The sequence below is a fragment of the Molothrus aeneus genome, chromosome 32 (assembly GCF_037042795.1).
Source record: "Molothrus aeneus isolate 106 chromosome 32, BPBGC_Maene_1.0, whole genome shotgun sequence".
Lineage (NCBI taxonomy): Eukaryota > Metazoa > Chordata > Aves > Passeriformes > Icteridae > Molothrus > Molothrus aeneus.
In genome coordinates, this window is record NC_089677.1 from 295022 (window position 1) to 423412 (window position 128391).

The 128391-nt window shown below is 45.1% G+C and overlaps 3 protein-coding genes and 1 long non-coding RNA gene across 4 annotated transcripts; 2 read left to right on the top strand and 2 right to left on the bottom strand.

The window, feature by feature from the left end:
• Positions 1 to 1518: 1518 nt before the first annotated feature.
• LOC136568440 (uncharacterized) lies at positions 1519 to 6771 on the bottom strand. The gene is made up of 2 exons (XR_010785215.1): positions 6553 to 6771; positions 1519 to 5189 (listed from the first exon to the last, which is right to left on the bottom strand). It is a non-coding gene; the product is annotated as an uncharacterized lncRNA (long non-coding RNA).
• Positions 6772 to 25037: 18266 nt separating this feature from the next.
• Positions 25038 to 39846, top strand: ARHGEF5 (Rho guanine nucleotide exchange factor 5). The gene is made up of 14 exons (XM_066568416.1): positions 25038 to 28846; positions 30218 to 30299; positions 30668 to 30732; positions 31019 to 31278; positions 32136 to 32296; positions 33114 to 33266; positions 33906 to 34035; positions 34988 to 35062; positions 35861 to 35950; positions 36265 to 36419; positions 37087 to 37248; positions 37612 to 37682; positions 38013 to 38117; positions 38324 to 39846. The coding sequence occupies exons 1-14, from the start codon at positions 25252 to 25254 to the stop codon at positions 38476 to 38478; spliced, it is 5259 nt and encodes a 1752-aa protein (XP_066424513.1). The 5' UTR covers positions 25038 to 25251; the 3' UTR covers positions 38479 to 39846.
• A 3355-nt stretch (positions 39847 to 43201) lies between these two features.
• Positions 43202 to 58000, top strand: NOBOX (NOBOX oogenesis homeobox). The gene is made up of 9 exons (XM_066568370.1): positions 43202 to 43268; positions 45627 to 46250; positions 46637 to 46743; positions 46876 to 46994; positions 47906 to 48039; positions 53934 to 54198; positions 54693 to 55000; positions 57057 to 57359; positions 57896 to 58000. The coding sequence occupies exons 1-9, from the start codon at positions 43202 to 43204 to the stop codon at positions 57919 to 57921; spliced, it is 1953 nt and encodes a 650-aa protein (XP_066424467.1). The 3' UTR covers positions 57922 to 58000.
• A 16394-nt stretch (positions 58001 to 74394) lies between these two features.
• CD9 (CD9 molecule) lies at positions 74395 to 95118 on the bottom strand. Its single transcript, XM_066568405.1, has 8 exons — positions 94963 to 95118; positions 84623 to 84722; positions 80481 to 80578; positions 78796 to 78870; positions 77738 to 77830; positions 77158 to 77247; positions 75467 to 75550; positions 74395 to 74755 (listed from the first exon to the last, which is right to left on the bottom strand). Exons 1-8 carry the CDS (start codon positions 95026 to 95028, stop codon positions 74690 to 74692), a joined length of 672 nt encoding a protein of 223 aa, XP_066424502.1. The 5' UTR covers positions 95029 to 95118; the 3' UTR covers positions 74395 to 74689.
• Between the last annotated feature and the right edge of the window lie 33273 nt (positions 95119 to 128391).

Genomic DNA, 128391 nt, shown 5'->3' on the forward strand with positions numbered 1-128391 from the left:
TCCCAGTAATGTTCTCCAGGACTTCTCTAAGGGGAAAAGCAGACAACGCTCAATTTCCTGGATCCTCTCTCTTTAGGTTTTTTCTCACTGCTAAGGAAGGAAGGGAAACATCAGTGTGTGAGGTGCAGGTAAGGCTAAGACCCCAATCCAGCAATTACCTGCACAGGGGTGTGTGAAGTACCATGGGCTGGGCAACAATTTACTGCAGCATGAGGGCTCTGCTTCAGATTTGCAAAGGGATTTAGCTGCAACAGAAGAATCACAGAAGGATTCAGGAAAAAAATCCAGCTTTTTGCAGAGTTCAGAATCTCACAACACAGAAATGGAATGCACTGCAAGAAACCAAGAACTGCCTCCCAAAGGCTCTCTGGGAGCTGCAACTGGGGATTTCAGTCTGGGAAAGGCACCTGCCAGGAACAGGCAACTTGGGGTATCCTTTGCATGGAGCATCTCAGGGCACAAAAAGGATAAGCCCAAAAATTTCCTTGAAATTGTAACTGAACTTGGAATTGCCTATAGTGGCTGCTGTAAAAGAACACCTGTTTGGAAATGTTTGCATAACCAGTTCTCATTAAGGTTTTCCAAAATTTGTGTGTGGATATATCAATGTTGTGATCCTGGATAACCAAAAATTAAAACTTTGGATGATGGAGAAAAGGCAAAGCCCACTAAAAGCTTTCTTATCTTCCTCTTTGTCTGACTACTCATTCCCTCAGGACACATTTTTTTTCTCCATAATGTCTTTTTGCCCTTTTGGAGGCATCTTAATAGTATGAAGCACTGGGGTTTTTCAACCTGCTTTTTTTTTTTTGGATCCTTGTTTACAGGTATTGCCTTGTGTTTCCTGGGTATCTTTTGTGAGTCCTCCTCAGGTAGCCCATGGACCTCCTGATATATGTGGACTCCAGGCCAGAAATTACTGCAGTAATTCTGTTCAGTAAAATACACTGCTGACCTTCAGTGTAAAGTACCAAAAATACCCTCATTAATGTTCTTGCTCATAAACCACCCTTTCCCTGCACTATATATTTAAAAAAAAAACGCTTTAAATTCAAGTTTGTGTTATTTACCTACACGGACACTTCCATATAAATCTCCGTATATTAATCAGGTGGGAGGGAATAGGGCTTAAGAAGCCAGAATGTGATGTTATACTGCATTACGTATATCAAATGCAATTTTTGCAAGTTTGGCTGAGGGAAATCCTCCTAAAAATGTAAGAGCTTACTACTCTCCCACTGAGAATTCCATCACTGAGTTGCCAAATGCTACTGGTGAGCAGGAAACAGGATGCTTTAACCACAGTATGTATCATTAAAGGCTGGTAACTGCTCCAGAGACTATAACCCCTTTAGCATAGCTCCTTTTTTTCCCCCAATATTTATTCAAAGGAGCTTCTTGCTTGTGAAAGGAATCCATATTTTATTAATCCCAAATAAAAGGACTTTAATGGAATTGGACTAACTTTTAAGCTATTCCCTTCTGTCTTTTGAAAAATAGCATACAAGCAAATAGATGTGAAGTTTTAAGGCATGTTTTGCTGCAGTTGTTCATGTGAAATCTTGAGCAGGAGATACATTGTGGGAATTTCTTTCTTCAGTTTGTAGCTATGCTTTGAGCAGTACTTTGTCTTCCCTTCTGCCCAGCTGATGTTTTTTACATCCTTGGGAAAACTGAAGTAACATCTGAGGTGATCTTGACTGCTTTTGCTGTTTGAGACTGGCCATTCCTACCCTCAATTCCATCCAAATCAGTGAAGGTCAACAAAACCAACATTTGCACGTGTGCAGCCCACACTGTTCTGAAGCTGTGGCATGAACAGTCATTTTCTTTGATATCAGTCTGGACTGCAGCTGTAAACTGAGCTGGGAAAGCACATCAGCCTCCCCCAGACTGACATCAACAAGTTCAGAACCACCTCATCCCTTTCAGAACAGGCAGGAGGTTATAATCAAGTGAACTGTTGGGCAATGTCAGGCTACAGGATATGTGCAAATAAAAACATCCTTTTACCACCTTTCATGGCTGACAGGCAGGGACTCTCCAGACCATCCCTTAAGAGTAGGCTTTGTCTCAAGTCAGTCTGCAGCCTTGTCCATTTGTTTAAATTTTCCTGGCAGACCCTATTAAAAAAGGGAAATTTAGCTGTATGGGACAATGGCCTGACATGCACATCAGGCCAGGCACTGCAATTACTTTGGAAAAAATTTGTACAACACATGAAACGGGCCATTCACACTTAATCCATCCAATGTACACCCTCACTGTAATTGGTACATAATTCATCATGACAAAAAACTATCCCTTCATGCTTCATATGCAGGTATCCATTTGTACAAACAATTCTTGCTGCTTTTTGTATGGAAAAAAAAAACAAAAAACAAAGCAACAAACCAAACCTGGATGAAGTTGAGTAATGATTATAAAGATATATAATTTTGGTGGATTATTTTGCTCCTGGTTTTACTCCATAAGAACAGACACAGCATCATATCTAGGTCACTTGTTGGCTGCAGGCTATTTGGAATTCCCAGGAGAGGGCACTTGAGAAGGAAATGGGGGAAGCCCATTTAGGTCTGTTCTTGTCTTGGGATGTTCATGTTCTTTGACAATATGGGTTTTGAGTTTTGTCATTAACTCAGGTTATGGCAGCAATGTAGATTTATAACTACTTTCACACAGAAAAGCATTTCTATCCATATTACCCAAAAGAATTTCCCAGTTCTGTATTTTCCTAAACTTTTCAGTCACAGCTGCCTGGACATCTCCTTGAACAAATTTCAGGAAACATCCCAGAAATCAGTATTTGTCTGTGTGAAGCCCATAGTTTTTTGAACACTTGGGATAAATGATGCCTTTCCCAGACAACAGCAGCAGTTCACCCTTGTAACTGCATCCACAACTGGCACTGAAGTGGATTCTCAGACTAAGACAGACCCAAGCTCACTCCTACAAATGAAGAACTTCCTGTAAACAAACCAAGAAACAAAAGCTAAAAATAGTCCTCCTCCCTAGCTGCTGTCATGTGGGGAAATCAGAGCATGAGATACACCTCAATCTGAAGCAGGGAAGATCCAACCCATATTTCTGAGGGATGGTTTGCACACTTAGAACAACCTAATACCCCATTGCATTCTTTCTACCCTACCAGACTGAATCCAAAAGTATGGATGTAGTGATAAAGAACCTCTGTCAATGATACAGCTGTGTTCAAGATTAAAAAAAAAAACAAACCTATTGTGCAACTGTGACACTTTTTCCTCTCTTACTTCAGCACCTGCTGTAGCTCAAGAAGGTGCTGGCACCCACAAAAGCAATAAGAGCACTCCAGTACCAAAGCTGAGCTGAGGCCAGGGGAGAGTCTGCACTTCTCTCAGCCCGCTGCAGTGAAAATGCAGTACTGGAGACTGTAAACAAGAGGCAGGAAAGGAGATGACTGGATTTCAGAAGGGCCACTACCGCTGGATGTTCACAGCGAGCCTTGGAGGAAATGAAGGAAACGGCCAGGACTGACTCACAGGAGATGGGTGTTTTACTTGCTGCTTGTGTAAACTTACTGTGCTGCAGTTTCCAAGCTCTCTGTTCTGCTCCCTTCCATTATTACCAAGGTTCTTCATGCCATATGCACAGGTTTGCATCTGCTTGGAGTAAGGTACAGCTGCTGAACACGCCTAGGGAAGCAAACTGGCTTTCCAAGGAGGGCTCAAGCAGATGATTTTAGTTTTAAGAATATATCAGCAGCTGAACCAAGTTACTGTTCTCTCCTGCTGCTTGCCTGGATTTTGGCATGCCCAGCTGTGTGCTCTGCATGTAGAACTAAACCCAGAATAGTGTCTGGGCAGAGCAGAAAGGATGTGACAGCACAGGACTTGAGTAGGACAGGATGTTTACAAGGAGGATGTCAGAGTGGGAGGTTAATATCCCAACTGCCCTTCAGCCCGACATAGCACAAGGCATTGCAGGAAGCAGGAGCACTTCAGGGTACAGGGCCCTGCTCTTGATGCTGCTGGGCCTCTTTGCAGGGAAGGGACACACCAGAGATACATGTTTATGTATACACACCAAGGAGGTATGTCCTTGAAGGGAAAGGGGCATAATCAGCTGCTGCAGGCCAGAGTTTGGGGGGGCTAAGAGATTGTGCAGCCCAATCCACATGGGATACTCACAGCAATGGGACAAGCCCTCCCCTGCTCACATTCTGCTGGGTTCCAGATGTGTTCAGGCACTCAAACTCTGTGCAGCAGGCAGAGAAAGCAAGGTATCTCAAGACACAATTCTCAAAATGAAACAGAAAACTGCCTCTGCAGCTGCTGGAGGTGCCAAGGACAGGGGGAGAAGTTAAGCCCACGTCAGACAATAAGTTGCCCTTTTCTGGATAGAAGAGGAGCAGTTTTCCAGTCAGGATGACCAACTCCAACCTGCTGCCAGCTGCTAGGAACTTAGAAAATGCAGTGAGAAGATGCACTAGCTATTGTGGCCCTGATTTTTTTAGATTTTCTAAACCTTCTGATGTTTACATTCTTGTAACAAACTTTCTCACACGCTTTCTGTAAATAGCTTATTGTTTTACATTCTTTTATGGAAGAAGAGAAATTTAATGGACTGTTGGTTTGTCCAGTGTCATTGGAGAGGTGGCACTTTCACCCTTCAATCCACTGTCACTTTTAGAGATCTATAAATGTTAGAGTCAGAAAATAAACTTCCCTTTTTTTCTTTTTTTTCACCTTGAGAGCAGCGGTGTGTGCGTGTCGTGTTGTTTCGTGTCCTATAGTGACAAGCTATTTATATAATCTCCCAAAAGTCTGACAAGAAACTAAGAGAGACATGATCCAGAGTCAGCTCCTGGAAATTTGAAGCATCCCTTTCCTTGCATCTGACTTTAAATGCAGTGATGTGGAATGGGAATCTCAGCTGCAGGAGCTGATCCACTCTGCTGAAAAAAGGCACCCACACAAACGAATGAAAGGAGTAATTGAATCAGAAGGCAGCAGCAGGCACGAGGATGATTCTGTGGCTGGCTGGGGAGAGTTCTCAGTGTGCTTCCACTTCTGAGTGGAGTTTTCCTGCCTGGGAGACTCCACACGGGTCTTGCAGGCAAGGGAGGGTTCAGGACTGCCTAGGTGTGGGCTGCAGGGTTGCTCTGGTGGTTGAGCAAGCTCCCTCTTTTGCTGAAATCTTCAGAGCACATCCTGGAGGAAACACACCTGTAAGCCTCAGGAAATGATCAGGAGAAAAAAAGCAGACTTAGCAAAGAGACAACTCTGGATATCAGCTTAAGAGACAAAATATATAATATAGGTAATGCCTTCCTCAGCCACCTGTCTAAGATAATTCTTTGCACATTTTGTGATTTTGGTAAGCAAAGACCTATATAATACACCATGGCAAAGTGTACCCTCACATAAATCCTGTATCCCTTTAAGCACCTGTGTACCTACAAGAGACATAAAGCCCAGGAATTGTAGCTGTGGACTCAGCTTCTTAATGCAGCCTACAGACTTTTTCTACCCATGGCCTGGTCAATTTCTTCTGAATTCAGGTGTTTCATTAATTTTCATTTCTTTTATGATCTTGGATGTGATCCTGCCTGGGATTGTGTAATCCTAATAAAGCCTAGGACAACCCAACATTTTTCCTTGAACCCTCAGCTGCCTGCTGGGAGGAAACATAAAGGGCTCACACATGTGAAGTTAAGAAGTGGGAAAACAAGAGACTCAGATAATGAAGGAAGTTTAAAAATTAAAAAGCACCTCCGAGTCTTAGGCTGGGCTGGTGGATCAGCTGCACTCCAGAGGCAAAGCAAACAAGTGCTGTGTCCAAACCTGAGAGGGACAGAGTTATTGCAGAATCCCAGAAGGTCTGGAACTGCAAAGGACCCACAAGGATCATCCAGCCCAACTCCTGGCCCTGCACAGGACACCGCAGCAATCCCACCCTGTGCCCAAGAGCGTTGTCCAAACGCTCCTGGAGCTCTGTCAGGCTGGGTTCTGTGACCACTACCTGGGGGAGCACGTTCAGTTCCCGACCACCTTCTGGGTGAAGAACATTTCCCAAAATCCACCCTAACCCTCCCCTGACACAGCTCCAGCCGTTCCCTGAGTCCTGTCGCTGGTCAGACAGAGCAGAGTTGAGGGCCAGCCCCTCCTACTTGCGAGGAAGCTGCAGAATTGCTGTGAGCTCTGACCTCAGTCTCCTCCAGGCTGAACAAGCCGAGCGACTTCAGCCGCTCGTCGTATGGCTTTCCCTCTAGGACCTGCACCCATATACTCACTACTGAATTAAAAGAAAGAAAAAAAAAAAAAAAAAAAAAAAAAAAAGGAAAATACCTTCCGCTCGGACGTGTCAGGGCCTGTGGCCGGCCGGAGCCAGGAGCGGGGCCAGAGCCGCCGTGTCCGCCGCAGCCCCTCAGCCACCCTGCCCTGCCCTGCCCTGCCCCGCCACGGTGCCGTCGGAGCGCGGCCGCCGGTCCCGCACGCCAATCAGGGCGGCCCGCCTGCCTTCCTGTAGGTGTGCCCGGCTCACCTGGAGCCGCGCTCGGCACTCATGACATACCTGCGGCCCCGCGCAGGGCGGCGGCGAGGCGGCGGCCGAGGGGGGCCGAGGGCGGTCGCCGCTGGCCCCGGCCCCACGATGTGAGCCCAGCGCAGGTAAGGGCGGCCGCCGGGGGCGGCGTTGGCGTGTTCCCGGGATCGCCGCTGCCGCATTCCCGGGAGAGGCGCGGGCCTGGCGCCGGATCCCTGCGGAGCCTGGGCCAGGACGGACGGAAGGGCGGCTGCCCCGCGGGACTGGGGCGGGGGCGACAGGCGGGCTCCGGGAGCGCGGGGCGGGTGGGGGGACGGGACGGGAGCAGGGGGAGAAGGAAGGGGAGGGAGGTCGGCCGACCCACCATTTTAGGACCCGAGGGGGACGGGAGGAGGGATCTCCGGGGAAGGCGAGCGTCGCTCCTCCCGCGGCGGGCCCGGTGCGGGTGCGCGGTGCGGGCGCGCGGTGCGGGCGCCATCGGGGCGCGGAGCCCCTCGGCGTCCTGGGCGCCGCGGGAGCTCCCCGAGGGGACGGCGAAGGAGGCTCCGACCCGCCCAGCCCAGGGCCGAATCCTTGGCGGGGGCTCTGCGCCCCGACGGCAACGCCCGTCCCGCCCGCCGCCCCCCGTTCCCCCGCCTGCTGCTGGCAGCAGGGAGGGCCCGGAGCGCAGGCCCGATCCCAGGCTCGGCTGCCAAGCAGCAGCAGGAGCCTCTTCCCGCAGAAATGGTGCCTCCCACGCAGGAGCGAGATCCCACGGCGTTCGCCGGGTTTTCAGCTTCCGCCCGGAGCTGCGACCCGGGAGTCGCGGGGGTGCTGTGCTTGAACTCTGGACATCTCCTTGTTTTCCTTTTTCTCCTTGCCTCGTGACTCTTATGGCCTGTTACGGAGGGAAGGCAGAGGAACGAAAGGCGAGATCTTTGCCTGCTGCTCGCTTCCTGCCTCCTTCCTGCAGCCCCGGCCACCGCAGCAGCTCCGATGGCAACCCCAGCGCCCCAACCAACCTGCCGGGGGAGGGATTCGAAGGTCCCACGGCTCTCACCTGGCCCATCATCCTCCCAGCACCCATGTTTATCGTTGCTTGATGCTTCGTTTATTCCCAGATATTGGCTAAGACTGCATCAAACCTGGTAGGAGTTATGGGGTCAGGGATCTGAGCTCAGCTCATCGGTGTTGACTTGCTGCAGACTTTGCCAGAGCGCTGCTGGATATTGATGCCCGTGTTGGCTTCTCCTGGAGCTGAGTGCCTGTTCCTCCTGGACCTAGCCACATGTGTAATGTGTTGTTGGAAGTTTTGTGACCTGATTGCTTGGTGTTTTGGAGTTTCTCATAACCTAAATGACTTTGAGATGTCTTGGATAAGGGCTTAAAGGGTTGCACTGGAGGGAGGTGGCTTGGTTTGGAGGAATAATGTGTGGGTGACCCAGATTTCAGAACTGCACCTGAATTGGGTGAGGAGGAGGCATCCATAATCAGACTTGAAGTTGTAAGAAATCTGAGTTCTTCTTAGTTTTTGTTCATGTTGGGAAGAGCTCAGCTGGCTTCTGTGTAGAACCTTGTTTTGCCGGTTGGTGGTTGAGGGTGGCATTTGTCCTGTCCTGCCTGTACAGCAGCCTCGTGGTCTGGGTAAATCTCAGTGGGATTACACGGTCCAGTTGCTTGTGACAGCAGGTGACTGGGCTTGAGGTTGATGCTCGTGCTCTCTGAAATAGTGGGACACAAATACTTCCTCCGGGAACTTCTTGTGCATCCTGGTAGATTTTAAATGGTAAGTCTGTAAGTCTGTTCTGCAGGCTTTTTTTTTTTTTTTCATTCTGTTAACTTTAGATGGATGTTCTTGTGCTTGGTCTGTTGAATCTTATCATTTCTTATGGTACGCTTATTTCATGTGCTTTCTAGTAGGAAAGAGCCAAATTATGCTATAGCTTTTTGATGATTTTTTATTTCCTTTTTTTTTTTCCTTTTTAATGTAATCTGCTTTAGAGTCTTGTTTAAAATGGGGTGTTTTATTTAATTAGTTTGTATTCATATTACATTCACTCTCCATAGTTATCCCAGGCAAAATTTAAGGAACAGCCCACAAGGGATTTCCAATTCTTAATTGGAATCACTTATTTTTCCAAGGATGTTTGATTCTAAGTATTTACTTTGCTTTCTTTCATCTGGTATCTTTCCAGTTGATGTTGTTTGCTTAGTTACTGTTTGGCTAAATTATCCACAGCTAGTTTATTTCAGTAGTCATGCCTGGGAAGTTTTGCAATTCCTTGCTGCTTTGCAGCCTCTCACTGAGCTCCTGTTGAATCTTTTACTGAAGTACTCAGAAGTGACTTCAGTGCAAATGCAGTTGTGCTCTATTGTTTTGACAGTTGGGCTCTACAGAGAGTATATTTCCCTCTTTCCTGAGGTAATCACACAGTTGATGTTCAGAGTATCAGCCAGTTGAAGACAGATACCTTCACCTGACCCCTGGCAGGTATTTACATTCCCAGCTGGTTATCACTGCATCGAATCAAAAATTCTACTAGAAAAGTACCCAGTCTTCATTTCAAGATATCAGGTGATAGGCTGCAGTGGTTTCCTGGATAAATTATTCCAATGGCTGATTACCCTCGCTAATTTCTTATCTCCATCTGTCTGGCCTGGCTCCTAACCACAAAGTCTTGCTACAAGTTTTCATGTCAGGTTGACATGAAAGCCTGTTGCTGCCAGGATGACACATTCCAGCTAAAAGATGGTCTGTTGTACTGCAAGGCCATGGCTGTTAGCTGTGCTGAACTCTTCCTTCTGGGAAGAGACAGCTGTGGAGCTGGAGTCTGGGTGATCAGCATGGTTTAGAGCAGTGATGGAGGGTGCCTGGCCTGGTGTCTCTGTGCAGGCAGGGCTTCCTGGGAACTGTGATTGAATAACTCTGTTGCTTGGAGCTGGGCTTCACATGATGAGCAGCCCAGCACAACAGGATGCTGCTGAAGGAACGATCCAGTTCTCATCCAGTCCTGACTGCAGGCTCCTGCCGCTTCCCTGGGATCAGCTCTGGTGACCAAGTGATCAGTCCAGTCACTGCTCCAACTGAATATTAACCTCCCTCCCTAAAGAAAAAAAGTATAGAAGTTGGATTAGCCTGCCTTGTGGCCAGAGAGATTGCTGAAGAAGTGTAGCTTGACACTGCACATGAGAAATGTGGTGAGGGACCACCTCTTCCAACAGCAGAATTAGATGCCAGAGGGAATCACACATTTAGTTCCTACATTTCTGTGCTCGGATAAACAGGCTGTGGTCGCACAAATCCTCTCAGCTGGCACTGCTGTTGAAAGAAGCCGTCATGCCTTCCTGTTGTCATCTCTACTGGTTCTTTGGTGCGGTTTGTTGTGGGACCATACATGCACCTCTACCACCAGGAGAGAAAGGACAGAGGATGGAACTCCTTTTGGCAAGGTGAAGAGTTGGTGAAACTAGGAGTTGTCACAAGCATGCCTTACCTTTAAATCTTCATAGAAGGCAGTGTATCTTTTTGCCTTCCCTCTGCAGCTGACATATGAGAGCAGCTGCCCTGATTTACTCAGTAGTGCGGATTAACTCTGTTGTGTGGCTTGGGAGAACTGGGTTTACCCAGGACTGGGTTTAGGTCAGCTGCTTTTATGTCTTTGGTCAAGAAGTGTGTGTTGAAATTTGTTGTGTGGGAAAGAGCATTTAGTGTAAGAAGAAGGTCTGAGCTTTGGCTGTGACACACTGCTTCCTATGAAGGGTTCAGTGGTGCAGAAAAGTTCTAAGTTAATGCATTCATGCATTCTAGATGTGAGTTCTCAGTGCTGAGCAATGTGGGGTGCCCTTTTGGGAAAGCTTCATTAATCTTGTCTTTTCCATTAACAAGTGACTCCAGCTTTCTTGCCCTTTGAGTAGAATTGGTTTACTGATACAAAATCCATTCCCCATCTATTATTTTAGACACCATTCCTTCAAGTCCTGTGCAGAACACTGCAGGATGAGGAACAGAGCCTGTGGTGGGGACTTGTTTTGACCTCATGTTGGGGGGGTTGGATTAAAAGCAAGGTGAAGTCGGAAGAAGAAATTCTCATGACTTTAGTACAAGTTCAGTGCAAGGTCAGGGAGAGGGCTATTGGTTTTGATAGTGGGAAAAGTTTAGAAGAGGGGAGGTGATTACCATGACATGTGTACAAATGTACATAGATAAACAGACACACATATGTAAATGTATACAAAATAGAGGGTGTTCTGATGCAAGGAGAGGTTGAGGAGGAGTGGCTGAAGAAACTGTAATTGGATAGCACACAAGGAGGGAACCGAGATGGGAGGAAGCACAGGAACCTGCTGCTGGGAGGATACTGCATTAAAGCAGAGATGGCCATAAATTCCCTTCCTGAAAACATATCCTTTTTGCAGTGTCACAGAGAAGTGTGTGACATTTGGACTCCAAACCACCTTTTTGTGATCTCAGATTGAACACCCAGCTGCAGGCAGGGGCTCAGTGTGTGAGATTGACTGTGCATGGCCTTGCTGGTGCTCAGAGTCATTAAGCACTGGGGTTCCTAATGCTTATCATATACAGAAATTCCCATATCTCCACCAGTGGGATCCACTAGCTGGGTGATCCCCTCCATGGGCAGAGCAGAGCTGTGCACTGGTGAGCAGACCCAGCCTTGCACAGGGTGTGACTGGAGGAGATGAGGGGCGGGAAAGCTCCTGCTTCATCACCAAATCCAGCAGTAGAGTTTATGAATCCAAAATACACTCCTCTGGAGGCAGGGGAGGGGATTAGGATCCTGGTCATGTTAGGGCATGATATGTTCAGGTTGCAGAAGCCCAGGGATAATCAGGGGACAGAGTGTGGGTTACAAGCAGACTTGTAACTAGTTGGACATGATCCCTGTTCACATCTGCCACAAAGTGGCTGCCATGGCTACACTTTCATATTCACTGGATAATAGAAATAGGTGCACAAAGCAGTCTTAAGCTAACACAAAGGCCACTGCTGGGAGGACTAGAAGAAGATGCTTTGGGCAGCTGCAAAAAATCAGGATGTGTAAGCTATATGGTATGTGTGCTTTACACTCACCTTTACAGGTGTAATGATCTAAAATGCCTACACAGATTGTTTGATTAGCTTAAATCTTACTTGGGCCCTTAAATCTTCACTACGGATTGCTATCTGTTATGAGGGGCTCGTGGAAACTTGGAAAGAGTAGATGGGAAGATTATAGCTTTCACAGGAAAAAGATACCATACCACTGCCTATAGCAAAGCTCTGATGCTGTAGCATCAGATGTCTTTAGTGGGTCTGGGCTCCAGGCTAAATCCTTGGATTGAGCCTGAGTTTAGATGCAGAAGTTTTGCTGTAGGTATTCCATAGTGCACGCATCCAAGGGTAACTCTAGACTGAAATGTAATCCATCTGCAACATTTGAGTCAGTCTTCTTTCTGAGGTGCTCCAAGATCACAGTCTGGTTTTACAGGTGAGGGCTGCCAGGCTGCTGGTGAAGTTGTGAAGGTGCAGTGTGTCTATTTCCATTCTTTTGCTGGATTTAGGGGAGAAAGGGTGTTCTGAGTATGCTGCCAGCTCTTCAGGACGAGAATAGTGCACAGTATTTAGAACAGTGAGGATTCAGTCCTGATGGTTGGTATGGCTCATGGCTCAAGTAACTCTTCTCATTGTTTGTTCTCTTTTCCTGTGACTTACTTTGCACATGAAGATATTTCAGGCTTGAGTCTGGCTACAATAAAGTTGGTAGATCTTAGAGTGCTTTGAGAATGCTGCACTTTTCTTTCCTTTCTCTACTCCTCCCCACAAGACTGTACAATATCCTGAGTTGGAAGGCACCCACAAGGATCACTGAAGTCCAACTCTGAGGTAAGGTGTTTTCTCCTGGAAAGGCACGTCCCAGGTACAGGTAAGGAGAATTTCAGGATGGGCAAGGCGGGGAGCACTGGCAAGGCTGCAGTACAGTACACAACCTGGTTGTGACTCTGTGCTGTGACAAACTGTGGGGCAGAGAGAGGATGCTGTGGGGAGACAGGCAAAGGGAAGTGGGACCATGCCATATTTTTACAACAAATTACAGGTTATGGCATGCTTTCTGAAATGTGCAAATGATTGAGGGAGATGGGTTTACCCCTCCCAAGTCACACTGTAATTTCTTAATAGCAACTGGTGATGTGTATAAGGATTACATGACTGTATGTCACTCTCTTCTCATCCCTGAGCACAGCTGGGAAGAGGGAATATTCTATCAGGGCATGCGGGGAAGGCTGAAAGGGAGGCTGTAGGGTGTGTTCCTGTAGGCACAGGGTGAACACTGCTTGTTTTGGTGCCATCTGGGAAGGCAGTCATCCTCTTGCATCACTCCTGCCGTTCACCTTGTCTTCTGCCCCTGCACAATGAATAAACTGAGCCGTTTCATTTCGGAGAGGGCAGAGAGAGGAAGATGAGCAATTTGGAGGTATGCTGGAGCAATGAAATGTGCTTTATCCTGGAAGAGCAAGGCCAGGCATGCAAGTTATGTCATTCTGTCACAAGGGAGGGTCAGGGCTGTGAAAAGCAGCTAAAAATTGTGTCTGTGCATCTAGAAGAATCATGACAGCTGAATTGCCCAGTGGGTGTTATCCAGATGAACCACAGACACTTCTTCCTTTGTTCTCTACCAGTGTCATTTTTGCCTATCTAGTTGCTGAGTGGGTGATAACAGTGATATCAGACATGAAAATAAGCATCTGAGTATAAAAGGGGAAAGATGAATTGATTCTGACTCTGATAGTCATAGCAGATGACTTTAGAAGAGACCAGAACAAGAAAAGGTGAGATGTGCTGCATTGTGTATGCAGTGCTAAGTGGCATGATCAGAAATCTCATGTTCAGCAAGGCAGTATGGAAGCAAATCTGCCCTGAAATGTATCATAACTGCATTTTACTAGAATGTCGCCTTTGAAAGCTTAATTTAAAAGGTGGCATTGTAAAAGGTTTTGTTGTGTTGATAAAAAGAGTGAACAAAGTGCACTGAAAGGTGAAAAAAAGGTATTAACTGATGTGGGAGACAAATACAGAAGTGTCAGGCAAAGCACATGCAAAAACACCAGCTTGGTTTTAAACTATGGTTTGGTAGAGAAATACAGTTTTGTGTTTAATGGGAGCAAGAAATAACTAATGCTCTCTGTCCTAAGTTCATAAAATTGATGGAAGTGGAGAAGGGGTCTATCTAATAGACATATCTATTAGATATGTCTATTAGAATGTGAATATCTGACATGTGTGAGATTATGGGAGTGGGGCTTTCATTGACTGGGCAGTGAGACTCCTCCAGTACAAGTGCAATACAGAATGAGCCAAAACAACTAAGTATGTACACTACATGGTGGGAAAAATCTTTATTATTTGTAGTAAACAACTTTGCATCACAAAAGGAAAATATCTTAGTAATGTGTTTTGTTATCTGGAAGAACTTGGAGGCAAAAAAGACATGGAAAGAAAGAACAGAGTGAGCAGCTGATGTATTTTTGTTGGGGAAAGGATTGCTTAAATAAGACTTTGCTTATGGTTGCAATCAGATATGGGGTTTATAACAGGCCTTTGCATATTCAGTACACTGAGCAGCCACTCCCTGCCTAATCCTCAGAGTATGGCTGGGAGGCAGGAGGGTTTACTATTACCCCAACTGCACAGATGACCCTCAGACAGGCAGAAACTGCTGCAAAGAGCTAGAATACAGAATTGGAAATTCTGCTGGATGGGGCCATTCTTGGTTGCCCTAAAAATATGCCAAAACCAGTTACAATCCAAGTCTTCTGTAGAGACTCCTTTTATTGAATGACTGCAGTGGGGCACTGTAGGAAGGAGAGCCCCCGGTATCCTAATGTGTGTTCCCCTTCCAGCCTGGATTATGTTACTGGTGATAACAGCTATCCTTTGTGGGCCCCACTGCACCCATGTTTAACTGCTCATAAGCCCTAGCCGTGAGGAGAGGCAAGACTTAAAACAGCAGTGTGCATCTTTGCCACCTTCTGTTAGGACAAGTGCAGGAATAGCCAAAGGTTTGGAATGCTCAGGTATTCCCCATGTTTGCATCAAAAACAGCAGTGCTGGTTGTCCTGCTGTGGGGATACTGTACCTGCACCTTCACTGGCACAAGTGGAAGAGGTGAGGCGCTTGCTTCAGTAATAGGCCGCAAAGATTTGTGCTGAAAGCTGGATTCCTCAGGTGCATCAGTCTGGCAGAGGTTAGACCAAATTTTCCGTACAGGAACGTGTTTGGGGAGAGGACTCCAAGAAGGAGAGCTCTGGCTCTTCGCTCTTTCTTGGGCATGATCTGCTGACAATCCCACCTCTTCCCCCTTCAGGCTCTCTATTGCTCTTAGCTTTCCCAAACCACAGTGGTCACACCACATCATATTCTTTGCTGTTACGTCCAGTGATAATTTTTTTTTAAGCAGAGCAAACCATTTTGCCCCATCCCAGGTCCAATGAACTCCTTTAGGTGACTGAAGGAACTCTGCTGCATCTCATTGACCTTGGCAGAGATGGGACATTTATGTGTTTATTTATGCCCTGCTGATCAAAGCATGTTGCAGGTAATGGGAAGGCGAAGGAGCCAAGTCTCTGATTTCATTTGCCTGGTGCTTATAGTTTCCCGGGGGAAGTCTCTCATGGATGGGAAGGTATGCACCAGTCCAATTAGAATATGCCATGCATGCCTGTATAGGCCGAGGGACGAGAGGACTTGGCATTTCTCAGACAGAGCTCTCGTTTTGTCACCATGTCATAGAAAAGGTGAAGGAAATTTTATCGGCTTGACTTTACAGTTATTCACAGGCCACTGTTAAGTTGCCTCATCCTCTGATTTCTTATTGCCACACTGAATTCAGGAGCTTGGGGTGAATTTGAGGCACACAGACCTTATTTTACTCCTAAGCATTGCCATCTGATAAGGTGGGACCTGGGAGGGGAAAGAGAAGTGGTGTTACATGCCACAGGGCTGAGCAAAAGGAAGCCGTAGGCCAGTCAAGAAGAGAGAGAGTTGATGTTTTCAAAGACTCCCAAAGGGTAATCTTAGGATCCTGATTGCTCAGCTAATATCTGAAGATCATGATGCCAGCAAGGAGTGCAGTGTTAGATAATCTGGAAAGGTGGTGGTGGGAAAGGGGCTGTGCCCCCTCATTCATATGCAGAAAAATGAAAATAGAGGGGAGGAAGGATAAAAATATCTAGTTTTCCTTATGCATTGAAACTTGTTTAATTATCAAAATGGGAAAAATATTTTAATTAATGCATCAAAGAAATGTTAGTAATATTTCTGAGCTGGTATAAAATTAAAATTAATGCTTTAAATTAATCCACACTTGGAGGTGTACTGCTCTACCTTTTTCTTTTTTTTTTTTTTAATTTTTATAATATGCTGTGTTAATGACAGTATTAGGAACTAATGCTAAATCTTAACTACAACATCTATGGGCTATAATTACTACCATAAACCTTGAAATAAGGTAGTACTAATTGGTAAAGCTGCATATAAAAAGCATTTTCTAAGACTGATGTATATCAATAACAGCATTTAAACCCCTGATTTATACAACTTTTCACAGCCTGATCTTAAAGACAAGGTCACAAGAGTGTCTTCCCCTTCCCTTCCCTTCCCTTCCCTTCCCTTCCCTTCCCTTCCCTTCCCTTCCCTTCCCTTCCCTTCCCTTCCCTTCCCTTCCCTTCCCTTCCCTTCCCTTCCCTTCCCTTCCCTTCCCTTCCCTTCCCTTCGGATTATTTCCCTGCTAAACTTTACAGGTGATTTGAGATTTCCAGGGCTTTTTCTGAGGATCTCCTACATGTTGTTACTTATTTTCAGAATTGGTCACAAGGGCTGTCTCCTAATTCACCTCTCTTCCATGCAACATCCCCTCAGAGCCAACCCTTTCCTATGGGAAGAAGGCTGGCTGTGGGTTCACCGGAGTGGCACAGTCAGTGGCAATAAGGAGACAAGGAAACATAAAACCATAAAAACAATCACTCATTTGGAAGTGGTTGTGGATCCAATTAGAATATCCTGCTTCCCCTGGTGCCTGCCTCTCACTTGGGAGGGCAGCAGACATATTCCTAGCAGAGGGCCAGGACTGAGTGTGTAAAACCCCCCTGCTCTGCTGCTGCTGGTGTGTGTAGGCTGCCAAGGGAGCACCTGGCTCTGTGTGTGGAGTGCTTGGCAGTCACACACGGAGAGACACCTACACTGGAGTGGCAGGGACTGGTCTGTGGATCCTGGGTGTGGTTTAACCAGAACATAGGGCTAAGTCCAGGTTTCTGCTTTCCTCCTCCTGCTTTGCTGCCCAGTCCCGTGTTCTTGTCCTCTTGTGCAGCTTGTACAGCTGCTTTGGGGTCCCAGCACATGGAGGACATGGGCCTGCTGGATGGAGGACTTCTGCTATGAAGACATGCTGAGGGAGTTTGGATTGTTCAGCCTGGAGAAGAGAAGGCTTTGGGGTGACCTCATTGTGGCCTTCCAGTGCCTGAAGGGAGCCTATAGGAGAGATGGGGAGAGATTCTTGATAAGGGCCTGGAGTGACAGGACAAGGTGGGATGGCTTCTAACTGGCAGTAGGTTTAGTTGGGGTATTAGGAAGAAATTCTTCCCTATGAGGGTGGTTATGCCCTGGCACAGACTGCCCAGAGAAGCTGTAGCTGTCCCATCCCTGGCAGTGTTCCAGGCCAGGTTGGATGGGGCTGGAAGGGGGACGGTGTCCCTGCCCATGGCAGAGGGTGGGAATGAGATGGGCTTTAAAGACTCTTCCTACCCAAACCACTCTCTGATTCCATATATAACTACTGCAGGGAGTTGTCAAATTTACCTTTACTACTTATCTTTTCTCCTGTGTCATACCTTTATGGCTGCTCACATCACTCTGCTCCAGGGTTGTTTTTTTTGGCTCGACAGCTCCCTGGGATGGCTCATACATGGTCATGTGTGCACTGGCATGAGGGAGATGTTGGTAGAAACTTGGATGCATAGTAAATTGGTCTGTTCTGGATTTCAGGTGTTCTGGATTTTCAGGGTTCCATGTCAGGTCTTAATGGCGATTTATTAAGATCCAAGTGGTGTTGGATAGTTTGTACAGTCAGCAGCAGAAGGAATTGAAGAAACTCTTCTTTTCCTTTTTTCCTTTTTTTTTAAGGAATGGAGTATAAACAAATGAACTTTGCAGGATATCTGCAAATACCTAAATTGGGCCTGACAAATTTGATTATTCATCTTTGTTAACCCAGTTATATCACAGTGTATTTCACTGCCCTTTTTTTAGTTTCTGGTAGCTCATGTAACTCACTGCATCAGGCCTAAATAGGCTACATTGTTATGAGTCCCAAACTTTGAAAAACAGAGATCAGGCAGAGAGGGAATGCGGAGTCCTTAGTTACAAATTAAGGTTTAGGATTAAGAAATTAAGATGAACCCAGACAGTGAGATTTAATTGTTGAGTCATACTTAATTTTTCTGGCCTTTTCCGTACCCATTAAAGGCTATACATCCATTTTTTCTTAATTGTAAGCCAAAACTCTCACCTAATCATATGATTCTAGGAAGTGGGACTGTATGAGAAACAGAAAATGTTGTGATGTGCACAATAAAGACTTGTATGGCCAAGTGACACAGTTGGCCATACAAGTCTTAGACCGTGAGGAACGAGTTTTCCATGTGTTTGCATTAGTACCTTCCTATTCAGCACCCACACAATTCCTGTGGCTTTGGGTGTGTGAAGCTATTTTACCACGAGGGAGAGGGGTCCCCGCTGTTGCTTTCCCACGTTTACATTTCTTATAACATTTTATTTATATTTAATACTTTTTGCTTCCAATACCAAACTTGTCTCATGGTAGCTTCTTCAATCTAAAGACACCAGTTAAATTTCCAAGAAAAAAAATGGTTTGTTCCCTGAGAAGCTGGGTTAGAGGAGGGTTGTACCAAAACCTGTTTTTCCCACATACATCCCTACATCTCTTTTGGATGGATGTTTTTTTCTTTCTTTAGCTACAGCTTTCAGTACAAAACTCCATCAATGCTACAGTATTGCCAAGTATTTTTGTGATTTGATCGTGATACAAATCTCATAACTTTTTAAAATAAATCTCATTGCTGGAGTCATAAGGTAATTAAAACTGATATGGGGAGTTAAGGCTGAAAGCATGCATTCTGAGGGCACAACACAAGGATAAATGTGTGGTTTTGTTGTTGTGGTTGTTATCTCATGGGACTCTGAATCCAACAATTTTTTATTGTTCTCTCCAATTGATGGTACAATATTGAAGCCAGAGAATGACAGTTTTCTGCTGTTGTTATGGCTGATGATAGTGTACTATCACTTCCATGAAAAGTGCAGTTTTATGGGTATTTTAGCATTTTTTTTAGTTGCATAGGATGTGCTTTACCTATTGATACAAAAGCAGGATTTTGCCAGTATATTTATGGCTGGGTATATATCAATGTTTAGCTTGTCAGTCATCCCACACTACTAAAATGTTCCAGCTTTATTTTCTGTGGGACTCTGACAGCTACCAGAAATCTGACAATTTTCCAGATGGAACTTGATCTGGCTGTGAAAGAGGTTATATCACCTGTTTGCATCAGACAGGATAACTTTGAAGGGCCTCTCTGCAGGGCAGGACAGTTTGTCCCAGTTCACTTTGCTGAATATTGTTCATTCTTATCTGCCTGTAGCTTAACTGTGCTCAGAACAGGTACAGGTTACACAAATGGCTCCAGTGTGAAGAGTGGGCAAGGCCAAGCTTTCAAGTGTGTTTCCAGGTCCTTTGATGTCTTAAGGGCATTTGCATCTGTCAGAATGGTTTGGTGCAAATATGAGCCTTCTTTAATCTGAGACTCAAAAACAACAGCGTGGGATTCTGGCTCACACATCCATAGTGTAGTGAGAGACTCTGAGATTTCTGCCTCTAACTGGAGAATCTGTCCCATGAAAGTCTTGAATCATCTTGCTCAAAGAAGAACTGAGAACTCTTGGGGTTCATGGCAGACATGCCATCTAGGAATGTGTACAGCATGCTGCTAGCAGCCACCTCTGCATAAAATGTCATGGGGAAAGTAATTTGGGAAGTTCTTGCCTCCTTTTATGCTCCAGATGTTTCTATCACTTGTGTCTCCATCCCCAGAGTTTGTGGAGAGACCTGAACAGAGCAACTTGCAGTGACTCAATACATTACTTCCACTGTGGGAATTCTGCTGTTCACCAAGTAGTGTCAATTATCTTTCTACTGAGCTCTAGTAGTGAGAATCACACACTATTCTTGTTTACTCTCATATTAGAAAACTGCAGAATATCGAGGCTTACCCATTACTTTTATGAATATAAACTTAACCTCTGCTTAGAGTGAACTGGGTTTTTTGCTTTACAGGTGACCCCATTTTACCTTAAGAATGAATCACTTTTATTGCATCTCTGGGAAGTGCAATGTACAATCCAAGCCACATTCTTCACTTGCTGTTTGCCAAATGTTCAGTAGCAATTTCCAAGATGAAATAGATTAAATTGTGTTCAACCCAAAATTATGTTTCTCTGACACTTTTTTTTTTGTTAGCATTAAGTATTTTAATTTACTTAAATAGCAACCAATGTAAGAAAAGTATGGAAAAGTATCCTTTTTTTCCCCCCCCTCAGTTAGTGAGTCATTAGATAATTAATAGGCTCAGTGTATCTTGAGTGTGCCTATGACGAGTGAAAGCTGCAGCTGGGTGTGTTGAAACTCCCTGCACTGGTGTGACTGGGAGGTCTCACCTGTGTTTCTCAAGCTTCAGATGCATTTTCCAGGAGATCAGGTGCTTTTGGCAGCTGTGTTTTGTTCTCCCCTGCCTAAGACACCTGAGGCAACTCCTGGTTCCCAGAACATTACCAGCACTGTGTAGCACAGCAGTAGACTCTACATTATTTTGCTATTTTAGATCATCTTACTTTCAAGTCTTTTCCTTCAGCAAGCTCCTTCTACTCTCTATGCCCTCAAGCTGACTCCACATTACATTTTTTCCCTCCTTCCTTCTTATCTCTAGCACCCTGTGTTATCTCTTCCTGAGCTCAAGAGTTTTGACCCCCCTCCTTCACCTCCCTTGATGGGTTGTACAGTGATAGAGCAGCCCAGGCTGGTGTGTGAAGATTGGTGACTGTTTCTTTGCAGGGGAATATGTGCAGTGGGAATCTCTCACATGGACATGCAGCTGAGGAAGCCAGCCTAAGTATGGCAGGACTAGCTGAGGAAATACAAAAATTGAGGCTTGTGGCAGGGCAGGCTTTGTGTTCAGTTTCCTGGGTGTCTCACCAAACTGAAGTCCAGTGTGTGGCTTCCTGGGAGAGATGGTGCTGTCCTGCACACTGAGCTCTGGATTTTGGAAGGAGAAAGGCTGGCTCTGAGCTGTTTCAAATCATAGAATGATAAGGAGTTGGAAGTGACCTTAAAGATCACCTGGTCCCAAACCCATCTGCTGTGGGCAGGGACTCTTTCCACTATCCCACGTTGCTCAGAGCCCCATCCAACCTGTCCTGGAACACTGCCAGGGATGGGGCAGCCACAATCTCTCTGGGCAACCTGTTCCAGAATCTCACCACCCTGATAGGAAAGAATTCCTTCCTAATATCTAACCTAAATTTCCCCTCTTTCAGCTTCTTGTAAAGTGTGCCTGAACTGTGTGACCAAGATGATTAAACCAAGCTGAGATAGCAGGAAAAGGCTCAGGGCAGCCTTGTTGTTTTTTGGGTGGGTGTTAGAGCCAAACACAAAACTCTTTCCTGCCTGAGCTGCATCCTTAAAGCCAGCTTTGGCATTTCTACACCACATTGTGGCTGCACTAGCAAGGATAAACCCTGGGGACTACTTGGGAAACCCTTTGTTGCAATGAGAAAAAGGGTGTCCTCGCCCATGCCGCTCAAACATTATCGTGAACGCCTTTCTCCTCTCACTGCCAGAAGCTCATGGCTGCAGCTGGGCCGGAGCAGCTCCATCCCCACGTCACAGGGCAGGACTTTCTCTGCTGGGAGCGTGTTCGCAGCAGCCTGGGCATGTGGGCTGCTCCATGGCCCGCGGCAGGGGAGACAGGATGGGGAGTGGGGCCGAGGGCGGCCGGGCGGCACCTGGCACCGTGTGGGGAGGGCCAAGGTGGCAGGCAGAAAGCTCAATTTCTCCCCACTTTTGGAGGAGGAAGATCTTGTGGCTCCACTTGTGTGTAGCCTTGTTCCTGGCTAGCCAAAGGGCTTGTCTGTGCTTGATAGTACTTGTTATTGCTCCTTTCTTGTTTGTTGGAGGAGGGGGGGAGGGAAAGTGAGGTACTTTCTATTTAAAACCAGAAGTGTTTGTCATCTCTGTTCAGGTGAATTAACCCACAGTGGAAGGAAGTATGACATTTACGTTGCCTTTTCTAATCTGGGAAAGCTGTGGATGGATCGTGCCCTTATACTTTCACTGCTGTCTTTTCTTGCTCACCAGGCCACCTCCTTCACCATTCTCCTCTCAGATTTTGTGCCTGTGACTGCAGCAGAACCAAGCATTGCCCTTCTGTTTTTGTGCTGGCATGTGGCCAACTGCACCCTCTCACTGTTCCAGCTTGGAGGGTTTCTGTGCTCCCAGAATCACCTAAAAGCTGAGTGCATGGGAGCTGAAGTCTGGTGTTTCTAGGCCCTCTCTAGAGAAGAGCCTGAGTGTCTTTATCTCAACAGGGAACATTGGTTTACCTTGTTTCACAGACAGAGCATATGACAAGTGATGGCCAGCTGATCATCTGATGCAGTGAGAGATGTGAAAGATCAGTAAGCCCCAAAAGGGGAAACAGTGAATTATCTTTGAGAGTTTGTATATCCTGCCCAGTGGCAGAGGCTAGATAGGTCCTGTGTGCTGCTCTGTCACATTATTGGCTCTGCTGAAAATGCTAATTGAAAGTTTGCTTTGGGTAGCTGAGCTCCTGGGGGTCTCCTGGGCCCTCCTCTGATGGAGCAGACCTGCATTGGGAGTTTAACATGACTATGCTCCACAGGCACTCTCTTCTGGGTAATTACTGGGCTCTTGTACATAGCTGCTCTGCGTATGAAGACTATAGGTGCTGCCAGTCTTGTTTTATTATTTCCCCTTCCATCTCCATGAAATCTTTATTGCAGACATGTGTCTTCTACTATGGTGTACCCAGCCTTTGACCGGGAAGTTAACAGTTTCCCTGGTGAAATGCATGTCCTCCCCTTGTGTCTCTGCAGAAAGTTTGCCTGCTCCTTCTCCTGCCTCACTTCTCAAAGCTCCTCTTGCTCTCCCTGAGGTGTGCAAGACACCTGGCAGTACTAAGATAAGACAAATCTCACTTGGCAGCTTCCAGTGTTGATGTGCTGTGCACCTCCCTGTACCCTGCCTCCCAGTATCATCATGGAACTGCTCCAAATGCGGCGTTAAACTTGTCCTTTCGCCTGTCCAAATCCCTTGCAACAGAGCCATGGAGATGGAAACTAGCGTTTTGAGCTTAATAAGAGGAAATTCAGGGCTGTGTACATCTATGAAACAGCACAGTGAGCAGGAGTTCTTCCCCTGACAAAGTGTGGGCTTGAGCTTGAGCACTTTACTATTCAGATCTTTATGAGCCATCCTACATTTAGTAATAGTAAACCTTCCTTAGCCAGCAGCTTATGTCTCCCTAAATAGTCTCTCTGCTCTTGGGGAGCCTGTTTTTGAAGACTGTCTGTATTAGGTGTGAGAAGTAGTACTTTTCTAGGCTTGGAGGTGAGTAGACTCAGGTGGGGTAGCCAGGAGAGCCAAGAGCAGTGTAGTACAAGAGGGATCTGATGTGGAACCTTTGAAAAGACAGTTTAGCAGTATCCAGGTAGTTTAGTAGCAGGTGACAGCAGGTGGAAACTCTGTAGGAATTCCCTGAATGGACATACCTCTTTGAAACAAACAGGTTGTTAAAATTACAGCTATTACAACTACTCGGTGCTTGGGAGGAACAATCCAAATTTCTGAAAAACCCTGGTTTTGGCCTGGTTTTGTAAGAAAGACTGTATTTTCACTATAAACAAAAATTAAAGATTACATGAGAAAAAACACACAGGAAGTAGTTAGCTGATGAGCTAACTCAATTATTTTCCTAATGTTTTTTTGAATTGAGGTTGTTCAGCCTGGAGAAGGGAAGGTGCCAGGGAGACCTCATTTCAGCCTTCCAGCCTTCCAGCTACATGTAAAAAGTAGCTGTCCCTATTTCTAAACACCAAGGGGTGTTTAGAAATAGTGAGAGCTACTTTTTACATGGGCGGGTAGTCACAGGACAAGGGGGTTATGTTTTAAACCAAAAGAGGAGAGATTTAGATATGATACTGGGAAAAAATCCTTTAATATGAGGGTGGAAGGCACTGGTACAAGTTGCCCAGAGAAGCTGTGGCTGCTCCATCCCTGGAAATGTTCAAGGCCATGTTTTGCTCAGGAGCTTTGAGCGACCTTGGATAGTGGAAGGTGCCCATGCCGGGGGTTGGATCTGGGTGACCTTTGATGCCCCTTCCAACCCAAACCATTCCGTGATGACAATACAATTCTGTGATGAAGGTGTATAAAATGCTTCAGTTCTAACTCCAGAGCATGCACTCCTTGCCTTCAGAGCAGGTGTTTTGTTTCACTTGATGTAAGGGAAAACAGAAGCTAAACTAACTTTCAGGCCAGGCGTGCCCTGGCCATGGAGCTAACTGGGACAATTAGTTCAGATGTAATTATGCCCTTACTGCTTTTACTTTCTGTGTGGGATCAGAGGTTGGTACTTGTGACTACAGAGCCACTCTAGCACAAGGAAATCACCGTAGAAGAAAAGAGAGGCAGCCACAACAGTTTGTCTCTTTCTCAGGTTTTTTCCAGGTAAGGATTGTGGGTCATGGTAGAAGACAGAGAGGTAAAAGTGGTGAATCATATTCTTCTGTCCTTTTCACAGACATACCCCAAATGTGCATTCCCTAGTGCTTTGTCATGTCTGAACTTCAAATTCAGTAGTTGATGGGAAATTCCACTATATCCTTTGGGAAACTGTCCAGCAATCCTGAGATGGGTTTTTTCTTTTCCTTTTCCCCTCCCTAAAAGAGTAGACTAAATGATGATGTAGTTTCTCTCTAGTCTATAGATTAGTCCACACACACCAGAGCTACTCCTCTCAACCCATGTGGTTTACAGCTTTCAAATATCTTGTGTCTTGTGTCATATACTAGTTACCTGTTAATCTAATTTGTATGTTCCTATGTTTTGTTAATTAATTTCTATGATCATTTGCAATGAATTTCAGACCTACACAGAGATCTGCAAAGAGAGCCATCAGCTCCAAAGAACAGGCAAAATCAGAGAGAACTTTTAAACTCGGCTAGAAGAGGCCAGTAGTATTTGTCCACCTTGCCCCATGAAAATCAATGGAGATTTTTGAAAATTTTCTTGTTCTCTGGATGCCTTCTGGTACCCCCTTTTGAGTGTGAGATAACCAGCCATGGCCACCACTTTCCATAAGTTGCCCTGTGGCTATTGCATGGAGCTCAGCATCTCTGCTCTTCGACCAAAGTCACTTTCTGCATTTGCATGTGAAACTAAAAAGACACCAGTGGGGTTATTTTGGTATTACTCTCATCTTCAAGCTTACATGTGGTGTTTGCCTATTCTCAGTCTTTGTGTTTGTTTCCCAGCTCTTATCACCCACTAGGTATGTGGTGTGTGTTTTGGTTTTTATCAGCTGCAGTAGAAGCAGTGAATTAGATCCATGTATCATTGTGAAGTAGTAACAGAAAAATTCATTTTTCTTCAGCAGGATGTGTCACTAATGGAGTCTGAAGAAACCAGTGAGGGAGGTACCACTCCCCCAGGAGCCAGCAGGATCACTGGGGAAGCCTGGGATTCTTCAGCCATGGAAGGAGAGTATCATGCCACTCATATAGCAGCCGAAATGAGCACCAGCCCATCTAACTCTGCAAAGGGACCAGAGCTCAGCACACCCAAGGACTTCCTTGCTGCTCCAGGGAAAGCAGCAGAGATGCTGGGCAGACCCTCTAACTCTATGCAGAAAGTGCCAGCAGGACTGGAACAAGGCCAAAGGGATACAGAGCCCCAAAAGAGACTCTCAGAACTGGAAGGAGAAATGCTTATAGAGGAGGGTGGACTGGATTATTCTCTGAAACTTAGGCAATTGGAACTGGTTGACCTGGAAAGCAACCAGGGCCCTTCCTCTCACAGCAGAGTCCAGGATGAGCCAGCCCCTGGCAGCCCAGTCCTGCAGGCTGTGAAGCTCAGCACTGAGTTTCCTCAGTGCCAAGCAGAACTGGCTTTTCATGGCTCAGACCCTCAGGCCCAGGAAACGAAATCCCCTTTGGCTGATGTCATTGCCTCTCAGTGGGACACACCTAAGTGCTTTTTAGTGTGTAAAACTGTTTCAGAAGGACATTATAAGGCTGAACCCTTTCTGGGTAATATCTTGAAGGACTCTTTGCAGGAGGTTGATGCTGGTGCAGAGCAGGAGCAAAGCACCAAAAAGTTGGCACCAGCACCTGATGAGCAGCTTACCTCAGAGGGAGCAGTAGAAGACACAGCTAAACCTTACACTTCTGAAGATGTTCAGGAAAGCTTAAGAGCACCCCAGGGTTTGGAAAAGAATACAGAATCTTCCTCTTCCCATCAGCTGACTTCCACCTTAACATGTGACAGCCAAATGAGTTCACTACAAGCAGAAGGAAACAACTCATCTGGTGAAACAGGGAATACCATGATGGTCAAAGACCAGGGAATGGTTCCTAAAAAGAACTCATCTGATTCCAAATGCTTTCATCTAGAAGATGATCACAGAAAAACTGAGGGCAGACCTGCCCCTTCAACAAAGAGTGCTTTCCAAGGAAAGAGTACTTCTAAAAGGACAGAGGAAGTGAATGCTTCATGGCATAAGGAGCCAGCTTGGAAGGAGGCAGTGTCTGAACTTCAACAAGAAGAGGAGGAGGAAGAGTGCAAAGAGCAGAATTTGCTGGAAGAAGGCAAACCTTTGGAACTAAAAGATCAGAAAAACAAGGAACAAAATGAGCAGGAACAACTGCAAAGGGAAGAGCTCAGACTGGGGGAAGAGCTGAAACTAGAGGCTTTATCATCAGCTTTTGGGTCAGAGATACCTTCTGTTCCCAGGCGTAATGTGGATGTGTGTGGTTTGGAGTATGCTTCCTTGTCTGAGCAAACAGGATCAGTATTTCTTCCTAGGGAACCTGTCTCTGTGGATCAGCATCCTGGTGAGAATGTGCTGCTGAAAGCACATGTCACAGAAGCAGGTTCTGGATGTCAGCCACCTGCTGTCGGCCCTCTGTCCTCAAATAATCAGAACCCGGGGGGGGAAACTCCACACATGTGCCATGTTTCTGACCAAGCAGAAGACCTGGAGGACTCTGGCCGCTTTTCCATCAGTGGTCAGGATATTGGAGAAGCTCACTGGGATGTTAAGACACGACTGGGCAGGGAGAATGAGCACAGTGATGATCATGGAAAAGCTGTCCAGAGGTTTGATAAAAGAGATGCATCACTCTGTGGAGGGGTGACAACACCTTTTAGCGCAGAGAACCCAGAGGCTCTTGTTCCAGCATACCCTTCCTCTGGTACCAGTAACTTGGAGCCACCTGATCACCTAGATCTTCATCCTATAACAGGAAAAGCTGAGCTTTGGGACTTCATTCCAGCTTCCCCCTCAGAGATCACCTCAGCTGTGTCAGCATCTGTTCCAGAGCAGGATGGTGGCAGAATAGCCTCTCTGACCTCTGAGCACTGTCCTGGCACCAGCCTAAACAAGCTGCCAGACTCTGCAGGGAAACCACCCAAACAAGCTGCTCCTGCACAAGAGTGGAACCCAACACCAGCAGAAACTGCTGTTGTAAGGACAGATGCACGGGAAGCCAAGACTTCTCATGAACTCCTTACTTCTGAGGAAAGCTTTCATGAGGACCTTAGTGGCCCATCTTCTTTCTCTGTAATGTACACTAGCTCCCTTCCTCCACAAGGGGGCTTTCCTGGAGATAGGACGTCTATGGCTAGTATTGCAGGACCTCTGGAAGTATCCCAAACACCAGGAAGGACTTCCACTCCCCTGATCCACCCAGAGACAATTCAGCAAATCTCTCCCCAAAAAAGTGCCATTATACAAGGAAAAGAAATAGCAGCAGATGTGGATCGTAAAGCACAAGTGCCTTTATTTGATGAGCCTGACTGCAGTTTATACCAAAAAGAGCCTGGATCCAGAATTTCCAGTGTCCTGAGCACCCTAACTTGGCCCTCCGAAGATGATACGGTCCTTGCTGTGAACCAGCAGGGACAACCTCTGTACCCTGTGTCCCACTCAAGCCTACCTCTGGTGTCTGAGCCTGATGCCAAACAGCTTCCTCATCCTCCTTCCCATGTCCAAAGGCCCAGTCAAGCTCAAGCCCCTGCACTCCACGCAAATCACCTTGTTTCACCTCCAGTCCCTGAAGGTCACCAGCTGCTGGCTCCTGAACTGCACTCCAGGCTCCCCCTCAGCTGTGGGATGGATGATGGTAAGCTGGGAGCCATTCACCCTGCTCCAAGCCGTCCTCTCCAGACTGCCACCTCTGCATTTGATACCAACTCCGTGGCCTCTGCTTCTGATGGAGAAAGTCTAGCAGAGAGAGATGACTTTGTTCCAGTGAGTGGAGTGTGGGATCTTGGTGACTCAGGTCCCCATGATACAGAGACTTCTGATGACTCAGGGGTCAGTTTGCTGACCAAAAGTTTTTTGGCTCTTGGAAATGAAATGTTGGTTGGCTGCTCTGACAATAGCCCTGAAACAGCAGATCACGACATGAATATAGAGAGTGGAAAATCCTCACCTGACCACCCTTCTTGGCCCTCGTTGGAAGGCCTGATAACATCCCCAGACTCCAAAAGCAGAGAGTCTGCACAGCTCCTTCCAATGCTTGCATTCACCAATCCTATTCACTTCCTCCGGCTCAGCCCTCCATCACTGCTGACCACCAGAACAACCTGCCAGGACAAGGAGCTGCAATGGGAGCAGCCCACAGGTAGCTTCGGTGGGGACACAAAGAACATCCAGGCTTCACTGGCAGTCACAGAGAAAACAGAAGGTGAGAGGAGAGTCAGGCAAGGGCTGGAAGGAGGAGAACACCAGCCAAAGGAAGAAAAGGTCAAACATGCACCCTTGGAAAAATCATCTAGCTGGCCAGACAAAAAAACTATTGGGGTAGCTATGCAGGACCCAGCAGGCAATCAAGAAAACCCAATTAAAAGCCGAGTAAAAACCAAGGACTGGCACCGTCAGGGCCTGAAGAGGATGTCAGTACCACCAGACATCTTGCAGCGTGAGTCCTCTCTTCCATTTCCCTTCCTTCTTCCTCCCTCCAACTTAGAACAGTTATCAAGAAGTAGGATTAAATTAAATAAACAATATGATGGAGAGGCATGAGAGTAGAAAGCTTGTGGCTCTTGTGCCTTTCTGGTGATATTTCTTGCTCCAGCCCTACAGCCCTCTCCTATCCTGCCCCAAGCTTCCCTTTTCAGCTGTCCCCTCTTTCCTCTCTGCTGTCCTCTGTATCCTGCTTGTTCCCTTGAGTGATGCATCCTTGAGGGATGCACTCTGGGACTCAGTCTCCCCATGCCACACTAATACCTGCTACAATAAACTTATTTCATGGATCCCTGAGGCAATAAAGAAGAGCCATGCACACACCCTCAGTAGCCCATATTTCTTATCAGTTGTTTATTTGCTGCCTCCCCTTATTTTGCAACTGGCACTTTTAGGTTCCCACTTGACCTTTTAAAAAAGATTATATTCCTGTGAGTGCAGGATTTAAGAGTACAGATAAGAAGGGAAATTTGTCAAACCCAAGGTCTCAGCTTGCACAGAAGTCAAATCACTGATGTCACAAGTGGAAAACATGCATCTTCTGTACTACAGCTCATTCAGCAGTACTTGCTATCAGGATGTATATATGTTCTTTACTATACCTTACATGAACTTTAAATAATTACTTCTTTTTAGCTCTTGCTTTAGTCTATTTTTGAAGCTCTGAAACATGCTGTATTTTTGGCACAGGGGAAAAGGAGGGGGGTATGGAAGGGTGTAAAAGGTTTGGAAGAACTTGAATCTCAAGATTTGTTAATATGTTTGACCTGTAATTTCTTGATTCCAAATTTTAAAATATTCAAGGCAATAGTACTGTCTTTCCCCTTATCCATAACTGCAGCTCAGTCTTTGGACTTTCTTCCTTTTTCTGCTTCCAGTTATTTCAGATTTAGAATTTCTTCACACCTTATTTGATTAAATCCCTCACAAATCAAAAGGACTTCTCCAGTTTTACACTTTGGCTCCACTGATCTGATGCCTGGCCTTAGTAGCTGAAACTGTTAGGACAGCACCAAACAAGGCACACAGGCAATGTGTTTACTTGCATAACTGGAGAGGGAAGCTCTTAGAGTTACTGTTGCTGCCTAAAATATCAGCCTTTTTCTTTATGTGAAAAGTAAATGTGGCTAACAGATGTAAAGTGTAAGTAATGTCAAGAATTATTAAAACTAGAATGTTTCTGACCCAGAAATAAATGCCACAAGGGCACCTGTACTCCAATTCAACACTGTGACTTAGGTGGGGCATAGGTAAGTGTGTCATTTGGATTGTAGATTAAGTCTAAAAATTGACTGATGTGTTTACTTTCCAATTGTCTTCTATGCAGAGGTTTCTTCTGTCCCTTCAGAGGAAGAAGCTCACAAGGCACACAGGGAACCACCAGTCATCTCAGAAACAGTTATATTGAGGTGAGTCTCTCAAAGATTCTTAGAATTTGCCCCAATCCCTGTGAAGCACAGAAGCCTCCATTGTTTCTGAGTTACCAAAGATGATGATAAGGAGTGGAAAACTTTAATTAAATGCCATAGGCCTATGTTTCAGTCTATGCTCTCTTGAAGAGAGTCCTACTGCAACAGAGGTATTTCTGTGCCTTCAGGACAGCCATTCCATTAAGCCAAACTTTTCCCTTTGTGTCAAGTAAAGCTTGTGGAGCTTGAGCTTGTTGGAAAATAAGAGGTCCCTGTTGTGACAGAGCAGTTTCTAAGGTTTGGATAAGCCTTCTCTGGTGCTGTGCCCTTTGTTCACTCTGTGTTTTGAAATCCTTATTCCTTGGCAGAGAGAAGAAATCTGCAGACACAACAGAGAACTTCAAGCGCCGGCACTCCAAACTGATCAACTCCTGTAAGTACCTCCTGCCTAGGGTGCTGTGGCAGTCCCCTCTCCACCAGCATCTTTCACCCTTGCAGTGAGCACAAAGGAGAGGGACTTCTGCCACATGGTGGTTGTGAGGATGTAGTGTTAGAGAGCAGGGAAGGCAGTACACTCTGGAATCCTGCAGTACACTCAGGCAGCTGAGGAGCTTTGCCTGAATTTGGCTGTCCTAGTCTGGGGCAGAGTTTTGTCCAGGTTGAAGCAGAGGGTGAGTTGCTACTACAGAAAAGAAAAATGTATGTGTTTTTCTCCACAGCAAGATTACTGTATCAGGAGTACAGTGATGTGGCTCTGAACAAGGCCATCCAAAGCCAGAAGAGAGTGGATTATCCAGAGGATATAGAGTCAAGTTTCCCAAGCTCCCCGAGGCTACGGAGGAAAGTGCTGTCTCCCCAGGACTCATATTTGCAACGTCTGTCAGTCTCATCTAATGCATCCCTCTGGCAGGACATCCCCATGATACGGGGCAGCAGAATACTGCTTAACATGTCCCGTGAGGAACAGAGGCTGCAAGAGGTATGGGGCAGATGTGGCAAAGTAAACGGGTGGTCTTGTAGTCAAGAAAGAGTCTCTGGAAGGAGGGTTAAAGCAGAGAGCAAAATCTGTGATGTGGGAATGCAGGTAGTTGAGGCAGAGGTCACTTCTACTCCTGGAAGCAGCATGGGGTATGAAGTAGAGCAATGCTGAAGTGCTGAATTTTAGAGAAAAGCAGCACTGAAGGACAGACTGTGCACTGTATAAATAACTCCAAGTAAACAGACATGGGGAAAAGTGGGAACATGATAAGGAGTTTTGAGTATGCTCAATGCAAAAGGGTGTGTAAAAGTAGAAGACTTGCAGCGTTCTCCCATACATAAGCTTGTGAGAAATGCTAATAAAACCACAGTAAATTCTATTTTCTGTAGTAGAATATGAGTTTAGCAAATTGACCTGTGTGAGCTGCAGGGCTGAGAGGAGGCTGGGATATGTGTGGATTCAGCACAATGGTACCCAGAGAAACTGGGTAAAGAAAATGAGAGGATCTGAGAAGTGGACAGGAGGACTCAGAGAAAGAGGTGAAAACAACAGCATGGGAAAAGGTTTGTGGTATGGATGCTGGACCTTATAGGAGCTTGTGAAAGTGGTGTTGAGGGGAAATAAAAAGTAAAATGAGAGCAAGTAGCTATTTTTAAGTCATAACACAGGTCTGTTTCTTAAAGAAAGTCTGTAAGTGCATACTTGCCCTTCCTTTCTAAAGCCTCTCTTCTGTAATTACACACTCCTTGCAAGATGTGCTAGGAGGTTTTCCTGCTTTGCCACGTTTCCTCTCTGTAAGATTCCTCACAGACTTGCGCAGTGTACTGATGCTGTGCTCCCTTGTTTTCTCTCCCAAGGCCAAGTTTGAGCTGATAATATCTGAGGCTTCCTACCTGCGCAGTTTGAATGTGGCAGTGGATCATTTCCAGCGCTCGGCAGAGCTCCAGGCGATGCTCACCAACCAGGAGCGCCAGTGGCTCTTCTCCCGCCTCTCCGATGTGCGTGATGTCAGTGCCAGGTGAGACGTGGCCCTTTGCTTCCAGGTCTAACAGGCACATGGTGCTTCCATCAGGAATGTTTCTCACTCCTCTTCTGCACTGTTCAGTGGAGATACAGCACCTAGTGATGACACACCAACACTGCCTGGAAAGGAATATTCACCTTTTTAGGTGAATTCTGGTGTTAAATCCCAGATATTATAGCTCAGTTGTGCACAGAGCTCACTGCAGGGGATCAAAATGGTAATGTAGCCTTGTGCTACGGCTTTCAACTACAATTAAACTTGACTAACTAGACCTCAACCCAAACCAGCTCCTGCCAAATACAAGACAAAAGGGGCAGCTGCGTTAGCCCTGATGAAAAGCAGGGTAAAAAAGGAAAAACAGTAAGTTACAACCATCACTTGACAGAAACTAATGTGAATCAATAGAGTGTAATTCATGAAATGTGTACATGACCCCACATGCAAGGAATGCTGTATGTTGTAGGATTTTGTTTTGCTTTTCCTCCTGCAAGGCTTGACTACATAAGTTACTAAGCTGGTAAGGTTTGCTGCTACCTTTTCCATTTCTACTAGCAAGATTATTCTGGTGAGGTCTTAGTTTTCAGCTGTTTCCTGACCATGCCTGTAGAAGCATGACCTCTCAAGAATAGAGGTCTTTTGCCTCTGCTTTTTCCTTGCTGATACAAAGCCCTATATTGTCATTATCCAGACATTACACTCTCCCTAGAACTAAAGAGCTGTTTTGTGCTTGTGTGGGCTGTCAGGGTTTTAGAAGACTAAATGACACTGATATTTCCCTCTCCTTTCTTGGCACCACATCCATGTGCTGCAGTTTCCTCTTTGACTTGGAGGAAAAATTTGAAGAGGACATATTCACCTTCCGTGTGTGTGACGTGGCTCTGAAGCATGCCCCTGACTTCCGCCGGGTGTATCTGCCATATGTGACAAACCAGACATATCAGGAGCAAACCTTCCAGAGATTACTGTAAGTTTTTCTCATTTGCTGCACCCTTCTCCCCCTTACTTCCATGAATAGCTTCCTACTCTTTCAAACGATGGGCAATACTGCAGGAAAAGACTGTTGAGTAGTGCTCTTGCTACACCCCCCAGAAGAACCTTCCTCAGTTCAATGGCATTTGGGACAGCAGGACAGAGCTCCTGCAGGCTTCTGTCCCATAGCATTGGGAAGAAAAATAATATGTAATATCTGATCTTGTTGCAGGCTGTTCTCTGTCTGCCCTCTACTGAAGAGAGCAAAAATGACCATCCTGGATAATGGTTTTCAGTCTTGATCACTGAGAACCAGAGTGCAAATCACCACTGTCCCCATGAAAGGAGCACTGCTGATAGAGGGAGTTGAAATGTAGATGTTACTTCTGGCTTTTACTCCAGAGAGCTGTGGAAAGAGGATAGAGATAACAACAGCTGTACTGTCATCCTGTAGCTGTTAGAAACCCGTAGTTGCTTTTCAGCAGCAGAGTGGTGAAGTTTCTTGACATTTCTTGCCCCAGGGACAAAACCTGACTGTCGGGAGTACTCCAGCATTCCCTGAAATCTGATACTAGGAAGGTTATTTATTTACTCTGATGCCTGGATGTCTTTTTTTTCTTTGCCACTCCCACAGAAATGGAAATGCAGGGTTCCAGCAAGTCCTGGAGAGACTGGAAAGTGATCCAGTGTGCCAGCGCCTCTCGCTTAAATCCTTCCTCATCCTCCCCTTCCAGCGCATCACTCGACTCAAACTCCTCCTACAGGTAACTGTGGTGATTCTCTGCCTTCCCTCAAGTTTCCCTCAAGCTGTGTTTGGAAGCAGCTGAGAGAGTTGGGAAAGGGGCTCAGCCTGGAGAAAAGGAGGCTCGGGGGGGACCTTGTGTCTCTGCACAACTCCCTGACAGGAGGGTGCAGCTGGCAGGAGGTTAGGCTCTGCTCCCAGGGTACAAGTGACAGGGCAAGACGAAAAGGCCTCAAGCTGTATTAGGGAAGGTTCAGGTTGGACATCAGGAGGAATTTCTTCCCAGAATGAGTTGGGAGGTGTTGGGTTGGGGGCTGCCCAGGGACATGATGCAGTCCCCATCCCTGGAGGTGTTCAGGAAATGATGGATGTGGCACTGTGTGAGGCATTGCTATTTGTGAATCATTTAGGGCTTTGTTGTGACACTACTTTAATTGTACCCCAAGAAAGAGTTAATGGAGTCTTCTCAGAACATGCTGATTTCCATTTTATTGAACTTTCTGGCTTCCTGCTAGGAAAACAAAGCAAGGGTTCCTTGGCTGCCCTCTGGAAGGCAGTCTGTGTCTATGCTTTGCCTGCAAATTTGACTAATAAAGAGCCATCCAGACAGGGAACCAGCCAGTCCCTAAATAATTAATTTTGAGTTCTTTCTATGAATTTCTTCTTTTTGATTTTTTGAGCTTCTTTTTACCAGGAGAAAAGGACAAGTCTATTCTGTTCATACATCCATTTGTGGTTTAGCTAGTGGTTGCTTCCTATGCCATATAACTTCTATGTGATAATTAATACAATTTAGATTTACAGGAATCACTGGTCAGTATGACTTAACAGTGACATTCTGCATCTCAATTTTTTGGCTTTCTTGTCTCCACATGTCATCAGCTACTTCTGCTTTATTATTTATTGTACTCTTCAGTGGTGGTAATGTCCACCTTTCCCTGTTTGCATCGTGAAAATCATCTTTTCTCACACAGAATATCCTGAAAAGAACTCGGCCTGGGTCTGTGGAGGAAGTGCAAGCAACGCAGGCCTATGATGCACTTGAAAAGGTAAAGGTGCCTACCCTTTCTGCAGCCTTACCTTTGTCTCTAATTAATCAACTCCCACCCTTGTCCCTGCAAGAAAATCTTGCTTTAAAAAACCCCACAGCATTACTCTATTGCATCCCTTCCTCTTATCCTGTTTATTATAGAGGCAAGGTTTAAAGTTTTCTAGGACAAATGGTTATCTAAAATTTGTACAGCTTCATAAGGTGGATTGTTCTGTCTAGTAATGATTTGACCTTCCAAAGGAGAGCCACCAGGATGGTGAAGGGCTTGGAGGTGAAGACAAAAGGAGTGGCTGATGTCTGTTCAGCTGGAGGAGATGGAGACCAGATCTCACAGCAGTTTTGCAGCTTCCTCATAAGGGGAAGAGGAGGGGCAGGCCCTGATCTCTGCTCTGTGTGACCAAGGACAGGACGCGAGGGAATGGCTGGACCTGTGTCAGGGGAGGGTTAGGTTGGATATCGGGCAAAGGTTTCTCCCCCACAGAGTCATGGGGCACTGAACAGGGTCCCCCAGGGAATGGTCACGGCCCCAAGGCTGCCAGAGCTCCAAGAACATTTGGACAATGCTCTCAGGCACAGGGTGGGATTATTGGAGGGTTCGTGCAGGGCCAGGAGTTGGACTCAATGATCCTTGTGTGCCCCTTCTAACTGAGAATATTCTCTGATTGTAATATATACTTCTTTTGCAGGAGGATGCCTAAGGAATTGTCACTTATGCTGACACCTAAGGGGCTCCTGGGAGTAGTACTGATCCCATCATGCAGTTCTGCTCTCACTGCTTATCTGTTTTCCTCTGCAGCTCATCAAGGATTGCAATGAGAATGTCCAGCGCATGAAGAGCACTGAAGAGCTGATCTACCTCAGCCAGAAGATTGAATTTGAGTGTAAGGTGAGCTCACCCATTCCCTGGGCCTTGCTCTAGTCTAATGTATTTTCTGTCTATCCCCACAAAACCACTTTTTGTTCTCCTCTCAGAGAACCCAGAGCTGTTGAACCAGAGCATCATCCGCAGGCCAGCTCTTCATCAGTGCTTCCCTTGACCAATCATTCATGTCAGCCTTCTCATGAAGGTGCCTGCCATGACTTACACCTCTCCAGCTGGAGAACTGAAAGCACAATTCCTCAAGAGAAAGGCAAAAATGCAAATCCAAAACTCACAGGGACCCTTCTTCTTGTGCATAAATATTTATTTTTGTCTTGCAGATATTCCCACTCATCTCACAGTCAAGGAGACTTGTGAAATGTGGTGAGTTGACAGCACTGGACTTCAACAACCTGAGTCCAAAATGGAAAGTCACGACCCGGCCCATCTACCTGCACCTTTTCAATGACCGTCTGCTCCTGTCTCGGCCCAAGGAGTGAGTGCTTCAACACAATTCTTGCTGCCCCTTCTAAAATACCTGTCTCTTTCGGGGTCTGTGCTTTGGTGACAGAGTCCTTTCCCTCTGCCTGCCAGCAAGTGGCAGTCTTTGTCAAGTCACTCTCCTGTCCCGACTTGATGTAAGTATCATGAAAGTATGTGGAAATTGATAGTCCCAGCGCTTAATTACATACTGTAATACAAAAACATATCTTGTGGTCCCTAGCACAACATTTTGATTCTGCCTTTGCATCTCTACAATGTGAAACACTTGAACAATAACCATTTATTCTAGTTTTACTTGGTAAATAATTTCTTTCTAAAGCACAGTATGAGGACTAGTGAATGTGCAAATCACTGGTTTGTCAAGAGAGTTGTTGGTTAGTTGTGTTGGGGTTTTGAGGGTGGTGGGTTTGTTTTTAAGCTGTAAGCTACCAAAAAAAATTCTGACAGGTCAGAGGTTAGTATTTCTACCCTTTTCATTAAATCTTTTCTCTCTCTTCTTTGGTCTTCTGAGACTTCTAACAAGAGCACTGCTTAGGATGTGTGAAGCAGATGAAGACTCATTAAAAGCTTTTTGCTTTCCTGCAGACTATGTGACTCACTATGTAACCCTCATAACCTTAAAACTCTCACCTTGTTTTGTTCCTCCTGTTGACCTGCAGGGGTGGACGTTTCGTTGTGTTTGACCATGCTGCTTTCTCGTACGTGCGCGGGGAGAAGTGTGAGATGAAACTCCACGGGGCAAACAAGAATCTGTTCCGTCTCTTTCTGCTTCAGAATAACCAGGGGAAAAGAGTAGAGTTCTTGTTTCGGACAGAGACACAGTAAGGGCTCAAGTTTACCTGTGGTATATCCCATTACCATGGCCAGACACCTCCTGGTAGCCTGATGATTGTCCCTCAGCTATTCAAATGCTGAAATAGCAAATTCAGCTGCTAAGCAGAAGTCTTGAAAAGCATCCTCTTGCTATAACTATTTCCTTGTGAAACACCTTCCCCTCTCTCATCATAGCTGCTCATACAATACTACCACATTATGTCATACCATCAGCCTCCAAAAATGGGAATTTTTGCCCTTTCTCAGCTTCCCTTTGTGTGAGCAAACACCCCTCCACTCCACCCTATTTCAGTCACCAGACTGTCATCCCTCACACTGAATGCTGATACCTATTCTGTGCTGTATTCCAGCAGTGAGAAGCTGAGGTGGATCTCTGCTTTGGCTCCTCCGCGGGGAGAATTGGACCTCCTGGAATGCCCTGGTGAGACTGCTCTGCTGCTACAGCATTGGGGGTGGGCTGGCTTGCAGGAGTCACAGGCACTGTTAGGTGGGATACCCCAGAAGGATTCCAAGCCAGAATACTTGGGGGTTTGTAGATAAAGAACATACTCATGGGCTTTCCCTCAGTGCTGGGTGCTGCCAGTTATTGTACATGTTTTAACGCTTCATTTTAGATGAAGACCTGCAGTGTTCCTTCTAGTTCTCAACTTTTTATTTGGGCAGCTCCTAATTCTCCACCTCCTCTGGAGCTGATGTCCACAGGTTTACTGTTGCTTTCCGATATATCAATGTGATCTTTCCTCCCCTTCAGATGCACCACAAGTTCAGTGCATAAAGACTTACAAGGCTCGGGAAAATGATGAGCTGGCTTTGGAGAAGGCAGATATCATCATGGTTATGCAGTACAGCAATGATGGTGAGCAGAATGAACAGTGCCTGTCTTAAACTGTAGGACTGAGAGTGCAGAGGGATTCTTCATCTTCTTTAGTATGCTTTATTTGGAAGCCGAAAGAGGATCTTTTCCTTTGCTCTTAGGGTCTTTTTGGAGGGGGCTTTTTTATGGGAAACAATGAAAAAAACATGTGACTTTTGCCTCATGTTGTACTTTTCCCCACACCACAGGGTGGATAGAAGGAGTAAAACTCTCAGACCGGGAGAGAGGCTGGTTCCCCTCGGAACACGTGGAAAACATCTCCAGCAAACACATGCGGCAGAAGAACCTGAAGGAGGAGCAACGGGTGAAGAATGCCAAGCAGCAGGTCTTCTGCAAGAAATAAGGCTCTGTTTGGACCTGTACAATCTCCCTGCCATGGGGAAACCATGGCTTTTCTATCGTGCCTCAGAAGAAATGCCTCTGTGAAGAGCATAATACAAAGCACTTTGACAGGACCAGGTGCTTTTTGCCAAAGAAAGTGGGAATTCAATCAGGAAAAACTTCCTCTCTGTCAGCAGGACTATGGCAGCAAGAGGAGGGATAAAGGTTGCATGTATTGCTTGCTTTGTGGTAGTAGGGAGGGACTTAAATCAGACAGAGGTCTGGGGTCTGGACTTCTGAAAACATATTCCTGGTTTTGCCACTGACAAGTTGTGGGACTTTATGAAAGTCACTTCAGAGTTCTGCCTCAGTTTTGCCATCTGCAAAATGGGGGTAAACTTACCTACCTCACTGCATGTTGTGAGGCTAAATTCACTAGTATTAGCAGCCTGAGAGCTTCAAGTTCCTGAGAAGGAAGGTGCTAAGTGCAAAGCACAACAGAGCTGAAGAGAATATTCCGTTTGAATATCCTCTGGATACCTTCATGGCGTTGATCTCCATAGTGTAATTTCCATTTAGGGCAAGTTATGTTTTAGATCATGCAAGTCTACAGGGATTTAGATAGGCAAATATTTCATTGTACCCAAATGCTGTTAAGAGTCCTTGACAGCATTACAAAATCCATTGGAATTAAGCAGTTTTCAGAAGCCACTGTGATGATTTCCCCCACATAAGAAGTATCATGCTGAGAAATCTGCTTCCAAAAGGTCACCTCCCTTCTGAACAAGCATCCCACCAAGCCATCTGAACTGACCTTTTTTTTTACTCTGCCTCCCCTTGGAAGATCAGTGACTTTTACAAAGATTTATATTTTGTGTTGGTACATGCCCTGTACAAAATAACCAGGACTAGGCACATGCAATGAAGTGGCACTTTACTGCTGCTCTTACTCTGATTGCTGATGTGGTATTGCATGCACCATTTTGCACACTTATGGAGAACACTGAGATATTTAGCCACTGTAGATAAAGGCAAAATGTACACCAGGGTCTTTGTTCTTTCTAAGGACTCTCTGGTTTTAAGTCCAGTTTACATGCATTTGTGCAGAACCTGTTTGAGGATATGCCTTCAAGTATAAAATACTGTTTCTGTGTTAAAGTGTTCAGTTCAGTCAATGCAAGATCAAGTTTAAGAATCAATACACCAAAGAAAGCCACGTGTAGCCTCTTGCATTTAATATATTTGAAGAATTAGTTACCTTTGTATCTCTAGCTTACTGTCTCTGTAACATTCTGCCTTTAAATCCCATTTACATTGTATCTAGAATAGTTTATTATGGCCTATTTATATCAATAATTTTTGCTGGATTAAAAGAAAAAAGTTGCTTTTAGTCCTAATAAACTCATGCACTTCTCCAGTTAAAAAGCTTTCTGCTTGCCTTGTTACTTAGGTTTTCCTCTCAAGTGTAAGTAATTCAATTTACTGAATATACATGCAGTATTTTTTGCTATAATTTTCCTTTCTAAGTGACTGTTAAGTACAAACAGGTCTCTTTAGCAGAGGCAGCGATGAAAGCTGGGTTTATCCAGCCTTAAGGTTCTTCAGTATTATCCCCAGCCCTAGAGAGCTGATGCTGCAGCTCTTCCACAGTGGTGTTAGTCATCCGTAACTGAAGGTAAGCTGAAGGGATAAACTACAGAAAATGGGAGTTCAGCCCACAAGAGCAGAAGGACAGGACCCAGTTATTCAACTTTTAATCTATGGTCAGACAACAGTCTGCTAACACTTCCCCTCCCAGAAGGACTGGAGCTGTTCCTGAGCTAAGAGCCAAAGCAGAGCTCTACCTCAGACTCACACAAGAAGGGTTATAATCCTCCTCAAGACCCAGAATATTCAGATATCCCAAATGCCTGCTTGTCCCAAGCTGTCATGAATTTATGCAGTTCCAAGTCCCCAGGATTGTCAGTGTCTCAGGTGGGACATAAAATGCTGCCATGGGATCACTTCAGCTGTATAAGGTCACCTCACACAGGCAGTCGGGGCATCCCACATCCACTTCAGCTTCATCCAGGAGGAGCCAGCCATATATATTCCCATTCTAAATTAGAAGTCATCTTGTTCAACATCTCAGGTTGAGAGTTCTTTACTCTTTCAAACTCTGCTCTTGAAAGCAAGCAGGCAGATTGTTCATTAGAGCCTCCCAAAGTGGTAAAGTGGTTTCTGTGCTTAAGTCTGTATGTTGTTAAAATTCCACTTGATATAGGAAACATCAAGGGTACTGTTGTCATAATTGACAGCACCTCTATACTCTTTTTAACTAGTTGGATCAAAGGTTAACTTGTCCCTGTCACAGGTACAGCCTTTATTTCCTGATGCCAGGCCTTTGTATGTTGAGGAGCATTTAAAGGTCAGCTTACACTTCTAAGAACAAGTGCTTTTACCCCGGGTTACTTTGATTTCTCACATTTCAGACAGGCCTCAACTTCTCATATTTAGTTAAACTTTTAGCTCCAGCACCATCCTGCCACCACAATCCATAAACAAATCTACACTGAAACTGATTGACATATCTTTGATTTGTACAAACTTAATCAAACTAGTACAATATCCCTCCCAACTGCACATTCACAATACAGGAATCAAGTTAGTGGAATGCCTACTGTGTCCTATGACAGTCTTAATTGTGCCACAATTTCTCCCCACATTATCTAATGTGGATTACCTGATTTACCAGATAATCAGTATTAAACAGAAGCATAGGGTATGTCATGCAAATCCCAACACTTTCCTGCTATTCACAAAGATTCTGTGAGAGGTGGCACTGGATCTTCCCTGGGAACCTGTGGAGACTGACACGAAGTGTATCTGGACAAAACAAATTCAGGATTTCTGAAAAAAAGTTAAAGTCAACACTCAGAGGGCAGTTACACTATTTTCTTTTTGTGAAAAGGACAGCAATGAAGTACAAGCATGAGCTGCATTTAAAAAGTTTTGTTGAGAAGCTGAGAAGTCAGGGTGTATGTCTGAAAATCAAATTTTATGACTGCTGACATTTTTCATAAAAAGTAGTTTAAAATACATATAAAGTAGTTAAATATATGTAAAGGTATATATATATGTGGTGTGTATATATATATATATACACACACATACATATCTACACATATATGTATGGCTCAAAAAACCCCCCAAAACTTCTAGTGCTGGAGACCTGTGATGGTCCTTCCTCAAGGAAAATAAATAAAAGTATTTTCCTAGGTTATTATTTTCACAAAAAAAGATGATATTAGGACCAAAAAGGTGATATTAGGACCAGAGTTCAGTAAATAAACACAACCTTGCTCAGAAACAACTTTTAAAGCAGATAGTGGTTTTTTTGTATTTGCATTTTTTTCTAATATTGAAGAGTCCCATGACCCTCCAAGATGTGTCTTGTCAGCTGAATCCTGTTAAGAAATTAAATGCCATTTTAGTTCTAACTTCTTGCGGCTGATGGCTGAACCAGGTGCACTGTTAGACCAATTATACTGGCTCCAAAATGTTGGCACAGATCTTTCAGCTTACACTCGTTTAACCTGATGAAATGATTCAGGTGAAAGCATGTGCAGAAGCAAGGCTTTAGAAGCCAAAAGTAAACCTTGAAATGAAGACAGGAATTTTGAGTCAGGAGGAGAACAGTGCTGTGCCAGCGAGACGATGATGAGCCAATAAACAGGAGGAGGATGAAGGTTGTTCTGTTTTGGTGCATCAGGACATATGTCTCATTCTTCATGCAAGCACTGCCTGGTGCTGGTCTCTTAGGAGCCTTCTTTTTACTAAGAATTGTTAAGCATTGAAAGGACACAAATTACAGCACTCAAAAGTCAGGAAGTGCCATTTGTTCCTTGCAGCCCCCAGCTGCTGAAGAACTAGAAGTTGCTGGACACCTAAAACAAATGTGTTCCTGCCAGTCCACCGGCAAAGAACACAATCACAGAATTCTTAGGGCTGGGAAGCATCTCTAGCGATGGTCTAGTCAGGGTATCCAGAGCAGGTGACACAGAAACGTGTCCAGATGAGTTTGGAATGTCCCCAGAGAGGGAGACTCCATTCCCTCCCTAGGCAGCTGTTCCAGTGCTCTGCCATTCTCTACGGAAAAAAAGGTCTTCCTCATGTTGAGATTAAACTTTTTGTGGTTTAGTTCACAGCTATTGCTCCTTGTCCTGTCGCTGGCCACAACTGAAAAGAGTCTGGCACCATCCTCATGCCACCTATTAAAGATTATTTATATGGATTACAAGATCCCCTCTCAGTCTTCCGCAGCCAGAACAGACCCTGCCCCTGCAGTCTCTCTCACTGTAACATTCCAGACGCCGTATCATCTTTGTTTCCTTTCGCTGGACCCTCTCCAGTAACTCCTTGTCCTCGTACTGAGGAACGCAGAACTGGGTCTAGCAGTCCAGACAACGAGATCCCCTCCATCCACAGGTGGCGAGTTTTGCAACACCAAAGCGCACACGGCGATATTTCAGCCAGCTCCTCATGGGGAGTATTCTTCCTAATATCCTCACCAAGGCTGGAACACTCCCGTTCCCTCCGTGTGGAGAACAGGGGCCCAGCGTGGTTCCCGTGGAGGGGGGAGGGGTAGGGCGGTCTCCCCCGCTGTACCCAGGTGGCCCTGATGAGACGGCCGGGGCCGGGCAGGACGGGCGGCCGGGCGGGGCATTAACCGGGCCGAGTCGGAGCGGGCCCGCCACGGAGCCGGCATGGACGGGGTGGACAAGGAGCAGCAGCCGGAGGACCGGGCGGCTAGAGGGCTTGGAATGGGCTATGGTAAGGGTGTGGATGAGGACAGGGGGGATGAGTGATACCGGCTCGCCCTAATGACCGGGGGGAGGCACCCGGCAATGAGCCTAATGAGCAGCCCCGGGGGAGGATAACCGCTCCTCAGCGATGTTATCTAGGCACTCATTAGCCTTCCACGTCCTGGGCCCCGCGACTGGGAATGATGGATTCCCCGGCCCTCGTGTTCCCTGCTAGTAAAAGCACCTGGCTGGGGGCAGGGGGTCTTTTCTTTGTGTCATACCGAGCGGCTCCTGCTACCTCGGGGTTTCTCATTTGCACCTTCCTCGCTGTCCAGTTTTCCCCTCCTTGTGTGGAGGTACCTCTGAGGCTGTTCCTTTTCCCCTGCCGTGTGTGTGTTCAGGTGGCTTTATACCAAATGCCCCAAACAACCCTAAAAACCTTGCAGATGAAGTGGTTGACTTTTTCCGAGGAATGTCTAAGGAGGTGGCTGTGAAATAGAAAAGGGGGCTTGGCTTGCTGCAAGCGCACCAGGTGTTCCACACTACCTATTCCTTAACGCCCACTTGTTAACATCCCTTCTCCTTCTATTTTTCTAAAAGATGGACAAAGGGATGTTCAGTCTGGTCTCTGAATTATGGGAGAAAGGAGTGGTTTTATAACTCCCTTTGTTACCAAGAAGGCCCATCTTTCTCTCCAAACTTGGTTTTCATTTCAGCTCTTTTCCTTGGCAGTCCCAAATGGTTGTGAGATTTTTGTTATCTGTTCTAGAAATAAAACACAGCAGTTTACTTTCACTTGGAGGACTATTTCTGTAAAGAATATTAAACTCCCAGGTGCCCACATAAGACTTGGACACTTGTGATGTAAACACATACTGGGGTTTGCATAGAAACAGGTAAAAACCCTGCTCAAATAATGTGAAAATACTTTTTTTTCCCCTCACATAATGAGTGAGATAAGTTCAGATGCAACCAGGAGGATGGTGGAAAAAGGAATTATATAGACCAGAGACATCTTCTTCCTCATTCAGTTCTTGACTCTCCCCATCAGGATATTATAAGCAGTGGAAACTTGTTGCTGCTTAACAAGATCAAATTATTATAGCTGCATAGTTTCCTGCTTCTGTTTTTTTCCCCTGCAACTAATTTGGTTCTCTTAATCCTATAAAAAGCAAATTAGATGCTCTTGGAGTAGCCTGCCATCCCCTCATACTTCTGTGAAATTTCTCTGGTCGGCTTGGAATTGTGGGGATCTTCCTTGATTAACAGTTGTTTCAGAAAGAGACATTGAGGCAGAAGCAAATCCTTTATTTTGGCATTGCACTAATACATATCAAAAGCAGAGCACAGTGAAATGAAATTATTTGTATCTTTTTCCCCAAAAAATTAAACCATCAAGTTTCTCAGTTGTCATATGCTATTGAAATGCTGCCAACAGTCTGCTCAAACTTTCTTCTCTCCAGACAAAGGCAAATACATGGGTTTGGGTTTATTATTCTACTTCCTATTCTTATGGAATAATAACTTAAAAAAAAAAATTAAGTAGCAGAAATCACACAGACTTACACATTCTGAGCCGCTTGGGAGATTTTTGGAAATTTTTATTTGGAAATGTATGTGCCAGCTGGGAAAGTATAAGGCTTCTGTATTATTCTGTTGCCTATTTTAATTATTTATCTTGCTGTTCTTTCTGACCCGTCTTCTACTATTTAGTCTTTCTTATTGTAACACACTTGGGGTTTTTGTTAAACTTAGTTGGATTTCTGTACCTAATTTTGTCCTTATCCCCTTATTTCACTCCCTATCTCGTAAATCTGTTATTCAGAAGTGTGGCTGAAGCTGCAGAGAAATAATTTAAGGCGGTTATTAGAAGTTTGTACAATTAATAGTTTTTTGCTTGGCCAGCTTTGGTATGATAGAACTCTATAAAAGTAAAAAAGTGATGATGTTTGTCAGGTAATCCCTGCTGACAAAGTAGACCAGAATTTTGCTTCTGTCCTTCTTCTGCTCATTTTAATAAGGTGATGGGATCTTGTCAGGTCATTGATTTTTGTTCTGTTGCTTATTCCAGAGACCTGTATTACCCCTGAAGCTGTTTTCCCACAACTGTATTTGTAATATGCAAGCTTCCCTTTATTCTCTGTGTCTGGAATTACCCTTTTCTAGTCACACATTTGAATATCTCCATATTGACCATATCAGCTTCTTTGCTGCTGCTTTCCTGGCATCACCTGTCTTTATTCTGAGCTCTCTTGTCACTGTTGGGTTTTGTTGTGTGGTCTTTTCCTTCCCCCAGAACTGAAACTCCTGATCCAGGCACATCCAGCTTAGGCAATGGTCATGTGGGGTGGGGTTTGGATTTTTTTCCCTCATTTTTGCCTTGCAGAATTCCATGATGAGAGGGAGAATATGCTGCTGAATACAGAGCACCTTGTGGTGGATGCTGATGCTGTTGGTGACCATGGTGCAGAGAGCAGTGTGCTACCTGAATTCCCAGGCACGGTCAGACAAGAAACAGTTGAGGACAACTTGGGAACAGAAGACAGGAATAGCTCTGTAAAGGAGGTGGAAGAAGATGAGGGATGCAGCACCCTGCAGGCAACTGGGTCATCTCCCAAAGGCTCTGTTGTCCTTGATAGCCAGCATGACTTTGCCTTGGTGTGTGAGCAACCATTGGATTTCTGTGGTGACACGAAGGTTGGATTAGCACAGGAGCCCACAGGTCAGTCGGGGTCACAAGAGCACTCTGAGAGTTACTGCCCTGCTGAGATTGAAAAGGAGGCGAAGAAGGGAAAAACTAAGCAAGCATCCAGTGGAGTGGCTGGAGCTGCCTGCAGGCAGGAGGAGATCGGCCCGGCCCCTCACCAATCCAAAGGTGCTCCAGCCAGTACTGCAGCTCAGAATTCCTATGAGGGCTCTTCAGTCCTGGAGTCCAGAGGCAGCTGTGATGTGGCCAAGGGAAAAAAATCCTTACCTGTCAAGAAGAAACCCCGCACCTTCTATAGTGCAGGTAGATCCCAGGGCACACACTGGCACACAGTGACATTGGCAGTGCCAGTGGCACTCGGTGTTCCCTTCCCAGTGCTGATGTGCTCGAACTGGTATTGCATTGCACTCCACACCATTAGGTGTGTGAAGACTTCCACTAATAAAGGTTGCTGAGTGTCTTTCATTTGAAGCATCACTGGCAATGCTCTTTGCTTTTGAAACAGCTGAAGAAGATTTTTGTTTATTTTTGTGGTTTATTTTTAAAAAAATCATTTCTTACTCATGTATTTCTAGTATAATAAAAATGTCCAATTTTTTTTTCTGTTTCCCTCTCTTTTTAATTTTTTTTCTTATTTTCTTGTCACATACTTCCCATCTCTCTCTCTTTTGACAATGCATCATTTCTAGAGCAGCTAGAAGAGCTGGAGAAGATGTTCCAGGAAGACCACTATCCTGACAATGAGAAGAGGAGAGAGATTGCAGCTGTGGTTGGTGTGACACCACAGCGTATCCTGGTAATGCCTGCTGGGGGACAGTGCTGCCTGTGGGTCTGTGCAGAAAAGGGATGGGCAGGGACTGGGACACTCATTGTCCCCATGTGTAGATGGTTTCTTCCCTGAATGCGTTCCTTTCTTCCCATTTTTCAGGTCTGGTTTCAGAATCGCAGGGCAAAGTGGAGGAAATTGCAGAAGTTGAGCATAAAAGGCAACAGAAAATATCCAGCATCATCAGCTCTGTCAGTCCCCTTTGGATCAGAGGGCTATGGGTAAGAACTTACTCTGTTTTCTCATTTTTCCACAACTGATACCTAAGCAATTAAATATTTTCTTTTGCCATTTCCCCTTCACCTTTTAACAGTGAACAGCTGAGCACTGAGTTGGACCTAGGTAGCCTGTCAGATTTCTGGGCAAATTGTGATGGACCCTCTTAAAAGTCCTTTTGATTAACCTGTAACACAGATTAATCAAATTAATTTTGAACTAAAACAATTGAAATTGCTCTGGCTGAAATCATGTAAAGAGCAAGGGATGAGGTAGAAAAGATTTATAGTAGATTTATAGAATCAACTCTTCATTTTTAGTTTCTGTGAATGCATCAGCCAGGTGCTTTGGGTGTGCTTGGGGATTCTTTTAACCCAGTTCTCCCACTACTACTTTCCATTTCCATGGATTTTCACTTGGTGATGGAAATGCTGCTTGATTAGATCAGCCTTAGAAAGTCATGGACTTCTTTGAGGAAATCCAAGGTAGCAGTTCTCATATGTGAGCAGAGGACATTATTGGGGGGAAAGAGAATATGTAAGAGGGTAGATGGTCTTTCAAGGGATAGTGAATGTGTGAAGAGAGAAATTAATCTCCATGGGGATGTATTTATGGCAATCTGGAGCGTCTTCTTATGAAGAAAACAGAATGAAAAGGGGAAAAGTTAAGTGGAAGAGGATAAATTAAAGTGGAAGATTGGAGAGCACCTTACTTCATTGCACTGTTCCTGCTGCCTCTCCTATTCAAGTGACCTGGGGCTGCTTCCCCAAAGACTTTTGATACAACATTCCTTGCACTTGTAGTCAGACAGTGATTTCCCTTTGCACCTGCTGGTGATGTAGGATTTGCTCCTTGTCTGACAGAGGAGTGCATGACTGTTCATAATGCCCTGCCTTGTCCTCTGTGTCTGCTGCAGGGCACCTCCTCTGCCCATGCCTCCATTGCCTGACACTGCTGGAGACCAGCCTGACATGCTGGGAGGAGACCCTGGAGCTGAGAACTCCTCCAGCCTGCTCAGCACACACCCTGCATCACCCACCTCTGCCTCAGGTGAGACCCCGACCAGCATGTGTGTTTTGCACAGCTGCATCATTAGCTGGTGGAGCTGGGAGGTTCCCAAAGGCTTTAGGAAAGACCATGTCAGAGCCTTATGCCATCAGTGCAGAAAGCGGCACATCACTCCACAGGCTGAGAAAGTTGGGGCTGTTCTGCCTGAAGGAGAAAAAATTTTGTGGAAACCTCAGAGGACATTCTAGTATTTGAAGGGGCCTACAGGGAAGCTGCAGAGGGACTTTTCATCAGGCACTGTAGTGGTGGGACAAGAGGGAATGGCTTCAAACTGAAAGAGGGGAAATTTAGGTTAGATATTAGGAAGAAATGCTTTCCTGCAAGGGTAGTGAGGCACTGGCACAGAGTAGCTGTGGATGCCACATCCCTGGCAGTGTCCAAGGCCAGGTTGCATGGGGCTCTGAGCAACCTGGGATAGTGGAAGTTGTCCCCACCCATGGCAGAGAGGTGGAATGAGGTGGTCCTTAAGGTCTCTTCCAATGATTCTGTGATTGTAGGTATGGCAGCTCACTGCTGATTGAGTCTCCACCAGTTATCTACGAGCATGGTGGTGCCTCTGTGCTAGTTCTGGAGACAGATTTGCAGTCCTTGTTTCTGTCCTAGCAGAAGCCAGCAAGGAATTCTGAATACGACTTCATAAGGTTAAGTGAGCAGGGCATTCTTCCGTAACAGCTGTTTGACAGTGGTCCTGCTGTTGTAAAGGATGAGGGGAATGTTCTGGTTCTGATGTTCTCCGTGGCAGATACACACTCCCCATATTCTTTAGATGGAAACATTCTGGTTACAGTCTGAACTACATGAGCTGCATAAGGAAGGTGCACTCTGTGAACTGCTGGTGTTGTAAAGGCTCTATCAGCTACTCCACACCTTAAAACATCCAAAGGAGCTTCCTTGGCTTCTCCAGGCAGGACAGGTTTCCATATTGTTCGAGACCTTGAGGGAGTGAGAGTAGCTGAGTTCCAAAGCTGAAGATTGAATTTAATCACTGTTGCAGTGGAGTTTTAAGTCAGTGGGGTGTGCTGTTCAACCAGTTTTCTACCCGAGCTCTGTTAAAAGATTGATGGCAATGAAAGAGAGAGGATTTGTCTAATTGTTTATTGATGTGTGCAGTTCAAGAGCATTCCCTAGAGTCAGGAGTGCTCTCTAAAGCATTTCCTAGGTACATTTGTGTTTCCAAGTTGGTGCAATATGAAAAGATTTCCAAAGTGATGAGGACTCCACCACTTTCTTAGGGATGGATATCCCAAGCAGATGTGCTGACATGTGGTACTGCTGTGTGTGTTTTCCTGCTTCCCAGTGTAATTAATTCTTTGGAATTTCATGCTATTATGTCTGTCCCCTCGTTGTATTCTAAATATATCAGTATTTAGTTGTCAGTATTAAAGCCAGTTCCTGCAACTCATTTTCCAAGAATTACTCAAATTTTTTAATAGTGCTTTTACCTTAAAGGTATTTTGGTATGGTGGAAAGCAACTGTAAGTTTAGAATTCTTCATGTGTTGCTAAAAGTATGTTATTGAAATACTTTCTTTATAACCTAATCTAGTACTTCTGTCATTTAAATTTTCCTGTCATCTTCCCAAGGCAAGGACTCCTTTATTCAATCCTATGACCTTTTTAACTGTAATTCAGTCAGTTCCAGTTTTCCCACTTCTTGCGACAGAGTAAATATGGTCAAAATGTTTGAGTAATTCTGCTTTCAGAGTGATGAAATGGTGAAGTCTGTTGAGCCCTGTATTTAATTGGATAGAAACCAAGGTTTTGCAAGAGAATTCATTTAAAGGAAACAAACCAAATATCTTCTGATTTTTATGCATTAGGAACCTCTCCTGGTTCCTAAAGTACCTCTGCTGAGACACTGTTTAGTCAGGAGAGAATATCAGGGAATCACAGAATGGTTTGAGTTGGAAGGGACCTTAAATATCATCTCATTCCATCCCTCCTGCCATGGGCAGGGACACCTTCCACTATCCAGGTTGCTCAGAGCCCCATCCATCCTGGCCTGGAACACTGCCAGGGATGGGGCAGCCACAGCTTCCCTGGGCAACCTAAGCCAGGGCCTCACAGGGAAGAGTTTACTTCTAATATCCAACCAAAACCTACTCTCTCTCAGCATGAAGCTATTTGCCCTGTTGGATAATGTCTGTCAGAGAAATAAAGTTTAATTTAGGGACATGATCTTGTCCTCTGCTTGCATTTCTTTCTGGGGGATCTGCACGCTGGGATGCAGCTCTCCATGTGGAAAACACAAGCAGTTCTTTCTGATAGGAAAGAAAGGTCCTATCTGAATTCTTGATGCAATGTGTAAGGAAGAAGAAGGGCAAGTGTCCTCTCTGAGGGAAAAGACTGATATTACTTGTAGAGAATCCTTGTAGAAGAGAGATCTGCAGGGCTATCCATGGATTGCCTGTTTTCTTTATTAGGGTATCTCAGAAAATGAAGGAGACAAAACTTGGATAGGATAAAATCCAAATTAACAGGAGCAAAACAAAAGAGAAAACAGATGAATGAAAAAGGTTATCAATTTACAAGGGAAAACCAATTGCTTAATAGTGTCCCTTGTGAAAACAGCTCATGTATGGTTTTAGCAAAAGCTTCTGGGATTTCTGCATCGTGGTACACTTGGACCCACAGAGTGTGACCTGTTGGAGTGGCTATTCAGATGCTTTCCTTTTTAACGACTTTCAGCAGGACAAGAAAATTACTTAAGTGCATGAGACCTTTGTGGAGTGTACAGTGCTGCAATTTCCATTGTTTTTCCTTGCTCTATCCAGTAGTTCTGACTCTTGCTATGTGGATTTGGCTTGTTTTGTTTTTTTTTAAATGTCCCACTGTTTTTACCAGTTCTCCAAACAAGCTAATTTAAAATGTCAGTGAGTTGTATTTGAGATGTGTGTTACCTTGCTGGCGGTTACAGCTTCTGATTTAGATATAGTAGCCACACTACTTGCTATAAGAGCCTCTTGTGACTCAAAACTTCAATTTTGAGCTTGTTTTGATCTTAGAAATGTTTTGCTGGTTTTTTTTTTCCACTTTTGCTAGACAGCATGATTACAATTAATGGCTTTTTTTTTTAGACACTGGTAATTATTTGAAGCTTTTCTTGGTCTTCTGAGATTTCTTGCTGATACATATGTATCTGTGATTAATTGGCTTGTGTTTTCTTTAGAGTTAACCCATTAGAAAGAAAAGTTCCTTTCTGTGCCTCTGGTAGAGAGGAGATTTTTCTGCCCCACTCGTGTTTTTGCAGGAAATCCTTTGTTTCATGTGTTTGCCTTGCTGAGGACACCTGTCAGGAGCCCAGCCTGTCCAAGTAACTCCGTTAAGCAAATAGCAAGGTGATTAAATTCACTGGCAGAAATGGGATTCTAATGGAAATCTTGGGAGCAATTGGATGAAGCTGGATATAGCTTGTCAAAGAACAGTAAATAAATTACAAGCTCCAATGACTTCACTTATACGACTCTAGCTTTCAAACAAATTTTGAACAAATTTCTTTTTCTCATAATTTCAAGATGAGGATGAACCTATCAAAAGCTTTGTGATGGCCCTTGATGTTCCAGTAAAGGCTGCAAACAGAATAACCATTCTAGAGTTAAGTCAAGTGTAGTGCCAGGACTGGTTCTGCGATGTGAAGGTGTAAATGATTAAATTGCTCTCCAAAAATTCACAAGGTTGTCTCATGGACTGAGAACCCAGAAGTAATGGAAGAAAGAAATAAAAATCCTGTTGTTACATTCCCATGTTCACTGGAAAGCCTTCTGAGGTTCTCTCTCTCAGTACATCAGCATCAGGAAGAGCCACAGAATTGTACAATGTAAGCATTATGTCAAGCCAGGGGTCAGAATTCTTCATGGAACAACTCTGGAATCTTCTGTAGATATGCCAGATTCAGCAGATATGACTTCTCTGGGAATTGTTTCTTCTTACTGCATTTGTGACTTTAGTTAGAAGACAAAATGTCAGTGTCTCTTTGAAAGGGCAGAGAAGCAGAGGAGACTTTAGAAAAGGCTGAACCAGCTCTTTGGAGATTGAGGGTGCTGTCTCACAGCCTCACTGCCTGAGGATCCTATTGCCATGATCCACAAAGATTACCTGCACTAAGTGTTGCAAATATTTAAAAAAAAAGTTAAATTATTCTTAGTAGGTATGGAGATAGGTTTAGAAGTGATTTCCTGGGCTGCCTGTGTTCATCCTGAGAAAGAGCAGGGCCATCTGCAGAGCAGCTGTCATTACTGAACTGGAGCTTTGCCTGGATATAGACTGCTTTTCAGGTAAGTTGTGCCCCCCATGGTTGCTGTTCCATAACGTTTGTGTGAACATTCTGGGGCACAGGTGTCAGGGCAACCAGTGCTAAAGAAGGGTTTAAAAAAATCAGAAGAGGTCTTCAGTTTCATTTCTGGCTAAACCAAACCCCAGGAATGCAACAGGTACACCTGAGATGCTGCCTGGCATGGATAAATAGTGTGGTCAAACAGAAAAAATAAACCACTGAGAACTGCCTGGGTATGCAAATGCTTTAGAGATGCCATCCTAGATTTTGCTTCAGTTTTCTGACTGAGCCCAAAATCAGGGCTATTGAAAACTTGAAAAGTTTTCATTGAAACATTTGATTCCTTCTCTCCATGGCTGCAGAGAGTTGGAAAAAAACAGAATGTGGGAAGGTGCAATAAGAGGCACAAAACTGCCCAGCACACTGGGCAATCTGAGAAACAGTGCTGCAAGATGAAGTGAAAACTCCTCATCAGCTCTCTGGACATGCATTCCAAAATTCTCTAAAGGCTGCTAATACTTGTTGTGGCATCTTTATGTTTAGGTTTGTGTTTAAGGCCTTTGAGTCACACCTGGTGGAGTGCATTTGATGTTACTCTCTATGCCTATAAGGGTGAAGTGCAGCTGCAGACTTTCCCTGAAAGCTTTACAATGTGTGGGAGAGCTTCACCAGGGCAGCTGGTGATATTTTCTCTTCTCTTCCTCATCCTTGAGCTGGTTCAGCCTAGCTACCCTGGAGAAAACATTGCACCTTCCTGCACAGGTGATGGCTGCATTTGTGAAGAGAGAAACCATTTGTTAATTGCCATAATAAGAGAGAAACTCATTTTTTTGCACCACGCCCAAGCTTCTTGAGCTTTGTGTATAATTGTTACTCTGGATCACCAGCATACCTGATTCTGATCATCAATTTCATTTCTTCTATTGTGTCTTTCCACAGAGGCTGTTCTGTAGGAAACTATTCCTCTCTCCTTTTCCAGCAGAGGAGACAGGTCACCAAACAAGATTCTACCAACCAAAAGGTGTTGGTTCCCTTTCCCATCTCTCATCTTCTTTTTCCCAAGGACCTTCAGCTGCCATTTCTACTTTTTTAATTTTTGTTTTTGGCATGACTCATCAGAGGCCAAACCGGGAGTGAAAATGTGTTTCAAAACAGCCTAGACAGTGGATTTGTAAAGGCATAGCTTTGTTTCATTCAAAGCACAGTTCATTTTTTCTAAAGGGTGATCTGTGCAGCACACTCCTCCCAGAGGACAGTAGAAATGGAAGATGACTGGGGATTGTTCCTGGCTCTTTTCCAAGAACTACTTTGCTTCAGTTGGCTGCCTTCTTGAGAGCTGGATAAAGATAGTATGCAGAGACAGAATTCACAAAGGTAATTTTATTTAACCAATAAACATCATTCTGTGTTCCAGAGAGCTTGCTACTACTCCCTTTTGCTTCTCAACAGCAGTGCTGGTACTCATTTACTTCTATTCCCATCAATAACATCCACTCTTTCACTGGCATCTTGTTTTTCTGTCCTGGTCCTCTTGTCATTTCCTCTGCTTGCTCCTGCAGATTCCCAGTGTGATGGCACAGTGTGACAGTCTGTTTTATTCACAGCCTCCTTGGTGGTAGGAATGTTGGCACCCTGTGAAGCACAAGCTCAGAGCAAGGCGCTGCACTTCAATCCCAGCAGCGTGGAGTACTTCCCTAATCTTCCCAGTCCTCCTCCCATCCGCAGGGCCAGCCTGCCGCTCAGCCTAGCCTTCGACCCCCACAGCCACATTGTTCCCCTGATGCTGGACATGCCCAGCAATGAATGCAGCTTGGCCAGTCAGGAAAATGGCTCCACGGAATCCTTCTCTTACAGCGACCAGAATCAAGGGTAGGGGCAGATGAAAGGGTCTTTGAGAGAGATGAAAAAAGCAGCCCCTGGGAGACGCCTTGGGAGGGTGAATGTGGGACAAGGGATGAAGAATTAGGTGGGAGCATTAATGAAAAGTGAGAGGCAGATGTGACGATATACTTTAAAGGGAGTATGAAAAGCTGTATGAAGTGCATAATAGGACAGGGTGCCTGCTATGAGACAGGTGCTACTTGTACTCAGAGTGGTCTTAGATTTGCATGCTTGTCAAGTGAAAGTGAGGGTGTTCAGGCTTTGGATCGTGCTTTGGAGAGTGGGAAGATAATCCCCACTAATACCCATTGTTCAAAACCCTGCTGTGAAAGCACTTTGCTCAAGTGGCTTTTGTTGCCCTTGTCCTGTGCCTGGCATTTGGGAGGAAGGGTTGGCAATAAAACAGTTGTTAATTGGATAGATTGGTGTAGCTGTTGACCCTCCTTTAATCTCTGGGTTGCCTCTCTCCTTGCTCTCCACAGCTTCAGTTCACCAGCTTCCTGCCCTTGTCTGGAGCAGCTGGAGCCTGCAGACAACCTGGAGGCCACCTACTGTCAGTACAGCAGCCAGGGGGGAATCTATCAGCTCTCCCAGTTGTGTCACCAAGGTCACCTGGCCAGCAATATGTTCTCCAGTGACCACCTTCCTCCTCCAACACCCCTGGAGTCCCATTCAGCTTTCCCTGACTTACCTGGCAACAGTGGAGCCATAACCTACGGAGCCACACGAGGCTATGTACAAAACCATGTGGGGAGACCAGTCATGCCACAGCAGCCAAGTGACAATTCAGGTAATTTTCTGAACTATTTTGGCATCCTGCTGTTCTGGAGTTGCTAAATGATACCCTGAAACATTCAGCATCATCAGTGGGTTCACTGATGACTGTGACAGAAAGAAGGAATGGTCCACATGCCTGCACAAATCTATAGATGTGCCCATCTTTCTCTCACTTAATTTCCTTGTATGCTTGTTTTTTTTTTAAAGTGCTGAGTAACCTGTTCATTTGAATCAAAAGTTGCTACCCAGACTGCACATGTCAGGAAGAGCATAAAATGTGAATGTGTCAGATAGTGCAGATGTTTTAGCTGCACTGGAGAAGTAACTTTTGTTTTCCAGGAGTGTCCTGTTGTGTACACGAACATCCCTTTGTTGCATGTGGTGGAAGTCAAGGGTACAAAGTGGAAAAGGTGCCACAGCAGATGAGATAGTTGGCGGTAGTGAGGAAAAACAGCCTTCTCTGTTTGGCTTCTGCAGAAACCAGTTTGAAATCATGTTATGTATCTTAGGGTAGTGCAAAAGAAGAGAGAGAGAGGAGCCAACAGAGTATGGACATAGATTCTTCCTCTGACTTGAATTTGCAACAGCACTGAGATGAAGGAACTTCAGCATCATTTTCTGAAAAAAAAAAAAAAAAGCAACAAACAAAACAAACTCCTAGGTAAAAATGGCATTGTTGATCTCCTTGTTTTGTGTTTGGGCTTTGTATTTTGAAGTTATTCAAGCCCAAGTATAATCAAATGACAAACTGTTGTAGTTAATTCATTTAGACTGACAGGTTTGTTAAATTAAGGTCGTGCTCCAAAAGCTCCATCCCTTGTCTTATGACATGAGAGAACAGAGAGTTTTAGCCCACAGATGCTGCTGCTGTTTTTGTACCAGTTCTGTGGACCTTGTCAGGGAGGGAAGTCTGACTCAGTCTGACTCACATCAGGCTGCAAGCTGGCTCCTGTCCCCACTCTTCAGAGCCGACATTGTTCAGGACAGGTTGGCAGCACCCATGCTATCTAACACACTTGGCCCTGCTTTCCTGCTCTAGTTCCAAGGTATAATTATTATTTTCTGTGGTTTTTTTCAGTCTGATGGGCCAGAAATAATGAGAGGGCTGTGCCCCAGACTGCATCAAATGAAATGTGTTTCTAGCTTGATGCCCAAGTGTGTGTTGCATTCCTTGGGGCATGTTGTATGAGCATCAAGGGATGTGTAAAGGTGTAAGCTGGTGAAGTTGGAAGGTTGACAAAGGAACAGAGGCAGAGTTGATATTCTCTTACTCCATGCTTTTGTCCAGAGCACAATCAGCACTGAATGGCTTTTCTGTTATGCAGTGGCGATGACCAAGTTCACAGAATTATAGAATCCTGGAATGGCTTGGTTTGGAAGGGACCTTAAAGCTCATCCAGTTCCAACCCTCTGCTATGGACAGGGACACTTTCCACTATCCCAGGTTGCTCAGAGCCCCATCCAAGCTGGCCTTGAACACTTCCAGGAATGAGACAGCCACAACTCCTCTGAGTTCCAGTGCCTTACCACCCTCACAAGTGAAGAATTTCTTTCTGAAAAGGTTCCAGGATTCCCAAAGTACAGGGCTGGAAACCAGTCTATCAGTGCAGACACACCTGCAAGTCTTACATCAGTACATAAGCAAGTGAGCAGCTTAGTTGAATTATGAATATTAATTAACAAAATATTTCTGGTTTACAGCTTTTATAAATGTAAGTGAAGATTAAGTATCCATCTTATGCCTGGAAGAACTAACTTGGAAAATGGGACTGGAAAAAAAACTGGGGGGGTGTCTCTACTGTCATTACATACACTCAGGATCACTGCTGAGTGGCATGGATTTTTTTTTAGATTATAACAATGCTATGAACTTTGTAAGGTTTTCTTCCTAAGAACCATGTTTTGGTTAAATACACTGCAGTGTAAAGAGCAAAGTGATCCTTGCTCTGTGTGTGATGTCTGCTGCACAGCAGTGCTGTGTTTGCACTGAGTAAAGCACAACACACACATCTTGTACTACATAGATATTATTTTCATTATTCTTCTTTTCTTGGTGGCTTTTCCCTCAGCAGATATCCCTGCCTATCCAGCTGTGCCCTGGAGTGATTTCTACATGCAGGGAGCTCCTTTCTCCAATCAGTTGCATTCCCAAATGCCTTTTTCTAGCATGGCAGGAGGGCAGTACTTCACAGAGCCGTATCTCCTTCAAGTGCCCAACAGAACAGTACTGGAATTCATGCCACAGACTGGAAGACAAAAGGGAGTGACACCACCAGAGCAAAGTTCCTACCAGAGCTACCAAACAGAGGCAGAGTTGGCAGCACTCGCTGAAAAAGAGGACTTAGAGAGGAGCAGCAATAAAGGAGAGACAGGTTGGTAACCAGCTAAATGTTTTCTTGGAGAAGGAGGAGGGGAAAGAGTTCCAAGACAGCAGTAGCTCCCCTGAATGCAGGATGAAAACTGTGGCATATATTTTTTGTGATCTGCTGCCTGAGACAGTTCCCATGATGTTACACCTATCTTAGATCCATCTGTTTTTTTGAAATGGGGACAGAAGACTCAGTAAAACAGGTGGCAAAGTTCTGTATTTTCTCAGAAATCATTGCTGTGAGCTGTATGGCTACACAGAACTGATTATTTCTAAGACTTCCAGAGACATGAACACTTCTTTTCAAGGCAAAACTTCACCAAGAAGGGAGAAGGGGAAGGGAGGGTTTTCTGTTTGGATTCTCAGGCTTTTATTTTGGAAACAGAATTACCTTATTCTAGAATTGTTGAAAGGTGTCATATGCCATAACTATTCTTTGAAAGGATGTCTTTGTGGGGGATGCATATCTAATTTTGAGATATGAAACATTTGAAAAATTCAAGGTGTCACATTTTCTTATGAGTCTGGGGTTTTTTTCAGAAACTAAAGAAGAAACTTATGACTGAAGCGGCACTCTGAGGAAAAAAAGGAAGAGGAAAAAATGCTATTTTAAACTCTGCAAAACAAGAGTCAAAAAGAGACAAGGATAATATTATTTGCAACAGATGCACTTTTTAATTTATTTTTTTGGTTGTATTATTTTTTCTTGTTGCCATGATTATTTTCTTGCTGAAGAAAGAAGCAGGGATATTTCACTTAATCAAAGTTCCTGCCCTGTCTTGTTTGTTTTTTTTTTTTTTGCAAATCTCCTGGCTTTTTCCTTCTTAATAAATTCTAATCTTGACCAGCCCTCAGACAGGAAAGAGCTGATACAGGAGCCTGAGTCCCATGGGTGAAAATTTCAGATCATGCAAGTGTCAGAAGGTCTAGCTGCTGTCCTGGAATACACAGGAAGATAAACCAGAAGGAATAAGATATATGCAAAACAGGAGGAGAAACTCTAGCAACTGGGACTCCAGACAGCAAAAAAAGTGTCATTGGAAGTCCACCACTCATTTGGTGCTGGCCTTGAACTACTTCTAAAAAAATTATTTTTGTTGTAAAACTATAACAATAAACAGCAGCAAGACTGTAACTATAAATGCTAGCAGTGTGACCAGATCCCTGTCTATTATTAATTGCTTTAGCATCCCATTTGAATTGATCTGTTTGAACTTGGCTTGATTGTCTTGGCTCCTGCTTTGCCTGGGACACATTTAATCTTTTTCTCTAAAATCACTGGTAAGCAGCAGAAGACTCCAGTGAAGAGATTGTTCATTCTGAGAGCAATCCCCAGGAATTGTGCTTCCCAGAGGAGCTGTAACCACCTGGATCTGTAGGATGTGTAACATGAGTGGCTAAAATGGATGTCAGGCTCTGTTCTTGTGAGGAAGGACCATCATGTTGTAAGAAGAGGGCCAGGTATTTCCTTTGTTACTTGCTGTGTTTAACCCTGAGTCTTTCCATTGGCTTTTAGACGCAGACAATGCCCAAATCATTTTTATATTTACTGTGATGTGAGTGTCCCTCTTGTACCTTGTGAAATAAGACCTGGTAATGCCTATTGTTTCAGTCTGGCCATGGAGTGTCTGGCTGGAACTGGATGCTGCAGCTCCTCTCCTTTTTCTTCCTCCTGTAGAACACTGGTTTATATCTGGCAGTGGCTGAACACTACTGAAAGACTAAGTAGTATAGCCAGGGACAGATTTTGTGTCTACAGCTTTGTGTGGCTATTTGAGAATTTCCATTTCCTACAGCAAAAGTTAGTTCTTGCCTGTAATAAACTGAGAATGGTTGGGAATGTGCATTAGTTCACTTGTTTCATTCATCCTCAACTGAACAGCCTAAACCAATATTTTCAAGAGGTGTGAATAGGAGTTCTCATTGCAGTTACAAGCCACTCTGAAAGCTATTCCTGGTGACTGAAAAATTCATCATAGTGAAGACTGGCTGGGAATCTTGCCTGGATCCCAAACCAGCCCTTCCAGGTTTGGAAGAGGACAAAGCCAACAAAATGTCAGCTTGCTCAGCCCTACCTGCCCCTTCACCTAGAATGAAGAAAATAATTGTGTCCTTTTTGAGAAATGTGCATTTTCAGAAATAGGCTTTTGGATGTGGTCTGGTGGCAGTCCCTAGCCCAGCTCACATCATCTGCCTACAGCATTCCCAATCTGAATGTGACACTGAGCACTGAGTTTTTTGTGCTGCAATCTCGAAAGGTTTGAGGAGTGAATGAGCACAGTGAAATTTTTGAAATGGCCAATCCTTTTGCATTTAAGCTTTTGGATAAAATAGAAACTGGGAATGGTCTGTTTTATTTCCATGCTCAGACATTAAACTTGCCAGATGCAATTTGGCTTGGACTTTTGAATAGTGGTTTCTTTCCCATCAGAAAGAGGAGGAAAGGGTAGGTACCTGAGAGTACATGGATGGCCAGATTGATCCTCTCTGTGCTCCTGCTGGCTTTGGAGCCAAACCAGAGTTAACCACAGACAGGATTTTTTTCCCAGTGCTGCCTCTGGAAGAAGCAGTGACAGCCCTTGACCATGTGGCAGGTGTCCCACCAAGGTGAAGAGCCATCCATCCTTATGTGACCCTCCCTATTACATCTGCAATCCACGCTGCACTGGTATCTTGGAATCCCAGCATTCCAGGCTCCTTGTGCGGTTCTCCCTGCTGCAATTTGTAGTGGAATTAGGTGTATGTTGGACAAGATGCCATGGGTGCTTTCATTAGCTACTCCCTTTTCATGTTAAGTCTCAACAAGCCTCATTTTGCTAGAGTGAGCAGGGTCAAAATTCCAAATTCCATGGCTGCCTGACTGGAACCTCCTTTGAAGTGTGGAGAATTGTTTTGCCTCTGTATTGTCATTTGAACTGGAAGTGCCAAGCAGTCGGGATTTTGGAGTGAGTCAGACTTCGTGCAAATAGAGAAAGGTGTGTGTGTTATCAACTGTTGTTGGGGTTTTTTTGAGTTGTTTTTCGAGGTGACAGGGCTGATTGTGGATGTATTTCTGTTGGACTCATGCAGTACCATGGCTGCAAGACTGGAAATGGGAGTGAGGGTACTGTCACAAACTTACTTTCACAGAAGAAAAGAATGGTGAGGTTTTGTCCAGTTGCCAAAATTGAGGGTGTTCAGATGACAGTGCACATATGTGTGTGTCTATCCACTATTTGCATGTTATAGTATAATTAGTTCTTGAATTTCTGCTACTCCTAAATAGCTGATGTATAACCTGGTAAATTTAGTCTATTAACCTTTTCCTGTGTGCCTTGGCTAGCAAAAAAATACTATTTTCTATAAACAGGTCCTGTTTCCTGTGATGAGAATACATGAACTTGTGTGAACTAACTCTTCAGTTTTACAAGAGAAACCTTTTCTTACAGGCTTCTTAGTCTCTGTAAGGTGGGATACATTAGAAAGTATCAGGACTAATTTAGTTCAACAGCAGGAATAATTTTTGGCATTTATTATAAAGATTGCTACAAATCAGATGAGACAATTATCTGTTGCTGGGTGGTAAATATTGATTTCCCTTCATGCAGCTGTGCTAAGCAGAACACATTAAAACACCCACAAACCAAACCAAACCCAAATCAATCACCTGCCAGTGCACTCCATCTCCGTAGGTAAGTGCTGAGCATGAAAACACCTGTGAGACCTCGTTTAGCTTAATGATAATCACACCTTCAGTATTGATAATGCATCTGCCAGGTGAGCCTGCATGGCTCAGTCATCAAACCAACTTCAGGGATACATTCCTGATCTTGTGTGTCTCACATCCCACGTCTGCCTGATCCATCAGAAAAAAAGGGTTGGTAAATTCTGAACATTAAGGCAACAGCTTTTCAGAGCACAGGGCTGTGATAGCTGTCTCCTAAAGGCTGTGGCTGGAGAAAAGAACTGCTGAGAAGTGTTTGATTTTACAGTGAGGTAGCTGTAAATAGCTAGGAGTTTAAAAGTTCCAGTTATATACACGGTAGAAGACATCCTCTTGGGATACTTCCTGTGCCATCTTGTGCTCATTGTAAATTTTTACAGTACTTTAAACAAGGTGGAGAAGTTTGTCCCTTGATTGTTTTCAGGGATTTGGAGCAAAGTGCCACTTGGGTCCATATCACTCTCTGGTCCTGGGGCAGAGAGGGAACCCAGATCCTTCAGCACTTCCTACTGTGACAGATAAAAGCCTCTCCATAATTTTTGGGGAGGGTAACCAATCTCCCTTTCTTCTCTAGGAAGATGATTTCATCCTTTCCTTTCTCACCTTTAACAGGGAAGTCACATGGCCACTTCTTTTCAACCCAGCTGCTTTGGGAAGTTAGGTGCTTTTTTCTTTTTCTTTCTTCTTTGGGAGTGTGGGGAGGCAGACCTGCATGTTCCCATGTCAATGCCACCTGCCTGTCTGCTGCAAGCCTCTTTCTTGCAGCACACAAGGCTCCAGAAGGTGCCCAAAACCTTCCTGGTGCCTTGGGAGCCTTAGAATTGCAGAAACATGGAAGAATTTGTGTCATAAGGGACCTTAGTGATCATCTCATTCCATTCCCCTGCCAAGAGCAGGGACACCTTCTACTACTCAGGTTACTCCAAGCCCTATCCAGCCTGGCCTGGAACACTGCTAGGGATGGGGCAGCCACAGCTTCTCTGGCCAACCTGTGCCAGGGCCCCTCCACCCTCACAGGGAAGAATTTCTTCCTGATATCCCATCTAAACCTACTCTGTGTCAGTTTGAAGCCATTCCCCTTGCCCTTTCACTACAATTCCTGATGTAAAGTTGTCCCCCAGCTTCCCTGTAGTGACTTCAGCTACTGGAAAGTTCTGTGAGGTGTCCACACACCAACCTTCCCTTCTCCAGGCTGAACAGCCCCAACTTTACCAGCCTGTCTCCATAGGGAAGGTGCTCCAATGACTTCTGGATAGCTGTGTCATTCAGCCACTGTTGGGAACAAAGGAACTGAAATTATTTGGAGATCCCCACCCCAAGTCTAGGTCCTTTGCTCTGGTGTGGATGTGCTGGGCTGATTGGAGCAGAGCCCTGGGGAGCATGAGGGGCTGTACTCTCCTCACTGTCACTGCAGCACTGGGAACACTGGGAATGCTGTGTCAGCCTGCTGTGCCAGCTGGGCTGTTTACATTTGCTCCCTTTGCAACAGCAAAGGCTGAAAATATTTCCCATAATTTGTGTTTGCTGCTCTCCACAGAAGAGTCATGATTTATTTTTACAGTAACCTCACATTTTGAAAAGACACCTTCCTGTTTGTGTCCTGTTTGTCCCTGCAGTGGCAGACGGATACGTGCCCTCCCAGCCTGCAGAGAACAGGAGATGGGACTCTGCTGGGAGAAACACTCTGCTGGAAATCTCTGCTGATTCATTTAGCTAATGGCTCAGGAAGAAAAGCCCTTTGTGTACTGATAGCTGAATATCGGCCAATGTATCATAAAGCAGAAGTCATTGCCTTTTTCTTTTTTCAAATTAGGTTCCCCACCCTGCCAGAGCTTCTTTTCTGAGTCATTCCACTGATTGTAAACACTGTTTTAAACTCTGTCTGCACGAAGGGAGGAAATGGAAAGGGAATCCCCATCTCCCTGCCTCCTTATAGGTGAGACTAGCCCCTTGGTGCTGAGCTGCTCCCACGGGAGAGCCTCTCCATTGGGGGAAGAGTGAGTAATTGAAGGAATGTGTAGAAAGAGTCTCTGTACTGTGGCTAAGAAGCAACTGGGTAAAGGTGGAAAAGTGAGGGTGAAGTGGGCAGCATGTGGCTGGTCATAAGAATTGCAGGAATGGTTTAGTTCTCTCTGACAATTCCTTGTGTGAGGAAATAATTTGTGCCTCAAGGCTGAGCTACACTGAGCCTCCCTGGATGGGTGGACAGGACAGGCAGCCCAGGGTCCATTGGGAAGAGCAGCTCAGGGAGTGATCCTGCCCCTCTGCTTTGCCCTGTGTGGCACATCTGCAGTGCTGTGTCCAGTCCTGGGCTCCTTAGGACAGCAGAGACATGGAGCTCCTGGATTGGGGCCAGCGGAGGCTGCAGTGATGATTTAGGGTCTGGAGCATCTCTGGCAGGGAAAGGCTGAGGGAGCTGGGCCTGTCCAGCCTGGAGAGGAGCCCCAGCTGAGAGGGGCCCTCAGCCCTGGGTGTCCCTGTCTGCAGGGAGGGCTCCGAGCAGGGCCCAGGCTCTGCTCCAGGGGCCCAGCAATGGCACCAGAGGAACGGGCAGGGACTGAGCCCAGGAGGTTCCACCTGGGCAGGAGGCAGAACTTCTTCCCTATGCAGTGACCGAGCACTGAACAGATTATCCAGAGAGGGTGTGGAATCTCCTCACTGGGGATATTCCAGACCCTTCTGGACACAATCCTGTGCTGTGGGATGGCCCTGCTGGAGCAGGGAGGTGGGACCAGCTGCCCCACTGTGGTCCCTTCCAGGCCGAGCCATCCTCGTATTCTGTGGAGGTGTGGGTGCAGACTTCAGTGACATCGTTCCTCTGCTTGGCTGCTGGGAGCCAAAGAGTCTCCAGCAGCACCTCTGGCATTGCAGAAGGTGATTGCATCTGTGAAAACACAGAGCACAGAGATGCTGCCCTCCGGGCTGGAGGAAGGTTGCCGAGTTCTACAGAGATTTAAAGAATCTTTTTGCTGGTTTTGGCAATGGCATTTTCATCAGGCTTGGGTTTTGTGAAAGCTGGTTTTAGGAGTGTTTGCTTTGGTGCCTGAGCAGGTTCCAGGCTGGTGGCAGGACTCCTGCCATGGGCAAAACTCATGGTCAATGAAGCGCTGGACCAACATCCTCCATCCTGCCCTGGTTCAGGGACTGTAAGCACAGGAAAAAAAAATAGGAGGAGAAGGAAGAGGAAGAAAATAGGGAATTCCTTATTCTGCTCTGAAAAGTGACTGTATAAATGTGATGCTGCCAAATAAAATACTAAAATAAGAATTATTTGTTTAACTTCTTGGATCTGCAAAACCTGACCTAGCCAGAGGAAAACAAGTGAGGAACTCTTGAGCCCACACAGCACCAACTCAAGTTTCTGGCTCAGGTTTATGGCTCAGGAGCACCTTTTGGCCTCAAAGGTATTTGCACAAAATTAGCTTCAACATAGTTGCACTAACATAAAAAGGAGCTGTTATCTGGAGAGGTGCAGAGGCGTGCGTGGAATTCTCTGGGACTTTCTCTACTGGCAGTTGCATGCAAAATAGAAAATATCTTGCTTGGAACAGAACTGGCAGGCAGCAAACAAAACCCAGTTTAGAGACTTTCCATGAAGCAGGCAGTGACAGGAAGTCCTAACAAAGCCACTTTTTAGAGGGTAAAACAGCACTTTGAAAAGTGTAAACGTTTCACTTCAAAAAATGCATAAAATCAGTCAATAATCCAAAAATTAAAGAAAGGCTGCTAGGAAGGTACAACTTTTTTTAGCTTATTCAGCTTATTTTGTACCTATGCACATTTGATATGGTGAGTAAAGACTATTTTTAGCTCAAGAACCTCTGACTTGCCTTGCATCACTTTGGACCTGAAGCAGGACAACATCAACGTACCTTCATCACAAAACTGTTTTATCTCTTCCTTGAATTCCTAGATTTGTTCCTGCCACAAGAGAAGCATAGATCTTGCAGATCTTTATTGCAATGCACATTCCTCTTCATACCAGCATCACTGGAGATGCAGTCTTAATCTCACTTGCGCTCTGCTTCTGTCTGGGGTATTTTGGTGGTTTTGATTTTTTTTTTTTTTTTGTTGTTGTTGTTGTTGTTTTTTGTTTTTTGGGGTTTTTTTTGTTTTGTTTTGTTTTTCTTTTTTTTTTTTTTCTTTTCTCTTTTTTGATAAATGGAAAAATCTAGTTTATCCTGTGGGGTTGTGCTGCCACATATTGACCATCAGAAGGTTGGAGTCTTTGATTTCATCTTCTAAACTAAAGAACCACTTGCTAGATCCTGTTGTGCTGCCAGCCTTTCAAGATGGAAGTGCCCTTGTATTTTACACTTTGACCTCCTGTATTACCAGGCCATTACATTTTCTCCTAAATATTACCTGTTCCTGTTATTCCCCACAACTTACTGGTTTCCCTCACTTTTATCCTCATATCTGTGATCTGCATTTGCCTTCTGTTTCTATTTGCCTCTGTTTTTAGCACTGACCCTCTCCTATTTTCTCCCTTCCCTTTCCAAGCCCCTGTCTTCAGCTTCTTTTCCCCTAAGTCCCATCTTGTTCCCAACATCCTGCTCCAGGTCCCAGCAGGACACCTGAGGGAAGCTTTTCATGCTTCTCCTAGCAAAACCAGGGAATGATGTATTGCTATATTTTAAAATTGTTCCAGAAAGGGGAGTAGAAGTGAAAGGAGAATGTGCTGCCCTCAGCCCCTATTCGTCCTCTTTCGGTTACTGTGGCTCTCTCCCAGGATTTTTGGGATGGCTCTGTCACAGCTTGAAAGCTCTAGGGACTGGCACAAAGAAAGAGGCCACTGGTTACCATGGGATTTTGTATTTTTCTGTGGAAAAACAATGTGTGGAAAGCAGACCTGTCTGGGAAGCTGCTGTAGAGTGTTTGGTATCAAGCTGAGAGAACTGATATGAACCAGTTAACCAGGAGGCCTGACTGCAGAGAGAGCTTCCAGGCTGCCTTACCAGGTCACCTGAAACCAGATCAGTAGGTTTGGCACAGCAGATGCACCTTCTGAGATGGAGAGCTGAGCACTTGGGATACCAATGAGGATCCCCAAAGCCCGTATCCCTCAATGGCCTTAGCTCCAAAAACCCTGGAGTGAGGCATCCAGGTCTGGGGCAATGCCTGGCACCAGGTGACTCCCAGCTAGGAGAGGTAAAAGGTTAGTGACCAGCCAGGACTGTCTTTTTTGAAACCTCACATTCCCAAACTCCTCTTCCTAAGGACAAAACCCTGCTTTAAGTCTTGCTACATCCATTCTGTTTGTGTTCCACAAGCCCGGGGGTGGCAGAGGAAAAAAACGGGCAAATCCTAATGAAACCAGCAAATCCACAGGGTGTTGTACCAGGGCAGAGGGCTATTTCCAGGTGTGCCTGAGAGACTGGCACTTCATGATATGTGTCAGAAGGCCAGCTGCTTGTTGGGCTGTGGCAGGTGTGGTGCTTTCAGGTTGTTGCTCATCACAGTGTCCCTCCAGAAGAGTTTGTGTTCCCCCACAAAGCTGATAGCAGAGGTGTGCAGGGCACCTGGGTGAACCAGAGCCTTGTGAAAAAGGAAAAAAAGCCTGGTGTCCTCTACTGATTGCACATGGAGAAGGAATTTGGGTGCTCATGTAGAGAGAGGTGAGGGGGATGCATTCCCTGGGCAGACAAGGGGAATCTGCTCTATAAAATGTACTTCCTCCTGCCATGTCCTTGAGCAAATCTGCCTCTGGAGCATCTACACCACATCCTATCCTCCAGGCAAGTCCATAGCTGTCCATAAGCATTTAGGAAGCACCTTCCTACGCAGGGAGACCTTCCCAGGGAGGCAGGTGAGGGCAAGCCTCACCTTGCCCCTCCTCCCTGGGGGCAAGTCTGAGGCAAGAGCCACTCAGCTCTGAGCAGGCTCAGGAAAGTTGTTTTGCATTAGGGAACAGCTCCTGTTCCCAGGCAGAGCCTGATGACTATCTGCACATTCCAGGGCCTGGAGGCTGAGTATAGGAGAAGCTCTTCAGGACAAGTTTAGGTGCCTAGATGCCCAGACTTCCCCTCCTGGTCTATGAGGACTGTATGGATGAAAGTGTCTCACAGAAGCTCACACTTCCAGGACTTTTCCTTTCAAAAAAGCCACAGGCACCTCTCTAACAGAAGGCAGAAACCGTCCACAACTCTCAGGCACTGCTTCCAAAACACAGGCTAAGCTTCAAGTTAAATGGCTGATGTGCTTTTATTTAAGTACAGGCAAAACAACATTTTTCTGATAAAATAATTTTAGGCAGTAGCCAAAGATACTTCAGTACATATCAAAAAGTTCTCCACTCACTTCGAGGAAGGCAGCAGAGAAAGTCTTAGCCCAGATACTTGAACTCTGGAAACAATGAGGTGCTGACAACAGAGTCCCATCACAAAAAGCAGGGAGGAACTGCTAGGACCAGCTGCAAGACAAATTTTACAGATAAATGTGACTTAGTCTGTAAAACAAACCACTTATAGAAGGAAAACCTACACTGTTTAATAGAAACCTTCCCCAGGAGTGAGATGAGAGCTTTGCCAGCAGACCCAGATGAGGAGGTGCCATCAGCAGTGAACAAGGGGCTCACTGTTCTGGGAAGGGATGCGGTCACTTGTGTGTACAGGGCTGCAAGAACAGAGATGGCAGCTCATGAGATACACTAACAGGCTCAGGAAGGGGAACTGGTGGCGGCAAAATCAGCTTTTCCTAATTGCAGTGCCAAGCCAAGGGTGGAGCAAGGTTGGCCCTCACAAGAAGAAGCAGTTCACTCTGTGTAGGGGACCTTGGCATGTGGGATTAACAATCCTTGATGGGAACAACCTGACAAGTGGTGTTTGTTGGTTGCTCAGCTTTTCTGCCCCATTTTTACCTTTAGTTTTGTTTCTTTTTCCACAATTAAGTCCTGGAAGATGACACACTCTCCTTCAACAAGCCATCAAACACCAAAGGAACTGTGTATTGTTTTCCCCTGATAAAGTTCTTCTGGCCTTGGCTACTAATGGGCCACCAGGCAATGATGAGAGCCTGGGCTGCATTACCATGGTCAGGCTACAGGGCTTGTCCAGCCTGGAAAAGAGGGGGTTCGGCTGGGAGGGGCAGTCTTGCAGTAGCTGTGGGGAGACAACCAAAAAGAGCTAGGTGAGACAACAGGCATGGGTTGAAACTAGAGAAGGTCAAACTCATGAGGAAAAGCTTTCTCATCAGGACACCAGCTCAGCAGGGGACCAGGAGCTTGTGCAGTTTCCATCCTCAGTGGTTTTCTAGTTTGAGTTAGGTGCAGCCCTGAGTAACCTGCTCTGACTTGGCTGACCCTGCTATGAACAGGAGGAAAGGCCTCACTCATTCACCTCACACACTTGCCATTAAAACATGATCTGCACAATCAGGAGGGGGTGACTTGACCCAGTCTTCCCTCTTCCATCTATTTACATCATATTTGCCACTCTGATTTCTCTTCTAGAGCATTTTTGATGCACATACCATGCACTACCTTCAGCTCAGCGCTGAGGACAAAGGCTACAGCCACAGACTGTGTGTGAGGGGAAAAAGTCCATTTCTGTGCCTCACCAAACAGATGAATGTTTATAGGTCTTCCAGGAAACTTTTAAAAAGAAGGAAAATAGGAGTAAAACCACAATGAAAATTATTTTCTTTACTTGGTGTTCTAGTGATGTTAATGATTGAGGGTGTACAAATCAGAATGGCCCCATGCTACAAAGCAGCCACCCTGTAATGGCAGGATCCCCTTGTATTAAAAATCAGGATAAGCAGCTGCCCCTCAAACTCACACTGCAAATAAAGCCATTCCTCACCTGTGGAGCAGCCACCCCACCCCAATGGCACAGCACAGCTATGTAGCTTCTACCTGGAAACAGTGACAGACACCATGGCACCCCTGATTTTTCTGCATTCACTCCCACACAGAATAAAGTCACAGAGAGCTGCAAAGGAGTGGCTAACCCCACAAAAGAAGAGGAGCTTTTTTGAACACCCACTGCAGCCTTCCCCATCTGTTTGAACTCACACTGTGCAAGTGGACCAAGCCATGAATTCTGGCCTGCTGAACACTGGCCCCACCTCTACTCTGCTGGGCTGCTGATGATGGTGGGACCTGAGCTATAGCCATGTCAAAGTGCCTGCTGAGAACTCGCTCTGCCCTGCATCTCCACTGCCAGGATATTTAAAGCTGCTTTTTTTTTAATTACAGACCTGCAGCTGAGGTGAGCCTGTGGGTCTGGAAAGGGCTGCTGAGGGCTCCCCCAGCTCTCCATAAGCAGAGGCAATGCTGGTGTAAGCTGGAGGTGCAGCCAGTCCAAAGCCGAAAAACCTGTCCCAAGGTGCAGCTTCCTCAGCTCTTCTCCACCCTGCTCTTTCCTCACACACAGCCACGAAGCAGCAGCTGGAGATGGCAGTTCCTTTCAACCAGCAGGACCTGCCCCGCTGGTGTTGGAAAGGGAGGGGTGGTGTTGGTCAGGCAGAGCAGAAGCGCAGCTGCCCGGTGCATGGCAAGGCAAGGACTGAAGGCCAGCATTAGAACAAGGCATAAAAGGTCAGTTCTCAGCCTGAATTTCTATGGATCCCAAAATTGGCAGTGAGAGAAGAGGAGGCATTCAGTATGCCATGAATAGCTGCCTTGTGGATTCATTTTGTGGGAGCCCTGCATGTGGAAGCCTGTGTCCAGCAGTGGAAAAATCTCACTTAACTGTCTTTGTCACGGCCAGCAGAGTCTGGCAAATGTCTAGAGGTTCTAGGTTCAGTTAAAAGACTGACTTTTGATAGGGTTCAAGGTCCTCACTGCTGGCAGTTCAAATTAGGTAATTTCCTGAGAGCTGCCAAGAGGCAGGAACTGAAGAGGTGGCTATTTTATAATCATAATTATACAGCGGCCATAAGCATAAACCACCCCCTAAACATAGAAACCCAACAAACCCCAGCTTGGGCTGTGCTTGCACTCCACAGCTGGAGCAGCATCTCTCACCCAGGGACAGCAGGCCCTGGTGCCCATGGGACATCCCTCATGGGACCCTCAGGTCCCTCTCAGGCACTTCAGGATGAAAAAGATGCTGGAGCAGTCAGAGGGAGCCTTTGCAACGTGTTAATCACTGCCTGCAGATGGAGGCCGGCTGGGCAGCAGAGGCTTGCAAATGCCTGCAAGAGAACAGGGCAGGGCTCAGCCTGAATTTCAGGCACATGCCCCATGGAAATGGTGCCTGACTCACATTTATCACTGTGATTTTAGGCCTCACTGCTTTCCCCTCCTCCAGGACAATTGCTTTGAACCCACCTTCTGCAAGGCTTGCTTGGGCTTGGAGATTTATCTGAAGAAAAATAGTGGAGAGGTACTGGCAGTTCCTAAAAAACTGTCTGCAAGCACTTGCTATTCTTTTCTTTTGGTGGGTGGAGAGGGAGAAGTGTAGTCATGACTTAGAGAGCTTGTCAAATAAATCCAGGCTTTTTCTAGCTGGAGCAATTCCTTTAGGAGCTCTTTTGGAAGTCACCCTGTAGGTAATGGCATCCTGCCCTTCTGCAAACATCTCTACACCCTCTCTGAGTAAGACTATAAAATGCTGAAACATAGGGATTTAAGTCTTTGAAGTGTACAAGAGGAAAGCATTTATTCCAACCCTCCCAATGTTTCAGGCCCACCCCTCTCTTTCCACTGTAGCCAGCTGCTTCCCACACCCTTTCCCCACTTCATGGGCCCACTGTAATTTTTCCCTGTACTCAATTATGATGCTCATGTGCCAGGGCTGCTGTAAAATGACAACATGCTGTACCACGGATGACTTAGCTCCATTGTAAAGGAGGAAGACATTTCCCAGCAATAAACTCTGTCTCCCTGGAAAACCAGTCTCTCCCTGCCTTGGTACACTTCTCACAGAGCTGACCACACAGCAAACTTGAGACTCCCTCCATTCCTGAGGCAGGCTAGCTCCAGTTTTTCAAAGTAAGTCTAAAAATCTTCTGGCAAAATTACCTTGTAGATAACAAAATACAGCCTTCCACAGGACTTCACTGCTACATCCTTCCCTTTAGTCAAACACTTATTTTCTTAAGCTTTTTCCAGCTGTTTCCCGGTACAAACTCCCATATTCTGCATGGTGCTCTGTTACAACAAATGAATAGCCACATCTTTTACTGGTTTGGTTTTATCTGTTCTTATTTTCCTCCCAGCAGCCAAGGGGCACAGCTGAGAGCAGCCCCAGAGCAATTCCCATCCCTGGAAGTGTCCAAGGCCAGGTTGGATAGGGCTCTGAGGAACTTGGGATGGCAGAAGCTGTCCCTGCCCATGGCAAGGGGTTGGAAGGAGATGTTTAAGGTCCCTTCCACTCCAAACCATTCTGTAATTTCATGATTTAACAGACTTACAGGCAGTGTTTTATGTTAGTCCTTTACAGGATTTACATTACCAGTTACCTCTTCTACCATCCAAATCCAAGAAAATATCTAGACCAGGATTGCTCATATCCCACAGCTCTTTGCTATCCACAAACACATCCCATAGATACTGTAATATATACAGTGTCACATCTGGCCATAAACCACAGCTATTTTAAGCACATTTACAACAAAGAATTAGCAGCACCTATATGTAAAGGAGAAATCTGCTTTTGTTTAGAAACAAAGCTGCTTAAGCCCTTTTTCTTTCTAGAGTGGTTCCTCACATTCCAGATAGACTTTAAGGTCTTGACATAGCTGCACCTTTGTTTACTGATAGGGAAGGATGACATGGAAAAGACAGTGTTTTACTTTTCTATGTTTTCCTCCATCCTATTTTTTCCTCCCAATGGACATGCCACCTCTAGAATAATTTTTCCCTGCTCCTTCTTTTTTCCCAGCATCAATACTTGCTTCTCTGCTGACCCTCTGAATCCAAGCAGATGTATTCCTCAGAAGGATCCTTCTCTCCCTCCCTCCACAAGCATTTCACTGGTGTCAGTCACTCCTGCCACAGCTCTGACACTGTCCTAAGCACTGTGTTTCCCATTCAATATTGTAATCCCCCATTCCTGTTTTCCAGAACAATCTATTTTTTGCCCCTTTTGTCTCTCTGTATTAACCTCACAAGTCACATTCTATTCCTGACTTAACTCAAAGACAGGAACTTGCTCCCTGCTTAGACAGTCAGTGCCACACACTTAGATTTTTAGGGCTACCATTCCTTAGATCCCAATTCTTCAGGAAATTTCATCACAATTGCTCACAGTAAGGTGAAACTTGACATCATCAATATTCATTACTGAAGCAGTACTCATTCCAGACTAGCCTGCAAGTCTGAGGCTGAGTTTTTGCCTCTATAATCCATGATTTGCTTAAAGGAAATCCAGGTTTTGCATCTGTAATCCATGTCCTTGCCTAAAGGAAAGTAATACATGAGTAATAAAGATCAGCTCTTCCCTCTCACATAAAGTAAGAATTACCCATCTGTTGATTCCTCAGACAACACCAACCCACATGCAGGAGATGCTCAAAAGGGTAAAAGATTGGGCCATAGCACTTATAAACCACATGTGCATTGAGGGTGGATATCAGAGAGGCAGAATGTGGCATAAACAGTGTGGGGAAGGCAGCAGCAATGCAAGCTAAAGACTAAATCCCCAGGAAACCCCTCCCCAGCTTCTGTGGAATCCAAGAACAGGGGCAGGTATTCACTTCTGGATCTTCAGCTGACCTGGATGCCAGATCAAGAGCTGCCTCTGCTGCTACTGCCCAAACCTCATGATCTGGGGTACTGAGCCTACAGCTGAGTTCTCTTCCCCCCAGTTACAACCTACTGGAATTTCTTGGACTCTGCCAAGAGCTGCTGGACTGGAAGGGCCTATCCAGGGAGAAGTGGTGTTTCCATCCCCTGGAGGTGTCCAAGGAACAACTGGACACAACACTCAGTGCTCTGGTATGGTTAACAAGGGGGTGATTGGTCAAAGGTTGGTCTCTATGATCTTGGAGGTCTTTTCCAATCTAAATGATTCTGTGAAAAAGAAGTAAAAAGTCAGCAGTAAACTTTCCTGATGGTTGACAGTGATTCACTCCAGGTCTTCCAGGTGCCAGGTTCATTTGCATCTCCAGAATTACCCAGCTGACAAAAATGCTACCTCTCAGTTCTGCAAGAACTCAGTGGGGACATGGCTGCTCTCAAATTCCCATGACAGATTTTCCCCTCCAGACTGTCACATATAGCCACAAAAGAAATTAAGATCAACTCCTTTCTGGAGTAATTTCAGTCTCTGCAAGACACACAAAAGCATGATTACCACTTGACTTTTTTGATTATTTTTTTTTTCAAGAAGGCCTGTGAACACAGAACAGTGCAACGTGTTACAGAGGAGAGCTGTATGGTTCCCTCAGACAAGTGACAGTGGGTAACACAAAAGTGACAATACATTCATGCATCAGCAGAGCCTGACACCCACCAATTCTGGTATTTCCCAAATAAATACCAACCTCCTTGCAGGAGAAAGAGGGGGAACAAGCAAGGACTACTCAGAGACATTTGTATTACCCAGAGGACAGAGACCAGAAGCTTCCAAGAACAGAGATGAGATTGTACAGTAAGCGAGCACCAGGTACAGTAACAGCACATCAACCTGCTGGTAAGTCCATAGGTAGCCCCCACCAGGAAATATTTTAGAGACAAAAAAAAACACTTGAAAGCCTTTTAAGAGTAGAAATGCTGGACAACTTGGTAGTTCTTTAGGCTAAGGGTTCCACACTGGTGTCTCTGTTCTCTCCCATAAACTGAAACAGGACAGCCTCAACTCTGCAACTGCAGAGCTGGACACTTAACTCACTTAACTGCTCATGCAACTTATGTTTATTCCACTTGGAAACCTGAGATTTGGCACACGTGTTGTAAGCCCTTGAGACTGCACCTCACTGGCTTTAGGGAAACAAAGCCTGAAGCCAGCCAGTGAAAAAATCCTGAGCATGGACTAGGCAATGTGTCCTGCCAAGGACCCAAGGCCATGCCAGGTGTCAGGGGACAACTGTGGCATGGAAGCCCAGCTGGCCCCCAAGGCAGAGCCCAGCCTGGCTGCATCCAGCTACCACTGCCTATGCATCACCTGTGTGACAGCCAGCCTTTGCCACCCTCCAGGGAAGTGACAGAAAAAGTGGTACCGCAGTGACATTTTAGGAATGTACTAAAGACATGCTTTCATTCACACACACCAAGGAAAGAGGAATGACCACACCTTCCCTGACATGCTCTGACAGCATCTCCCATTCCCTTCCAACATGGGGCACTGGCATAGGAGTGCTTTCCTGTGTTATCCCAAACACTTAACACATTATGCAACTTCAACTCCTTGCTATGCATCAAACAGTGGGATTAATCAACATAGCAACATTTCCTCTGCCCCACAGACAATACATCTTACTCTTTATTAAGTATCAAATTGTCTCCACATAAATTACAACCAAATTATGTAAGTTTCAAGAAAGTCAGATATTTTATGTACAATGTTTGTCTTGAGTCAGATAAACCTTTATCGTTTTAACCTGTAACATAAAAAGCAAACCTACATCAGTACCAAATAAAGCATTAAAGAGGTAACAAATATGTAACGTTTTAGAAATGCTCTCAGAACATGGAAGTTAATGGTGAGGATTTGTATAGTGCAGGAATCTTGGGTTTGCAGCTCTTAGACCATCTCTCTTTCCCTGCGGATGGCACAGCACAGAACCATACTGAATATCATGCCAACAATCTGGAAAAAAAGCAAACAGATTAGAAATCAGAAAAGCAAAGCATGTGCTTTTATCAGCATGAGAACAAGCTGCTCTTCACAGCCCAGAGGTCACATTTATTCTGTATTTTTACACTTTACTCTGCCATTCCCCACCCCCCAATCCCCAAAGTTCATTCCCAGGAATCCCATTCACCTCAGTACTTGAAAACAGATCACAGAATATGTCAAGTTGGAAGGGACCCACAAAGATCTTCAAGCCCTGGCACAGCACATATCTCCTAAGAAAGCTTTGATCATCCCAGCATGTGCTTTTTTCCAGAGAGGTCAAACAAAAGTGCAAGTTTTTTTAGCAGCCCTGTTATTTCAGCCCTCTATCAGAGCCTGTAATTGTTATAAAGGAAAGAGAAGAAGAATCCCCAACAGATATTAGGATAAAGATGTGGGCCAGCAACATGACCAATACATCTTCACTCCATATATACACACATCACTGATAAGATTTCACCACTGCTGAAAGTGCAAGGAGGCAGATCCTAATCCAAAGCAGAAGCAGGAAGGCCAGAGACATCCCAGCTTCTGCACTGCCTCAGGGCCCTGCAGCACACACCCAGATCCTGCTGGGACTTGTCCTCAGTGGAATGGCCTTGTGAGCTGTGGGGCCAGGCACTGCTCTACAAGACTTCTGCTCTGTGTATCCTCTGACCACCCTCTAAATATCTGGAAACTCACCATCATTACAGCAATGCCAAGGCCAACTGCTCCAATGACGTTGAATTTGGATTTGAAGACGTCATCAATGGCATCAGGGCAGGACTGAAATGGAACAGATGGCTCATTTGTGTTTTACACACACAAGGTTCATTTGAAGACTCATCTTTTAAAAGCTGCTTTGATCTGGCCTTTACTGTGACACCCTTAAAGAGAGCCAGGGATGGTCCTACACACACAAGAGTTGGTGGAAAAATTTAAATCTACTCTTCAAGTACCTCAGAATTGTTAACAGCACCTTGACTACAGCAGGATTCCCCTCTCAATCTGAACACGCAGTTTATCAGGCTTGGCTTGTTACTAATTGCTGTCAGCACTTCAGATGATGCTCATCCCTTATCAAAAGATATTTAAAGCCACTCTTGATATTGCTAATTGCTACTGTAATTCACAGAGGAGCCAGTTTAATGTTCCCAGAACAAAGAATTACCCATGCAACTAAAAAAAAAAAAAAAAAAAAAGTATAGTCCTTTTCCCAGAACAGACACATGCTGGCCAGTAAAAAGAACAAGGCACTTTTACAGAGGTATAAATCTTTAAGAGCCTGGTAGCTGGTTGAAGTCTCATCCCAGCTTCTGTCCTGCTTGTTCCAGCAGCAAACATCAGTGAGCTGCTGAAAGCTACCTTTTTTGTTGCTGTTCCTTATCCAGTCTAGAAAGAAAGACTGAATCTGAGATTAAAGGGATATACTAGTAAGAATGAGTCAGTTCAATCAGAATACCAACACAGCACTGCTTCTTAGAGGTACACTCCATTACATTTCTTTGATCTTGTAATCTATCCACTGTTTTTCTAAAATTGGGAATGGGCATCACAAGATGAAGCTAAAACACACAGCAGAATAAAAACAAACAAAACCTGTGTGCAGTCTCAGCTACTCCCACACACTCCAACTCAGACTGCATGGACAGGACTAAAGATACAGACTGAACAATCTCATGTGGGCAGATATGTGAACTGTCAATTAAATTGAAAAAACCCAAGTCATTACCTGAATTCCTGCATGGTAAGAACCATAGACAGACTCATACAAGACATACAAACTGTCTTGGAGCATAAAGCAAGAGCACAGGATGTTTGTAAGGAAAAGAGGAAGAGAGGTGGTTAAAAACTAAAAAAGCTGTTTTCTCCTCTTATTTGTGGTATACAGGCACATCTGCAGCAGTACTCCAACAGAGAAACCTGATTTACAGAATTGCCTTCACAGTCACCAACTCACATGAGCAGGCTACCAGCGCCTTACCCCTCCCTGTCCTTGCTGAAGCTTCAGACTTGCTCCCACCCCAGACTCTACTTCTCCCTAACAAAGAGGGAGCTGACAGCTCCGAGCAAGCACCAGGAAGATGCACTGAGAAGAGAGCTCTCAAGGCACTGTGAGGGGGTTTTTTTAGGCAAACTTTTGATCTTCCACTGCCCACCCCACCAGTGATTCTGTGACACGCAGACTGCACATTTCCTGAGCAAGGTCAGACTTCCTGCTTGTTCTTTCCACAGTAACGGTGGATTTGTTTTCCACAACCAGTCTGATCACAGACACAGACGGACACACCAGTTTGGCATGGGCTTTTCCCACAGACTGGGAGGGTTTCCTGAAGTGTGTTTCTCACTCCACCCACTGAGCAGAGCTGATGGTGAATTACATCAAGCATTACCTTGATAGAGAATGACTCAGACAGTGTCTTTGCTGGACAGGTGTCCATGTACTGCTGCTCCACAGCTCCAGTAAGGCCACAGCAGTTTAGCTACAACAGAAAACATAGAAAGAGACCCAGGTTAAACAATCTTTTTGTTCAGTAATCTGGTAAAAAAAAAAAAAAAAAAGGGAAATAATTTACATTAGTTTTTATTACAGACCAAGTCCTGTCAACATGACTGCTATAAACCTAATTTTAACAAGCCTTTATTAAATTAAAGGACAAGGTTCTGAAAGGAAGATCTCTAAGTACACACAAAATCATTTTGGCAACTGCCTGTGCTCCTTACAGACACAAGGCTGAACCCCTGACTGAAAAACAAGAAAAAACAAGAAAAACAAGAACTAGTTCTGCAGAGAGACAAAAGAAAAAAAAAGGCATCCTGAATTCATTTATACTACACAAAATCATCTCTGCAATCTTTGGTTTCTTCTAACTGGTAAAAAATTCGTACAGGGGACTAGGTAGGATGAAGAACATGTGAGGAGCAGTTGCATTACTGCATTACTGTCCAGGTTAAGCAGAACCATATACTTACAGTGAACTGAAATGCTTTCAGGGTGTCTCTGGCACTTGTCTGAGTTCTCTTTCTGTAGGTGTCCATGTAGAACTCCTTTAACTCATCAATAATCTAAGGAAAAGCAAAAAGAGTTGTCTATTAATGGTGTGTTAGTGTCATATCTTGTATTAATTATGAAAAACTTGCTTTCAGCAAGTCAGTCATCAAAACTCCTGTAGCCTACAACACCCATTCTTCTGCCATGTACAAACAGAGGGTGGATGGAAGGCTCACCTGTTTCAGGTGAGAAATAACTGTACACTCACTTTAATAGCGACACCTAAACAGGTAAGACTGCTTCCCCTTCCAAATCGCTGACCTTCTAAGAGGAGCTAGAGAACCAACTCTTTGCCCACTGGCTGCCCAAAAATATTCCCTATTCTACTGTACCACAAAAGTTTCTATATTTCCCCATTAAATAACACAATGTGAGCAGAAAAACAACCCTGGTCACTAAGTATGTGATTTTGAAACAAGACAGAATCTTGACTGCTTGGGAGGGAGAGGCCATATCAGTCATGCTTCAGGTGCAGATACACTCAGCTGTCAGATGACCCAGCTCCTCTCTGGAAGTGGTAAAGCCTCCCAGCCAGACTGCTTCAACTCACAACTCAGTCAGGTACTCTCTGGAAGGCACCTCTAGCAGGCAACAGCCTCTTGACTCTGGCTTCCCTGCTACAGTCATTTTTGAATATTACAGTTAGATTTTTTTGTGTTGTTTTGCTTGAATCAGCCTTTTCCCCTCTCCCCCAAATTCTCTGGGTAATAAGGATTTGACTTGTACTGGTATAGATGTCAGCAGATTGCTGACTGTAGGCACATTCATAGAATCATGGAGTGTTTGGGGTCAGAAAGGAACTTTCAAGATCACCTGAGTCCTGCCCCTCTGCCATGGGCAGGGACACCTTCCACTAGACCAGGCTGCTCAGAGCCCCATCCAACCTGGCCTTGGACACTTCCAGGAATGGAACAGCCACAGATTCTCTGGGAAACATGTTCCAGCATCCCACCACTCCCAACTTTTAAAAGCAACCTACCTTTTCCTTATTTGAAAATCCCCAGATCCCAGCAGCAATTTCAAGGGCAAAAATCACAAAAAGAAAGAAGAAGAACTAGAAAAGAAAGACCATATTATTCATGAAGGCCAGAGCAGCACAAACCAGCATCACACATGTACACTGCAAGTTTGTCCAGACTTGTGGGAGCTGTCACTCAACCAGGTTGCAGTTGGAGGTCTGAGACATTGGTAACACCAGGAAAAAGGAGACTGGGTTAGCACTTCTTCCCAGAAGCATTGGAAAGTCTGGCAGTGCTCTCCAAGCACCAGTCCCTTTTTTTTGATCAGTGTTAATTAAAGCCAATCATCTGTTAACTCCAACTTGGAAGCTGTCTGAGTCATTCAGACACATCACAACAGCTGGCACCAATTCTTTACTCTGGTTTGTCACTCCTGTTGCTTTAGGAGTCATTACTTGATTCCTAGCTTGCCACCAACTCCCAGAGAGCTAATCATCATTTTGTTGTATATCCCACAAAACACAAATGAAAGTTTTCTGTCTCTCATTGACTACCAGACCCAAAACACCACTATAATTTAGGAGCACTTTAAAGAGATACTCAGAATTAGAAAGGGCTAGAGGTATAATTTTGCAACAAATAAGTGAATTTAGGTTCTTCTGTGACACAGAAGAGGAATTGTTCTTTCAGTGGCTATAGTTGCTGTATTGCACTAAATAGTAAATAGTTTATCTAGCTGTTGTTTTTGCACTGATCACATGGTTTGTCCCATTCCCTGCCCCCCCCAAGCCCCAGTGGTAAGGTAATGGTTTGTTCCAGGTGTACTCCTCCCCTCACCCCCCTTCCTCACTTGTATCGCATTGGCTGTGGCCCCCTTCCTCCACACCCTTCCCTTGAGCTTAAAATTTCTTGGGAGGAGATCCCCAAGCCTCTTTTTCTCCTGGGAGGTCACCTGCATCCTGAGGTGACTCCTATCAAGGAATGAAACAGGACTTTGGTCCCAAGGAGAAGAATGCCTCCAGTTTTTTACTTTTGTCCTTGTAAAGGCTGTGAGGGGCCAAGGGTCAGAGCTCGCTGGATTGGACCCGAACACCCCAGGAGAGCAGCCTTTACATATAGTAGTTGACTTTTATTAACTAAGTCTTCTGGTTATTTGGATGACTAGTTTTGCAAGCATACAGATGTGCACTAACCCAGTAAGCTCTACTGCCCACCCCCAGTCTGAAAACAATGAACTTGCACTCCAGTAATTAGCTTGCAGAGCAGCTGTCAACTAGAAGAGCTCATCCTGTGATAATGAACAGTAGAGCCTTCCTGTTTCAAGCACCAAATACCACAGTTTTGGTATCAGAGATTAAAGATTGCACCACATTCAGAGTCCAGGATGAACTGCCTAGCAATGATAGCACTGCTCTTATCAATATTTTTGTTGTGTTCATAACACTCCCAGCCTTGACACTTCAGTGTATGTCAGACACATCCAGCCTCTTGATATCATCCTCTGTTCAAATGCAGCAGGAGCATCTGGATTTCAGGCCAGAAATTAGAACTATATTTAACAGTTTAGTATTACGTAGGTGACCATGAGTTTAAACACTCTGATTGTTCTGGGTCCACAATCTGCTGCCCTTGAATTACACAGTAATATTTTCCTTCATTTCTCATCATGTTGCTCAAAAATTTAAGTATTACCCTGAGCACTTACCAGGCCAAGCATACACTGAGATTCCTGTGATGCACCACAGCATCCCAAGAAACCAACCAGCATCATAAGGGCACCAGCTCCAATAAGGATGTAAACACCTAGGGAGGAGAAAAACAAAGATGTGCAGGTCAATTGAGACCTCAGCAGCAAGGTATGAAATTAATTGCTCCACAAACAGCATTGGTAGCTTTTGCCAAGGTTTAAGCTGCTTTACTGAGGTGTTTCAAGAAAAAAATGAAGGGGGGGAGGAGGGGGGGAGGAGGGGGGGAGGAGGGGGGGAGGAGGGGGGGAGGAAAAAGAAAAACAAAGAAAAACAAAGAAAAACAAAGAAAAACAAAGAAAAACAAAGAAAAACAAAGAAAAACAAAGAAAAACAAAGAAAAACAAAGAAAAACAAAGAAAAACAAAGAAAAACAAAGAAAAACAAAGAAAAACAAAGAAAAACAAAGAAAAACAAAGAAAAACAAAGAAAAACAAAGAAAAACAAAGAAAAACAAAGAAAAACAAAGAAAAACAAAGAAAAACAAAGAAAAACAAAGAAAAACAAAGAAAAACAAAGAAAAACAAAGAAAAACAAAGAAAAACAAAGAAAAACAAAGAAAAACAAAGAAAAACAAAGAAAAACAAAGAAAAACAAAGAAAAACAAAGAAAAACAAAGAAAAACAAAGAAAAACAAAGAAAAACAAAGAAAAACAAAGAAAAACAAAGAAAAACAAAGAAAAACAAAGAAAAACAAAGAAAAACAAAGAAAAACAAAGAAAAACAAAGAAAAACAAAGAAAAACAAAGAAAAACAAAGAAAAACAAAGAAAAACAAAGAAAAACAAAGAAAAACAAAGAAAAACAAAGAAAAACAAAGAAAAACAAAGAAAAACAAAGAAAAACAAAGAAAAACAAAGAAAAACAAAGAAAAACAAAGAAAAACAAAGAAAAACAAAGAAAAACAAAGAAAAACAAAGAAAAACAAAGAAAAACAAAGAAAAACAAAGAAAAACAAAGAAAAACAAAGAAAAACAAAGAAAAACAAAGAAAAACAAAGAAAAACAAAGAAAAACAAAGAAAAACAAAGAAAAACAAAGAAAAACAAAGAAAAACAAAGAAAAACAAAGAAAAACAAAGAAAAACAAAGAAAAACAAAGAAAAACAAAGAAAAACAAAGAAAAACAAAGAAAAACAAAGAAAAACAAAGAAAAACAAAGAAAAACAAAGAAAAACAAAGAAAAACAAAGAAAAACAAAGAAAAACAAAGAAAAACAAAGAAAAACAAAGAAAAACAAAGAAAAACAAAGAAAAACAAAGAAAAACAAAGAAAAACAAAGAAAAACAAAGAAAAACAAAGAAAAACAAAGAAAAACAAAGAAAAACAAAGAAAAACAAAGAAAAACAAAGAAAAACAAAGAAAAACAAAGAAAAACAAAGAAAAACAAAGAAAAACAAAGAAAAACAAAGAAAAACAAAGAAAAACAAAGAAAAACAGAGGCTGCGCCTAATTTTCAAAGCAAATGCATCTGATAAATAAAAATTGATATATAATACCTTCATTTTGACACAATTAATGTGTATCCCTACTGCACACAAACTCACAAGGTTTAGAAAATTGGCAGGATAAAGCCATCTAATACAACCTGTAAGACACTTTTTACAACAGGCTCAGAGCCAAGACTTATCAACTTCTTCTCAGGTGAAGATAGAGACAACTGGAATTAGAAACAACTGAAAGAGTGATTTATCAACAACTGCAAAGTCTCAAAGCAGATGATTTTATAATTCTTCAGATTATAAAAAGTGTCAGAGCTTGTAAACTATTCTGCCCAGAAATAAGGTAGTGAGTATGTTGAAGCAGAAAGAATAAGCATTTCTGAAGTGTAAGGCTCCATTTATGCCAAATCCTCTGGCTCCTGAACTTGGGAACAACCAGCCTAATCATAATAGCTGTGAGCTGGAGACCACAGCAAGATGTGGCGAGCAAGAAAACTCTCAAAGGATGGCAAAGAATATTAGAGGGGTGGTGAAGCATCAAAGAATCAGCACAAAGCATGTGGAACAAGCAGGACACTTCTATCAACAGGGACATAAAACCAGTTCAATACTAATTAAAAGGAGCTAGATGTAAGCTTTTGCAAATTATATATTCTAGACGCAAACCAATAAGATCAGCTGCCAAAATAAACAGCTCCTTGATGCAGCATTTGTAAGGGATTAAGCCTGACATTTCTTATCAGGAGGAAATTCCAATATGGACTTTTAAACCTCAGCTTAACCTTTTTCCATTTTGAAAAAGAAGAAAAAGAGTCCATCAGTAACACTTATTCCAGACTGAGTTGTACAGAAAGCCTTTGAGGTAACTTGCTTTGTAACTTACTGCAGTCAGTAACTACTCCCAGAAAATTATGTTAAAGCAGAAATTCCTATTGAGCTTCTTTTTAAAACTCAGTTCAACCTACAAAGATTTCAAGCAGGTTCCACTGGCTTCATCCAGCCAGTAGCTTAAGCATCACATCAGAAAACTTTTATGTTTTAGGAGATGAAAGAGTTGTTTTAGACGACCCAAAATAAGACTTGTTAAATATTCAGCTTAACAGCCAAGTTTAGATTTCTGTTCTTTTTCTGAGGTCCACTTGAAGCATCTGGGAATCTTCCTGGCAGCTCCAAGAACCACCCAGTTTGCTAATTTGCCATCATATCAAGGGTAAACCACAAATTTTCCCACAGATCACAAAGAAGCTGCAGGCATGCAGACAGGTTAAGTCCCTGGGAGCATCTCAATATTCCCAACTATGGCCTCTATACCATTCCTAAGAGTATTCTCTTCAGGGATAGGCCAACCTAGGACTAAGGCTGCAACATAAATTGCACCTCCTTATAAGTGACCCTTCAGATACCAGCCTGGGAGTTGTCACAGCTGAGTAGCCAAGGACAGGAGCCAGTTTTTTGGCAAGAGAAAGATGAAGCTATTCTTTAAAGACTTTAAAGACTGCCTAATCAAAGATTGCCTAATTCCAACCCCCTGCCATGGGCAGGGACACGTTCTACTATCCCAGGTTGCTCAGAGCCCCATCCAACCTGGCCTTGGGCACTTCCAGGGATGGGGCAGCCACAGCTTCTCAGGGCAACCTGAGACAGGGCCTCAGCACCCCTCAGGGAAGAATTCCTTCCTGATATCCAACCTAAACCTGCTCTCTGTCAGTGTGAAGCCATTCCCCCTTGTCCTGTCACTCCAGGCTCTTGTCAAGAGTCTCTTTCCATCTTTCCTGTGGGCTCCCCTTCAGGTACTGAAAGGCCACAGTTAGGTTACCTCCAAAGCCTTCTGTTCCCCAGGCTGACCAATCCCAATTCTCTCAGCCTTTCCTCATAGCAGAGGTGCTCCAAGGGTCTGAGCACCTACAGGTGACAATAACCAAGTTATGTGTGTTCCCCTGCCCAAGCTTAAAAGCAACTGTAGAGACCAAAATCAAAGTTCAGATAAAATCCAGTTCATTTAGGAATTCCCATGACATTAACAAACTAAAAATGTGTGTGTCCCCTAATTAATGACCTTACAAATGCCTTCCACATGGTATAGCTAAAGCTACATTGATCCACACTGGCTGGAATAATTCTCATATGTACCAAGATGTTTGTGCATTCAGTTCAGGATGAATTAGGAGATGTGGGGTTTTAAGAGTTCAACAACAGTGATTAAGGGATTAAGCCTGACATTTCTTATCAGTGCTCCTTCTGAGAGATGAGGCAACAGGAGTTGTGTTTTGGGTAGCTCAGGTTGGTCACTCTGGAGAAAAAAATATTAATTACTCAGTTTAGCATGAAACTTTGCTGATGCATATGGTGATGAGCATCAGGAAAAAACATCCTCTGTGTCCTCCAGGAGCCCCTGGGATTACAAAATGTTTACTGACAGCAACAGAGACAAACTACTGTGGGAAAAAGGCTGAAGAGCCAAGAAACCACTCACACGGCAGCACTGCTGTCTGCCCAAGAGCTCACAGGGGAAGCTGCCCCCAACACCAGCCAAGGGAAGCTGCTCTTGGGGTGTTTAGGGCTGTTTTGCCTTTTTACCCTTTAAGAAAAGCCAAGGTTTCTGAGCAGCCTGGAAATCAGGACACAAAAGTGTGACCTATCCCCTAAGTGATCCCCCAGCTCACCTGTGTAAAACTTTGTGTCAGATTCCAGTTCAAAGACGCTTTTGGTCTGTGAATCAAAGTGAAGCCACAGTCCAATTGCAAGCACTGCTGTTCCTGCAAGCTGTAAGAACAAGGAAGGCTTGTTAAATGATACCAACTAATCCACCCGGCCTTGCATTAGTAACAAAATCAGAAACAAACACAGGATACAGCTTTTATTTAAGAGATGGCAACAAAGGACAAGCATGAAAGGGGATACCAATGCATGAACAAAGTCCCAGACATGAGGCACCTTGTTGACAGAGGCATTTACATAGTATAAACTCCAATGCCACAGGAGATCAATGTCATTCTTGTTCCTTTCTGAAAATATCCACGGTTTAGCCAAGTGTCAGTATTTTCACTGATCCTTACACACATTGTTTTATTCTGAGTGGATGCAGACATTGCATGGCTTAGAGACCTTAAAGCTTCATACTGAAGAGCAAGTGTATTACAAGGAAAAGTGCCTTGTAAGGCCAGCCGGAAGTTTTAGTGTATTAAACAGACTGCTGAGAGTTCAGTCTACCATGGAAGGGAGTTCAAGAAGAGTGCCATTCTTGCCAAACATGATAAAACCAACCCATTAAGTGACCACACTGACAGGAATAAGAAAATACCAGCTGCAGCAGTAGAATGTTGCTGATCGGGAGCAATACAATAGAATTTTAGTTAATATTTAGTTTTATTTCATTATCATGTCTGCGTGTATGCCTTCAGGTTCCTCTTAATATTGGTGCCTGTGTTTGTAGCAAGTCACTTTGTGTATAAATTATCCTCTGGATGAAACATCTGGCAAAAGCCACAGGAAGTGTTGCAAGAAAGAGGGCATCTGGCAAAAGCCACAGGAAGTGTTGCAAGAAAGAGGGCATGGCACTCTGGTAAGGCCAATGGCAACAGTTTGCTTGGAAGAGACTGAATCCTCCTTTAAAAAGAAAAGAAATGGGGTTTTCTTGCATGTAAAAAAATGAAGAAACCAGGACAAAGTATAAAGCTGGAGTGTGCTTCTCAGCTCTTCCTTTGAAGACCACTGAACTATTAAAAAAAGCTCTACAAAGTGAGATGAGGACAGAAATCCCAAACATTGAAGCAGACGTTAAAATTTTAAACTTAAGAGTGAGCAATAAGTTTATGAGGTCCGGTGCTTTGGTCAGGCAAAGCACACAGGAAAAGCAAAAATAAAATCCCAACAAGGCCCTTGCAGAAAGAAACAACATTCCTGATTTACCTCTAAGAAACGGGGAATTGTTTAATAACAGCAATTTTTAGTGGGAATATGGGCAGTGTTCCCTTGGTGAGCACCCAAGGATATGACAACCCTTCCACACCAAGCCCACCTGAGAGGTGGGAGCCCAAAAGCCCCTTCTCCCTGCTGTGGAAGAGTTCCTGCTCACAGGCAGCCCCAGCTTTCCTAAACCAGCTTTTCCTGTACAGCAGGAACCCAAGTGCCAGGCCTGCCTCCAAGAGGAGCTGCAGGGCTGTAACTGGGAAAACAGATCAACTAACACACAACTCAAAGAGCCAAACCCACCTGGAGGATTCCAGACCTAAGCAAAAGGCCTTTGTTGGTGTTTCTGGTGCTTACTCCAAAGGCACACCTGCACATACCTCCTGCTTGCCTTGCTAGGGCTACCCCGACAATATGATTAAGTTATGCTGGAGCACCTTTGTACAACACAGAATGCCACAACAACATCATTATTTCAATTTCTTGTGCCACAGCTGTACCCCAAGGGGAGGGAGAGGTGCAAAGGGGAGCTGCAGAGAGAAGGGTTGCTGCCCTCCTGGCTGCAGCATCACTTCAAAAAGCCTTTGCCACCTCATCTCACCCCAGTGCTTCAGTTCAAACATCAGAAAGGCTTAGTGATGGAAAAAACTCTTTGAGACTGCTGTTAAGTCACCCAGTATTTAGTAACACTCTGCTTGAGGCTCCCTTTCCTGGTCGTCCAGCAGTTGTCAGCTTTTATAGCAGATCCAGATCCCCATCATTAGAAGAAGCCTAGAGCCTCTGCTGGTTTTGCTAGGAACTCCTAAATTGTGAGGCCACAAGCCTGAACACCCAGCTCTTCTCACCTACCAAATTTATTTACAGCTTGACAAGTGCTTGAATAGAGAGCTCTGCAAATGGAGCAGGGCACAGAAAAGGACTGTAAAACTAAAGAAACTCTTAAACCATAATGTAGCCATGCAGATAGTCTTAAAATTCCAAGCAAAGCAGAAGGTTCAGTTAATGCCCTCCAGAAAAAAAACTCATCTGTTCACATTGGGCAGAGATGATGTACCTAATATAGCTCCTTTCAAAACACAATTTTAACTCTTCCCCACCACCACACATAGGTACATAAAGATTAAGAATGTGCCAAGGAGACCTGAGACTTACAGGATCACAGAACAGTGATAACACTTTATGCCAGTGAACTGCTGCACAGCACTAAAAAAAGGGGTAGAATTAAACAGATTGATAATTCTCTGCATGGTGGATTAGAAATAAAATGCAGCTCCTTCATGCAAGAATAAGAGACTTTCTGTCTCAGTTTCTTAAGGAAAGCAGACTTCTGTTCTCAGATTGTGCTCTTCCTACTCAGACTGACCACTGAACTAAAAAAAGGCAGTTTTGGAGCAGAAGGCAAGAAACTTTAAGCTTCAAGTTTCCATCGAAACAAGGGAGAAACGAGGACAGAGCAACACCAGCCTCTGAGGAAGAGAAAAGCACAGCCCCATGGGCACTTGCCAGCACCACTGGCCAGTGTGGCACACTAGAGGCTGAGGCACTGTCACCTCCCTGCTCACCCACACTATGCCAGCAAGATGGGATCTGTGCTGGGATGGTTTGGGAGCTGTGTTTTTCCTTCTTGGGAAAGGGGTGCAAAGCCCCCAACCTCGGCTGCGTGGAAGCAGATCACCAGATAATCTAATTGCTGGGTTTTTGTTTGGTAATCCAAGGGGATTCCCCATCTAACAGATCTATTTTGTCACAGGAGTTGAGCAATACTGTGCATTTCTAAGTAGCTCTATCCTGTGCTGAAAGAGAAATTTAGTAGGAAAAGAGCAACACTGTATTCCTGAAAGTAATCAATTTTGTCTGGTTTCACACACATAAAGAAGAGAGTGGGTTCATGTGCTTATCAGACAGGTAAGTAGTATGTTTTTATAGTGACAACTACAGCAAAAAGAGCTCAGAAGACAGAGTTGGGTTTTTTTCCCAATCTGGCCAAAATGTGAAGTTAAAGGGATACTGCTCACTCGCTGTTTTGGAGAAGTTTGTGGCAGTGATCTTCCAGTAATGGCATGTCCTGGCACAATTACACTATTGACTTCCCCGCTCCAGCAAACCAGGCTTCCTTGTTTGCGCTAACCACTACTCCCAGCTCATTCCTGCTCTGCTTGGATGTTCCACGGCTGCAACAATGATAAAACTACCTGGCCACTCCTCTCCTACCCCTGTGGAGGCTTGTCATGTTGTTTTTTTTTTTCATTACATGCAAACACACCCCCTTTGCTCCTAAAGCTCACTCCTGCATACAGCTTTCTGCCTGTTGCAACAGGAAAACCAGCTTTTTCGGTCCATCTTCCTTACTGACAGCCCTGCACGTTCCCTAGTGAGCCTTCTGTGCAGGACTTCCCTCCTCTCATCTATCCCACTGCTCTGGGGCATCCCCCTTGCTTGGCCTCTGGGTAAATCGAAGGGTGTGTCCCAGCCTTCCCTGTGAGAAGAGATAACTGAGGAAGGACCTGAACCAGTCAGGATACACTTGAGATGAGAAAACCTGTGTATCCTGGAGGCAGCAGCCACAAAGAACACTCTGCCTTTCTCCCCTCGTCATTCCTGGCTAAACTGAGCATGAGTTTGGAGTGTGCCACAGCACTGAACACTACCAAACAATTCCCAGAGGATTTCTGCCCCGCTCTGACTCCTGAGGTTTTGCAGATACGGCCCCCCAGCAGAAAGCTTGCACAGGAAACCCTTAGATTTAATGACAATGTCATAAACATGTGTTAAAACCTTGAGTTTTAAACAAAAAAAAACCCCAAAACACCATTTGTGTTAACACATCCCATAGCAGCACAATGTAGGGGGGAAAGAGGATAAGAAGGGGCAAAAGAAGGAAGTGGAAGCGGCAAAAGGAAGCGGCAAAAGGAAGCAAGTGGGTTTTGCCATTTTTCCATTTTTGACATCTTTAGGCCAAGTTTACATACAACTTCTACCAAGCTTATGGCATTACCTCCAGCAGAAGAAGGTATGTCATTATGTGAAAATAAAGAAATCAGTCAAAAAAAAATACTACTTTCAGTGTTGTCAGCTAAGTATGGTATCTAACAGAACACTTTTTCTTGAAGTAAGAAGGTATGTCAGGCTCAACACTACTGTTCCATATTTAGGTTTACACCCGGATGTGACAAGAAGGCATTAAAAAGTCACCACCTTCACTTCATAAACACTTGAACTTTTAGCTAAAAATCTGATTGCATAAGAATTTACTTCTCACTGTTTTAGACTGAACTAAGAAAGCCAGAACTAGATCTATAACGGTGCAAAGTACAGCCAAAGAAATCGAGAACATTATGAGTAGTAATGAACTGTTTCTATCCTTTTACTGGCTAGTACTCCATAAATAAAACCCCATAAACAGTAACTACAAGTGAGGCTCGATGCCACTCTAAACCCTCAATTACAGAATTAGTGTTATCCACAACAGCACAGGTTTTCAGAGTTTTGAAACAGCTCCCCTAACACTTCTGCTATGTGGGCTTGCAGTTATACAAGAAACTGCAGCTATTTTCAAGCTAGTTTGGAAAATAGTAGATTGGAAAGGAAGTATTTTCTTTCTGCTTAGCAAGTTTCAAAAATGTTGCGGCCTATGTTAATGCCACAGCACCTTTTGCAATAAAATGGTGCTCCAGTACAGTACGAGAAGCATTACAAAATTCCTGAATCACTGCCTAGTGCCCATTTCATACAAGTTCCTATTCAGAGGCTAGTCTACTATATTTGCAATTAGAATTGCAAATAGGAGCCAGGACTGGTGGAACTCTAAGTAGCTTCACATCAGATTTCTCAAGGCAACATACTCCAAACTCCATTCCTGACCTCACAGAACTTACCAGAGTCAATATACACTGAGCTGAGCCCAAGCAGCATTAGAGTCTCACACTGTACCCAGCAAATGCATCAGTTCATTACAGAAAGCAAAAGCAACTAATTTCTGAGTTTTTCATATGTGCCTGCATATATACATACTAACAGACACATGCATATTTCCCTGCCCATCCTGCAAATCCTCTGCTGGAGGAGGAAAGACCCTCTGAATTGCTGTTCTTGGTGCACAAAAGCAACTGAGATTATGGCTCAGAACAAAGTCACAGGTATCTTCAAGCTACAGAAGTAAAAGGGCACTCCAGGCCTAATTCTGCTCATCTTACTTTAGCAGGTACTATCACACAAAAATGCATTTATTCATAAAACACACGGCACTCTGGAGAGTGGAAAGTCAGGACAAGAGAACTGCCCAATATTGGAAAGGAGCAAGAAAATGACTGCTCAAAACTTCAACATGAATTCTGCCTCTGTGCTACAACACTTGCTTGCCTAAAATACATGAAACCATAAATATTAGCAGCAGATTCCACAAAATCTACAAGGAGAAAACCCAGCATTGAAATTTAACAATGCAAGGCCTTGCTTTTGTTCAGCAGCAGGAAGCCAGTGGGAGAACAGGCAGGCACTTGCCTGTGTGATCCAAGTTGCTCAGAAGCCCACAGTTTGCCTAGGAAAAGACTTCATGACCAGGACCAACAAGCCTGAGCAAACCCAGGGAGCTAAAGGAGCACAGCTAAAGGCAGTCACTTATTACACAACTCAAGGCAATCCAGCATTGCTCACACTAAGGTTGGTCCAACTCTGCTAAGACACCTCCACTGCTCAGGTTTAAGGAACAAAATGTGTTGTGTCCATTGACTTCTTGCCAAGCTCAAGCCAGGTGGTGGAAAAAAAAATTAGTTCAAAATTTTGTTGACACCTCCCTCCCACACCCTCAAACAGCCCCAAAACTTGTATTATTAGAAAGCAGACTGTCAGGGATGCCAGGGCCAGCACTGGCCATGCCAAGACAGCAGAGCTGTCTGCAAACCTATGTGGGAGAACATCAGCCCCAGAAAGGACAGCGCAATAGCAGCAAGGAGCCTGGTGCCTGCTGCAGTACTCCATCCCAAGAGAAAACACAGCCATCCCTACTTCCTACACCTCAGAGAGGGGAATGAACCCCAAAACTTACAGATCCATGCTTAACTGGACTTGGTGCAAACATCCAAAAGTGTCCCCTTTCTTCCATTAGGGCCACAAGCATGTTTTAAGCCAAACTCTGAAGCCCCAAAAGTTTCAGATAATACCACATTAGTATCCAGCCTTCCTGGCTGGAGAAAGGCCATCAGATTAATCAAACACAAGATCCTCAGGAAGGGTTAAGAGAAGAGGACAGAAGGTAGCATTTCCCAGGACCAACCTCCTGGGCTACATGTCGAGCACTTATGCCAAGACACAGCACCTTGAGAGAAGAAAAATTAACAAACGGCTGCTGAACTCCATGTTAGCAGGTTGGACTAGATTATCTTAAAGGTGTTTTCCAACCTAATTCATTCTGTGATTAGCCAGTTATCCCTTGACCAACCTATTCATCAACATCTGCTAAGGAGAAGGTATCACCACTGTACCCACTTTTCTTCTGAAAAGGTCCTCTTTCCTGGCTAAATATTCCACAGCTCTTGCTCACTGCCTCTTTCAATAGAGTCAGGCCCTACCTACTGCCTGGACAATCATGATTCTAAGGATCTCTAACACATTTCCATGCTGAAGATAAGAGTTGCTGATGACAGAAACCCTCCTCTTTCTTTCCCAAACATTACGAAGTTTCACTATGATCCTCTCAAGACAGGCAGATGACCAGAGCAGCCTGCAGCACTGTGGGACACCAGGATGCCATAGATTTTGGGAGTTTTACACACCATATTCCATTTTCTCTCAGTCCTTCATTTCTGAAGCTGGTTTCCCTCTGTTGACACTGAGCACTCAGCTGGTGCTTTTGTAAAGCCATTATAGATTCTCTTCTCCCAAGGCTTCACTGCTCCATGGCAGCAGCTGCCCCTGAATCATTTAATTTCTATCTCCAGATCTCCAGGCAGCTTCCTGCTGGTGCCTCCCATGGGAATTACCTGATGCCTGACTTTGACACAGCACGGTGAGACTCTCGCCAAACACCCTGCTGTGTCAGCAGGCAGCCATCACCTCCATCACCCTGTACAATGGATGCCAGCCAGCACCCCCTGTGCTCCTCCAGATGAGGTGGGGCTATACTGACCATCACAGAGTTTGTACCAGCACTACTCCTTCTCTCTGCAACAGCAGAGCTGCATCTCACCACAGCCCTGCCTCCACTCCAACAGCCATCTCATTCTTGCCAGGATCTTACTCCAGGACTGCCTGGTTTTCACAAGAGGCCTGAGATTTCCAGATGACATTGAACAAGTGAACCAACACCAACCAGTCCTTGCCTTCTCCAGCATTCAGGCTTTTAAAGGCTCCAAGGCAGCAGCTTCATGAAGTCTGACTTCCCCTTGCAGTAGCCAATGTCCCTCCTATACATGTACACCAGCTTTTAAAGAATCTTCTCCTTGGCTCTTTCCAGATACTCCATATGTGCAACTCTCTGGATATCCCAGACTACCATAAAGCAAAAGCCCAGCCTCCAATTCACTGCATTCCAGCCCTCCAGCACGGAGAAGGGATGGTGAGGGGAGTTACCTAATCACAACTCACTTAAGAGTTCTGAAGTGTTTTGTGACTTTGGAGAATTGTTAATCAAACATTTGCTGCTCCTCTTGTTCCACCTCCTTTGCATCAAGAGATCAGTTCAAGCCTGTGCAGAATTCAAAGACAGGTTATGTCAAAGTCTTCCCCAGTAAAAAAAGTCCTGCCAAACTTGGTTCCCAAAACTTTTATACCTGGAGCTATTACTGCCTGGAAGGACTCCCTGAGAAACTCCCTTTTCATCATGTGTCTGAAGAGGGGTATGTTACTTAGGTTTGCTTTTGCAAATAACTCCTAAAGCTTTCCTTTGGCTAATGTTACTGTTATTTTATTAGGCTCACCAGCATTTATGAACTTTTATTTCCTTCCTTTGGATACAGCTTCAACTTTGAGGGTTTCTCTTTTTATTTCAGTAACTTCCTTTACCAAGCTGTATGAGCCTTTTGCTTCCTCTTACCCTTGTTCAAGCCTTGATGGAAGCAAATACATTCCACCTAATGCGGCATCCACAGCCATCTGCAGGTTTGGTGCAGACCTGAAATTCCTGACCTATGTTTTTGAGGCAACTTATTTCAAAAAAAAAGGAGGTACAGAATTGCACTTGGAGACAGCAAATTTTGTCAACGTACTTCCATTACTTCACAGACTTTTCACATCGGCAAAGCCATAAAAAACCATTAGAGCCTGTTTTCTTATTAGGGTGGTTCTTGCCTTTTAATGCTGGCAGACCCAGAACACTTTTCTTTTTATGCTGTTCAGTGTGGAATAACCCAAGATCCAGCTACTTTATTTCTCCATAGATGACACAAGGTTTGCTAACACTGTACCCCCTAAACGCCCCTCCAACTGTTTTCAGCAGGCCACAATGACATGTGGCGGCCCGCCTGAGCCAAGGACCACTCCAGCTGGTCAAACACATTTATCTCTGGCTAAGCCAAGCTGTTTGCATTTCACTGCCTCTTGGGGCCTCCAGACACTTACTGGGATCTCCAAAATGCATATATTTATCTCCCTTTAATTCTTTTTTCTTCCTCTTCTCTTTCCCACATCCTAGCTTGATACTGCCAGCCTCAAGAAGCCAACTTGAAAAGCCATCATCTCTCATCTCCTCTGGACAGCAGCACCACTCTTCCATCCACTCCATCATCAGTACAATTCTGTACTCATGAGCACCCCTAAAGGTAGGAGCCTCAGCACTTTATAACCATGACACTCCCAAGCAACAAGTACATCCCCAGCTAAACAAAACTCCTCTCCCTATTCTTAGCCTATCTGCAGACAACAAGGTGGTGAAGCTCAGGTTAGGAGCTTCTTTCAGGCAATGCTGTTGTCACAAGAATTTTTGTCCCATAAAATACTCTGCAGAAAGTCTGCAGCTTTGAAATAAACAAACAAAACAAGCACAAGGCAAACCATGAGTACTTCAGTCTCTTTTAACAAGAAGTTTAGAAACTCTCTGACTATAACTTTCAGGCAGTGCTTTATTAGGCTTTTCCTTTTGATCAGCTCTAACCCTGCAAATGCGACAGCCCTGCTCACGGTCCGGCGAGTCCCGAGTGGCAACATAGCTTTCCTGGGTCAAGTTCTGCACAACGTTCCTTAACTAGAACCCAGCTGTGTATTCTCAACTCTGCTGCAACCCATTTCGACATCGAGACATCCCGAGCACTTTACCCATTAACATGGCAACTTCCACTGTCCCACGGGCAGTGCTGCGACTAACTCCAGACGCGGCTCCTTCCCGCCACACCAACTTCATACCGCCACATCACAGTCACACACGCACTCCTCCACCGTGGCAAACAGCCCAGAGAAAACCAAGCTTTTTGAACCATACACTTTGCTCCTATCCATCAGGCACACAAACAGCTCCCATAGTACTTTTCTATGCATGAGCCAGCGCTAAATCCAGGTGCCCACGCCCCGAGTGCTGGAGGACAGCCCAAACCTCTCGGCTCAGCCATACTTTCTCGTGGCGCCTATCCAACAAGGCGTAGTAGGGCCAGTGAGCACACCGGAGACGTGATCTCAAGGGGTGCCGGTCTGCTCCGACAGATTAAACCCGAAGGGAAGCCACAGCTCCCACCAACACGAGGAGTTCACACACACGACAACCACAAGCTTGCAAGGAACCGGCTCACCCCGGGCACAGCCCCAGCACCGGGAAAGCCAGCAGGGAGCCCGACCTACGCACAGAGTTTTAGGGCGAGGATTGTGTGAAGTGCTGGGGGATGCTCAGTGGGGGCGGGCTATCCACAAACCCAACACCCCCTCCCCGCCTGACGGTAAACCCCAAAAACGTGAAAAATAAAGCGGTGAGCGCCCGGCCACACGCCTCTCTCCTTCTGGGGGGGGGGGGGGGGGGGAGGGGGAGGGGCTGCTAGTGGAGAAAACAGCCAAAACCAGGCATCAGAAAAGCTAACAAAACGCGGTTCCCAGTGCTTCCCCTCCCCTCCCCTCCATCCCCGTCCCGCGGGCTCCCCGCCGGGCAGCGCGGGGGACACAGCCCAGGGGGCCTTACCCAGAAGATGAAGTTGAAGCCGAAGAGAAGGTACTTGATGCACTTGGTGCCTCCTTTGACGGGCATGGTGGCGGCTATAGACACAGTAACCAGGCTCCCGAGCTCCGACGCCGCTCCTTAAATGCGGCCCTGCCCGGGTGCTCGGGGACTCCCCCCCTTTCGCCCCCGGGGCCGCCCCCGGCCCCGCCCCGCACCTGCGGCCGCCCTGCTCCGCCCCAGGCCGGGCGAGCTCCCAGCGCTCCAGCAGCGCCTCACGGGGCCGGGCACGGCCATCCTTGGGGTTTGGAGTGTCCCGGCACGGAGGGGCAGCACGAGGAACGTCAGAATCCTGCTACCTGCCCAGCACGGCGCCGCCCCAGCAATCCCACCCTGTGCCTGGAGCGTTGCCCAAACACTCCTGGAGCTCTGGCAGGCTTGGGGTTGTGACCGCTTCCCTGGGAAGCCTGTTCAGTGCCCGACCACCCTCTGAGTGAAAAACTTCTTCCTAATATCTGATCAACCCCCTCACCCCAACCCGACCTGCTCTTGCCCAGATCTCAGAATCCTTAGGATTGGAAGGAATCACTGGAGATCATCCAGTCCAACCCACCTGCCAAGGCAGGGTCACCAAGAGCAGGTGACACAGGAATGTTTCCAGGTGGGTTTGGAATGTCTCCAGAGAGGGAGAATCCACGCAACCTCCCTTGGGCAGCCTGTTGCAGTGCTCTGCCATCCTTACCATATAGAAATTCTTCCTTGTGTTGTGGTGAAACTTCTAGTTTTGGCTTATGGCCATTGCTCCCTGTCCTGTAGCTGGGCACCACAGAAGAGAATCATCATCTGCAGCACCATCCTCTTGACACCTGCTTTGAGATATTTATATGCATTAATGAGATCCCCTTTCTGGCTCTTCTAATTAATCAGGCCCAGCTCCCACAGAGATGCTCCAAAACTCTCATCACCTTTGTTGCCTCTGCTGGATGTTTAGTTTAAAATGAATACATCAGTCTGGCTTAAATAGTTGTTTTCTCATACAAGATAAACTTACAGCTGAGTTTAATTCCTGTAATCTTTCAAATATGTCTGTAGGAAGTTACAAACATCAACTTTAGGAAAATAAGGTGGGATAAGTTTCAGCCCACCAGCTGATCCATGGTAACTGTTTACGCACATGCCCTTAGGTCACCCCAGTTGTGAGAAAAAACATGTTAAATTTCAACTAAGAATTTCCCTTTCATCGTAACAGGGTGTTCAGCACTCAGCTTCTGAGCCTTTTAGCTCAGGGATGAAAATTGAGGGCTTCTACCTTAATTTCCTACTGTGGGATTAGAAATTAATCAGGTATCAAGAGTCAAAAACACACCCAAGCAGAACAGTAAAAACAGACAAGCCATGCTGAAATACAAATAAAAACATATTGGAGTTTTTCTTCCCAAAATAAATTATAAGATGCAGCACATTCCAGAGGCAATATGGAGGGGGAGCTGCTGGCTTGGGCAGCGGCTTCCCAGAGGAGGTTACAAAACAGGAATACCTTTCCTATAAAATAAATGGAAGTCGAGGGGTGGAGGCTGGCCACCAATAAAGATCCAGCAAGGATGGAATTAACAAATGCATGTGACTACATTCTTGTGGTAACTGGAAACCGAGCAAGGGGAGGTCCTATGTCTCAGTCTTGAGCTTGGACTGGTTTTCTGTGTGACTTTTGGGTTGGTTTTCTTTTGTCACTTTGCCATTAGGAATTTATGCTGTTAGTCAGCATCAGTATTATGGCTTCCCTTAAGTTTTGAAAATTAAGGATCACAGAAGAACTTTGGATAACTCCCCTCCCACCTTAGTATTATTAACCATTTTATGCTGATACTGCATTAAAGCAACTCTCATTAAAATTCATGGGCAGTAACCTTTTGATCAGAGGCAAGAAATGGACCTGTTCAATAAAAACCTCCAGTGAGTTTGTAAAAAATTAAACACTCCCCATTCACCTGGCAAATTAAGTTATGAGGAAGTGAAATGTGTTTGTACATCTTTAGTATTCTTGAGAATATGGAAGGAAAATAATGCTGTGGCTTTTTTTTTTCATTGCATACAAAGGATCTGGAGAGAACATTTATGTTTCACTCTTCCAGGGTGTGACAATCTGATAGATGCAATTCTCTGACCACACCTGAACTTCTCTGACTAGTGGAATGAGATAGTAATCAACTGAATTTTTGCATAATAGAAATCACTAATGGAAATTCATGACCCTTGTAGAAGTACTTCAAACTGATTTATTATTTTGAAACTTTGTATTTGCATGGGATAATAGGTATTTTGCATGAAATATTTATTATCTGCACTTAAAATTGCCCTGTGTGGCTAAAGTGTTATTTTGTCCTACTGGCACAAAACAAAGCAAATTCAGGATATTGCTGATAAAAAGAAATCAGCGTTTACCAGAACCTTTTTAAAATTACACTTTTAATAATCAAGACACAGCACTAACTATCTGTAGAGCTTTTCTCTACAGGTAGGCTGAGTTATTTTATCCTGTTTAAATGTGAAACTAAATGTCTTGTTTGGGCCAATAGTGAAGAGGAGAAGCATTTGCTTCTCACCAGGAAAGATTTTCTTCTCAGACTGCACAATCCAAAGGACCCTGATCCTTTGATTTATATAGGAAGGCAAAGGAGAGTAGGGGTTTCTCTCCTGACTGTATTAAAGGATGGTGGGATTCTCTGGTAAGAACAGCAGAATTTCTTGTCTCCTTGACCTGTTTTCCCCATATTACTACCTTTAGAACATGTGGAAGGACTAGTGTCAGCTGGCTTGAGACCTTCAGCCTTCTTTGCATAAACTATTCCAAGTCTTTTAAAAGGTTTCAGCTCCCTTAAAAAGCCAGGCATAAATGGTTGGAACTGCAGAGAGATAAAGTACAAAGCTTTCCCCACCAAAGGACAGGGATTAATAGATTTCTTGAGTGTCAGTTAATGGAGAAATATAATAACAACATTTTGTTTTTTGTAGAGAAATAACATCTTTGACTGTACAAGCCAGACACGAGAAAAAACCTAAAGGTTGTTTTGCTTGCGTTTTAGCTTCAGTGATTGTTTTTTTAGCAGTGACTGTGATGCTGGGCTGTATCTGTCTATCTGGTGGGGCCGTACAAACACATCACTTCTCTGCTGTTAGGGAGTTGGGGATGGCTTTTTAGAGGAAAGAAGAATAGGAAGTCGCAGACCCTATGCTGATGTCCTCTGGGTCATTCTAAACTCTTGAGCTTGTCCATGGAACATAACACAAAGTGCCTTACTTCTGGTCTCACCTTTCTAAACAAATTTTAAGGTACTTTGGTTTATTTCAACACAGCAATATTTTGAAATGGTGATGGGTGAGTGGTTCCTTCCACATCTGGGTCTGTGAGGGAGAGGCTGGTCTTGAAGCTGGAGAGTCAAGACTGGCATTCCATTGCAAAATGGAATGAGTCACTGCAAAAATGACTTACACGGTCACTTATGCTGATAACACTATGTGGAAAGCACTGGCCTTTTTTCCAGTGCTGGTAGAAATGTGTTTGGTATCCATAGCAGATAGATTCTGGAAGAACTCATGCCGGGAGTAAATCTGTGCATCCTGGAAGTATGTCTGCTTTCTGCCACGAGAGAAAGGCTATGAAGAAATCACAAAACCCTGGGGGACTTTACGAGAAATTAGGTCTTCTGCTATAACTGAAGTGAAAACCCAAAGCCAGACTTCATATTATCCTTGTTTTTAAAACACCTTTTTGGTTTTTTAACTGAGATTTGAATAAGTTAAGAAGTGATTTGGGCACATCCTTGCAAATATTTGGCATAAGACATTTGTGTATGATGCATGAGTAGTGATAACGTCAAGAGAGCAACTGGAAAATCTGAATATGAATTTAGGAACCCGTACAAAATTGTTTCATAATCAACTTATCATTTTACTGGAAAATCTCAATATGAACTTAAGAACCTTTATGAAATTGCTTTGTAATCAGTTATAATTTTCAAATTTTGAGATAAAAAGCATGGGATAAAAAGCAAAAATTCTAAAAATTCCACAGAGCATCCATTCAAAATAATTCAGACATTCTTACTATTACCAATGATGAAAGTAGACTCCTTCAGGAAGGAAGGGTGATAAAAGGATGGAACCAGGCTCTGCTTGGTGGTGCTGGACAATAGGACAAGAGGGAATGGTCAGGAATTGATGCCCAGGAAGTTCCACTGGGACAGGAGGAACAGGAGGACTTCTTCTCTGTGCTGTGACCAAGCACTGAACAGATTGTCCAGAGAGTGGAGTGTGGAGTCTCCTCACTGGAGATATTCCAGACCCCTCTGGACACAATCCTGTGCCCTGTGCTCTGGGATGGCCCTGCTGGAACAGGGAGGTGAGGCCAGATAAGTCACTGTGGTCCCTTCTAGCCTGGCCCATTCTGGGATGTGGGATATGTCATCATTACTTAGGGAGAAGGAAACACACTTGCTTTTTTAATTGTTGTGAAATCCAAAAAATAGTCTGGATGCCCCTTAATTTTTCACAGCAGCAGTTTGACATCACTGGAAGTGTAGCTGATGGTTTAACTCCTTTTCAAGTTAAATTACTATTCAAGCCCCTCATGCATAGCATTAGTACCTGGGGTCAGTGTGAGAGCAAGCTTGTGACTGGAGGACGGGGGACCAAAGCTTTACCAAACAAATGCTCTGACTCTGGAAGACTGCAAAATGCCTCTTTGGAAATCATGGCTGTAACATATGTGCAGCTCCAAGGGTGATTCATCTAACTGCTATGTTGATGTCTGCATGTGTCAGACCTTTCTGTGTGGGTGAAGTTATTTTAGGAGCAGGGGACAGGAGTGGGGCCACAGGCTGTGGCTGCTGTCGAGGGAGGTGCTGGCAGGTTAGGCAGGTTCTTGTGCACTGGGCCCCATGATGTAACACATCTCCCTTGCCACAATACAGCACTCTGATGTGTGTGGGGACTTAGGGCAAACCTTTTTATGTGGCAGATTAAAAATTGGGTATGTGAGGCTCAGCTATGATTGTTGTGGAAAAATAATCCTGGTTTTTCTAGTACATGTGAGAGAGAAATACAGGCAGCATCAGAAGAGAGTGATATGGCTTTAGGTCTGTGTCTAACAGACAAGAAAGCCACAGGCAACAGTCTTAATAGTCTCTCTAGATGCTTTTATTTCCCTCTTCAAAGGAATAGAATAGAATAGAATAGAATAGAATAGAATAGAATAGAATAGAATATTTCATTTACAAGGGACATACAACAACCATCTGGTCTGAGCACTTGATGGCTAACCAAAAATTAAAGCATGGTATTAAGGGCGCTGTCCAAATGCTTCCTAAACATGATTAGTAACAATAGTCTCAAATCTGAAAATATTTCTAGTCTTTGTTCTGTTCCAGCCAGAGGTAGATTTCCAGGTGTTTTCCTCAAATTCCCCTGGCAGTCCCAGTTTCATGGATCCCTAGAGCACAGGTTAGGCTGTTCTTCCCAGTGCTGTCAGGTGGATGACTAGGAAGTTGTCAAGATATTATTTATAATTAGATTCATGGTTCCATTAAGAATTTTACAATTTATATTTCTGGTGCAAAGTAATCTGAACACTCTGGCAGAGTCTCAATTAACTGTATTATAAATCCTTTTGTATGTATAAGTAGAAATATTTTTCATACCTAGCTAGAAACATTAGTTATGGAACTGAGCTTTGAAATTCTGGGGAGTTACCTTTCAGTCAATTTAAGAAAGCAGGAAAAGTAATAATGTTCAACAATGGAGAAAGGGGGAATGTTTCCCTCCGTTTTTCAGTTATCCAAAAGTGTTTCAGGACATTTTTCCTCCTGTCCTCTCAGAGTGAAAATAAGTTTTCTTTATGCAAGTGCCAAGAACTAAAAAAATTATCCAAAACCCCAAAAAGTCATACATGAAAATAAAAAAAAACCAAAAACCACAACCACAAGATGCTTTTCAATTTTAGCAGTAATGGTTTAATATTAGGATCTGTTTTGGTACACAAAAAAGCTCCTTAACTCTGTCCTTTCTGAAAATTAGCAGGACTTTATTATTTAGTGGCTATTTTAGATAAGCTGTCATGGAGTAACCTCCTCCCTGTCTGCAAGGGAGAGGATTTTATTTCTGGGTAACCACACAGCACTTGCAAGTGAAGTCAAATAATTTTTAATTCTGAACCAGCACTCATCTGAGGGAGCTGATCTAAACATATATTCCAACACAGGTCTAATTATGTTGGACTAGATAAGGTTGATTTTGCTTTCTGGGTTTGTTTTCAACTTCATTTTCCAAACAAGGATTTGGTTTTAAACTTGCATTTCACTCTTTAGTAATTAAAGCAGCTATGCATGGTCTAAAGTGTGTGGATTAAAAAATAGCTGCTTGTAGGATTGAACTTTGTGTTTTATTCTATTGAATTTTCTTTCTTATTCCTTACCCTCCCCACTCCAATTTAGTTCTTAAATTCTTCTTGGTGGTTTTCCTTTTCTCCCTTCAGTTTCTTCTAACTGTTTTGAGAAATGAGGAGGAAATATTGCTGAATAGAACTTGCAGTATTGAATATTGTTCCTTTGAAGCTGTCAGTTCTTAGGATGTCATGTGAGGTCTCTGAGAAAAAAAAAGTGGTATGGAACAATATTTCAAAATGAACTGTCTATTTTTTGCCATTCTAGTGCGGTCATTGACATTAATAGCTTCTGTGAGATGGTCAAATGAGCAAGAATAGAGTTTCCACATATTTCTGGTTACAGACTCTTTGTGTCCTCGTGAGGTCTCTGGTCATTTCCTGCTGATCACACCAGAGATTGCTCCATAGCTTGGGAAGCCTGTGAAAAATCACTTCCCCTTTCCACCAGGTTCTCTTTTTTTACTTCATAAAATTTTTCCTGCAGACCTGGAACGATGTTCAGGGTTTGCAGATGGGAGCTGTTGCTTTAGATCACAGTGGATGGGTCATCTCAGCTGGTGTCACAGGAGGCCTGTTGTTGTTATCCATAAGAAAACTGGTAACAGAGCTTTAATTGCCACTGGTATTGGGCTGCATCTTATCTTTTAATGAAGGGAGGCTTCTAACCATCTCACCTATTTTACATGCTGAAAATCAGCTGACAAAGTGTGCTTTTTGTGGGCCCATCTTTTAAACTGCAGGTGAGCATTCATCTCTGAAATCACCAGGAGGTACTTGAGTATCTTCTCAAGCTTTGGTGAATAATGCCAATGTCATACAGTGTTGCCATCTTTACATTTGTTTGTTTCTAATGCTATCAGGAGGGCAAAGTGTAGTGGGCAGGCCTCCAGTGAGTATATGCAACATGTTATGTAATTTATTTCGCCCCAGCTGCTATGAAAAACATGGTGCCTTTGCTGCTCTCAGCACTTTGGAGCCTTTGAGCAATCAGAATTGCTGTTGTCAAATGTAAATCAGATGGGAAGTTCTTGAAGGAGACTTTGTACAGGTGATGGATGTGATCTTGCCAGCTGAAATCCATCTGCTTTGATTCTTTTGCTACCTGTGCTTCCTTGGGCATTTATTTTTTTATTTCAGTGATGGAAACCGAGAAGCATAGATCATCAAGACCTGCTTGAAGCAAACCAATCTATGTCTTCCAGAGCATAAGGGAGAAATAAGGCTGCTACAATCAATCTGTGATTGTGATTTACAATACTTTACAAGTATTGTAAAATGGAAACAACTCCCACCTTTTCTGTAAAAATCTTAAGAGTTCAGCAAATAACATGGAAAAGGAATACATCATGTACTGGGGCTGCTCTTTAGAATAGGTAAAAGGTGTAAAAGCCAAGATGAGGAAACTTTGGATGTTGTGATTCAGTTAAGACAAGGGAGGTCACACCAAATTTGAGCTGATTGCTCAGTGTTCTGTCAGTGAATGTATTTTCATTAAATCCAGCAACTAAGCATGATATTCAAGAAGGAACAGGTTGCTGAACATGCTTTCCCTTTTCCATGTGATACCTTCAGGGGCAAGGTAATATCCTCTCCTCAAAGACAAGATGTGGTGGGTAAAGTAAATATATTTATAGTAAACATGTTTATAGGAAAGTAAACATATTTGCTACTTACAATATTTACATATTTATAAACATGTTTACTATTGCTTACAATTACTCTCATGTGTTTCTTGTTATGAATCACACTGCCTTGAAATGATGGACACACTTCTCCAAGTGCTTCAAATCACCATTAATTAACTGATGATTAGTTAAACCCTCCTGAAGGGAGCTGGGACTGTATATACTCTGTGGTATGCCTTAGGGAGGTTTGTTTTCATGGGAAGGTTTTCAGAGACTAAGGGATATTTTTAAAGCTTTGGCATTGTGCTTCTTCCTCTCTCAACTTCAGCTTGAGTTATGTTAAACTGAAAATCTTCCTGTAAAGGCTATTGCTCTACTTATGTTCTATGCTGGCATAGCATGAGTAACTTTCTTATTGAGGAGTAAAACTATTGGACTTTTGATTGTTTGGTGAACCCATAGGCGGGTTTAAATTTGGTACTAATAACTGCAGTGCCACAACCTCCTTTATTAAACCTCTGATGAAACTAGTGGATAAAAACAAGGCTCAAGATAAGGCTTAATTGAAGATCATCCCTTTTATGACTATCAAATGAAGTAAGGGCGAAAAGCCTCCTTAGAAATGCTATGTGCATTTTTGGATTTTGTTTTCACTTTTGCAAGGAGGCAGCCTTGCGTTCTCTAAGTCTGAAGTTTTGTTTATTTTCTTATTTTAAATATTTTTAAAAATATTTTCTGATATAAATCACCACCTGAGAAGTTAGAGGTTGTAAATAAGCATGATTATATTATTTTGGTTATTTTTGCATTGACACAGTTAAAATCCTTTGGGTTTGATTTAAGAAGTCATCTTGTTCAGCTCGCTACTAAATTTGAAATTATATTTATACTGTGCATAACTATAATATTGAAGGGGAAAGATGTTAATAATTAGTGTAACTGATGCAGGGGGGATTAATTTCCTCTTCAGAAATCCTTTGAAATAGCTGAAGGTGTGCTTTCTCAGAGTAGACTAGGTATTCTTATTTTCTAAAAATATTTTAGCTGCTTTGATAAAATCTGTGAAAACACCTTCTGGAGGAAGGAGGGATAGCCTCATCAGATCACAGAGGGGATAAAGGTTTGAAATAAAGTAGACCCAGACCTGAGGAAAAAGAAAAATATAGGAGCAGTAGATCTTTCAGAGAGTCTTGGGAAAAAAAGGAGTGGAATTTTTAACAAACAAGTCTTCAAATGCTAGTAGACAGAGGCAGATTGAAAGGTGTGTCTCAAAACTGGCATGTGGTTCTAGTCTATTAATGGCTCCAAAACTTCAAGAAATACCGAGTAATAAGTCACCTTTCTAATAGAATACTGTGATCCTACTTGTCTGGGGGCTTTGTGTGGTTCCTTGTGAGTACATTGATATTAGATTTTCATAAAACAAATCAACTTGCTCCTGAAAATTGAAAGTAACCTATTGTATATCTGAAGCTGGACACACCTGTACACAAAACAAACCTCGGTTCTGCCTGTCTAGGTATGGTCTTTAATATGGTGTAAAACCTGATATGTCTAGTTGAAATTAAGTCTGGATACAGGTCTTGTATAAATACTGTGGATTTGTGATTTTTTTTTTTTTTTTAGTGATTTAATTTTTACCTTCCATTACTTGCATGAAAACTTGTTGCCATGAAGGTAACCAGTGTTTGCTGTGACTCATCACAGAAACTTGAGGGAGTATTTGGCTGGAATTTCTAACCTGCCAGCTCTATATAAAACAAGAAAGGATTTATTTTGTTCAGTTGCAGAGTTTGGTATTGACTTTAGGCTGTAGTGCTCAGATGTCCTCAAATCACAGGGCTTTGTTCTCATTAAAAATAAGGGTCTCTTAACAATGTTTAGCAATGACTCAGGTGTGTGGATATCTGAATTTAAATTTCTATACTTGGAATAAAGGGCTTAACTGGAATTGCTAAACTTGAAGATTCTGCCAAGTATCTTTATTCAGAAGCAAATTACAGAAAATAATCTGAAAAAGGTGTTTGATTTTCTTAAAGATTACTTTTGTGAATTTAGCAATCATAAAAGGTAGAGGAGAGACAGGAATGGGAATAGAGCAGAAACCAATGGAGTGCGGCATGAGTTGTAACGATGGATTTACTGTGGCTCCACCTTGAAATTAAGAGACCTGCAGAATGGGACCGTTTTACCTGGCATGAATATCCTGATGCCTGTCACATGCCAGAAGTAGGCATATTCCCTGCGGGTATGGCTTGAGGTTGCAGTTTAGGGCATAGCAATTGACACTCTGCCTGAAACTGTCATTTCCTGAGCATTTCACTCTCAATTCTTTGAATGGAAAGGATGAGAGACATAGCTTTTTTTGCCATGTAGCCTCAGCACCCTCCTTGCTCTAATTTCTCATCAGAGCTGCTGGTTTATCCCCCTTTTCTCTGTGAAATTCTGTTGTCCCTGCTTTACACTCCTCTTAGCCAAACCACAAACTTTGTATTTCCACAGCAGGGCTTTAATTGGTTCTTTAACTTTCTGGGTGGAGGAGGGAAGTCTTTTGAAAAGAATACAGGAACACTTTGTGCAAAAGGCTGGGTTCATAATTCAGCATTATCCTGGAGCACACTAGGATAGTCAGCAAGTATGTGATATTGAAGATTTGCCAGATACTAGAGCTCTGGATGACTGGAATATATTCTTCAGAAGGCTGTGAGATCTGACTACACAGCTATTCTTTTCTAACCCCAGAACTAACAAGTGTGTCAAAGCTGGGTTTTCCACTCTCAGCTGCCACTTGGAAGCAAAACCTTTAGGAAAGTCCCACATCCTATTTGAGTACCTGGATTAGAAATGCATATTTCAAAAAGTTGCCACGTGTAATTCAAATTACATTAATGTAAGGTAATTTGTTATTTTTGCATCTAAATGTATGTTGTTCAAGTGCTTGATCCAACGGGGCTCAAGCCTGGAGTTAGATGATCTAAAAAACCCACTGCCAATGATGTGATATTTGTGAAGGATTTTATTAGTAGTTTTTTTTGCCATTTAATATGTTCTGGTCCTTTCAAAGTCAGGGGCCATGCACCTAAATGGGGGCAGCTCTTTGCCTTGCCCTGGCTGCTGTGTAATGGGTCAGGAATTGGTGGGGAATGGAGAGGGGGAATTGTGATTTCTGAGGAGCTTCAAGCTCAGGGTGGGTGGCTTTCTATTTCTTAGGTGTCAAGCTTGAGATAATTGGTTAAGAAAACGAGGCTATTTCAATCCTCAGATGTTTATGTACGTAATTTCACAAAGTGCCTTCTATATGGAACACCCCCACTCCAGTTTCTCCAAGGAATGTGTGGAAAACTTGCAGCTAAACTGAGGTGTGGGAGACAGCCATGGAGAAGATGAACCTGGAATGCCATGGGAGGACACCACTGTTTAAGTTAGGGCAAGAGACTGGTACAATTCCCCATGGCTCTTTGCTTGTTAATGTGCTGTGTCAATTGACTGCAGTTTGTCCCCCAGTTCCAGAAAGTTCTGTACTCCCTGTTCCTCCATTGCCTTTCCCTGAGAGACTCCTCCCATTGGCATGTCTGCTCCCCCATTGGCATGTCCCATGTCACCCCACCTTAACTCCACCCCTGACTCCCTTCCCCATTGGATAATTTGTACCCTGACCCCTCCTACCTTCCCCAGTTATATAGCCTGGCCTCACCCTGCTCCTGGTGCTTCGCCCCTGGTTTCTCTTTAGCAGAGGTTGTGTTCCTGCTTGCTTCTGCTTCTCTCCTCCCCCTTACCTAACCACCTGGACCTCTGGATCTTCCCTCAATAAACCCTGCTGGATCTGCCATGCGAGGAGTGTTCTAGTTTTCTTTGGTGAGGCTTTGATTACACCATCCAGCCTCAGATGTCTGGTGGGCTGAGGGAGTTGTCCAGGCAGCCTGAAGTGGAGATGCTCTCGGTGCTGCAGGCACCTGCCTGGGGAAGCTACTCTGGCCACCCACAGCTGGCGCCTGAACAGAGACCCTGGGCAGTTGTCCAGTCCTGCAGAGCATATCCTGAGAGTCCACGGATCTTTGATTTCAGGTTGTCAGGAAAAAAGCACCAAGGGACCAGCTCCAGGAGGAGTTTTTTTCCTTTGTTTTGTGAGGACTGTTGCTCCTGGCCTGTCAGCACCCCTTTAGTTTTTTTGAGTGAAGACTGCAGCTTCGGGGGAAGCTTCCAGAAGCCAAAGGACTGACAGGAGCCAACCAGCCCCTCCGAGGCATCTTCTTTCCACCTGTGTGTCTTCGATTGGTGAGTGCTTGCAGTGAAGGCTGCCAGGTGCCTGGGGGAGGGCACCACACACAGGCTCGTCCTTTTAAGTTATTTCTTTTGTCTCGTGGGGGAAAGATTTTGGGTTTTGGGGAAAGATGGGTAATCGTCTGTCCCTGGCCCAGTGAGAGTTTTATATCCAAGTTAAAGCTACCCTTGTTTTGGGAAATGTTTCTTTTTTAAAGAGGGACCTCAAATCTTTTGTTTGCCTTTTGTTTGAACATTTTCCTGATATTACTCGGGTTGTAATTTCTTCAGTTTCATTTTGGGGTAAAGTTGGGTGAAGCATTTATTATATACAAGTTAAGGGGAATTATAAGTGGGCAAGTTTATACTATTTTAGATTCAATTCTTAAGTTAGTAAAATCTAAGCGGGAGCACAGGGTCCCAGGTTCTCCTCTCCCATGTTCCTCCCTCCCCGATTCTAACCCCACTTCCCCTGTGAGTGGGATGGGAGCCAGAACCTGCTCACAGGCACAGGGTTGTCACCTACTCCCTGCTGCCTCCTGCCCCACTCAGTCCCTCTCTCGTGCTGGACCTGGACACTCCAGCCTGAGCCCTGTCCACTCCCTGATTCCCAGTTTGATCCCCAGTTCTAAAAATGTTAATAGTGGAGTACAAAACAGTGCCAGCCACGTGGTCGGGTGCCCAGATTATCCTCCACAAAATGGTGTCTCTCCTCCTTCACCCCCTTGCGTCCCTGCCCCTCCACCTCCCATCTATCATGCACCAAGCCCCACCCCTGAACTGGGTCCCTCCCCTTTGGTTGCAAATGCATTGATGGTGTCACTGTCGGGACCCACCCCTTCCATTCCTTCCACCACACCCTCAGATGAGTCTCCTATAGGTTGTGCTGGCTTCCAGAAAGGCCACATCCCAGTAGGTGAGTCAGGCCTACCCGCAGGCCCTGCCCTTCCCTCTCCAGCCTCTTCCAGTTCCCACGCCACTGGAACTGGAAGTAGGCCTGGCTGGAAGCAGGCCATCTTGGCCTGCCAGGACCCAAGTCACCAGGTCCCGCCGGTCAGTTGGAGACTCCGTGCCCTAGCTTGCCTGGTCCCATCCTCTGAGGAGGATGAGAACGGTAGCGGCCCTGGCAGCACCATCAAACTGAGAGGAAGGTGGACGTGAATCAGGGAGGAAGCCTTACGGGAGGGTGATTTGGGCTTAGTGCGGGATCTTGATTGTTTTGCTGAAGCTGTGGCTGTTTTTAAGGGAAGCCCGGCTGAAGGGATTTAGAGAGACCAGCCACCTTCAGTTACACCGGCACTCCCCCGGCACGAAGCCAGAGGCGTGTGCCGACCGTGGGTGGGGCGAAAGGAAACAGTCACCGGTATTAAAGCAACCGCGCCGCAGGAGTGAAGAAAAGAGACGGCTCTCCTCTGCTGGGTGAAGTAACTTGGTTTAATCCAGGGTAGGGGAAGTGCAGGTTGATCGCCCAAAGGTGGCGAGCGGAGGAGGAGCCCCGAGCCCCTCCGGGGACCGGGTTTTAAAGGGAAGGGGTGGGTACACCAGAAACCAATCATAGAACGAAAATTTGGATACATTGAAGACTGATGGGTGGTGTAGATCAACGGGGATAGGTCAGGGGAGGAGCCCAGGCCTACCAGCCAATCACTCGACACCCTAGCTGGAAGATTCTGGAACTTGGGGTGGGGTGCCGGTGACTGACAGAAGGCCTGGGGAGGAGATACAAGGACAAATAAGGGATAATGAGGGAAAATAAGGAGGGGAAAACCGTGACTGACATAACTGGGGGTTTGAGCCAGACCAACTTGCCAAGCTAGGAGAGGGGAGAACGGAACAAACCAAACACAAACCACAACATCTCCCCCTTTTTTGTTTTAAAAAAGAAAAGGAAGGGAGAAAACAAACAGTCCCTTATACTCAAGCGGCGGTTATCTCTTGTGCTGTTTTAAAGTCCAGGCTTCCACCGCTCACGCTTTCAGAGTCTGAAGTCGAGGCAGGGTCCTCCTCGACATCTGGAAGCTCCAGATGGTTTATGTTGGCCGCTGAGGCACTCAGCAGAAGTCTCTTAACCAATCCCCACATTAGGGAGCAGGCGATGACAATTACGATTATAACTAAAACAAAATATAAGACGGACCGAACTATGGACCCGGCCCATCCTGACAGTCCCCAGCCCTTGAACAGGTTCCCCAGCCAGTCCGATGTTTCGTTCTTAATTTCGTGGACGAGCTCCTTCATTTTGCGTATGGAGACCCTCGCATCTTCTGCCCTGGATGACAGATTTAAACAGCACAGGCCCTCGAATTCCTCACAGCTGTGGTGGTGGAGTAGCAGGAGGAAGTCGATGGCCGCCCGATTTTGCAAAGTCGCCTTCCTAGTTATTTCCTCGTGTGCGAGGAGGTCAGTCAAGGCAGCCGAGGTAAAATTTGCTTGCTTTGCCACCCAACACTCCAGGCGGCCCAATTCACCCAGAGACTTCGCGATCGACACCCACGGCAAAAAGAGAGTGAGCGCGACCGATTTTGGTTTGGCCCAATGTTCAATTTTGGAGTCACAGTCCGGGTCGAGATCACGAAGATTTCTTTTGGATATTGCCAATTTAGACTGCGATCTCTTATATTTCCAATCCCTAATTTGAGTGACGTTGGGGTTAAGCAGCGTCAGCTTGCCAAACGTACAGACGCCTCCGGCCAGACGAGGGGGGATGCCAGCCCACGCCCGGTCTCCGCAAATAAAAAAGGTTCCTCTGGGCAGCGCTAATGGCTTGGTGCCAAGGGTGGAAGCGAATGGCAACCGGATGGTGAAGTTGCACCACCGCGCTGCTTGGTACTCAGGGCTAGATGGCCTGATGTCTGAGTATCGAGAGGAACCGGCAGGGGGGGAATATTGGAACCAAACACAGGCGGAAGACTTCGCGGAGCCAATCAGGTGGAGTTCTGGAGGGTCGGACTGCAGGGGGATCAACCTTCTGAGCCCGTCCCTCCAGGCGTTTTGGGCGTCAACCATTAGGGGCGGATTGTGGTGGAGTAATGAACCCAAAGTAACATTAAAGGGGTAGGGAAACTCAAAAAGAGGGAGAGGGATCCCCACTAGGCAAGACGACATCGGGTCTTCAGCAGAGCCAAGGTCCAGGCAGATGTGTTCCTGGCCCATGGCTTGAGCGAGGGTCCTCCACACGTTCGCCTTTGGCTGGGGAACTATCCAGGGATTCGCAGGTGGTGGTAGAGTTCCGATAAGGAGGACTGTCAAGAGGGCAGTGATGGCCATCAGGTCCATGTAGGCGGGAGATCAACTAAAAGGAAACAGAAATATAAGTTAAGAAGGTCTGGCTCGAGAGGGGGGGGTCAGGACTGTGGTCAATGGTGGCTCACCCACCAGTTCCTCCGTTTCCGCCGCCAACACGCCTCTGCTACCTGTGGGACCGGTTCTGGTTTTGCACCCCGCTTAGGGCGGAAGGGCTTGACCCACTTTGATGGAATCCATCTCGGACCTGAGGGAGTGGACACGCAAGCGTATCCCCTACCCCAGGTCACGAGATCAAATGGCCCTTCCGTTTTCCAGGTCTCCGGATCCCTAATGAGGACCGGGGGCCTGGCCCTAGGTTGCAGCTCCTTGTGCTTCCCGAAGTGTCGCACTATGGGCGGGTTCAGATTCTCAAAGGAGCAATTAAGGAAATTGATAGTATACAATGCCCGTGCGAGACGGATGTGAGGGGACTCCACCTTCACTGCCGATTGTTGTTGCTCCAAAACCTTTTTAAGACTCTGGTGGGTCCTCTCCACCACGGCTTGGCCTGTCGGGGAATAGGGGATGCCGGTCTTGTGTTCTATTCCCCATTGCTGCAGGAAGCTCCGCAGTTCCCTGGATTTGTATGCTGGGCCGTTATCTGTTTTGATCACCTTAGGGATGCCCAGGACCGCGAATGCCTGAAGCATATGCTTCCTGCAATCCGCAGCCCTCTCACCTGTGTGGGCAGAGGCAAAGACAGCACTAGAGAAAGTGTCTACAGAGACATGTACAAACTTGAAGCGGCCAAATGATGGGTAATGAGTTATGTCCATCTGCCACACCTCACAGCTGGACAAACCACGGGGGTTAGCTCCAAGAGGGATGGAAGGGAGCTGGTGGGATTGGCAGTGAGGACATGTAGCCACGATGGCCTTGGCCTGTTCGCGCGTCAGGTGGAACTGCCGAACCAGGCCAGGCGCATTCTGATGGAACAACTGGTGGCTGATCTTGGCTTGACTGAAGAGATCAGGGAGCGGGGCCGCTTGAACAGGGGCGGCAAGGGCATCGGCACGCCGGTTGCCCTCCGCTATGAACCCCGGCAAATCGGTGTGTGATCTCACGTGCACGACATAAAAGGGTTGCTCTCGGTGGGAGACCAGTTGAACTAATTTGGAGAGCAAGTTGTATAAAGTTGGGTTTGACACCTCCTGCAGCACAGCATTTTCAGCTCTAGATACTACTCCCGCTACGTAAGCTGAATCTGTAACTAAATTGAAAGGTCCAGGGAACCTCTCAAAGGCTCTGACGACTGCGTCCAACTCGGCAATTTGCGGTGAGCCTTCAACCTCGGCGACATCGGACTCCCACTCCCGAGCTTGGGGATTCCTCCAAGTCATGACTGACTTGTGGGATCTCCCGGACGCGTCTGTAAAAATGGTCATTGCCTTTAGAGGAGTTCTGCTCTGGATTGATTTTGTTGACAGCACGAATTCTTGGTTAAATAATTTATGGGCCGGCCGATCAACACTAATTTGGCCGGGGTAGCTGTCTAGAGCGAACTGCAAAGATGTATTCGTTTGCAGGAGGCTGTCAATTACCTTTTGTTTTAGGTGGCCCGAATCTAATTTAAGAGGAATATGTATGCACGCAAGATCAACACCTGCCAGCTCCCTGATCCTCAACCTAGCCTTCCGGATCAACTCTGCCACCAGTTCGGCGGGCTGTGTCATTCTCTTGGACCGATGGTGGCTGAGGAACACCCACTCTATGATTAAGAAGGGGTCACTCGAGCCTCGGTCCCTGCCTTTGACGGTGTTGTCCCACTGAAAAATCACCCCGTGGAGGTGCGGCAGTTTGCCGCAAATAATGAGCTTGAATGGCAGGCCCGGATGACAACGGTGGGCCTGCCTAGCCGAAATTAGTCTCTGGATTTTCTCGAGTGCGGCCCTTGCCTCTGGGGTAAGGGTCCTGGGAGAACTCAGCTCCTCTCCCCCCTTCAATAAATTGAAGAGGGGGGCCAGGTCTTCCGTTGGTATGCCCAGCCAAGGCCTTACCCAGTTCAGGGACCCACACAGTTGATGGACATCCGCTAAGGTTTTGACAGTTGTTATGATAGCCAATTTCTGAGGAACAATGGTCCTCTTAGTAATCTCCAGACCCAGATACTTCCAAGGCGGCACCCTTTGAATTTTTTCCTGCTGGAGCTCGAACCCTGCAGCAACCAGCGCGTCGACTGTCAGGTCAAGGGCGTGGCCAAGTATGTCGACGGTCGGGGCACACACCAGGATGTCATCCATGTAATGGTAAATGATGGCATCGTTTACCACTGCACGTATTGGGGACAGCAAGGAGGCGACGTACCATTGGCAGATCACCGGGCTGTTCTTCATGCCTTGCGGGAGAACCCGCCAATGGTAGCGCTTGCTTGGGGACTCACGGTTGATGGAAGGAACCGTGAATGCAAAACGCGGGGCATCGTCTGGGTGGAGAGGAATTTGAAAAAAGCAATCCTTTATATCGATCACAGCCAATTCCCAATTTTGTGGGAGCATCGTTGGGGAGGGCATCCCTGGTTGGAGAGGCCCCATGTCTTCTATAATGTTGTTGATCTGGCGGAAGTCGTGGAGGAGCCGCCACTTGTCCTTATTGGGCTTTTTGATGACAAACACGGGAGAATTCCACGGTGACGTGGTCTCCACGATATTGCCCTTAAGTAGTTGCTCCTCAACGAGCCCCTTGAGCGCCGCCAATTTCTGTTTGTTGAGCGGCCACTGCACTACCTGGACAGGCTTATCTGATTTCCAATTGAGCTTCCAGGTAGGGCGCTCATCAGTGGCCGCCGCCCGAAAAACCCGGGGAGCTGCTGGAAGGTTGATTCGGGCTCCCCACTGGGCTAGGAGGTCTCTCCCCCACAGGGGCTCCGTATAATCCAAAACGAATGGGCGTATAGAAGCCAATTGCCCATCCGGCCCCGTAATTTGCACGATGCTCTTAGATTGTTTCGCCAATTGTAAACCCCCAACCCCACGGACGTGTCCAGGCGCGGTTTGCAACTCCCAATGCGATGGCCACTCCCGAGAAGGAATGACCGTGACATCCGCCCCAGTGTCCAACAGGCCTTTTAGCTGTTTGCCTTCCTCCCCTTTAGTAATATAACAGTCGAGGCGAGGTCTTTCGTGCCCCAAAACCTGGGCCCAAGCGATGGTTGGCGTGGTGTCTCCTGGTGTCTGATGTAACTCCCAGGTTATTTCAGGCACTGGTATTGCCTGAGCTACAATCTGCCCCTTAGGCAAAAAGATGGGGGGCTGGACACAGTGCAGGCCGACGGCGAACACCCCCGGGTCTGATGGTAAGAGGCCCGGGATAATGTTCACCGTTGGTGGTGTGTGCTTGGTGTCACCGACCACAACATATTTGCTGCGAATCCGTCCCCAGTTACCTGGGCACTCCGGGTCGACAGCAACGAGTTGAAAGTCGGAGGTCCTCAGATGTAGGGGCTCCGAGAGCTGCAACCTGTAGGGTGCAAAAGCAGAAGCAGTCGTTAAAATAGGTCTCGATTGGATTGGAAAGGCAGAAGTAAAGTCCGGTTGGTAAGGGTCGTGTCCGGTTGGCGGCGGTCCCTGGTCTCCCTTCCCCCTACGCGACGGTGGTAAGCGGCCCGCCTGATTTTTGTCAGCGCGCAGGGGGGCACTGCGCTCCGATTTCAGTTTTTTGGGGGGTTGGCCCCCAACTGTCCCTGCTCCCTTTTAAATTTGTAAAATTCTGCCCGTAGGGGGCAGTCCGGCATCCAATGTCCAGTCCTCCCACACAACTGGCAAGGCGCAGAGGACTTCGACGAAACAGCTGCTGCAACACCCTGCTCGGTGGAAGGCTCTTCTGCCGCGGCGACCCGGGGAGGTTGAATCCTCCTCTTTTCGCTGTCCCTGGTGGTCAGTAGCGGGACTTTGCGCGCGCACACTTCCAACATATCTGCCATTTGTGGTGCCGGGTGGAGGGGCAGGCTGAGGATGGCATCCCTGCACGCCTGGTTGGCATTTGAGGACGCCACCTCTCGCAAGATGGTGCTTCTTGCTCCCTCGTCCGACACTTGATGTTCAATGGCCTTCCTCAACTTCTCCACAAAGTCAAGGAAGGCCTCGTCTGGACCCTGGAAGATTCTAGAAAAGGCAGTTGGGGGCGCGCCCCCCGGCAGCAACAAAAAGGCCTTTTCTGCGGCAACCGCCGACGCCTTAAGAGCCTCCCGGGAAAGGGTACTCGCCTGGGAGTACCCATCTTCCCAGTCTCCGGTCCCCAGGAGCTGGTCGACGGCCAAGGGGCGACCCGTGAAGTCAACTCCCGATTGGGGTTGACTCCATAGGCTCGGGAGGGCTTCAGTCACCCCCCTCTTCCAGGCGGCTTCCCACATTGCCCGCTCGGATGGATTCAGCAGGCAAGTGAAAAGCCGCCGGACATCGAAGGGGGTGATTTCTGCCTCGGAGAGTGTCGCTTCCAACACTCCCCGGAAGTATTCACTCTCCCGGCCGTACTCTTTTTGGGCTTTGACCAGCTCCTTAATTTGTGAGTGACTCAATGGGACCCATTGGCGACGCACCCCCCCACCCGCTTCTGGCTGGTAAACAACCGGAGCCGCCGATGGTACAATGGCCGGCTCCGGTTCCCGGCCCTTGACCCGCCCCCCCCGGACCCCGAACCGTGGGAACCGGAGGGAGGGGCGTGGAAACCGGAAGAAGGGGTGGAGGGGGCGTGGCGGGAGACTGGGTGGCCCGATGATGAGGGGCCGTCCCCGGAGGCGGGAGCAGGAGGCGGGGCACAGTGCCAAGCGGTGGGCGGGGAAAGGGGCGGGATTGTGGGAGGAACGATGGGAGGAACTATCATGGGAAAGGGAGGAGGGGAAACGAGATGGGAGGGGTCGGATAGAGGGTGGAGCTGAGGGGAGGTCGGGAGGGAAGGGGCAGGGAAAGGGGAGTGGCCGAGGGGCAGGAAGGGGTTGGAACTTGGAATAAAAGGGTTGTGGGAAGAAGATGGGGGTTTTCCCGCCATCTCGACCATGCGGTCGCCTCCATTTTGGGCTGCATCGCAGCCATCTTGTGAAACCGGGGGCGACCAGGGGCAAACTGGGGATTCAACGAACTGGGGCACATAACTCTGGGGTTTGGGGACAGGAGCAGGGGAGGCAGGACAAGTCGAGGAGCCCCCGAGAGTTTGGCCAGAACTCTCGGGGCGGGGGGGCCGGGTATTTTGGAGAGGGCCAGGGGATGATGGAACGCCCTGCGCCTGGCTGGTCTGGCGGGGTGCCCCCTTCAGAATCCCGGGTTTAAGTTTGGGCGTGCGGGAAGGGGTGTTCGGGACGGAGGGCAAGGAGACTGAACTAGGGCGCAAAACGGAACTGGGGCAACATTTGACTCGAACATTGGCCTGTTCTGAGCTCCCTTCTTCTTTCAATATTCTTCTAATTTGGGCAACAAGCCTGGCCAATTGGGTGAGGGAGGCGTCACCTGGCCTGACCAACTCTGAGAGTCGAATTTTGACCCTCCGCCAAAAGGCAGGATCTTTGATCAGGTCAGGCGAAACCTCCGGGAACTCAGAAGAGACCCATTTTATTAACTTTTTAACAACAGGTTTTTCATAAACAATTCCCCCCCCAACAAGGATTCTCTCAACTTGGATTTTGAGTCTCTTTTGGGCAGTAGACAGCCTAGCACCCATGGCTCTAAAAGACTTCCCACGAAGTCAGATGTCTACTGCCACGAACTTCGCGCCCAAGCCGCCGCGCAAAAGGGAAAACAAAACTAAAAGGTGGCCACCCACCGGCCCCCGCCTGTAAAACTGAGGGAGGGCGACGAAACACCCTGGGGACTGGGGAGAGCGACAGGGAGAATGGCAGAACACTCACGTGTCCGGTGGATGGTCAACGAAAAGCGAGGCGGAGTGGGTCCTGTGGCCGGACGGCTGCGGGTGCTCGAGTTCCCGTCCGGTCCCTGGGGAGCGCTGCCTCAGAGGGCCTGCTCACCTCGGGGTGCTGCTGCGTCCAAAGGACGGAGTCCGAAATCCGTAGGGTCCTCGCGAAGATTGTAAGTCCAGGCTCTACTGGTCCCGAATCCGGCTGACCAGGAGCAGGCAATCGATGCAGAGGGGCCCCACGTTGGGCGCCAGCAACTGAAGCTGTGGCTGTTTTTAAGGGAAGCCCGGCTGAAGGGATTTAGAGAGACCAGCCACCTTCAGTTACACCGGCACTCCCCCGGCACGAAGCCAGAGGCGTGTGCCGACCGTGGGTGGGGCGAAAGGAAACAGTCACCGGTATTAAAGCAACCGCGCCGCAGGAGTGAAGAAAAGAGACGGCTCTCCTCTGCTGGGTGAAGTAACTTGGTTTAATCCAGGGTAGGGGAAGTGCAGGTTGATCGCCCAAAGGTGGCGAGCGGAGGAGGAGCCCCGAGCCCCTCCGGGGACCGGGTTTTAAAGGGAAGGGGTGGGTACACCAGAAACAATCATAGAACGAAAATTTGGATACATTGAAGACTGATGGGTGGTGTAGATCAATGGGGATAGGTCAGGGGAGGAGCCCAGGCCTACCAGCCAATCACTCGACACCCTAGCTGGAAGATTCTGGAACTTGGGGTGGGGTGCCGGTGACTGACAGAAGGCCTGGGGAGGAGATACAAGGACAAATAAGGGATAATGAGGGAAAATAAGGAGGGGAAAACCGTGACTGACATAACTGGGGGTTTGAGCCAGACCAACTTGCCAAGCTAGGAGAGGGGAGAACGGAACAAACCAAACACAAACCACAACATCTTGCGGTGCCAGTCATTGTAAAACGAGGTAGGGAACTGTGATGGGAGCAAATTCTTATGCCGAGGTGAAAGAGTTGAGAAAGGCGGCCAAAGATTATGACCACAACTCACCTTCTTTTAAAAATGTTCTGACTTTTACTAGACACGTCTTATTGTCTCATGACTTATGATAAATTGCCACTGCATTACTCTCTCCCACTGAAATTTTATTATGGGAGATACAATGGAAAAAGCTGTTAAAGCCCATTCTTTCTAAGTATGATGTAAGTGTTGTGCTAGGAGAAGGGGAAGAAGACCTTGAGGCCTTAGCAGGGGAGGGAGAGTTCTCCAGACCAGAAGACTAGGTCATGCTACCCACAGGTGTTCTAGATGATATCAAAGCTGCTCTTTTAAAGATCTCTGATGGAACTATCCCCCTCCAGAACTTTTCTTCAGTCTACCAGGGGATTGGAGAAACCGCTTCCAAGAGACCATTGAGCACCAAATTGATAATGTTGAGGCCAGGGATGAGCTCTTGAGGAAAATGGTCATGACCAATGCCAGTGTAGAAACGAAAAGGATCCTCAGAGCTCTTCCTCAAGAGCCCGAGCCAACCATCCCCCAGATGGTTGCACTAAGGCCTCCTCTCCTGAGCACACTTTGGCATTGGTTGTCAGTAAAGGAGTGGGGGAAGCAATGGTGAACATAAACAATGTGAAGTGTTTTAACTGTGGCCAATTAGGCCACTTCCAAGCTCACTGCCCTCATTTGCCCCCCAGATGCTTTAATCAAACATATATGCCTTCTCCAAGAATGTCTGGAAATTACCAGCACCCACACCCACCCCGAGAAATGGATGGTAGAGTGCGAGGTGGCCCCGTGCAGAGACACCAAATAGCAAGATGTATCACCAAAGTCTCCCGACCATCCAGGACACCCAATTCCCATACGGCTCATTTTCCCAGCATCAGAGCCATGAAGAGGGACTCAGGTTCTTCAGGAGAACCCACAGCCTGAACCAAGACGCTTGTTGGATTTTATATAGCTCCATCAATCTACTGTTTGCAGACGAGGATCTGGTAAGGGTCTCTGCAGGATACTTGGGTCCCCCTCACCCCGATCGCATCACCACTGTGCTCCACCTCAGAGACACTTGCCATACACTGGAAAAACTTGCCATCCTCCCTGAAGTGGTAATTATCAATCCTGGGAATGAAATCACAGTTACAATAAAATGTTATGACTCCTCCTATACCCTGTTCAAAGGGTCCCCCTTTGCCCTAATGTATATCCTATCTGGACATGACGATTTAGATGATTATATTGACTTTAATGTTTATTTGTCTAAGAGTTTAAGTAAAGAGAGACCACTCATTTCTTTTCTTATTTCCCAAAAGGGAAGATCCATTGAACTGAACATGATGGCAGACACTGGCACGGATGTCACCGTCCTTCCCAAGGCAGAGGGGCCTCGTGACTGGGAGTTGGTGCCCCCTTGTGGCACAATTTCTGGCATTGGGGGAGCTGTGAATTCTTTGAGAAGCAAACACCTGGTATGTGTGGAGGGGCCCGAGGGGCAGATTGCCACCACTCGGCCTTTTGTTGTTTCCTGTGACGTTAAATTGCTCGGTAGGGATGTTTTGTCCAAGTGGGGAGCCCACCTTGATATCCCCAGCCCTCAATGGGATTTTAGTATGGGCCACTGCAGAGCGCACCACCCCACCTCTGAATTGGAAGACCAACACGCCAGTGTGGGTGGACCAGTGGCCCCTCCCAGAAGAAAAATTGACAGCGCTCCATGAATTAGTAGAAGAGCAAGTTGTACCATCTGCTCATCCTAGGAACACCCCCTTCTTTGTTATTAAAAAACCCAGCAAAGACAAGTGGTGCCTGCTCAAAGACCTATGTAAGGTCAATGAGGTTATCGAGGACAAGGGCCCCCTACCTGGCCTCCCCTTTCCCTCCGTGCTTCCCCAGGGTTGGCAGCTCCTTGATATCAAGGATTGCTTTTTTAACATCCCGTTGTACCCCGGAGATGCTCCCAGGTTCGTGTTCTCCGTCCCATCTGTCAACTGTGGAGAACCCTTCAAAAGGTACTATTGGGTCACTTTGCCTCAGGGAATGAAAAATTTCCTCGTGCTCTGCCAGACTTTTGTTGCACAAGTACTATCTCCGATGCATAAAATGTTTCCCGAAGCTATAATCCTACGTTACGTGGACGACGTACCAATCTGTGCTTCCACCAAGACTTAGATGCAGCACTTTCCAAGACTGTTGCAGCTGTTGAAAGCGCAGGGTTTCAGATAGCTCTGGAGAAAATCCAGCTATCAAGCCCATGGAAGTTCCTCAGGTTTTTAATAACAGGAAGGACCATCGTGCCTCAAACTCTATCCATCAGCAAGCACCCCCATACATTTAAGAGACATGCAACAGCTGTACAGCATCATCACATGGATCAGACTTCTCCTGGGCCTCACCACAGAAGTACTGGCACTGCTCTTTGACCTTCTGCGAGGAGATGGCGACCTAGCTTCCCCATGCTCGTTAACGCTGGAAGCCTGTGAGGCTTTGGAGAGAGTCGCCAATGCCATCAAACACTGCCAGGCACACTGGATAGACTGAGATGTCTGATTTTCTGGTTAACTGTATTAAATAGGTGTATTTAATAGGTATAATGGATATGTATAGTCTGTAAGGACTATACAGCTGTTCTATTTGTTGTGTTATGGGTTTGTCTTTTCCTTCTTTTCTCCTTCCTTTTATTAACATCAATAGATCTGATGTCTAGTCTGGGATAAAGGGGAGGAGGGGAATATCAGTCTCTCTGCAGATTATTTACTTTCTGTGTCTGGGACTAAAGCAAATATTTCTTTTCTCCTGTTATATTTCATTCTTAGGGTTAAATCCAGAAGTGACAGCTTTCCCATTAGTGTGATTTGTGGTTGGTTTGTTTTCATTTCAAGGGCTCCTCAGCACAGCTAGCAGCAGCCCAATAGGTACTTTTTCACTGGTTCCAAATCCAGGTGTGCTCTTGTAATTTTAAAACTTCGCAGTTAAAATTGCAGAGAAAATATTCCCCCAAACCAGCTGGAATTGTATTTGCACAGTTAGAATAATGTAACTTGCCTTCTCTTATCACAGTGATCCTAGTATTGGTGTTGAATCAGTACCAAAAAGAAATCCAGGGAAATAAATTTAAAAGTTCAAAGACATTTTTTATCTTAATACATCAGCATGTGATCTGGGATTATAGCAAATACAGTTGTGCTTCAGAGCAACCTCACCCTGACACATCCTGGGCTGGCAAATTTAGTGCTGTCTAGTGAGCAAAGCTTCTGCTCAAAATCGGTATTAATAAACCTCAGGTTTAATCTGGTTCTTGCTGGACTTGGTCTCATGATGCTCCAGGGGCTTGTGCCTGTCAGAAGGGGAGTTTTCCTTGTATCTGAAGATGTGCCAAGATACTGCCCACAGCAAGACTGGTTCTGTGGCAGCAGGAGCTGCAGAAGGGTAACAACAGACTTGCTGAGGAGTAGGAAAAGCGAGGAGTCGGAGAAAAGTCCTGGCACCTGGCAAGGGGAAGCCCTCAGAACTTGTTCCTCCTCTCTCTGTCAGTGAACACAGCTGGGCTGGAAAGCTCAGGGTGCTTGGGGCTGGGCTTCTCCTGCTCTGTCTCTGCTCTTACTCTGGTAGAAATGGTTTATTAAGGTCAGAAATGACCTGGCAGCCTCTCTAACACCAGCAAGAGAAGTTTAAATTTATTCCTGCTTCCCATAGAGCAGGATGGATTTAAAGTACCCATCTCCCCAAAACGCAATCTCTACTCAATATTTTTTGCTTCTCAGCTGATGGCATTTAGAGCACCTTGTTAGGCCCTGGGTTTGGAGATTTCTTTAACACAGGGAAAAACTTACTGCTGCCCATCCTTACCTTTCCGTGAACAAGGATTTTTGAAAATTGCTGTTTTGTACAGATGTGCATTTTTGAAGGGAGTTTTCAGGATACTTCTTTAACCCAGGCTGACTATTTTGGAGTCTCTGGCTTCCTGGCAGTGACTGTGTGGGACACACAGTACTTTGTCTTTGTGGTCCTTCTTTTCCTGTTTCTTGATCTGTTACACTCCCTCTTCTGGCTTAGTGCAACAGTTTCTGTTATTTCCCACACGGGGCATCCTAGGATGTGTTAATTGGTTAAAATGGTCAAAGAGAGCAAGAATCGGGGGCCTTAGCTGGTCTGGTGATGAGGCCAGTAAGGACTTCTAGAAAATATGTTAGAGGACCATCATGTTTTCACTGCAATAGCTAACAAATACAGTGTCCCAAAATGTTGGGCCCCAAATACGCAAAATGACCTATTTGTAAATAACTGAGGTGGCCTTGGTAGACTCTTATCTGAGGGGCTCTTGGTGTGTTGACAAGGAGGAGGGAAGCCAGCATGAACCTCTGGTGCTTAAAATCTTCTCTGAAATAGTCCCAGCTTTTATTATTGAAGGGTGTGAAGCTGTATTTCAGTCTATGGCACTGTATTTTTACTCCTTTCAGTGTACAAAGCTTTATCTAAATAAGGATTTATATCATTTGTGTGATTAGCTCCTTGGTGTCTGTAAAGTCTAGCCTAGGCATGAATTTGTCTTTCATCACTTGCAAAGGCTTTACCTTCCCTCCATTCCATGGGATTAAACTTGACAGGTTCAATGTGTGTGGCAGAGCTCAGTTTTGACTTTGTTTTGTTCTAGATGGCTTTTTTTTTTTTATTCCCTATTTAGTATGGTGCTGATGCTATTTGTAAGGCAGAGTTGTGGACCCAGTTCCCACTTCAAGTGCTGCACAAACTGAAAACAGCACCAAGGCGCCAGCTCCAAATCATTTGCAGTGTATGAAAACCATGAAACAAAAATTCCTGGTAGCCAGGAGGACCACAGAAATTAGTGAACCACTACTGTACATGTCTTTGGCAGTCCTTGCAGTCCTCTTTTGTCCTTTTGCCCTGATGAGGTGATGGTCTGAGCAGATCACCCTGCCATGACACATTTTAATCTTTGTCAGGATCCTTGTTGTGAGTAGTATTTGTATTTTTTGGTGCCACTGAACTGCTCAGCTCTGGTACAATTCAGCAGTGACCAGATAAAACCAGACTGAGAACAGCTGGAAGCATTATTCTGTGCAGAACATCCATATCAGAGTTATCTTCCTGCATGGTTGAGTGGCATTTCTAGGGAAGTTCACAAGCCTTCCTTTGTCCCCACCATGAGTCCTTCAAATGGCCTCCTTGTTCTCCTAGTGCATTACTTGTTATGCAAATTAATTGATGAGAAGGGACACTGTTTGACAGGAGCTGTGGTTCCTGAGTTGGTCAGAGGCTTTCTAGCATTATCACTGGAAAATTCTAGATTTTCAGAGGGTACAATGTGCCTGTGGCACTTTTGGTTCAGGTATAATTGCCCAGTTCCCTTATTTTTCAGCACACTGGTTGATCGGACTCCTAGGGATCTCAGGAGGCCTCCAAAACTGGGATGAAAACTTTCTGGAAATGCAAAATTATCTAATCCCTGCCCCCCCCCCCCTCCCCCCACTTAGCTCAGTTATCACCAGACTGTGGAGATTTGCAGGTCTAATGGGAATTTCCAGACTTGTGCTTCTGTGTCTTTGATCAGGAGGCAGGACAGGAACTTTGCAAATCCCATGTCAGATTTTCCAGGTGAAGCACTAAAAAAATATGTCTGTTCATATAAAATTTTTTTTTGAAATAGTAGCAGAGTTATATATCCCGTCTTTGTTTACAAACTACAGTCGGGGAAAAACCCAAACATGGACTGGTTTGTAGTGAGGCAATGCTGTGGTAACTGCTGAGTGGGTGCTTCAGTTTTCCTTTTCTGGGAACAAGATTCCCTCTTCCCCCAGTGTTTCTGAGAGAGTATATAAACCCCCATGATATGGTCAAAAGTGGCTGAAGAATTAATATATAATAAAATGTGTACATAAATAAAGTTTAAATTAGGCTTTAAGTACCTATCTTTAGGCTATTTTGAATTTTACTTTCCAGTGCTATTAATTCCTGGCTGTCAGCCAGGAGCCCAAGAGATTTGAAAGAACCTGGTCCCACATAAGGAGCTCAGCATGAATTTGAGTTCACTGCCCCAGAACCACCTTCATGTCTAAGCTCTTCCATAGTGTAGTGGCACACAGAGCTTTGGGCATAACAAAATGTCATATCAGATGTTTTCTGCTGCTTAACAAATATGACACCTGGATGCTTTTAAGTCTCTGGAGGGGTTAAATCCATGATTTAGTAATTTTGTTGCTCCCAACACTAGGCTGATTCTTGTTGGTTCCAGTTACTGGAAATTCAGGCTCCAGTGCTTTTCAGCTTTTCCTTGAGGAATGCTTTCTTTGCTTTGCCTTCTCTGAACAGTCCTTTTTACTTTAACTCAAGTTACACATTTTAGACTGTGAAGCTACAAATAGCTGAAAGTAGCGTTAAAATATTTAAAGCTTAATTTATTTGTAAAGCCAGTAGATTCCCACACCATGCTGAGGTCTGCTCAATGATCTGTGTAATTTTTTTAGCATGACTTCCTCTCTCAAGCCTTCTTTCTGTGGTGCTCCTACTGATGCTTTGGTTTGGACAGTTTTTTTGTCCTGTTTGTGCAGCACTTAACACAGTGGGGCACTGGGCTGTGGGTCTTGTAGTTGTTCCTGGGGTCTAAAATTAAGGTATTTTTATTTCCTCTTTATAAATGAAACTCTTTAATTAAAAAAAATTAATAAAACTCCTTTTCTTTCCTCTCTATAAATAAAATGTAGTGTGGAAAGTGTTTTCATTTTGAGATTTATGCAATTGGCTCCATGCTTTTGAATCTGGAGGAAAATCAGTGTGTGTTTATGAGAACTAAGTTCCATGTTGTCTTTCAATAAACAAGATGTGACTGTGGTCCTGATTTAGAGAATTAGAAGATATTATTCTTTCTTTTTCTGTTTTCCCAAAGAAATGACTATACTATAGTGTTTTATAATGGCTATAAAGTATTTTCAATGTTTTTTATTTACAGGGAAGTTGTTCTATTTTTGCCACCATCCTGTATAGAGTAATTGATGGCTCTATATCTTAAAGAAGTAGTTTATTTACAGAATTACAGGATAATTAGGGCTGGAAGGGACCTCAGGAGATCACCTGGTCCAACCCCCCTGCCCAGACAGGATCACCTGGAGCAAGTGATACAGCAATGCATCCACGTGGGTTTGGAATGTCTCCAGAGAGGAAGACTCCACACCCTCCCTGGACAGCTGTTCTAGTGCTCTGCCACCTCCAAGATAAAGAAATTCTCCCTCATGCTGAGGTGAAACTTGTTTTAGTTTATGGCTTACAGTTGTAATTAAACTAGTGGCTGCTTATTACTTGTGAGTAAAAGGTTAGGAAGCAGTTTAGGCACTTCTATCACTGTAATGGCTATAAAACTGTCTTTATGCAACGAGTGTGGCACCTACTATGCATCTCTGCCTCCTGTCACCTGAAAGTGATGATGTGACCTAGGATGTGATTCCTAAACCAGGGGACCAGGAGAGGAAAAAAAGAGAGTAATATATGGAATGATGAATGCATGGGTGTCACAGCATGTTAATTAAACAGTCTGTATTACAAAGTAAAATGGCTGAAGATGACTTTTGGAAACCTTTGGTGTTCATTTTCTGAAGGAAATTTGAGGGAAGATGATTTTCATTCCCAGTGTTGGAAGATGGGATAGGAAAGAGCAGGAAAGGCACTGCAGCCACCATGGTAATCTACCAGAATACCAAATCCCAAGGGTGCGTGCATTCTCCTCGCATCCCACCAGCTTCAAATTAAACCTGACTTTTGCCATTCTGTGTATTCTGTAAAATCTGCCTTAATGTTCCTGAGATCTCTCCATATCCATGTGTGAATCTGTCCTTCCAGAAAGCCTGGCAGACTGCTGGGATTCATAGCTCAGGTGTGTAGGTGCCTTGGGGCCGGAGGATTTCTGGAACTGTTTGAACCAGAAGGATGTGAACAGAAATAAAAAGCCAATAAAATATACAGATATATTCATGCTTGCAAATACCCTCAGGCACTGTCCCTCTGAATGCTGTGAATTTTTCTGCTAAACAAGAGAAGGAGACAGGAATATATTCCAATTACTTTTGTTTGACAAAGAAAGGAAGCCTAATTTTTAACTGGTCTTTTCTGAACAATTTATGGCCATGATTTTGTTACTCAAACACACAAGATCCTGTCTTTTTATAGTGCTTCTAAAAATAAAATCTTTGGCCATGGGCTCATAAAATAGTGAGTTCAAGGCATCTCTCAGCTTTGTGATGTTAAAAAACTAAATCTTGATTAGGATGCAGTTTTGTACAGTTCTTGTCCCATAGCAAATGGAAAAAGATTGGACTACTTGGTACATTTTTTTTAAGTCAAACTTGGAGGGTATTTTTAATACCATTTCTATAAAGTTCCATAGTTTTAGGAACAGTCCAGTGGAGAAACACACACTCATTGTCCATTACCTCCAGTCTGTGAGGGGTGAGTACCTGTCTGATGGGTTGGGCATGAAGAGTTATAGGGAATTAGGGTGACATCAGGCTGATTCCATGATCCTTGGTCCCTTCCAGCTCAGGATATTCTATGACTCCAATCCCTGTATTATCTCTATTGTCAACTTGCTTGATGATGTTTTGAAATTGTAGAGTATTTGGAGAGTTTTATCTTTTACTTGGATGTTAAATGTGGAGACTGGGAATTCTTGTGAATATCTCAGCTTTGTTTTTCATCTTGAAGCCTCTACCCTTCACATTTCAGGAGAAAAATCTTATAAGTGCTAATCTTTGATGGTAGAAAAGAATCAAAAGGCATATGAGAGAGACAATTTATATTCTAGAATTTCAGAGTCCTTGTATTGTGGTTGATACCTTATGATTGATATCTTCTCTTGTGATTTTAGGGTATGTACTGTATACCAATGCATGAGGAAAATTTCACTATCTGAGCTTTTTGCTTTTTTCCCCCCCCTACTCCTTGTGCTTATATTGGATGACTGCAGGAAAAAAAGGGTGGTGGTGGAGAATGCACACAAAACACAGATTTGTTGATCACATAATGGTGTCAATTGTTCCCAGCAGAGCAGTAAATGTTTCTGGGACTTAATTGTCCTCCACAATGAGTAACATGCTCTGTCTTGTACTGGGGTAAATCAGCCTTTCAGAAGGAGAAACATGTGATTTTTGTCTTAGTGATCAGCTTTTTCTCAGAGGTGGTTCTTCCTTGGCATTATAAAAATGAGTGAAATAGATTTTGTATGGATATTACTTCTTTCCTTTTCAAAAGTGATTAAGATAATGCTATAAATGTTTAAGGTAATGCAAGGAATTTCCATAGGCCAAATTTCAATCTTAAGGGACCAAGATCATTCTTCCTGACGAAGACTTTCAGAAACACCCTATTATTCAACAGGAACTGGCATCTCTCAGCAGTTCAGTAGAATTCCTAGCACTGTTCCTGAGTTTTTTCGACTGTTTTGTTTGATAGATTAGTATTTACTTTATGCTGCTTGACGTTTTTTTAATTAATTTTGATGGGTTTATGAAAAACACAGTGTATAACAAACCTTACAGCTCTTTAGTGAAATCACAACTTTGGCAAATTGTATTGATGCAATCATGCATGCATTAGGTGCTTAAAGATTTGAGATTTAAGATTTGACATACCATCATTTAGGTGAGTAGAAAACACACCAACAATGGAGCACTGATCACATTGATTATATGTTCCCAAATGATAATTTATGCTTCTGTTTTGTTTCTGATTATTGATAGTATCCATCTCTTTCTTGTGCTATTTAAACTGCTGAAGTGGTAGGAGATGCTGGTGAAGGGAGGAAGGGATATGGATGATGCTGCATTCTAGGAATAGCAACAGTGTTAAATATTTAAACCTGGCCCTAGCTCTGGTAACTGGAGTTAGAGATGAGCCATGAAAACCACAAAAAGTGGAGAGAAATGCACTTTAGAGAGGCAACCTGGAAGCTCAGTTCATTGAACTTAAACAGGGGGTGGTGGAGAATTGTCTTGAACTCATTATCCAGGAAGGGATGCAGAGAAAACATGATAATAGATGTTTCTTAAATTTCTATTAAGTTGCTGTCTAAAGCTTAGGCTAGCAGAAAACAGAGTTAGACTGAGTGTTTTTAACATGGTGTGGCTTTAATTGTCAGAACAGTTTGCTAACAGTTGTGTTGAATTTTTAAGTGAACTCCTGGTGCTGTTCTTGTTTGAAAAATAATTAATTTGGGACAAACCTACAGGGGTCAGCCTTGAACACAGAAGTTCCACCTGGCTCCTGAGTTGGGCGTTTTATAACAGCTGCGTTTTATACACCGTGTAAACCAATAAGATTATAGACTTTTAACTAGTTGGAAGTGGGGGGGGGGTGGGGAAGAGGAAAAACACCATTCCAGGGGTGGGGGAGGAAATCGTTGAACTGGCCTTGTCTGGCTCTCTGTATGCAAGGAATTTCAGCCCGGGGTGGAGGTACAAGACATTAGCAAGCAAAATAGAAGAGAAGTGACCGCCTGTCTTCAAGCTCTTACAGGAGGCGGCTGGAAGTGGCCGATGCTGTTCCGCCCTAGGAGCACACGCCCTTCCCGGGAATGCTGCATAGTTGCCGTGTAGAAGTCGGGCGCGTCTCAGCGCGGTGATACCTCAAATAAGGAAGAAATCGCCCACAGACCAGGCGAAAAATCATCGTCACCCCCTGCCCTTCTGTTTAATTTCTGGCGGCTCTTTGTAATGTAATGCAAATGTGTGAGGCTTTTGGCTCTTCAGCCAGCACAGAGTAGAGTAGTGCAGCTGACTTCAGCAGAGCAGTACTAGCTGGCACCAGCTGAAAATTATGTTGTGCAGCTCTAGTGTCCTTATTCCCTGCATATAGAGGCGGGGTATTTTGCTTTGATGTGATGCTGCAGACCGCAGGGCTTGCAGGATGCACCTTGGCTCATAAACTCCAGGTCGGGATGCCACCTGGCAGGTTTGGAGCCTGAAGAGCAGAAGCCAAGAGTATCGCTTCACCCGCTGCAGCCTGTGGTCCTTACGGCTCGGCTGACTCCAGTCACAACCTCAGG

Excerpts from the sequence above, each read along its gene's own strand:
- NOBOX (XM_066568370.1), top strand. The coding sequence starts at position 43,202 with ATGGACGGGGTGGACAAGGAGCAGCAGCCGGAGGACCGGGCGGCTAGA. Across the intron at positions 43,269-45,626 it reads AGGGCTTGGAATGGGCTATG|AATTCCATGATGAGAGGGAG; the intron begins GTAAGGGTGTGG and ends TTTGCCTTGCAG. Across the intron at positions 46,251-46,636 it reads CCGCACCTTCTATAGTGCAG|AGCAGCTAGAAGAGCTGGAG; the intron begins GTAGATCCCAGG and ends CATCATTTCTAG.
- ARHGEF5 (XM_066568416.1), top strand. The coding sequence starts at position 25,252 with ATGTATCATTGTGAAGTAGTAACAGAAAAATTCATTTTTCTTCAGCAG. Across the intron at positions 28,847-30,217 it reads ACCACCAGACATCTTGCAGC|AGGTTTCTTCTGTCCCTTCA; the intron begins GTGAGTCCTCTC and ends TCTTCTATGCAG. Across the intron at positions 35,951-36,264 it reads AGATTGAATTTGAGTGTAAG|ATATTCCCACTCATCTCACA; the intron begins GTGAGCTCACCC and ends TTTGTCTTGCAG.
- CD9 (XM_066568405.1), bottom strand. The coding sequence starts at position 95,028 with ATGCCCGTCAAAGGAGGCACCAAGTGCATCAAGTACCTTCTCTTCGGC. Across the intron at positions 77,248-77,737 it reads TGAAAGCATTTCAGTTCACT|CTAAACTGCTGTGGCCTTAC; the intron begins GTAAGTATATGG and ends TTTCTGTTGTAG. Across the intron at positions 75,551-77,157 it reads CTGAGTCATTCTCTATCAAG|TCCTGCCCTGATGCCATTGA; the intron begins GTAATGCTTGAT and ends GTTCCATTTCAG.